Source organism: Arvicanthis niloticus, chromosome Y (assembly GCF_011762505.2).
Source record: "Arvicanthis niloticus isolate mArvNil1 chromosome Y, mArvNil1.pat.X, whole genome shotgun sequence".
Lineage (NCBI taxonomy): Eukaryota > Metazoa > Chordata > Mammalia > Rodentia > Muridae > Arvicanthis > Arvicanthis niloticus.
The window spans coordinates 3,127,025-3,269,681 of record NC_133431.1 but is presented as its reverse complement, the minus strand read 5'-3'; the positions used below and the strand labels follow the sequence as shown (position 1 = coordinate 3,269,681).

Below are 142,657 nucleotides of genomic sequence, written 5' to 3'. Positions count from 1 at the left end.
CAAGAGACGGCGCGCCCTCTGCGGGCGGGAGCCTTAAGGGCCGAGCCACCGGCGGTTCGCTGCTTCTGGCTGGCGCGGAGGCCGCCTTTGACTGGCTGGGTGGGCGGGGCGGCCGCGGGGCGAAAGGGAACGACCTCCAAGATGGCGGCGGGCGGGCGGGGACTACGAGTCCCAGCATGCCGCGCGGCGCCCATAGGACTCTATGGAGGGGAGAGGAACCTGGTGGACCGGGTGGCTGGCTGGGGGGGGGGGGGGGGGGGGGGGGGGGGGCGGGGGACCTGGGGGCGTGGCCTGGGGTGCAGACACGCCCCCTGGGAGGGATCAGCCCGCCCCCAGAGGGCCGGGACCCTCCCACCGGCCCCCGAGGACCAATGAGCGTCCGGGGTCACGGTGAGGTCACGGGGGTCTGGGAGGGGCTGGGGGGCCCTGGGACCGCCCCCTGGGACTCTAGGACACTCCCACATCTGCCTGGACACACCCCCAGGCGGCCGGAGGCGGGACTCTGGCTCCGGAGGGCCAATGGGACACCGGGGCCTGTTAGCAGTAGGTAGGCCTGGGGGGCCTGGATCCGCCCCCAGAGGGCTGGGACCGCCCCCTGGGAGACCTGGCCACTCCCACATCTGCCTAGATCCGCCCCCAGGCGGCTGGAGGCGGTACTTTGGCTCCGGAGGACCAATGGGACACCGGGCCTGTTAGCAGTAGGTAGGTCTGGGGGGCCTGGATCCGCCCCCTGAGGGCTGGACCGCCCCCTGGGACTCTAGGACACTCCCACATCTTGCATAGACCCTCCCCCAGGCGGCTGGAGGCGGGACTCTGAGACCCAATGACCATGAGACACTTGGAGCACCAAAGGGAACCAAGGACAGACTGGGTCCTGGACCCGGTGGGCAGGGCCTGGGGGGGCCCTGGACCCGCCCCTGGAGGGCTGGGACCGCCCCCTGGGAGTCTAGGCCACTCCCACATCTGCATAGAACCGCCCCCAGGCGGCAGGAGGCGGACTTCGGTCCCAAGCGACCAATGAGACACTTGGAGCACAAAGGGGAACCAAGGACAGACTGGGTCCTGGACCCGGTGGGCAGGGCCTGGGGGGCCCTGGACCCGCCCCTGGAGGGCTGGGACCGCCCCCTGGGAGTGCAGGCCACTCCCACATCTGCATAGAACCGCCCCCCAGGCGGCAGGAGGCGGGACTTTGGGTCTCCAGCGACCAATGAGACACTTGGAGCACCAAAGGGAACCAAGGACAGACTGGGTCCTGGACCGGTGGGCAGGGCCTGGGGGCCCTGGACCCGCCCCTGGAGGGCTGGGACCGCCCCCTGGGAGTCTAGGACACTCCCACATCTGCATAGAACCGCCCAGGCGGCAGGAGGCGGGACTTTAGAATCCCAGCGACCAATGAGACACTTGGAGCACCAAAGGGAACCAAGGACAGACTGGGTCTGGACCCGTGGGCAGGGCCTGGGGGGCCCTGGACCCGCCCAGGGGAGGGCTGGGACCGCCCCCTGGGAGTCTAGGACACTCCCACATCTGCATAGAACCGCCCCCAGGCGGCAGGAGGCGGACTTTAGATCGCAGCGACCAATGAGACACTTGGAGCACCAAAGGGAACCAAGGACAGACTGGGTCCTGGAACCCGGTGGGCAGGGCCTGGGGGGCCCTGGACCCGCCCCTGGAGGGCTGGGACCGCCCCCTGGGAGTCTAGGACACTCCCACATCTGCATAGACCCTCCCCCAGGCGGCAGGAGGCGGGACTTGAGACCCAGCGACCAATGAGACACTTGGAGCACCAAAGGGACAGACTGGGTCCTGGACCCGGTGGGCAGGGCCTGGGGGGCCCTGGACCCGCCCCTGGAGGGCTGGGACCGCCCCTGGGAGTCTAGGACACTCCCACATCTGCATAGAACCGCCCCCAGGCGGCAGGAGGCGGGACTTTGGGTCCCAGCGACCAATGAGACACTTGGAGCACCAAAGGGAACCAAGGACAGACTGGGTCCTGGACCCGGTGGGCAGGGCCTGGGGGGCCCTGGACCCGCCCCTGGAGGGCTGGGACCGCCCCCTGGGAGTCTAGGACACTCCCACATCTGCATAGAACCGCCCCCAGGCGGCAGGAGGCGGGACTTTAGATCCCAGCGACCAATGAGACACTTGGAGCACCAAAGGGAACCAAGGACAGACTGGGTCCTGGACCCGGGTTGGGCAGGGCCTGGGGGGCCCTGGACCCGCCCAGGGAGGGCTGGGACCGCCCCCTGGGAAGTCTAGGACACTCCCACATCTGCATAGAACCGCCCCAGGCGGCAGGAGGCGGGACTTTAGATCGCAGCGACCAATGAGACACTTGGAGCACCAAAGGGAACCAAGGACAGACTGGGTCCTGGACCCGGTGGGCAGGGCCTGGGGGGCCCTGGGCCCGCCCCTGGAGGGCTGGGACCCGCCCCTGGGAGTCTAGGACACTCCCACATCTGCATAGACCCTCCCCCAGGCGGCAGGAGGCGGGACTTTAGATCCCAGCGACCAATGAGACACTTGGAGCACCAAGGACAGACTGGGTCCTGGACCCGGTGGGCAGGGCTCTGGGGGGCCCTGGACCCGCCCCTGGAGGGCTGGGACCGCCCCTGGGAGTCTAGGACACTCCCACATCTGCATAGAACCGCCCCCAGGCGGCAGGAGGCGGGACTTTGGGTCCCAGCGACCAATGAGACACTTGGGAGCACAAAGGGAACCAAGGACAGACTGGGTCCTGGACCCGGTGGGCAGGGCCTGGGGGGCCCTGGACCCGCCCCTGGAGGGCTGGGACCGCCCCCTGGGAGTCTAGGGACACTCCCACATCTGCATAGAACCGCCCCCAGGCGGCAGGAGGCGGGACTTTAGATCCCAGCGACCAATGAGACACTTGGAGCACCAAAGGGAACCAAGGACAGACTGGGTCCTGGACCCGGTGGGCAGGGCCTGGGGGGCCCTGGACCCGCCCCTGGAGGGCTGGGACCGCCCCCTGGGAGTCTAGGACACTCCCACATCTGCATAGACCCTCCCCCAGGCGGCAGGAGGCGGGACTATGAGACCCAGCGACCAATGAGACACTTGGAGCACCAAGGACAGACTGGGTCCTGGACCCGGTGGGCAGGGCCTGGGGGGCCCTGGACCCGCCCCTGGAGGGCTGGGACCGCCCCCTGGGACTCTAGGACACTCCCACATCTGCATAGAACCGCCCCCAGGCGGCAGGAGGGCGGGGACTTCGGGTCCCAGCGACCAATGAGAGGCTGGGACTCGGGGACTGGCAGCTCCATAGGAGCCCACGGGACCCGGGTCTGGGGGGCCGTGGGAGGGGCTGGGGGGGCGGGAGGCGGTGCCAGACGGTCGGACCCGCCCCCGGACGGCCCTAAACACGCCCCCCAGACCCCGTCCACGCCCCCGGGGCCGGGTCTCAGGCCCTGGCAGCTCCATTGTAGCCAATGGGGAGAGGGCTCTGGGGGGCCGTGGGAGGGGCTGGGGGGGCGGGAGGCGGTGCCAGACGGTCCGACCCGCCCCCGGACGGCCCAGACACGCCCCCCAGACCCCGGCCACGCCCCCGGGGCCGGGGTCTCAGGCCCTGGCAGCTCCATTGGAGCCAATGGGGAGAGGGCTCTGGGGGGCCGTGGGAGGGGCTGGGGGGGCGGGAGGCGGTGCCAGACGGTCCGGACCCGCCCCCGGACGGCCCTAGACACGCCCCCCAGACCCCGGCCACGCCCCCGGGGCCGGGCAGAGGACCCAGAGGGACCCGGAGGGAAGGAGAGTGCTTGAGACTTGGGGGGGCTCGGGGAGGGGCTGGGGGGGCGGGGGGCGGGTCCAGGCGGTCGGACCCGCCCCCGGGGACTGCGGACTCCGCCCCCTCGACCCCGGACACGCCCCCGAGGCGGGACTTCCGCCCCGGGCCGTCCAACGGGCACCGGACCCCGGGGGGGCTCCGGGGGTCCGGGGGCGGGTCCGGGACGCCGGGAGGCGGCGCCGGACGGCCGACCACGCCCCCCCGGAGCCCGGGCACGCCCCCCGGAGCCCGCTCCCGGCCCCGGGAGCCCCGGAAGCCCGACCCGCGGGGGGAGCCGGGCCCCCGCCGGCCCGGGGCGGCGCGGCCCCGCCCCCGGGGGCGTGGGCGGGCCACGGGGGACCGCCCCCGCGCGATCCCGCGCCCCGCCCCGCGCCCCACGCGGGCGGGCGGGCCCCGGACGCCGCCGCCGGGAGCCGGCCGCGCGGCCCGGCGGCCCGGGAACTACGGGCAAGATGGCGCCGGCCGGGCCGGAACTACGTCTCCCATGATGCCCGGCGGCCGAACTCGCGCTCCCATTGGCCGAGCCGCCCGGCCGGCGCCATCTTGCCTGGGAAAACCAACCCAAAAAAAATACCAAAACAAAGAAAAAAAAAAAAAAAACCCGCGAACCCGAGCCGGCCGGCGGGAAGCGGCGCGGAGGAGCCGAGCCGAGCCGAGCCGAGCCGGTGGCTGGATTCCGGCCGGGTTTTTTTATATCGATTGATGGATGGATGGATGGATGGATGTATTGATGATGATTGATGATGATTGATTGATTGATTGATTGACGATGACGATTCTTCTTCTCCTTTCAGTTTTCACGGGACTCGCGCGCGCGCGCGGGGGAGGAGGGGGAGTCGCGATCGACCGACCGACCGACCGACCGACCGACGGGACCGAGGGACGGACGGACGGACGGACGGACGGACACACACACACACAGCGCACGCACACGGAGGGAACCGGACCCGACCGACCCGCGGCCGCCTCAGCAGCAGCAGCAGCAGCAGCAACAACCACAACCACAAGAAGAAGAAGAGAGAAACAGACGACCCGGATCCTCTCTCTCTCTCTCTCTCTCTCTCTCTGTCATCCCCCTGCCTCACCGTCACCACAAGCACCCGACACTCACCACACACACACCCCCCCCACAATAAAAAAATTTTTAAAGTGAGGAGGAACCCCGCAAAAACTTTTTTTTTTTTTTTTTTTTTTTTTTTTTTTTTTTTTTTTTTTTTTTCCCACGAGATGACGCGGGAGAGAGATCGGGATAGACAGACTGACTGACTGACAGGCAGACAGACAGACAGCGGGACTCGAACCGGCGCACCAAGAGACGGCGCGCCCTCTGCGGGCGGGAGCCTTAAGGGCCGAGCCACCGGCGGTTCGCTGCTTCTGGCTGGCGCGGAGGCCGCCTTTGACTGGCTGGGTGGGCGGGGCGGCCGCGGGGCGAAAGGGAACGACCTCCAAGATGGCGGCGGGCGGGCGGGGACTACGAGTCCCAGCATGCCGCGCGGCGCCCATAGGACTCTATGGAGGGGAGAGGAACCTGGTGGACCGGGTGGCTGGCTGGGGGTGGGAGGGGTGGGGGGTGGGGGCTGGGGGCTGGGGGCGTGGCCTGGGGTGCAGACACGCCCCCTGGGAGGGATCAGCCCGCCCCCAGAGGGCCAGGACCCTCCCACCGGCCCCCGAGGACCAATGAGCGTCCGGGGTCACGGTGAGGTCACGGGGGTCTGGGAGGGGCTGGGGGGCCCTGGGACCGCCCCCTGGGACTCTAGGACACTCCCACATCTGCCTGGACACACCCCCAGGCGGCCGGAGGCGGGACTCTGGCTCCGGAGGGACCAATGGGACACCGGGGCCTGTTAGCAGTAGGTAGGCCTGGGGGGCCTGGATCCGCCCCCAGAGGGCTGGGACCGCCCCCTGGGAGACCTGGCCACTCCCACATCTGCCTAGATCCGCCCCCAGGCGGCTGGAGGCGGTACTTTGGCTCCGGAGGACCAATGGGACACCGGGGCCTGTTAGCAGTAGGTAGGTCTGGGGGGCCTGGATCCGCCCCCTGAGGGCTGGGACCGCCCCCTGGGACTCTAGGACACTCCCACATCTGCATAGACCCTCCCCCAGGCGGCTGGAGGCGGGACTCTGAGACCCAATGACCAATGAGACACTTGGAGCACCAAAGGGAACCAAGGACAGACTGGGTCCTGGACCCGGTGGGCAGGGCCTGGGGGGCCCTGGACCCGCCCCTGGAGGGCTGGGACCGCCCCCTGGGAGTCTAGGCCACTCCCACATCTGCATAGAACCGCCCCCAGGCGGCAGGAGGCGGGACTTTCGGGTCCCAGCGACCAATGAGACACTTGGAGCACAAAGGGGAACCAAGGACAGACTGGGTCCTGGACCCGGTGGGCAGGGCCTGGGGGGCCCTGGACCCGCCCCTGGAGGGCTGGGACCGCCCCCTGGGAGTGCAGGCCACTCCCACATCTGCATAGAACCGCCCCCAGGCGGCAGGAGGCGGGACTTTGGGTCCCAGCGACCAATGAGACACTTGGAGCACCAAAGGGAACCAAGGACAGACTGGGTCCTGGACCCGGTGGGCAGGGCCTGGGGGGCCCTGGACCCGCCCCTGGAGGGCTGGGACCGCCCCCTGGGAGTCTAGGACACTCCCACATCTGCATAGAACCCGCCCCCAGGCGGCAGGAGGCGGGACTTTAGATCCCAGCGACCAATGAGACACTTGGAGCACCAAAGGGAACCAAGGACAGACTGGGTCCTGGACCCGGTGGGCAGGGCCTGGGGGGCCCTGGACCCGCCCAGGGAGGGCTGGGACCGCCCCCTGGGAGTCTAGGACACTCCCACATCTGCATAGAACCGCCCCCAGGCGGCAGGAGGCGGGACTTTAGATCGCAGCGACCAATGAGACACTTGGAGCACCAAAGGGAACCAAGGACAGACTGGGTCCTGGACCCGGTGGGCAGGGCCTGGGGGGCCCTGGACCCGCCCCTGGAGGGCTGGGACCGCCCCCTGGGAGTCTAGGACACTCCCACATCTGCATAGACCCTCCCCCAGGCGGCAGGAGGCGGGACTTTAGATCCCAGCGACCAATGAGACACTTGGAGCACCAAGGACAGACTGGGTCCTGGACCCGGTGGGCAGGGCCTGGGGGGCCCTGGACCCGCCCCTGGAGGGCTGGGACCGCCCCTGGGAGTCTAGGACACTCCCACATCTGCATAGAACCGCCCCCAGGCGGCAGGAGGCGGGACTTTGGGTCCCAGCGACCAATGAGACACTTGGAGCACCAAAGGGAACCAAGGACAGACTGGGTCCTGGACCCGGTGGGCAGGGCCTGGGGGGCCCTGGACCCGCCCCTGGAGGGCTGGGACCGCCCCCTGGGAGTCTAGGACACTCCCACATCTGCATAGAACCGCCCCCAGGCGGCAGGAGGCGGGACTTTAGATCCCAGCGACCAATGAGACACTTGGAGCACCAAAGGGAACCAAGGACAGACTGGGTCCTGGACCCGGTGGGCAGGGCCTGGGGGGCCCTGGACCCGCCCAGGGAGGGCTGGGACCGCCCCCTGGGAGTCTAGGACACTCCCACATCTGCATAGAACCGCCCCCAGGCGGCAGGAGGCGGGACTTTAGATCGCAGCGACCAATGAGACACTTGGAGCACCAAAGGGAACCAAGGACAGACTGGGTCCTGGACCCGGTGGGCATGGCCTGGGGGGCCCTGGACCCGCCCCTGGAGGGCTGGGACCGCCCCCTGGGAGTCTAGGACACTCCCACATCTGCATAGACCCTCCCCCAGGCGGCAGGAGGCGGGACTTTAGATCCCAGCGACCAATGAGACACTTGGAGCACCAAGGACAGACTGGGTCCTGGACCCGGTGGGCAGGGCCTGGGGGGCCCTGGACCCGCCCTTGGAGGGCTGGGACCGCCCCCTGGGAGTCTAGGCCACTCCCACATCTGCATAGACCCTCCCCCAGGCGGCAGGAGGCGGGACTTCGGGTCCCGGCGACCAATGAGAGGCTGGGACTCGGGGACTGGCAGCTCCATAGGAGCCCACGGGGACCCGGGTCTGGGGGGCCGTGGGAGGGGCTGGGGGGGCGGGAGGCGGTGCCAGACGGTCGGACCCGCCCCCGGACGGCCCTAGACACGCCCCCCAGACCCCGGCCACGCCCCCGGGGCCGGGTCTCAGGCCCTGGCAGCTCCATTGGAGCCAAGGGGGAGAGGGCTCTGGGGGGCCGTGGGAGGGTCTGGGGGGGCGGGAGGCGGTGCCAGACGGTCGGACCCGCCCCCGGACGGCCCTAGACACGCCCCCCAGACCCCGGCCACGCCCCCGGGGCCGGGTCTCAGGCCCTGGCAGCTCCATTGGAGCCAATGGGGAGAGGGCTCTGGGGGGCCGTGGGAGGGTCTGGGAGGGCGGGAGGCGGTGCCAGACGGTCGGACCCGCCCCCGGACGGCCCTAGACACGCCCCCCAGACCCCGGCCACGCCCCCGGGGCCGGGCAGAGGACCCAGAGGGACCCGGAGGGACCGACAGTGCTTGAGACTTGGGGGGGCTCGGGGAGGGGCTGGGGGGGCGGGGGGCGGGTCCAGGCGGTCGGACCCGCCCCGGGGGACTGCGGACTCCGCCCCCTCGGCCCCGGACACGCCCCCGAGGCGGAACTTCCGCCCCGGGCCGTCCAACGGGCACCGGACCCCGGGGGGGCTCCGGGGGTCCGGGGGCGGGTCCGGGACGCCGGGAGGCGGCGCCGGACGGCCGACCACGCCCCCCCGGAGCCCGGGCACGCCCCCCGGAGCCCGTCCCCGGCCCCGGGAGCCCCGGAAGCCCGACCCGCGGGGGGAGCCGGGCCCCCGCCGGCCCGGGGCGGCGCGGCCCCGCCCCCGGGGGCGTGGGCGGGCCACGGGGGACCGCCCCCGCGCGATCCCACGCCCCGCCCCGCGCCCCACGCGGGCGGGCGGGCCCCGGACCGCCGCCGGGAGCCGGCCGCGCGGCCCGGCGGTCCCGGAACTACGGGCAAGATGGCGCCGGCCGGGCGGAACTACGTCTCCCATGATGCCCGGCGGCCGAACTCGCGCTCCCATTGGCCGAGCCGCCCGGCCGGCGCCATCTTGCCTGGGAAAAACCAACCCAAAAAAAAATACCAAAACAAAGAAAAAAAAAAAAAAACCCGCGAACCCGAGCCGGCCGGCGGGAAGCGGCGCGGAGGAGCCGAGCCGAGCCGAGCCGAGCCGGTGGCTGGATTCCGGCCGGGTTTTTTTATATCGATTGATGGATGGATGGATGGATGGATGGATGATGATGATTGATTGATGATTGATTGATTGATTGACGATGACGATTCTTCTTCTCCTTTCAGTTTTCACGGGACTCGCGCGCGCGCGCGGGGGAGGAGGGGGAGTCGCGATCGACCGACCGACCGACCGACCGACCGACGGGACCGAGGGACGGACGGACGGACGGACGGACGGACACACACACACACGCACACGCACACGGAGGGAACCGGACCCGACCGACCCGCGGCCGCCTCAGCAGCAGCAGCAGCAGCAGCAACCACAACCACAAGAAGAAGAAGAGAGAAACAGACGACCCGGATCCTCTCTCTCTCTCTCTCTCTCTCTCTCTGTCATCCCCCTGCCTCACCGTCACCACAAGCACCCGACACTCACCACACACACACCCCCCCCACAATAAAAAAATTTTTAAAGTGAGGAGGAACCCCGCAAAAACTTTTTTTTTTTTTTTTTTTTTTTTTTTTTTTTCCCACGAGATGACGCGGGAGAGAGATCGGGATAGACAGACTGACTGACTGACAGGCAGACAGACAGGCAGCGGGACTCGAACCGGCGCACCAAGAGACGGCGCGCCCTCTGCGGGCGGGAGCCTTAAGGGCCGAGCCACCGGCGGTTCGCTGCTTCTGGCTGGCGCGGAGGCCGCCTTTGACTGGCTGGGTGGGCGGGGCGGCCGCGGGGCGAAAGGGAACGACCTCCAAGATGGCGGCGGCGGGCGGGCGGGGACTACGAGTCCCAGCATGCCGCGCGGCGCCCATAGGACTCTATGGAGGGGAGAGGAACCTGGTGGACCGGGTGGCTGGCTGGGGGTGGGGAGGGGTGGGGGGTGGGGGCTGGGACCTGGGGGCGTGGCCTGGGGTGCAGACACGCCCCCTGGGAGGGATCAGCCCGCCCCCAGAGGGCCGGGACCCTCCCACCGGCCCCCGAGGACCAATGAGCGTCCGGGGTCACGGTGAGGTCACGGGGGTCTGGGAGGGGCTGGGGGGCCCTGGGACCGCCCCCTGGGACTCTAGGACACTCCCACATCTGCCTGGACACACCCCCAGGCGGCCGGAGGCGGGACTCTGGCTCCGGAGGGCCAATGGGACACCGGGGCCTGTTAGCAGTAGGTAGGCCTGGGGGGCCTGGATCCGCCCCCAGAGGGCTGGGACCGCCCCCTGGGAGACCTGGCCACTCCCACATCTGCCTAGATCCGCCCCCAGGCGGCTGGAGGCGGTACTTTGGCTCCGGAGGACCAATGAGACACCGGGGCCTGTTAGGAGTAGGTAGGCCTGGGGGCCCTGGATCCGCCCCCTGAGGGCTGGGACCGCCCCCTGGGAGTCTAGGACACTCCCACATCTGCATAGACCCTCCCCCAGGCGGCAGGAGGCGGGACTCTGAGACCCAATGACCAATGAGACACTTGGAGCACCAAGGACAGACTGGGTCCTGGACCCGGTGGGCAGGGCCTGGGGGGCCCTGGACCCGCCCCTGGAGGTCTGGGACCGCCCCCTGGGACTCTAGGACACTCCCACATCTGCATAGAACCGCCCCCAGGCGGCAGGAGGCGGGACTCTGAGACCCAATGACCAATGAGACACTTGGAGCACCAAAGAATGACTGGGTCCTGGACCCGGTGGGCAGGGCCTGGGGGGCCCTGGACCCGCCCAGGGAGGGCTGGGACCGCCCCCTGGGAGTCTAGGCCACTCCCACATCTGCATAGAACCGCCCCCAGGCGGCAGGAGGCGGGACTCTGAGACCTGATGACCAATGAGACACTTGGAGCACAAAGGACAGACTGGGTCCTGGACCCGGTGGGCAGGGCCTGGGGGGCCCTGGACCCGCCCAGGGAGGGCTGGGACCGCCCCCTGGGAGTCTAGGACACTCCCACATCTGCATAGACCCTCCCCCAGGCGGCAGGAGGCGGGACTCTGAGACCCAATGACCAATGAGACACTTGGAGCACCAAAGGGAACCAAGGACAGACTGGGTCCTGGACCCGGTGGGCAGGGCCTGGGGGGCCCTGGACCCGCCCCTGGAGGGCTGGGACCGCCCCCTGGGAGTCTAGGCCACTCCCACATCTGCATAGAACCGCCCCCAGGCGGCAGGAGGCGGGACTTCGGGTCCCAGCGACCAATGAGACACTTGGAGCACCAAAGGGAACCAAGGACAGACTGGGTCCTGGACCCGGTGGGCAGGGCCTGGGGGGCCCTGGACCCGCCCCTGGAGGGCTGGGACCGCCCCCTGGGAGTCTAGGACACTCCCACATCTGCATAGAACCGCCCCCAGGCGGCAGGAGGCGGGACTTTAGATCCCAGCGACCAATGAGACACTTGGAACACCCAGGGGAACCAAGGACAGACTGGGTCCTGGACCCGGTGGGCAGGGCCTGGGGGGCCCTGGACCCGCCCCTGGAGGGCTGGGAACGCCCCCTGGGAGTCTAGGACACTCCCACATCTGCATAGAACCGCCCCCAGGCGGCAGGAGGCGGGACTTTAGATCCCAGCGACCAATGAGACACTTGGAGCACCAAAGGGAACCAAGGACAGACTGGGTCCTGGACCCGGTGGGCAGGGCCTGGGGGGCCCTGGACCCGCCCCTGGAGGTCTGGGACCGCCCCCTGGGACTCTAGGACACTCCCACATCTGCATAGAACCGCCCCCAGGCGGCAGGAGGCGGGACTTTAGATCCCAATGACCAATGAGACACTTGGAGCACCAAAGAATGACTGGGTCCTGGACCCGGTGGGCAGGGCCTGGGGGGCCCTGGACCCGCCCCTGGAGGGCTGGGACCGCCCCCTGGGAGTCTAGGACACTCCCACATCTGCATAGACCCTCCCCCAGGCGGCAGGAGGCGGGACTCTGAGAGCCAATGACCAATGAGACACTTGGAGCACCAAAGGGAACCAAGGACAGACTGGGTCCTGGACCCGGTGGGCAGGGCCTGGGGGGCCCTGGACCCGCCCCTGGAGGGCTGGGACCGCCCCCTGGGAGTCTAGGACACTCCCACATCTGCATAGAACCGCCCCCAGGCGGCAGGAGGCGGGACTTTAGATCCCAATGACCAATGAGACACTTGGAGCACCAAGGACAGACTGGGTCCTGGACCCGGTGGGCAGGGCCTGGGGGGCCCTGGACCCGCCCCTGGAGGGCTGGGACCGCCCCCTGGGAGTCTAGGCCACTCCCACATCTGCATAGAACCGCCCCCAGGCGGCAGGAGGCGGGACTCTGAGACCTGATGACCAATGAGACACTTGGAGCACCAAGGACAGACTGGGTCCTGGACCCGGTGGGCAGGGCCTGGGGGGCCCTGGACCCGCCCCTGGAGGGCTGGGACCGCCCCCTGGGAGTCTAGGACACTCCCACATCTGCATAGACCCTCCCCCAGGCGGCAGGAGGCGGGACTCTGGGACCCAATGACCAATGAGACACTTGGAGCACCAAAGGGAACCAAGGACAGACTGGGTCCTGGACCCGGTGGGCAGGGCCTGGGGGGCCCTGGACCCGCCCCTGGAGGGCTGGGACCGCCCCCTGGGAGTCTAGGCCACTCCCACATCTGCATAGACCCTCCCCCAGGCGGCAGGAGGCGGGACTCTTGAGACCAGATGACCAATGAGACACTTGGAGCACCAAGGACAGACTGGGTCCTGGACCCGGTGGGCAGGGCCTGGGGGGCCCTGGACCCGCCCCTGGGGGGCTGGGACCGCCCCCTGGGAGTCTAGGACACTCCCACATCTGCATAGAACCGCCCCCAGGCGGCAGGAGGCGGGACTCTTGAGACCAGATGACCAATGAGACACTTGGAGCACCAAAGGGAACCCAGGACAGACTGGGTCCTGGACCCGGTGGGCAGGGCCTGGGGGGCCCTGGACCCGCCCCTGGAGGGCTGGGACCGCCCCCTGGGAGTCTAGGACACTCCCACATCTGCATAGAACCGCCCCCAGGCGGCAGGAGGCGGGACTTCAGGTCCCAGCGACCAATGAGACACTTGGAGCACCAAAGGGAACCAAGGACAGACTGGGTCCTGGACCCGGTGGGCAGGGCCTGGGGGGCCCTGGACCCGCCCCTGGAGGGCTGGGACCGCCCCCTGGGAGTCTAGGACACTCCCACATCTGCATAGACCCTCCCCCAGGCGGCAGGAGGCGGGACTTCGGGTCCCGGCGACCAATGAGAGGCTGGGACTCGGGGACTGGCAGCTCCATAGGAGCCCACGGGGACCCGGGTCTGGGGGGCCGTGGGAGGGGCTGGGGGGACTGGGGGCGGTGCCAGACGGTCCGACACGCCCCCGGATGGCCCTAGACACGCCCCCCAGACCCCGGCCACGCCCCCGGGGCCGGGCAGAGGACCCAGAGGGACCCGGAGGGAAGGAGAGTGCTTGAGACTTGGGGGGGCTCTGGGAGGGGCTGGGGGGGCGGGGGGCGGGTCCAGGCGGTCGGACCCGCCCCCGGGGACTGCGGACTCCGCCCCCTCGACCCCGGACACGCCCCCGAGGCGGGACTTCCGCCCCGGGCCGTCCAACGGGCACCGGACCCCGGGGGGGCTCCGGGGGTCCGGGGGCGGGTCCGGGAGGCCGGGAGGCGGCGCCGGACGGCCGACCACGCCCCCCCGGAGCCCGGGCACGCCCCCCGGAGCCGCTCCCCGGCCCCGGGAGCCCCGGAAGCCCGACCCGCGGGGGGAGCCGGGCCCCCGCCGGCCCGGGGCGGCGCGGCCCCGCCCCCGGGGGCGTGGGCGGGCCACGGGGGACCGCCCCCGCGCGATCCCGCGCCCCGCCCCGCGCCCCACGCGGGCGGGCGGGCCCCGGACGCCGCCGCCGGGAGCCGGCCGCGCGGCCCGGCGGCCCGGGAACTACGGGCAAGATGGCGCCGGCCGGCCGGAACTACGTCTCCCATGAGGCTCTGCGGTTTTCAGAACTACAGACAACATGGCCGGTTTCCCCCAGGACTACATTTCCCATGATTCCTTGCGACACACGGACTACAACTAAGATGGCGCACGGCCCTCGGACTGCATTTCCCGTGAGGCCGTGCGCGTCTCGGGACTACAAACAAGATGGCGGCCGGGCACGGGACTACGTTTCCCGTGATGCCGCGCGGCCGTGAGGCCCCAGGCCGGGAACCCGGAGGTTTAAACTCGGATTCTCGGGTTTTGTCGCGCGTTTGTGTGGATTTGTTTCATTAATCGATTCCGTCGGCGTCGTTCGCTGATCGATACGTCCTAGTCCGTGTTTGATGATCGATTCCCCGACGTCTTTAATTGATGATCGATTCCCCGACGTCTTTAATTGATGATCGATTCCCTGACGTCTTTAATTGATGATCGATTATCCGATGTCTTTAATTAATAATCGGTTCCCCGACGTCTTCAATTGATGATCGGTTCCCCCACGTCTTTAATTGATGATCGGTTCCCCGATGTCTTAGTTTAATTGATAATCGGTTCCCCGACGTCTTCAATTGATGATCGATTCCCCGATGTCTTTAATTGATAATCGGTTCCCCGACGTCTTCAATTGATGATCGGTTCCCCCACGTCTTTAATTGATGATCGGTTCCCCGATGTCTTTAATTGATGATTGATTCCCCGACGTCTTCAATTGATGATCGGTTCCCCGATGTCTTAGTTTAATTGATGATCGGTTCCCCGACGTCTTTAATTGATGATCGATTCCCCGATGTCTTTAATTGATGATCGATTATCCGACGTCTTCAATTGATGATCGGTTCCCCGACGTCTTTAATTGATAATCGATTCCTCGCGACGGTGGCGATGCTGAGGAGAAGCTGCGGGTGGCGAGGGGGGCCGATAGCGGGTTATTGATTATCTCGCGATCAGTATCAGTGTCTCCTTGTCAATCATACTGTTGATCATCTCGTTATCAATATCAGTGTCTCCTTATCACTTACATTAATTATGTCATCATCAGTGTTAATCATTATAATCGATTACAGAACTAATTATCTCGTAATCTCATTAGGAATCATATCATTAATCTCCTTATCAATCAAATTATTAATTATATCATTATCAATATTTGTGTCTCATCATTTATCTTATTAATTATCTCCTCAATATTAAGAATTACAATCAATAGTTCCAATTATCTCATCGATGGTACGTCATCATCAATCATATTGTTGATTATCTCAATATCAATATCAGTGTCTCATTATCACTTATATTAATTATCTCATTATTAATATTAATAATTGCAATCAATTTATTACTAATCATCTCGTTATCAATATTATCTCATTATCAATCACATTATTAATCTCACTATCAATATCACTATCAATATATTATTTATCTCATCATCAATTACATCGTTATCTCATTATCAATCATTTTATCATTGATTATCTCAATAACAATTACATCAATACGTAATTATCAATTTCTCTATTATTAATCATCTCGTTATCAATATCAGTGTCTCCTTATCACTTACATTAATTATGTCATCATCAGTGTTAATCATTATAATCGATTACAGAACTAATTATCTCGTTATCTCATTAGGAATCATATCATTAACTCCTTATCGTCTAATTATTAATCATATCATCAATACTTGTGTCTCATCATCTATCATATTAATTATCTCATTATCAATATTAATAATTATGATCAATAGTACCAATTATCTCATCGATGAGACGTCATCATCAATCATATCTTTGATTATTTCAATATCAATATCAGTGTCTCATTTTCACTTATATTAATTATGTCATTATCAATATTAATAATTGCAATTGTATTACTAATCATCTCGTTATCAATAGTATTTCATTATCAATCACGTTATTAATCCCCTTATCAATATCAGCGTCTCAGTAACCAGTGTATTATTTATCTCATCATCAATTACATCGTTAATTATCTCATTATCAATCATATTATCATTGATTTTCTCAGTAACAATTACATCATTACCCACTTATCAATTGCACAATTATTAATCATCTCGTTATCAATATCAGTATCTCCTTATCACTTACATTAATTATGTCATCATCAATGTTATTAATTATAATCGATTACAGTGCTAATTATCTCGTTATCTCATTAGGAATCAGACTATTAATCTCCTTATCAGTCACATTATTAATATATGATTATCAATATTTGTGTCTCATCATCTGTCATATTAATTATCTCATTATCAATATTGATGATTATGATCAATTAAAGTACTAATCATGTCATTGATGATGCGTCATCATCAATCATGTTGTTGATCATCTCGTCATCAATATCAGTGTCTCAGTATCAATTATATTAATTATGTCATCATCAATATTAATAATTGCAATCAATTGTATTACTAATCATCTCGTTGTCAATATTATCTCGTTATCAATCACATTGTTATTCTCACTATCGATATCAGATTCTCAGTCACCAGTATATTATTTATCTCATCATCAATTACATCATTACTTATCTCATTATCAATCATATTATCATTGATTTTCTCAATAACAATTACATCATTACCCCCTTATCAATTTCACTATTATTGATCATCTCGTTATCAATATCAGTGTCTCCTTATCTATTATATTAATTATATCAATAAATATAATTATTTGCGATTGTTATTATTGAATTACTAATCATCTCGTTATCAATAATATCTCATTATCAATGTCACGAATATTAATTATGTCGTAATCGATATCAGTGTCCCATGATCACTTATATTAGTTATCTCATTATCAATATCACCAATTGCAATCAATTATGTTACTAATGAAATCGTTATCAATGTCATCTCATTATCAATTGCGCTGTGATTGATTATCCCGTTTCCGATCACATTATAATTATCTACATGTAAATTGTGTCGGTATTGATTATACGATTATGTATCATTATCTCAGTATCGATTATATTATCGGCCACCTAATTATCAACTATCGATTAAAATCGTGAAGATTTTCCTACGTTATTTTTATAAATACACTGATAATCAATAATGTGTTCCATTATCAATGAACGAAATGTGTTAATCAATACTGTGTCCATTATCTAGAGATTTATCGTCTCGTTATCAATAGTGATTTATCGATCATCGATTGATTGATGATCCCTTCACTTAATACGCACACTGTGGGAATTGATAAAGATGAGAATGTAGGGCATTGCTTTCTCGGTGGACGTATTGATCATTGATATTGATCATTATTGGTAGATTTGTTATGTCGATATTAGTAAGTTATTGATGATTAGTGTGATTGACATGAAATTTATGCATTGAATTAATAAATAAGGAAACATAATCTGTCATTGATCAGGGTCAGGACGTATTGATCAGGGTCAGGACTTATTGATCACAGTCAGGACTTATTGATCAGAGCCAGGACATATTGATCAGGGTCAGGACATATTGATCAGGGTCAGGACATATTGATCAGGGTCAGGACGTATTGATCAGGGTCAGGACGTATTGATCACACTCAGGACGTATTGATCAGGGTGAGGACGTATTGATCACGGTCAGGACGTATTGATCACAGTCAGGACGTATTGATCACAGTCAGGACGTATTGATCACAGTCAGGACGTATTGATCAGGGTCAGGACGTATTGATCACAGTCAGGACGTATTGATCAGGGTCAGGACGTATTGATCACAGTCAGGACGTATTGATCAGGGTCAGGACGTATTGATGAGGGCCAGGACGTATTGATCACTGTCAGGACGTATTGATCAGGGTCAGGACGTATTGATCACAGTCAGGACGTATTGATCAGGGTCAGGACGTATTGATCACACTCAGGACGTATTGATCACACTCAGGACGTATTGATCACACTCAGGACGTATTGATCAGGGTCAGGACGTATTGATCACAGTCAGGACGTATTGATCAGGGCCAGGACGTATTGATCACACTCAGGACGTATTGATCACACTCAGGACGTATTGATCAGGGCCAGGACGTATTGATCACACTCAGGACGTATTGATCAGGGCCAGGACGTATTGATCAGGGTCAGGACGTATTGATCACAGTCAGGACGTATTGATCAGGGCCAGGACGTATTGATCACAGTCAGGACGTATTGATCAGGGCCAGGACGTATTGATCACACTCAGGACGAATTGATCAGGGTCAGGACGCGCATCATGATGACGTCAGAGCACGCGCTGCTTCCGGTTCTGTTACAGGCCCGCGGCCTCCGGAACCGGCGCTGTGTCCGGTTGCGCCGCGGTTCTGGCGGTTGTTTATGACGTCATCGCCGCGCGACCCGCCCCCGGAGGCCCAGCATTCACCGCGGCGCCGCGGCTCGGGGTCGAGAGCGGCGTTCAGACTTCCGGGTTCGTCGGCGCGGCCCGACGACGTCATCGCCCGCGCGCCGGATCCGCCTCACTCCCGGCGGCGACGCGGCGGCCCCGGACCGGGCGCTGTTTCCGGGTCGGTCGCGCGGTTCATGACGTCACTGCCGCGCGCAGAGTCACGTTTGGCTCCCGGTTCGGCCCCGGACCTCGCGGCCTTTAACCCCCGTCGCTTCCGGTTCGGTCGGCGCCTGTTTCCGGGTTCGGTCGCGGGCGGCTGACGTCATCGCCGCGCGACCGAACCGGGCCGCGTCCGCCTCGGCGTAGCCCAGGCTGCCCCACGGACCCTCGCGCGTCTCCCGACGTAGCCGGTGATGTCCCGCGGTTAGGACCGCATAGCCAAGGCTGGACCGTTTCTAACGCCGCCCCGCACGTAGCCGGGTTTTTCCCGGATCCGTGTTCATGTAGCCCAGGCTGTGCAGGACTGGGGTAGCTCAGGTCGCGTCCTTGACCCCTCTCAGTAGCCCAGGCTAAGCCCCGTGTCTCACAACGTAGTCAAGGCTGCCCCAGATCTCCCTCCACGTAGACCAGGCTACCCCGCAGGCCGGGGTGTCCTCCTCCTCTCGCCACCCAGCGCGGGTGGCTTCGGCGTAGCCCAGGCTGCCCCGCATCTCTTTCCGTTTACCAGAGCCTGACCCGACGGCCTGGGCTAATTGGAGGAGACTCGGGGTATCCTGGGCTACAGGAGTGAAGTAGCCTGGGCTACGTGAAAAATGACATGGGACATCCTGGGCTACACGGAAAGAAATTCCAGACACCCTGGGGCGGTTGGGGTTGACGCGTGGGGCAGCCTGGGGCACTCGACACGGTTTTTCCTGTGCTGTAGCCCAGGCTGTCTCACTTTCTCAGTGCGGTCGGCAGCCGGGGCTATCTCCATCCCTCCCCACGTAGCCCAGGCTGCCCCAGGTCTCTCACTGTAGACCAGGCTACCCCGGGTGTCACTGCATGCGGGTCAGCCTGTCCCACTACTGTCGAACGTAGCCCAGGCTAACCCGTGTCACTGACCTTGTAGCCCGGACTGCCACATATCTCACCCCCCGACCCCCCATGTAGCCCAGGTTATTCAGTTTCTTCCTCTGTGTCGCCCGGGCTGGCCTCTCTCTCCCTATTCGTAGCTCAGGCTGCCCCACCCTTCCGTGTGCGTAGCCCAGGCTGTCTCAGGTTCCCAGTGTCTCACATCCGTCTGGTGTTTTTCTTTATCTTTAGCCCAGGTTATCCCATGATGACATCTGGTTCCGTGTAGCCCAGGTTGACCCCATATCTCGTTCCATGCACCTCATGTTTGGAGGAAGATGCGGGGCAGCCTGGGCTATGTGGAGACAGGGGTAGAACGTCCCAGGCCCAGGGGAGAAAGGAAGTGGCACAGCCTGGGCTACGCCTCCCACCTTCACGTCTCCGTAGCCCGGGCTACACAGCTGCTCCCTGCACGTAGCCCAGGCTGACCCACGTCTCCACGTGTAGCTGATGGGTAATGGGGGTAACCTCGCTCCTCTCTGAGACTCGTAGCCCAGGCTGTCCCAGTCCTGTCCCTGCACATACGAGGACCCACCCCATTGACATCGCTCCCCTCGTAGCCCAGGATACCCCCAGCTCTGTCTCGCAGCCACAACCACACCTCTGCATAGCCCAGGCTGCCCGGGGTCTCTTCATTCACCCCAGCGTTTCCCACAATCAGCACAGCCTGGGCTACATGGAGGGAGACGCGGGCCAACCTGGGCTACGGGATGACATCGGCCTGAGTCTTCTGCCTGTGACGCGGACGTGGGGGATAGCCTGGGAAAACGTAGGAGGACTCAGGGCAGGGGGCCCTGAGCTGAGTGAAGGGAGGTGCGGGGCAGCCTGGGCTACGTCGGCGTAGACGTGGGACGCTTCACAATCATGTGGTCCAGGCTTTCTTTTGTCCACGTAGCCCAGGCTGTCCCATTCATCCCACCATGCAGTGCAGGCTAGCCCTGGGTGATTCCTCCCGTAGCTCAGGCTGGCCCAGTTGTCCGTCTTCCCAAGATCCTTCCTCATAGCACAGGCTGTCCTGAGTCTGTCTGCGTAGCCCAGGCTGTGCCACATTAATAACCACGTAGCCCAGGCTATGATGGATCCATAAACAAGCCCAAGGCCGCCCCACTTCTGTGTCTGACTTGCCCAGGCTACACATCCTCTTCCTCTGCGTAGCCCAGGCTAGACCCCCCGCGGCCCCGCCCATCCGCGCTGGGTCTCCACGCCCTTTCCTGAGGGTGGACCAGAAATAAACACACACGTGTGCACGTAGCCCAGGCTGTCCCTGTGTCAGTCTCCGCATGGTCCTGGGGCAGCCTGTGCTAACTATGTGGGGAGTGACTGACGCGGGGATGGCCTGGGCTGCGTGTGGGAGGAGGCGGGGTAGCCTCAGCTAACCGCAGGGAAAGGCGGGAAGTGTAGCCCAGGCTAGGCCATGTGTCAGCCCGAGCAGCCCAGGCCGCCCCGTGTGGCCTCTTCACGTAGCCCAGGCTGCCCGACCCTCGCCGGCCTCGTGCTGCCCCGGCAACTGCGTAGCCCAGGCTGCCCCACACGTAGGCCAGGTTAACCCAGGACGAACTCCGAGTAGCCCAGGCTGCCTCACGTCATTATGCGCGGCTGAGGAGCCGTGGGGCGACCTCACCCCTCTCTGAGCTGCGTAGCCCAGGCTGCCCCAGGGTGGCGCAGGCCGTCCGGCTTGTACAGGTTTATTCCAGCTCTATCACTTTCTGTTACTCGCAGTCGTCCCCCCGCCTCACACGCTGCAGTCACTGGAAGCTCTATCAGGTCAGGTCTGGTTCCATCCTGTTAATTCCGGTTCAAACCGGTTTGTTCCGGTTCCGTCTCAGCCCCGTCTGGTTCTGTGACGTTTGTTCCGGTTCAAACCCGTCGGATCCGCTTCAGTCGGGCTCAGCCCGGCCGCGTAGCCCAGGCCGCCCCGCGGACTCTCCCGCGTCTCCCGACGTAGTCGAGGCTGCCCCAGATCTCCCTCCACGTAGACCAGGCTACCCCGCAGGCTGGAGAATCCTTCGCTTCTCACCACACCAGGCTGGGCAGTTGTGATGTAGCCCAGGCTGTCCCACCTGTCTCTCCGTGTGCTGCAGCCTGACCCGGCAGCCTGGGCTACATGGAGTGAGGGTCGAGCCAGCCTGGGGTACGCAAAGTCAGAGCTGGGCCGGCCTGTGCCACACGGAGGGAGACTCGGGGTATCCTGGGCTACATATAAAACGTTATGGGACATCCTGGGCTACACAGAAAGAAATCTGAGACATCCTGGGGTAACTGGGGTTGACATGTGGGGCAGCCTGGGCCAGTTGTCCCAAGTTTTCCCATGCAGTAGCCCAGGCTATCTCACTCTCTGAGTGAGGTCGGCAGCAGGGGCTATCTCAGTCCCTCCCAACGTAGCCAAGGCTGTCCCGTGTCACTGAGCTTGTGGCTCAGGCTGCCACGTTTCTCCCCCCCCTCCCCACATAGCCCAGGTTATCCAGTTTCTTCCTCTGTATCGCCCAGGCTGGCCTCATGCTCCCTCTTTGTAGCTCAGGCTGCCCCACCCTTCCATGTGCGTAGCCCAGGCTGTCTCAGGTTCCTATCCCAGTGTCTCACACCGACCCGCATCCGTCTGGTGTCTTTTCTTCCTTTACCCCAGGCTATCCCATGATGACGTCCGGCCTCGCCTACCCCAGGTGACCCCACTTCTCGCTCCATGCACCTCGTGTTTGGAGGGAGATGTGGGGCAGCCTGGGCTACACCATTAGCCCAGGCTGCCCAAAACCCCCACCTTTAGCCCAGGCTGGCCCGGGTGCGTCTCAAATCAACAACAACCAGGCTTCCGGTAAATTTCCTTTAAACTTTATAAACCGCCTCATTTAAATACAGGCCCCGCCCTCCCAGGCCCCGCCCCTGACACTGACCCCGCCCCCACCGCGGCACGGGGTCTGTGTGTTCGTCCGTCCGCGTCGACCGGTTCTTCCTGGTTCTGTTTTGTGCATAGTCGGCACCCGGGGCCGCGGTGGGGCCAGCGGGGTAGCCTGGGCTACGAGGGCGGGGTCAGGGGGCGGAGACCGCGGCCGCGGGGGGGCGGGGTTAAAGATTGTGATCTGTCCTGGAATTAAATAGAGTCGCCTGCGGCGGCGGACGGGGGCGGAGCCGGTTCTGACCGGTTCCATCCGGTTCCATCCGGTTCCTTCTGGTTCCATCCGATAAAAAAGTTCCGTCCAGTTCAGGCCGGTTTGATCCTGTTTGTTGTGGTTGAGCTCAATACACAGAGTTCAATCCGGTTTATTCCGGTTCAATCCGGTTCCAGCCGATAAGAAAATTTCCATCTGGTTCCGTCCAGTTCGATCTGGTTCAATCAGGTTCTGTCCGGCTCAGTCCTGTTTATCCTGGTTCAGCCCAACAGACAAGTTCGATCCAGTTCAATCCGGTCTGATCCGGTTTCTTCCGGTTCAATCCGGTTCAGTCTCCTTCGATCCTGTCGGCTCTGACTCTGGTCCAGCTGATCCGGCTGAGTCCGGATCTGCCTGGTCGGCTCTCGTTCTGTCCGGTTCAGTCCAGTTCTGTCCGGTTGAATCCGGTTACGGATCAATGGACTTTAATCCGGTTCCATCAGGTTCATTCCAGTTCAATCTGGCTCTGTCAGGTCTAGTCAGGTTCAATCAGGTTAAACCCTGTTTATTCTGGTTCAGTCTGATTCAACCCAGCACAAACCGGTTTATTCCAGTTCAGTCCGGTTCATTCCGGTTCATTCCAGCTCTGCCGCTTGTTTTCTGATTAAATCCTGTTTATTCCGGTTCAATCCGATAAAAAATAAAACCTTTATTCCAGTTCAGTTTGGTTTTATCTGGTTTATTCTGGCCGAATCCGGTTCAGTCCGGTTCAATCCAGTGAAATCGAGCTGTAACCAGTTCATTCTGGTTCAGTCGGGTTCTCAATCCAGTTCCCTCCGGTTTATTCCAGTTCTGTCCAGCGCAATTCGGTTCAATCCAATCAAATCGAGTTCTAATCGGCTCAGTCTGGTCCAGACCAGTTTAATCAGGTTCTATCCAGTTCAGACCAGTTAAATCCGGCTCAATCTGGTTCTATGCAGTTTATTCCGGCTCGATCCGGTTCAATCTGGTGCAGCCCAGTTACATCAAGTTATAACCGGTTTGATCCGGTGCAGTGCAGCCTGGTCCAGTTAAATCAGGTTCGATCCAGTTTTTTTTTCGGGTTCGGTCCAGTTCTGTCCAGTCGAATCCTGTTCTGATCGGTTTGTTCCAGTTCAGTCCAGTTAAATCAGGTCCAAACTGGTTCTATGCAGTTTATTCCAGTTCAATCCGGTTCAGTCTGGTCCAGTTAAATCAGGTTCTGTCCAGTTCCGGTTCCGGCTCATTCCAGTTCCGTCCACTTCAACCCAGTTCATTCCGGAATCGATCCCTTAAATCCAGTTATAACCAGTTTGATCCGGTGCAGTGCAGCCTGGTCCAGTTCAATCAGGTTCTGTCCAGTTTTTTCTGGTTCAATCCGGTTCAGTCCGGTTTATGTCAGTTCAATCCAGTGAAATCTGGTCCAACCCCGTCTGGTCCGGTTAAATCCAGTTTTATCCGGATCATTTATGGTTCAATCCAGTCCCATCCGGTTCAGTCCTGTCGACTCCACTTGAGTCCGGCTCGTTCCGGTTCTGTCCAGTTTAACCCTCCGGGCACCGCCCACCCGGGTCTCCCCGACCCCGCCCCCGTCCCCCACATCTACAGAGTGGGCGGGGCCGGGACGAGAACCCGCGACCCCACCCGTGCATCCCGGGTCGGCGTGGGCGGGGCCGGGGGCGTGGCCTAGGCCACCCAGGTGCATCCTGGGAGTCTGTGTCCTCCGCCCACGAGCGTCCGACGCCCGCTATACCCGGGTGGTGGAGTGTCCGTGGGGCAGCCCCGACCCCGGGGGGGCGGAGCCGGCGGCGGAGGAGGCGGAGCCCGGCCCGAAGCTGTTGAAGGTGGCGGCGAGCGACCCCGGGATCATCGTGATGGCGGCGCCGGGGGGCGGGGCCGCGGCGGCGGCGGTGGCGGCGGCGAGCGGGACGTCGTCGGGCGAGCGCCTCAGGGTGAGCGCATAGTCGGGCGGGCAGGTCAGGCGCAGGCCTTCGACCCCGCCCGGCCCCGCCCCCTCCGCCATCTTGACGCAGTCCCCGCCGCGCCAGTTCCCCATCCCGTCCGACGACGCCTCGTTCCCGGGCCAGCGGCCGGCGCCGGGGGCGTGGCCTAGACCGGAAGTGAGCCCCCCAGACCCGGAAGTGGGTCCCCGGGATCCCCCGGGGCCCGAACTGGTTCCCCTGGGACCGGAAGTGGCTCCGGCAAAACCGGAAGTGCCCCTCCCGAAACCGGAAGCGGCTCCCCGGACGCTCCCGGGACCGGAAACGGGCCTCCCGACCCCCCCGGAGCCGCCGGCGGCCGACCCCGGGGTCCGGCGGTGGCTCTCGTGCCTCCGCTTGTCCTTCTTGTAGTAGAGGGCGGCGAAGGCCAGGACGTTGAGGAAGAGCAGCGAGGCCCCGACCGCGATGGTGACGCTCAGCTCCGTGGAGTAGTCGCCGCCGCGCCGCGTCTCGATCAGCACCGACGCCCCCCCGGGGTCCCCGCCCCGGCCGCGCCCGGGCGGCGGCGCCGCCCCCAGCGACGTCACCGACGATGACGTCATCGACGAGGTCACCGCGGGCCGCCGCGTGGCCTGCCGGGCCCGGGCGGGGGGCGGGGCCCGGCGCGTGGCGGCGGCGGCCATGTTGTCGGGGTCGGAGGGCGCGGCCCGCGTGGTGGTGCTGAGGTACTGCAGGGCGTCGCCCAGGCCGTGCAGGTGGGGGACCAGCTCGAGCCAGAACGCGACCTTGGTGGCGCGGTAGTGGTCGCGCACGCGGGGGCGGAGCCCGATGTGCAGGTAGAGCTGCTCGCGGGGGTCGTACTTGGACCACGCGACCTCCTCGAACCGGTTCGGACGCGTGTGGATGAACTTCGTGTCCTGCGGCACCGGCTGGTTGGGGTCCCTGCGGGGGGGGGGGAGGGGTAGGGGGGCGGAGTTTGGGGCCGGGTGGGCGGAGTCGGGGAGGGAGGGGGAGGAAAGACACAGTCAGCGTGATTTGGGAGGCGAACCCGTGACCTCTGACCTCACAGGTGACCCGGTGACCCCCGACCCCGGGGTCAGACCCTGACATCTGACCCCAGATTCAAACGCCGACCCCCATCACGCCTCCCTGATTTGACCTCTGACCCCACCCGGGACCCGAACCCACGACCTCTGACCTCGGGGTCCGACCCTGATTCCTGCTCTGGCGTCCGAACCTGCGACCCCAGGCTACCCCGGGGTCTGACCCGCGACCTGGTGACCCTGGACCCGAAATCTGACCCCAATGACCTCCGACCCTGAGACTCGGACCCCTGAGGTTGTGACCTCTGACCCCAATGCCAACCCCAGGGACCAACCCTGATGACCCCAGGACCCCGGACAGTTGACCCCAACTGTGACCCTTGACCCTGGAGTCCGACCCCGACACAAACCTCTGACCCCAGGGCTCAAACTGCCGACCCTGATCGCAGATCCGCGACCCCGACCTCAGGATTTGACCCCACGACCTTCGACCCTGAGACTCAAACCCCCGACCCCAATGCCGACCTCAGGGCTCCGTCCCCGCGACCTCAGGATGTGAGTTCACGACCCCAATTGTGACCCTTGACCCCAGGCTCTGACACCGACGCCCAAGCCTGGACCTGACCCCGATCGACCCCCCGACCCCCGACCCCGAACCCAAATCCATGTCCCCAAAATCTGAACCAGTGACCCCGACGACAACCCCCGACCCCCGACCCCCGACCCCGCGCTCACCCCGTCTTGGCGAAGTTGGTCCAGTAGGTCATGACGACGGCGCTGAGCATGACGTCGTTGCGCGAGAAGTTGCAGCCGAAGACGTCGGTCGGGCCGACCATGGGGACGCCGAACACGTAGGGCACCTCGTCGCCGTGGGCCGCGTCCCCGCCCGCCTCGGCCACGCCTCCTCCGGCCCCGCCCCCAACCCCGCCCCCGCCCCCGCCCCCGCCCCCGCCGCCGTGGCAGCGGTGGTAGAAGGCGTAGAAGTAGGTGGGGGAGCCGTAGCGGGCGTGGAGGTCGGCGGTGGCCACGGCGGGCGCCACCCACTGGTGGTCGGTGAACAGCGCCACCAGCGTCTTGCGCCGGGCCTCGGGGTTCTCGCGGTCGGCCCAGTCCGTGTACATGAACTTGACCGTCTCCCGCAGCGCCGCGCCGCCGTCCCCGCCCCCGGCCCCGCCCCCGCCGTACAGGTCGTCCACGAACCCGGCGACCGCGAGGTCGAAGGCCACGGCCGACACCCCGCCCCCGCCGCCGTCCACGCCATCCTCGCCGTCCCCGTCGCCGTCGCCGCCGCCGTCGAGGTCGAGGCCGTCGACGAACCGCGCGCCCTCGCCCTGGTTGACCCCGAGCATGATGTCGTAGTTGAGGAACTCGCCCTGCTCCATGAGGATCTGGGGGTCGTCGGGGATGACGTCGCCGTCCACCGTGGGCCCGAAGGCCACGTGGTAGGTGGCCGGGGCCACGCCCGCCCGCGCCAGCTCGCCCGCGTCCTTCCCGCGCAGGCAGGACACCAGCGCCGTCGAGTCCGCGCCCGACCCGCAGCCCACGCGCTCGCCCAGCGCCCGCGCGTACCGGGCCGGCTGGTAGTTCACGGCCCAGCTGGACAGCGCCGTCCCGCTCTGGATGATGGCCTTCTGGAACAGGCCTGGGGGCGGGGTCACGGGAGGGCGGGGCCGTGGGCGGGGCATGATGATGTGGGCGGAGTCAGAGGATGTGGGTGTGGTCATAAATGAAGGGCGGAGTCACACAGTGGGCGGGAACACGGGTCGCGTGAGCATCATGGGAGGAAGTGAAGAAAGGATAATGGGCGGGGTCAAAGTCGGGGGTGGGGTCGGAGGACACGGGTGGGGTTGGAAATAATGGGCGGTGTCAGAAAAAGCGGGGACGGTCAAAAGAAGGGGGCGGGGTCAGGAAATATGGGTGTGGTTATAAATAAGGGGCGGAGTCACACAGTGGGCGGGGCCACAGGTTGAGTGAGCATCATGTGGGAAGTGAAGGAAGAAAGAATGGGCGGGGTCATGGAAAGGGGCGGGGCCAAGACAGGGAGAGCAGTCAGGTGATGTCATCTGCGGATGGGCGGGGCCTCGGGGACGGGTGTCCACCACAGACCCCGCCCACCAGCACCAGAAGCCCCACCCACCCAGGCCACGCCCAGCTGAAGCCCCACCCTGCTGTGGCCCAGCACAGACCCTGCAAACTCCAGGCCCCGCCCACCTCGGCTCCGCCCACAAATCTCTTCCCGCCCATTATTTTCTCACCCAGGACCCGCCCACTTCCCCGCCCCCGGCCCCGCCCACGCTCACCCTCCGAGTAGTGTGACAGCGTCAGGAGGCTCACGCAGGAGGCGCCGGCGCCCGACCCGAACACGGTCACGCGCTTGGGGTCCCCCCCGAAGGCGCCCGCGTTCTCCTCCACCCAGCGCAGCGCCTGGATCTGGTCCAGCAGCCCGTAGTTACCCTTGGCCGCCTGGTCGCCCGTGCTCAGGAACCCTGCGGGGGGCGAGGGGCGGGGTCAGTGGGGTCACACGGGGTCACACAGCATCACATGGGGGTAACAGGGTCACGCACGCGTCACATGGGGTCAAATGTGGGTCACATGGGGTCAAATGTGGGTCACATGGGGTCACACAGGGGTCACATGGGGGGCACATGTGTCACATGGAGGTAACAGGGTTATACGGGGTCACATGGGAGTGATATGGGGTAACCTGGGGTCACACAAAGTTACACAGGGTCACGTGGGTCCATCAGGGTCATACAGGGGTCACACATGGGTCAAATGGGGGTCACACGGGGTCACACGTGACATCCCGGGGTCCCAATTGTACTGTCTGTAACCAGAGGTGGGGTCACAGGGGTCAGCAGAGGTCACGGGGTCACAGCTGTACCACATATGGTCATACCTGGGGTCACAGGGTCACTGAGGGTCAAAGTGGTCACCTGGGGGTGTCGGGGCCACCGGGGGTCACACCTGTGCTATCCGGGGTCGTGGGGTCACACGGGGGGGCGTGTCCGGGGCGGGGCTCACCCAGGACGCCCAGGCGGTAGTTGACGGTGACGACGATGACGCCGCCGTAGCTGGCGAGGACGCTGCCGTCCATGATGTTCCCGGTGCCCTCCATGTAGGAGCCGCCGTGGATGTAGACCATGACCGGCTTCCTGCCGCCGGGGTCGTGGGGGTCTGCGGGGCGGGGGCGGGGTCAGGGGCGCCCGGCACGCCCACTTCCTGTCTCTGACACGCCCACTTCCTGCCTGACACACCCACTTCCTGTACAATGTAGCTACTTCCTTTCTGTAAAATGGCCACTTCCTGTCTGACTGGTACTTCCTGTCTCAAATGAGGCCACTTCCTGTCAAAACACACGCACTTCCTGTACAAAATGCCTATTTCCTGTCATAGATGCCCACTTCCTGTCTGACACGCTCACTTCCTGTCTCTGACACGCCCACTTCCTGTCTAATATGGCTAATTTATAATACGGCTACTTGCGCCCATTTCCTGTCTGACACACCCACTTCCTGTCTAATATGGCGACTTCCTGTCTATGAAACGCACACTTCCTGCCTTAAATACGCCCATTTCCTGTCTCAGACACGGTCACTTCCTGTCTGAGATGTCAACTTCCTGTCTGGCAGCATCACTTCCTGTCCTACCCACTTCCACTCTGAAGCGAGGCTGATATTGCAAGATATGCAAATGAGGGCAGGTATGGAAATGAGCACATGAATATTCACGTCTCCTCACAGTGTGGGGCGGGGCGTATGCAAATGAGGTGCATAATAGTGATTTTATTAACAAACAGTAACAGGATGAACACAGGAAAATATGCTAATTAGCATCATTAACATGCAAATGAGATGTGCTCTTGAATAACCGCATCCATCCCATCAGGACAGGCGGAGCCTCTGCTGTGCGTATGCAAATGTCTATGCAAATCGGCCTCACATTGTGGGGCGTGGCCATGCAAATGCGCCCAGTCTGATTTCCATGCAGTCTTTATTGAGAGTGGGCGTGGCCGGTGCCATCATTATGCAAATAACAATAGGGATGTGGATGGTGAATATGCAAATGAGCATATGCTAATGAGGGAGTTATGCTAATGCCTCCTTGTGGATGTCTCCATCACCAGAGGGGACCATGCAAATGTCTTTCTCATTATGCAAACGACCTCATCAATATTCATAGACCAGCTTCCACTTTCCTCTACAATCTGTGAAAACCTCCCCTATTTAAATTCCTCATGGAGATTTGCATAGCTGATTTGCATGCTAATTTACATAATCTTCCACAAATGGAACCCAAACTCCTATTTCCCAGGCCCGACTGCGGTGTCACCGGTGGAGAAGTCACAGTCATGCCCCTGCCTCAGACCCGAGCAGGGGGACGGCACTTCCGGTGGGGGCGGGTCTGGGGGCGGAGTCATCAACGCCATGACGGCAAAATAATAATGTGACAGGAAGGAAACGCGTTTGGGGTCACGCGGGGTCGGCGCCCACGGGGGGGGGGGAAACGCGGGGAGAAAAATCAAAAATTAAATTTGAAAATAAAAAATCAGAGCGAATTAAGTGAAATTTATTAGAAAAAAAAAGAAAAAAATTTTCTAATTTAGGTTTTTTTTTATTTTATTTCATTTAATTTTTTTTTTTTAAAAAAAACGTAAAAATTGAAAATTAAAGAGAAAAAAGTTCATGAAAAAAAAAAAGTTGATTTTGGGGAAAAAAAGTTGATTTTTAATTTTATCTTTTTTTTCTTTTTTTTTTTTAAAGTGTTTTCAATGAAAAGAAAAACAATAATCAAGACATGAAAATTTTGTTTAAAAAAATAACATTTTTAATTTTGAAAAAATTTGGAAAAATAATAAATTGAGTTTTTTCTCTTTTTTTTTTTTCCAGTTTCTGAGACGGGAAGAAAAACAGATTTTTACGATTTCTGGGTCAAAAAAATAGAAAGACGTCGAACGAGAATTCGGGCGTTTGAAAAGCAAAGATCATTGTCGTTATTCATTCTGTTGCGCGAGCACCGGGCGACGGCGGAGGCGGCGACGGAAACTTCGCAAGAAAAAAAAAAAAAAAACAAAAATTTTAAGTAAAAACGAAAGAAAGAATTTTACGGAAGAAAAAAAGTTAAGAAAATTTGGAAAAAAAAAATGAATAGAAAAAACAAATTCACACAGAAGAAAAAGAAAAAAAAAAAAAAAAAAGGAAAAATTCTACCTTCGTCGTCACCGCGGTCGCGACCGGCGACGTCGTCCGCCGATTTCCGACTGTCGGCTCCTGGGGTCGGGGGAGGAAATAAAAAAAAAAAAAACAAACCCAGAAATGAAGACGGAACCGGGATCCGCGGCGCCAAGATGGCGGGTGAGGGGTCGGGGGCCAAAAACAATCCGGGACGTGCGACCGCGAGGCGGCGGATCCGTGAAAAAAAAATATAAAAAACGTTTAAATCGGGAAAATTAAACGTCCGAGGCGATGACATCACCGGGGTCCAGAGGGCGGGACGGGAACAGCAGGATGATTTGGGCGGGATGACGTCATTCAGGGGCGGGGCCGGAGCATGGAGGAGAGTGGGCGGTCGTGGCTATGCAAATGCATGCAAATGAGAGCGTGAGTCACACAGGCGTATGCAAATGTCTCAGGTTCGGGCCTGAGAGGATTGTGGGCAGGCACATGCAAATTTATGCAAATTATCCACGCACATAAATGACCGGGATGGAGATGCAGATCCTGCTGTGGACACAGACACAGATATGCAAAGTTATGCAAATGGACGTGGGCGAGCAAGTTAATGGCAATGACGACCAAGTTGGACGTTCATAATTATGCAAATTTATTGAAATCGACGGGCAAACGCGGACAAAATGGCGGACGTTCAGGTTCACGTGCATTTATGCAAATTCACTACATGCTAATGAGCCCCGTGAGCGGGGGCGGGGCTTACGCTGAAGAGACTCCCAATGAGGCGGACACAAGAGGAACACTCACACGCATGCAAATGTATGCAAATGAGCAGCGACCGCAGTCCAGCTTTTGATGAATAAATTAACATGATTTAAATATGCAAATGACATGCGGACATCGGGGATGACGTCATGGTTCCCCTCACGGGATCTGAGGCTCACGGGGTCACACAGTCGCTCCGTGGCCCCGCCCCCGATGGCGTCTTTTCACCTGATGACATCACTTCCTCCCCAATGACATCATCGTCACCTACGTTTCCCATGACATCATCCCCAACACGATGACATCATCCCCATGGACCCGGGCCCGATGACATCACATCCCCATCGTGGTGACGCCATTTGATCCCGATGATGTCACCTCAGACCCAATGACGTCATCCCCCCGAGGCCCCGCCCCCCCACCCCACGACTGCGCCCCCAGTCAGATGACATCGTCTCCACCCCGGCCACACGGTTTCACCCCGTGACCTCGCCCCTCACCCCACGACGACGTCACCGCCCCGCCCCCTCGAGGCCCCGCCCGCCCAGCCGAGGCCCCGCCCCCTCCGAGGCCCCGCCCCTCACCGTCCACGGGCGCGTAGACGTTGAGGAACAGGCAGTCCTCGCTCTGCTCGGCCAGGTAGGCGGCCAGGGCGTCCATGTTGCCGGTGAACCAGGCGGGCAGCATGTCGCGCAGCAGCGCGCGCTCGTCCAGCGGCTGCGGGCACACGGGCGCGAAACGCGTGGCGTTGCGCGTCCCCGCCCACGAGGACGGCGGCTCGGGCGGCTGGAACCGGCGCTCGCCCGTGGGCGGGGCCGCGTACGGGACGCCCAGGAACTGGTCCACGGGGCCCAGCAGCTCCGTGGGCGGCGACGTCCGCACCCCGCGCAGCTTCCCGTAGTTCGTCACCACCACCGGGTGCGGCGTGGGCGGGGCCTCGCCGGACGCTGCCAGACACAGGCACGACGCCCACAGCCACGCCCATGCCACGGAGGGCGGCCGGGGGGCCCGGGGGCGGGGCATGGTGACGTCCGGGACGCTGGGGGTCGGAGATGTGGGGCTTCCTGTGAGGTCCCCGGACACTTCCTGTTTGGAGAGAGTCACTTCCGGTCACAAAAAGGAGACTTCCTGTTAGAAAACGGTCACTTCCTGTTACCCAGGTGCCACTTCCTGTGATGAACAGCTCAGTTCCGGTTTTAAAATGTCATTTCCGGTCGCAGGGATGACACTTCCTGTTAATATGTGGTCACTTCCTGTGACGGGGAAGGCACTTCCTGTTGCAAACAGGTCGCTTCCGGCTCCGTAGAGCGAGTTATGGCCACAAAACCGACACTTCCTGTGATGACGCAGTCACTTCCTGTCACGAACGGGTCACTTCCGGTTTGAGGAGCCCAGGACGGGACCGGGATTCTCAATATATTTTAGAACGCGGTCACTTCCTGTGGTGGAGAAGCCACTTCCTGTTATACACAGGTCACTTCCTGATCCAGAGAATCACTTCCTGCTAGTATTCACTCACTTCCTGTGATGGGTCAACAACTTCCTGTTAGGAAACTGACTTCCTGTCCAGGAGACCAACACTTCCTGTTAGATCGCAGACACTTCCTGTGAGGTTGTGGCGACTTCCTGTTATGCTGGGATCACTTCCTGTCTGAGTGAGGTCGCTGCCGTCGTCTGAGGCCGACTCCCAAGTTCAAAATGGTCACTTCCTGTTGTCACAGAGCCACTTCCTGTTATGTCACAGTCACTTCCTATTACAATTTTTTGCTTCCTATGATGTCACAGCGACCCCTGACGATGGGCTGTCACTTCCTGTTGAACAAGGTCACTTCCTGTGACCGGCTGTGCACTTCCGGCGGCTGCACAGTCACTTCCTGTCACACGACGGCCACTTCCGGTTTCTAGCAAATCGTTTCCTGTGGCGTAAACGTCACTTCCTGTCGGTTCCCGGGCCACTTCCTGTTGCCTGAGGTCCCCTTTCAGCCGCTTCCTGTGAATTCCCGACTTCCTGTCAGTGTCTGTCCACTTCCTGTCAGTCTCCGGTCACTTCCTGTCACTTCTCTCCCACTTCCTGTCAGGTTTGGTGACGTCACGAGAGCTGGGGCGGGACTTCAAGGGGCGGGGCTGCGATGGGCGGGGCTTCTGTGACAGACGCCTCACTGTGTGAGCAGAGGATTGTGGGTAACGGAGCCTGGGCTTCTCACCCCATCTGTCAGTTGATGCCGCGGGCGTGGCCTCGGTGGGCGTGGCCTCGGTGGGCGTGGCCTCGGTGACTGACAGCTCAGCTCCCTGGGGTTCTGGTCCCACTAACTCCGCCTCCCAGCAGGGCCTGGCGTCCGACCGTCATGGCGTCCGGGGGCGGGGCAGAGCGTGAGTGACGTCATCCGGGTACCGCAGGGCGGGGCCGCGATGGCCGCAGGCGGTGACGCTGACTTCCTGTCTGCGCTCACGGGGCCTGCGGGGGCGGAGTCAGAAAGGGAGGTGAGAAGGGTGAGGACGGCTCATTTGAATATGATTATAATCTCATTAACATAATGATCATATGCAAATAGAAAAGATTAATTAAAATAATAATATCTGAAAAAACAGCATCGACATCTCATTAAGATGAATTCATATGCTAATTACAGCCTCATTAACATAATTACAATATGCAAATAAGATGTTAATTACATCCCACGAGAAGGAAATGACGACGTTATGTCAGTGAAGCGATAAATAGAATCTCGTTCAACCGGCGACGTCGCGACAACGCGTCAGAGCTGATGCTGATCAATAACTGATCACAATCGGCTGATGGTTCAGCTACGGTTTGATCACGACGACGTCGCGTCAATAAAGCGATTACGTGCGAAACAATGACGTCGTTTAAATGATGATCGTTACGATGACGTCCCAATAACACAGCCGGGTGATAATCAATAATCAATGTAATAATCAATCACTGTAATAGTCAATATAATAGTCAATGTAATAATCAATGTAATAATGTAATAATCAATAATCAATGTAATAATCAATAATCCACATGATAATAATCAATGTAATAATATAATAACCAATCACTGTAATAATCAATATAATAATAAATGTAAAAATCAATGTAAAAATCACTGTAATAATGTAATAATCAATGTAATAATCAATAATCAATCACTGTAATAATCAATATAATAATCACTGTAATAATCAATGTAATAATCACTAATAATCAATGTAATGATCAATAATGAATGTAATAATCAATGTAATAACATAATAATCAATCACTAATAATCACTGTCACAATCAGTGTAATAAGGTAATAATCAATGTAATGATCAATAATCAATGTAATAATATAATAATCACTGTAATAATCAATATAATAATAAATGTAAAAATCAATGTAAAAATCACTGTAATAATCAATGTAATAATATAATAATCAATCAGTGTAATAATCAATAATCAATGTAATAATCAATATAGTAATGTAATAATCACTGTGAAAATCACTGTAATAATGTAATAATCAATGTAATAATCAATAATCAATGTAATAATATAATAATCAATCAATATAATAATCAATATACTAATCACTGTAAAAATCACTGTAATAATCATTGTAATAATGTAATATTCAATATAATAATCAATGGAAACATCACTGTAATAATCAATGGAAAAATCACTGATATAATCAATGATACTGAATAATAATAAACAATCAATTTTAACAATTGTTAAAAAATTACACAAATGGCAACAAAACCGACATCAATATTTATTTATTATCATCAGTTTGTTGTTGTAACTGTTTGACGTCGTCGTTGACGTCGATTTCTCATCATTTTATTGGTTCTGATGAAGATATTTCGTCAATAAGACGATGACGGCGACGTCGCAGGAGAAGCCGCGACCGCGAATTAAATCCCAATAAAAATCGTTTCCGAGAACCGCGGCCGCGAGAAAAACGTCGGGTAAAACCGTCGCGTCTCAATATCGATAAATTGGAAATAAATTGACGTTAATACAAATATAAATGTAAATATCATCAATATGATAATGAATAAATTTAAATATTGAGGTAAATAAATATAACAAATGAATGTAAATATTGATGTTAATATAAATATAATCAATTGATGTCAATATTAATAATAATGTTGATGTTAATTTAAATATAAATATAATCAATTGAGGTCAATATTAATAATAATGTTGATGTTAATTTAAATATGAATATAATCAATTGATGTCAATATTATTAATAATGTTGATGTTAATTTAAATATGAATATAATCAATTGATGTCAATATTATTAATAATGTTGATGTTAATTTAAATATAAGTATAATCAATTGATGTCAATATTAATAATAATGTTGATGTTAATTTAAATATAAATATAATCAATTGATGTCAATTCAATTGATGTCAATATTAATAATAATGTTGATGTTAATTTAAATATAAGTATAATCAATTGATGTCAATATTAATAATAATGTTGATGTTAATTTAAATATAAATATAATCAATTGATGTCAATTCAATTGATGTCAATATTAATAATAATGTTGATGTTAATTTAAATATAAATATAATCAATTGATGTCAATATTATTAATAATGTTGATGTTAATTTAAATATAAATATAATCAATTGATGTCAATATTAATAATAATGTTGATGTTAATTTAAATATAAATATAATCAATTGATGTCAATATTAATAATAATGTTGATGTTAATTTAAATATAAATATAATCAATTGATGTCAATATTAATAATAATGTTGATGTTAATTTAAATATGAATATAATCAATTGTTGTCAATATTATTAATAATGTTGATGTTAATTTAAATATAAGTATAATCAATTGATGTCAATATTAATAATAATGTTGATGTTAATTTAAATATAAATATAATCAATTGATGTCAATTCAATTGATGTCAATATTAATAATAATGTTGATGTTAATTTAAATATAAGTATAATCAATTGATGTCAATATTAATAATAATGTTGATGTTAATTTAAATATAAATATAATCAATTGATGTCAATTCAATTGATGTCAATATTAATAATAATGTTGATGTTAATTTAAATATAAATATAATCAATTGATGTCAATATTATTAATAATGTTGATGTTAATTTAAATATAAATATAATCAATTGATGTCAATATTAATAATAATGTTGATGTTAATTTAAATATAAATATAATCAATTGATGTCAATATTAATAATAATGTTGATGTTAATTTAAATATAAATATAATCAATTGATGTCAATATTAATAATAATGTTGATGTTAATTTAAATATGAATATAATCAATTGTTGTCAATATTATTAATAATGTTGATGTTAATTTAAATATAAGTATAATCAATTGATGTCAATATTAATAATAATGTTGATGTTAATTTAAATATAAATATAATCAATTGATGTCAATTCAATTGATGTCAATATTAATAATAATGTTGATGTTAATTTAAATATAAGTATAATCAATTGATGTCAATATTAATAATAATGTTGATGTTAATTTAAATATAAATATAATCAATTGATGTCAATTCAATTGATGTCAATATTAATAATAATGTTGATGTTAATTTAAATATAAATATAATCAATTGATGTCAATATTATTAATAATGTTGATGTTAATTTAAATATAAATATAATCAATTGATGTCAATATTAATAATAATGTTGATGTTAATTTAAATATAAATATAATCAATTGATGTCAATATTAATAATAATGTTGATGTTAATTTAAATATAAATATTATCAATTGATGTCAATTCAATTGATGTCAATATTAATAATAATGTTGATGTTAATTTAAATATAAATATAATCAATTGATGTCAATATTAATAATAATGTTGATGTTAATTTAAATATAAATATAATCAATTGTTGTCAATATTATTAATAATGTTGATGTTAATTTAAATATAAATATAATCAATTGATGTCAATATTATTAATAATGTTGATGTTAATTTAAATATGAATATAATCAATTGATGTCAACATTAATAATAATGTTGATGTTAATTTAAATATAAATATAATCAATTGATGTCAATATTATTAATAATGTTCCGTTTAAATAAATTAGAGCTGCGATCGCGCCGCGGTGAAATCGATAACTCACCTAAACAGCAGCCGATCGTGAAAATATCGATATCAATTTCTCGTGGAAAAAATCACAATATTCAACCTGTCGCCGTAAAAAGGAAAATAAAAAATAAAAAAACGACAAACGTGAAGTAAAAAACGACGTAAACATAAATCAGTAACGACGTCGGTAACCGATTGCGATCAATGAATCAACGACAGAAATCGCATCGGAAAATGGTGACGTCGCATGAAAATCGATGAATAAATCAGCAGAGCGGCAAATTAACGAAACATGAAAATCAATAAATTAGTAAAACGGTAAATTAATAAAATGAATTCACGTCAATAAAAAAATCACGGCGTTTGCGCGAAACTAATAATAGAAAAAAATCACAGCGGATCGTCGTCAATCGTCACGCGTGACGCGAGGCAGACGACGGCGGACGCGCAAAATACGCGAATAACGATGAACACGTGAGTAATATCAGTGATTAATAATAAATAATAACCACAACGCACGTTACTGTGATTGATCATGTGAATGAGCGATCGTGATGATCAATAACAAATCAAACGCCGCGGAACAATCGCAGGGATGAACAATAATCAATAGCGATAAAACGATATAAAACAATCGCGAGAGAGAAATAAATCAATATAAATGATTGGAAACAGTCGCGACCGATAACAGGTAATAAACACGAGGAAATCGGCAAATAAATTCACGTCAGTAAAAAAAAATGACGATATTTGTACGGATCGTGACGGCGATCAATGATTCCCAATTAAATGATAACGATAAATAAAAAATAGTTGATCAATGATTCCAAATTAAATGATAACGAGAAATAAAAAAAAGTTGATCAATGATTCCAAATTAAATGATAACGAGAAATAAAAAAAAGTTGATCAATGATTCCAAATTAAATAATAACGATAAATAAAAAATAGTTGATCAATGATTCCCAATTAAATAATAACGATAAATAAAAAATAGTTGATCAATGATTCCAAATTAAATAATAACGATAAATAAAAAATAGTTGATCAATGATTCCCAATTAAATAATAACGATAAATAAAAAATAGTTGATCAATGATTCCCAATTAAATAATAACGATAAATAAAAAATAGTTGATCAATGATTCCCAATTAAATAATAACGATAAATAAAAAATAGTTGATCAATGATTCCCAATTAAATAATAACGATAAATAAAAAATAGTTTATCAATGATTCCCAATTAAATGATAACGATAAATAAAAAATAGTTGATCAATGATTCCCAATTAAATAATAACGATAAATAAAAAAACAGCGAGATAAATAACGATTGATTACGGCTATAAAATGAACGGCGGTGACGATGGATCAGAAAATGCAAATTTTTACCATAAATATTATTAATATCAATAGGAAGTAAAATAATTGATAATTATCGATAATGATGACGGCGCGAACAATAAACAAACGCAGAACAACGACGTATAAATAGTTAAGCGACGACGGTAAAAAAACAACCCGAAATACGTCCGTGGGGCAGCGAGAGGTGATAACTGATAAATAATCGATAATAGTGACGGAAACGGTGGAAAGTGACGGTGACATGGACGTCGGTGATTGACGGCGGTGAATCGTCGTCATAATAAATGATAAACGATGAACCAATTGATGATAAATAATAAAAAGTAATCGGCGAGTGAGACAAAACCTTTACAACAATCAATAAGTGATAATTAATAAAAACAGTCGGAGATGATGAGCAAATGTAAATAATACGAAAGTATAATAACAATAATAAATAAAAATAAATGAATAAAAATAAATAAAATAATATATAAAATAATAAAAATAAAATAATAGATAAAAAATAAATAAAATAATATATAAAATAATAAAAATAAAATAATAAAAATAAAAATAGATAATAAATAATTGAAATAAAATAAATAAAATAAAATAAAATAAAATGAAACAGAAATAAAATGATATAAAATAAAATAATACGAAATTATAATATTAATAAAAATAGAAATAGATAATAAATAATAAAAATAATATAAAATAAATAAAATAAAATGAAACAGAAATAAAATGATGTGAAATAAACTAATAATACGAAATTATAATATTAATAAAAATAGAAATAGATAATAAATAATAAAAATAATATAAAATAAACAAAATAAAATAAAATGAAACAGAAATAAAATGATGTGAAATAAATTAATCGCTGTGAAAAATAAACTAATCACCGTGAAATGATAAAACAATACTGATAATGAATAAAATAATAATAACGAATCTTAACAAATAATTATCGATTATAATAAATCAATTATTATTATCAATTATTATTATCAATTATTATTATCAATTATTATTATAATAAATCAATGAAACGGCGGGAAATAAGAGCGGATGAGACGTAAATAAAGCGACATAAACCCGATAATCAGGGACCACGAATAGTGACGAATAAAACGACAGAAGACAATAAATAAATAATAATCAATAAGTGAAACGGTGAAACAGCGTCACCGACAAGAATCCGTCAGTGACACGACGTGACCTGATCACGAGTCATCGCGATGACCGATAGATAAAACGAAGACGGTAATAAAATATTAACGTCACCGATAAAATGATAAAGTAGAATAATTACAAAATAAATAATTAATGAATAATTATGCTAATATGACAAACTCTTTATTACTTATTATTATTTATCATTATTTGATAATTTATATTTTAAATGAAATTTTAAAGAAATCGTGATATTAATGCTTATTAAGTAACAGAATCATCACGATGCCATAATAAAATAATAGGGTGATTACGACAATAAAACAGTAATATTTTTAATTAATTGTAACAATTAATTAAATATTTATGTGCATAAATAATTGTATCAGTTATTTATAAAACACCGATGGAATAATAAATAACAGCACAAGCGAGTTGATAAAATTAAATGCGAATAAAAGCGAAAGGTAAACGCGGCGAATAAATGGAAGTCAGTGAGGCGACGAAATATCAATAAAATGATAAAAATAACAAAAAACTCCATAAAATAGCGACGGCAAAGGAAAGGGGTCAAAAGGACGACGATTGATTTTACGTTAAACATCGATAATGAATCATTAATAATATTATATTAATAATATTAGTGACACTAACAACAATGAATAATAAATAACAAAAACCGTAACAAAAAACTCGCGATTCTAACATAAAAAACAATGACAAATATGAACAGTGAACGATACGAAAATAAACGATAAGTAATAACTAATCACAAGATAAACAATAATCAATAATTGTAATAATATAATAACAGAAATTGTCGTTTTTATCTATAATATTAATTATAATAATATTAATAGCAATAGTAGATATAAAAAATTGATAAATACTAATGATATCGGCAATGATAATGATAATGATGAATAAATTATGACGATGTGAATAATAATGATCAATAGAGAAACGTCAGACAATAATGAATAATTACAAATTATTTTTCAATAATAATAAAATTTTTATCAATAAATAATCATAATAATGAATAATAATAAAAGGAAATAAGAACGTTAAATAATGTGAATGTTACGCAGACCTATGCAAATCTATGCAAATGAGCCCGGCAGGGCGAGTCCATGAAATAATAACAGTAACGTGAATGAGTCACAATGACGACGATAAGTTGTAGTCGATGAGATTAAATGATGCAAAATGACGACAAGTCAGTAAAATCGAACAACGATAAAGATGAAAAATATCGATGACGACAGAAATGAGAACGAGGAAGTTAAATGCACAGCGAGAATCATAAATCAATCAATAAACAATGACACAATCAGTCACTAATTAATAAAATTAATAATAAATGAATCAATAAATGATGACACAATTAGTCACTAATTAATAAAATCAATAATAAATGAATCAATAAATGATGACACAATTAGTCACTAATTAATAAAATCAATAATAAATGAATCAATAGATGATGACACAATCAGTCACTAATTAATAATAAATGAATCAATAAATAATGACAGAATTAGTCACTAATTAATAAAATCAATAATAAATGAATCAATAAATGATGACACAATCAGTCACTAATTAATAAAATTAACAATAAATGAATCAATAAACAATGACACAGTCACTAATTAATAAAATTAATAATAAATTAATCAATAAATGATGACACAATTAGTCACTAATTAATAAAATTAATAATAAATGAATCAATAAATGATGACACAATTAGTCACTAATTAATAAAATTAATAATAAATGAATCAATAAATGATGACACAATTAGTCACTAATTAATAAAATTAATAATAAATGAATCAATAAATGATGGCACAATTAGTCACTAATTAATAAAATTAATAATAAATGAATCAATAGATGATGACACAATCAGTCACTAATTAATAATAAATGAATCAATAAATAATGGCAGAATTAGTCACTAATTAATAAAATCAATAATAAATAAAATTCATAAAAAAATAAAATAAAAAATAAAAATGACTGGAGACCGCGAATGCAATAATAAATAAAATTATAAAAAAAATAAACGAATGATAAAAAAAATAAGAGAATAAATTACATTTTTGAAAAAAAAAAAAAAGTTCAGCGTCGATGAAACAAAATAACGAGGAAAATCAAGAGAAAATGAAATAAAAATGAGAATAAAGCAGATCCGATAAAACCACGGAATAATAATGAGAAGTAAAACACAATTAATAATATTAGGTCGGTAAATGATAATTAAAGACCTGAAGACAATAATAATAATAATAATAATAATAATAATAAATCGTGACGTCTCATGAACAGAACACGGATGACGTCGCGTTAAAATAAAATTGTGACGTCTCCATAAAATAGTTATATACAAGTTAAATTAATATTCACATTACACTTAAATAACAGCAGCATCTCATTAAATTAAATTATTAACGCAATAATCATATTCCATGAAAATTACCGTCTTATCAAAACCACAACGTCTCATTAGATCATCAATGTTAATCGATCTCTCGCAGAAAAAAAAAAATATTCAATTTGTCTCAACAAAAACAACACCTGAAAACAGCGACGTCTCATTAACACAACATTATTATTATTATTATTATTATTATTAAAATGAGATTATAATGTCTCAGTCAAAAAAACCAATCACGAGGTTTGGACGAAAATAATCGAAATATAAATAAATATAAAACAATCACTGCAGAAAGAGTCATTAATGACGAATAATCAGGAAAAAAATCAATAAAAAAAGGACGAGAAATACACAAAGGGGAAAAAATAAAATAGATAAATAATAATCGAAATATAAACAGTGATATTAATAAAACATAAATAACAGTAATAAAAATATAAATGAATGTAAATAACATTACTGATTGATAAGTGATTATGAGCAATAATCAATAAGTCAAACGATATGAAACAGTAACAAAAATACATAATAAGAAACAATGGTTATAAAAAAATGGTCTAAAACAGTAACGGCTAAAGATAAATCAATATAAATGATGGAAATTGATGATAAAGATCAATGAAACAGTGAACGAGAAAATTAGTAAATAATTGTGATAATAAATACTAATCAATAAATCAAAAGATGACATATACTAATAAATACTATTCAACAAACGATATAAAAACATTAAAATAATGAATAAATAATAATAATAAAATATATAATAATATACTAATATAATAATATAATATAAAATAGATAATTGATCATATATGATAATATAATAATAATAAAATTAAAATAATGAATAAATAAAAATAATCACTGAAACGGAGATGATGAGTAAATCGACTTTAATAATATAAAATGAAAACAAAAATAAATAAACATAAATAAGAAAAATGAGTAACGTGATATAAAATAAATTAATCCCTGTGAAAGAATGACTTAAAAATCATCCTAATAACTAATGATCAATAATAATAAATCAAACGGCGGGAAATAATAATAGACGATAGCGAAATAAAACAATAATAATAATAGTAATTAAAATAAATAGAAATAAAATATTAAATAAATAAAAATAAAATAATAATAACAATAATAATAAAAAATTAATAATAAATAATCATAGACGATACTGATTTAAAAATGGTGATCAGGAACCATAAATAATAATAAATATAACGACATAAGACAGTGAAATAATAATAATAATTTAACGTTAATAAATGTTAAATGAAACGGTTAAAAAAAAATAATCGGTAAGAATCGATCGATAAATCACAATAACTGATCAATAAAACAATGAACCCAGAATCATCAGTGAGAACGAGGTGCAGCCGGCGAGATGAGACGATAATAAACAACATTAGTGTCGATAATAAAATAATCAGACATTAATGTCAACAACGCCGTAAAATAATCGCGATACAACAAACTGATAACAGTATTGATCTTCATTACATAATAAAATGAAAAAAAAAAGTCACGATAAAGACACGATAAGTCGGCTGTGAAAATAAAACAACATCGATTTTAAATAATAAATTTGATTACGATCAAATAATAATCAATAGTGACATAATAAATTGATTACGATCAAATAATAATGTGAAATAATAAATTGATTACGATCGGGTGACGGCGATGAAATCGCAACAATAAATACGAGCCGATGAAATCGAGCGACGGCGGAAGCGAAACGTAATCAATCGCAGCGGATCGATCGAAGTCACCGCGTCGGCGGCGAAGGAACCGGAATAAATGATAATAAAATAACGTTAATTAATAAACAGAGTCCAAAAAAAAAACCCCCAGTAAAGCGAATTAATAATGATCGATTAATCACCTAATCAATAAAATATAAGGAAATAAAAATTAATAACAGTCGACGGAATTAAATGAAAAATTAAATAATAATAAAACGTCATTAAGACCCGACTGGCGATAAAAATGAATTAAATGAGCGATGACAGTGATGAGGGACGAAATAAATCAATAAATTATTAATAATAATATAAGGAAATAAAGATTGATAATAAAACGAATTATTACGAGATGAGTTACCTAATTAATCAAATTCATCATATGAAAAAATGAAAAATCAATAAAAACAGTGAGTGAAATAACGAGATGAAAATAAATAGACGATCGATAATGAATCATAGCCGAAAGTAAATAAAATGACGTCTCGATAGGAAAAAAACTAATAAAAAGGTTTAGAGTCGAGAAAACGAAATAATAATAATAAAAAATCCAGAGGAAATAAATAAAAAAAAATAAATAAAAAATAAAATAAATAAATAAAAATGACGACAAACCAGGTCCGATGGAACCGCGGAATCATAACGACAATAATGAGAATCAATATCCGATTGATCGAAACGACAAATCAAAGTCGGAAAAACAGGAACAAGAAAAATGGGAAAATAGGAAACAAATGACGAATCGGAGCCGATAGGAACCGGAAATCAATAATAATTGATGGTTATGGCGAACGAAGAGATCAATAGGCAGAGGATCGATGTTTACAATAAGGGGATGAAACGATCACGGGAAATTAAATAAAAAAAGTGTCGATGACATTGATTAAAAATAAAACGATTAACGATAAATAATGAAATAACAGCAAAATGATGAGAAAATAATATCGAAACAGCAAAATAATAATGACGTCAAGTGAAGTCGGACGAGAGTTTGTCAAACGGAAAATCGATAATCAATAATCGAAAACGATCAGAGAAATAATAAAAACACGTAAGGTCAAGGTGAGAGACGATAATGATAATAATCGATGATTCGAAAATTATTAAAGAAAATAAAAATGAAAAGCGCTGATTGTTGGTGAAGAGAAAACATTAAATACGCGCGAAAAATCATAATCAATAATAACGATGATGATGATGGATCATAAAAATAAATAATTTCCTTATTATATTAATTATAATGAAAATAATAAAATAATAAAATAATAATCAATATCAAATTAATAGCGAAATAAATAATAATGGGAGCGAGTGACGGTAAAATAATAATCAATAATCAATAATAATAATAATCAATATCACACAGTAAAAAGATCAACAAGAACGTTCAAGTCTGAGATAGAAAACGATGATCAATACTGACCGCGAACGAGATAAACGATAACCAATCGTGAGATCGACGATGATCGATAACCAGGTGAAACACGGGAAACACGTGACGTGACGTGAAAGTAACAGTGAAAACAAATAATAATCACAAAGAAAAAGAAAAATAAACCCACGTGACGGCGATAAACAATAATCAATAATAATCGATAACGAGCAATAATGATTAATTGATCACAGCGAATGAAAACGGCGACGATAAAAATAAAAATAAAAATAAAATAAAATAAATCAAATACGCGATCGATGGCTGTCGATGACGTCATCAGCGAGCGCGACGACGACGGCGAAAAAAAAAACAATAAATAACGACGCAAAGTGAATCCGGAGGCGGAAAAACCGTGATAAGTGATCAATAAAGCTAACGATTAATTAATTATTATTAACGATGATCAGCTACTGCTGTTAACAACGACAACAACTAACGCTGATTAAACTAATTAATCATCACCGTGAAAACAATAATTAACCGCGATCGACGATGATAAATCAATCAAACGGCGGGGAAAAAAAAACAGTAATAATGAAAATGACGACAATAAATAGAAATAAAATAATAATAAAAACGATATCATGATAATCTGCAATGATAATCAATAATCAATAATCAATAATCAATAATCAATGACAGTGACAATCGTTAATGGAAAAAATCTCACAGCGAACAATAAAAGTAAATAAATCACAGCGAATGAAAAACGGCGACGATAAAAATAAAAATAATAAAATCAAATACCCGATCGATGGCTATCGATGACGTCATCAGCGAGCGCGGCGACGACGACGATGATGACGAAAGATAATGAGAAAATGACGCAAAGTGAATCAGGAAAAACTGTGATAAATGATGATAAAGTCACGGTTAATGAATTAACGGTGATCAATTAGATGATCAAACAACGATAACAACTAATGATGATCAATATCATTTATCTGTTTATTTGTGTTTTTTTATTTTTGTTTATTATCGTTATTTTTATTATTATTATTATCGTTTTATTTTTCCCGCCGTTTGATTTGTCTATGATCATTGATCGCGGTTATTAACTGTTATTATCAATGATAATCAATAAATCCAACGGCGGGAAAAAAAAATAATAAGAAGAATAAAAATAATGACAATAAATAAAAATAAAAAACAAAAATCAATAAATAATATTGACAACTAATTAATAATCTGCAATAATCAATAATCAATAAATAAATCAAACGGTGGGAAAAATAATAAAACAATAGTAAATAAAAATAAATAAAATAAATAAATAACATCAATAATTAACTAATAACCTGCAATAATCAATAATCAATAAATAAATCAAACGGTGGGAAAAATAATAAAACAATAATAAATAAAAATAAATAAAATAAGTAAATGACATCAATAATTAACTAATAACCTTCAATAATCAATAATCAATAAATAAATCAAACAGTGGGAAAAATAATAAAACAATAATAAATAAAAATAAATAAAATAAATAAATGACATCAATAATTAATTAATAATCTGCAATAATCAATAATCAATAAATAAATCAAACGGTGGGAAAAATAAAAAAACAATAAAAAATAAAAATAAATAAAATAAATAAATGACATCAATAATTAATTAATAATCTGCAATAATCAATAATCAATAAATAAATCAAACGGTGGGAAAAATAATAAAACAATAGTAAATAAAAATAAATAAAATAAATAAATGACATCAATAATTAATTAATAATCTGCAATAATCAATAATCAATAAATAAATCAAACGGTGGGAAAAATAATAAAACAATAATAAATAAAAATAAATAAAATAAATAAATGACATCAATAATTAATTAATAACCTTCAATAATCAATAATCAATAAATAAATCAAACAGTGGGAAAAATAATAAAACAATAATAAATAAAAATAAATAAAATAAATAAATGACATCAATAATTAATTAATAATCTGCAATAATCAATAATCAATAAATAAATCAAACGGTGGGAAAAATAAAAAAACAATAAAAAATAAAAATAAATAAAATAAATAAATGACATCAATAATTAATTAATAATCTGCAATAATCAATAATCAATAAATAAATCAAACGGTGGGAAAAATAATAAAACAATAGTAAATAAAAATAAATAAAATAAATAAATGACATCAATAATTAATTAATAATCTGCAATAATCAATAATCAATAAATAAATCAAACGGTGGGAAAAATAATAAAACAATAATAAATAAAAATAAATAAAATAAATAAATGACATCAATAATTAATTAATAATCTGCAATAATCAATAATCAATAAATAAATCAAACGGTGGGAAAAATAATAAAACAATAATAAATAAAAATAAATAAAATAAATAAATGACATCAATAATTAATTAATAACCTGCAATAATCAATAATCAATAAATAAATCAAACAGTGGGAAAAATAATAAAACAATAATAAATAAAAATAAATAAAATAAATAAATGACATCAATAATTAATTAATAATCTGCAATAATCAATAATCAATAAATAAATCAAACGGTGGGAAAAATAATAAAACAATAATAAATAAAAATAAATAAAATAAATAAATGACATCAATAATTAATTAATAATCTGCAATAATCAATAATCAATAAATAAATCAAACAGTGGGAAAAATAATAAAACAATAGTAAATAAAAATAAATAAAATAAATAAATGACATCAATAATTAATTAATGACCTTCAATAATCAATAATCAATAAATAAATCAAACAGTGGGAAAAATAATAAAACAATAAATAAAAATAAATAAAATAAATAAATGACATCAATAATTAACTAATAACCTGCAATAATCAATAATCAATAATCAATAACAATCAATAATCAATAATCAATCGCAGCCGAGTCACAGGAAACCTCACAATAAACATCAATAATTAATCAATAAATAATAAACGTGAAGAACGACAACCAGGTGACCGTTATGCAGATCACATGCAAATCATATGCAAATGAGCCGGACTCACACAGAGAACAGGGACTCGGTGCAGCCTTTAGGTCCTGAGACCACATGTAAATCATATGCAGATTATGCAGATGGGAGGGGCCTGAGCTCCAGGTCATCCCCCTGCCTCACACTCACTGTCATCCACCTGCCTCAGACTCACACTCACAGTCATCCCCCTGCCTCACACTCACTGTCATCCCCCTGCCTCACACTCACTGTCGTCCCCCTGCCTCAGACTCACTGTCATCCCCCTGCCTCACACTCACACTCACAGTCATCCCCCTGCCTCACACTCACACTCACAGTCATCCCCCTGCCTCACACTATTATCCCCCTGCCTCACACTCACAGTCATCCCCCTGCCTCACACTCACTGTCATCCCCCTGCCTCACACTCACTGTCGTCCCCCTGCCTCAGACTCACACTCACAGTCATCCCCCTGCCTCACACTCACACTCACAGTCATCCCCCTGCCTCACACTGTTATCCCCCTGCCTCACACTATTATCCCCCTGCCTCACACTCACAGTCATCCCCCTGCCTCACACTCACACTCACAGCCATCCCCCTGCCTCACACTGTCATCCCCCTGCCTCACACTCACAATCATCCCCCGGCCTCACACTCACAATCATCCCCCTGCCTCACACTCACAATCATCCCCCTGCCTCACACACTCACAGTTATTCCCTTCTTCACACTCACACTCACAGTCATCCTCCGGCCTCACACCCGCGGCTCATTTGCATACGGATTTGCATATCTCCGTCCCCCCCACCCCCACCCGGTATTTAAAGCCCCCGCGACCCCAGGCTGGACCCCGCGTGCGACCCCGGGCCCCGGACGCCGCCGCCTCCGGCTCCACCCGCCCAGGCCGGACCCGCGCTCACCCGCGGCCGCGCCGTAGCCCAGGCTGCCCCGCGGGGTCGGGGCCGCAGCCGAGGTTGGACCGCGTCCGCCGCCGCCGCCGCCGCGGTTTTACCCAGAATCCTCCGCGGCCGCGGCAAGATGGCGGCGGCGCCCGGGGGGCGGGGCCTGCGTCGCTGCGTCACTCGGGTCGCGGGGTAACGAGGTCGCGGTCGTCCCCCTGCCTCCGAGACGCCGCGGTGCGCGCTCGGCGTCATCCCCCTGCCTCAGTCACTCGCAGCCACTCGCCGTCATCCCCCGGCCGTAGCTCCGTCCGTTTTTTTCCCGTTTTTTTTTTTTTTTTAAGGTTTTAAGTCGTCACTCGCGGTCATCCCCCTGCCTCCGACCCTGGCGACAGACGCGGGGCTACGCGGACCGGGGGTCCCGGGGCCGGAGCGTGACGTCACAGCCGGGGCCGGGGTGGGCGGGGCCCCGGGGTTCACAGGGGCGGGGCCCCGGGGTCACGATCGCGGACGCGGATATGCTAATGAGGGGGCGGAGCCGGCAGCGACGTCACCCGCCCGGTAACAGAGAAGGAGAAGCGGCGGATATGCTAATGAGGGGGCGGGGTCTAAGCCGCATGCTAATGAGCGGTAACCGCGCGGGACCCGGATATGCTAATGAGGGGGCGGAGCCCGCGCGCGACCCGCCGCCGTCAGCGGAGAAACGCGGCGAAGCGGCCGTTATGCAAATGAGGGGCGGGGCCGGCGGGTGACGTCACCGGATGCTAATGAGCAGCGCCGAGGCCGCGTCCGCCCGCCCGTCAATCACGGCCGCCATGTTGGGCTTCCCGCCCGTCTCCGCCCCATGACGTCACCGCGGCCTCGGCCCCGCCCCCCGTCGGCCCCGGACGCCCGGGCCCCGCCCCCTGACGTCATCGGCATCCCTGGCTCGCGGCCCCGCCCCCCGGGCGTCAATCACAGCCCCGGGCGCCGCGTTTCCGGCCGCTGACGTCACCGCGGCCCCGCGAGGTAAACACGGCGGCCCCGCCCCCTGACCCCGTGACCCGCGGGTACAACAGCGCGGGCGGGGCGGGGCCGCCCGGAGTGCGACCTCTGACCCCGACGCCGCCGGTGAGTGCGAGGCAGGGGGATGGCGGCGAGTGACCGTGTGAGGCAGGGGGATGGCGGCGAGTGTGACTGAGGCAGGGGGATGGCGGCGAGTGTGACTGAGGCAGGGGGATGGCGGCGAGTGTGACTGAGGCAGGGGGATGGCGGGGAGTGTGACTGAGGCAGGGGGATGGCGGCGAGTGGTAGGGAGTTACTGCGCGTGAGGCAGGGGGACGGTAGTGTGTGAAGACTGTGCTGTTCCTGAGGCAGGGGGATGACCGGGAGTGACAGGGACTGACGTTCGGAGGCAGGGGGACGACAGTGAGTCTGAGGCAGGGGGATGACAGTGAGTGTGAGGCAGGGGGATGACAGTGAGTGTAAATCTGAGGCAGGGGGATGACGGTGAGTGTGAGGCAGGGGGATGACAGTGAGTGTGAGGCAGGGGGATGACAGTGAGTGTCTGAGGCAGGGGGACGACAGTGAGTGTGAGGCAGGGGCATGACAGTGAGTGTGAGGCAGGGGGATGACAGTGAGTGTGAGGCAGGGGGATGACAGTGAGTGTGAGGCAGGGGCATGACAGTGAGTCTGAGGCAGGGGGATGACAGTGAGTCTGAGGCAGGGGGATGACAGTGAGTGTGAGGCAGGGGGATGACAGTGAGTGTGAGGCAGGGGGATGACAGTGAGTGTGAGGCAGGGGGATGACAGTGAGTCTGAGGCAGGGGGATGACAGTGAGTGTGAGGCAAGGGGATGACAGTGAGTGTGAGGCAGGGGGATGACAGTGAGTGTAAATCTGAGGCAGGGGGATGACGGTGAGTGTGAGGCAGGGGGATGACAGTGAGTGTAAATCTGAGGCAGGGGGATGACAGTGAGTGTGAGGCAGGGGGATGACAGTGAGTGTGAGGCAGGGGGATGACGGTGAGTCTGAGGCAGGGGGATGACAGTGAGTGTCTGAGGCAGGGGCATGACCGCTATGGGCTGTGTTGACCCGGGATCTCCTGTGTTTGGGAGATGAGTGATGACTGACAGGAGGTGGGCGGGGCCTGAGTGATAGACAGGAAGTGGGCGGGGCCTGAGTGACTGACAGGAGGTGGGCGGGGCCTGAGTGATAGACAGGAAGTGGGCGGGGCCCGAGTGACTGACAGGAGGTGGGCGGGGCCTTGAGCTCCTCTATAATTAGCATAAGCCGCCTCTCATTAGCATACGACTCACTCATTTGCATAAACCCCGCCCTTCCCCTTCACAATTAGCATAAATCGGAGCTCATTAGCATAGACGGGTTAATTAGCATAAACGTCACAACTGGCCTCTGCATCAGGTGAGTGACAGGAAGTGGGCGGGGCCAGGGTGAGTGACAGGAAGTGGGCGGGACACAGATGACTGACAGGAAGTGGGCGGGGCCAGGGTGACTGACAGGAAGTGGGCGGGGCCCAGATGACTGACAGGAAGTGGGCGGGGCCCGGGTGACTGACAGGAAGTGCTCCCGCCCCAGGTGCCCCGCTGACCCGCCCAGGCCCCGCCCCCAACGCCATGGTCCCGCCCCTCCTCCTCCTCCTGCTGCTCCTCCCACTCGCCCTCCTCGGCCCCGCCCACCCCAGACCCAACTTCCTGCTCATCATGGCCGACGACCTCGGCATCGGGGACCCCGGCTGCTACGGCAACCGCACGCTCAGGTGACGCGGGGGGGCGGGGCCGGGCGGGTGTGAGGCAGGGGGATGACCGCGAGTGACGGCGGCCGGGAGCCTGAGGCGGGGGGATGACGGCGGCCGGGGGGAACCGAGCGTGTGAGGCAGGGGGATGACCGGGAGTGACCCCGCTGACCCCGCTGACCCCGCGACCCCGCGGCCCCGCCCCCAGGACCCCGAACATCGACCGCCTGGCCCGCGAGGGGGCGACGCTGACGCAGCACCTGGCGGCCGCCCCGCTCTGCACCCCCAGCCGCGCCGCCTTCCTGACCGGGCGCTACCCCGTGCGCTCAGGTGGGCGGGGCCCCGGCCGCGACCACACCCACCGACCCCGCCCACCGACCCCGCCCTGACCCTGTGTGTGTGAGGCAGGGGGATGACTGTGAGTGAGGATGAGTGAGAGTCTGAGGCAGGGGGACGACCCTGGGTGTGACCCCGACCCCGACCCCGGCCTCAGCCTGACCCCCGACCCCGCCCGTGACACCCTGACTCCACCTCCAACCCCACCCACTGACCCCAACCTGGACCCTGTGTGTGTGTATGATGCAGGGGGATGACTCTGAGTGTGACCGTGACCCCGCCCACTGACCCTGAGCCCAACCCCGGCCTCGTCCCAACCCCACCCATGACCCCCTGGCCTATGTGACCCCGCCCACTGACCCCACCCTCACCCTGTGTGTGTCTGAGGCAGGAGGATGACTGTGAGTGAGGATGAGTGAGTCTGAGGCAGGGGGACGACCCTGGGCGTGACCCCTGACCCCGCCTGTGACCCCGCCCGTGACCCCGCCCCCGGCCCTGCCCCCAGGGATGGCGTCGCGGAACCGCGTGGGCGTCTTCCTGTTCTCCGCGTCGTCCGGGGGCCTCCCGCCCGGCGAGGTCACGTTCGCGCGGCTGCTGAAGGGGCGGGGCTACGCCACCGCGTTCGTAGGTGAGGGGCGGGGCCTGGGGTGGGCGGGGGGACGACCCTGAGTGACATCATCTGAGTGTCTGAGGCAGGGGGATGCTCATCCGTGAGGAGCGTGAGGCAGGGGGACGACCACGAGTTCTGCGTACTTTGTTGAGGAGGCAGGGGGGTGGCCCTGAGTGACAGCAGCTGAGCATCTGAGGCAGGGGGATGACCGTGAGCGACCCCCGTGATCCCTGTGACCCCGAGCGACCCCCTGTGAGGCAGTCGGGCTCTCAGGAGTGAAAAACATGAGGCAGGGGGATGAACTTCAGCGACGGGAAGTGAACATCTGAGGCAGGGGGACGATCACGAGTAGTGGTTACTTCATTTATGGGGCAGGGGGACGACCCCGAGTGACTCTGATGACCTCACATGACCCCGAGTGACCCCGTCCGAGGCAGGAAGATGCTCAGGAGCGAAAAACATGAGGCAGGGGGCTGATCCCGAGTGACAGAAAGTGAACATGTGAGGCAGGGGGATGACCACGAGTAGCAGGAAGTGAGTTTATGAGGCAGTGGGACGACCGTGAGTGGCAACAAGTGAGCTTCTGAGGCAGGGGGATGATCACAAGTAGTGGTTACTTCATTTATGGGGCAGGGGGACGACCCTGAGTGACCCCCATGAAGTCATTTGACCCCGAGTGACCCCGTCCAAGTCAGGAAGATGCGCAAGAGTGACAAACATGAGGCAGGGGGCTGATCCCGAGTGACAGAAAGTGAACATCTGAGACAGGGGGACGACCATGAGTAGCACAAAGTCAGTTTATGAGGCAGGGGGACGACCGTGAGTGGCAACGAGTGAGCGTCTGAGGCAGGGGGATGACCCCAAGTGACGACCCCGACCCCGACTGACCCCCCCCCCGACCCCGCAGGCAAGTGGCACCTGGGCCTGAGCTGCCGCTCGCGCTCCGACTTCTGCCACCACCCGCTGCGCCACGGCTTCGACCGCTTCCTGGGGACGCCGACCACCAACCTGCGCGACTGCCGGCCGGGGGGCGGGACCGTGTTCGGCCCCGCCCTGCGCGCCCTCGTGTGGGCCCCGCTCGGGGCGCTGGGGGCGGGGCTGGCCGCGCTGTGGGCGGCGCGGGGGGCGGGGCTGCGGGTGCCGGGGTGGGCGCTGTGGGCGCTGGCGGCCATGATGGGCGCGGTGGGCGGCGGCTTCCTGTGCTTCCGCCATTACTTCCACCCGGCCAACTGCTTCCTCATGGCCGACCTGGACGTGGCCCAGCAGCCCACGGACTACGCGCGGCTCACGGCCCGGCTGGCGGGCGCCGCCGAGGACTTCCTGCGCGGGTGAGGGGCCGGGTGCGGGGCCGGGGCCGCTTCCCGGGGGTGGGCGGGGCCTCCCGGGCCACTTCCTGTCGGTGGGCGGGGCTTGGCGTGTCACTTCCTGTCCCCGGGAGTCAGTTTGGTGTCACTTCCTGTAATGGTTGGGGCTTCCTGCATCACTTCCTGTCACTGGGTGGAGGTTTCCGGGGTCGGGGATGCAAATTGAGGGCACTTCCTGTCAGTGGGCGGGACTTCCTGTCTCGTTTCCCATGATGGGCAGGACCTCCGGGGTCATGGATTCCGATTTTGAAGACTTCCTGTGCCACTTCCTGTCCCTGGGGGGAACTTCCTGACAGTGGGTGGGGCTTACTATGTCACTTCCTGTCCCCGGGAGTCAGTTTTGTGTCACTTTGAATGGTGGGCGGGGCTTCCTGCATCACTTCCTGTCGCTGGGTGGACATTTCTGAAGTCAGGGATGCAAATCGAGGGCACTTCCTGTCTGTGGGCGGGACTTCCTGCGCCAATTTCAGTCCCTGGGTGAGAACTTCCTGTCACTTCCCGTCAGTGGGTGTGGTTTCCGGGGTCAGGGTTGTTGGATTGACGTCACTTCCTGTGGGTGGGCGGGACTTCCTGTCTCATTTCCATAATGGGCGGGGCCTCCGGGGTCCGGGATTCTGGATTTGGGGACTTCCTGTGCCACTTCCTGTTGGTGGGCGGGACTTCCTGTCACTTCCTGTCTGTGGGTGTGGTTTCCGGGGTCAGGGCTTTCAAATCGAGGTCACTTCCTGTCTGTGGGTGGGACTTCCTGTCCGTCCCCCCGGTGGGTGTGGCCCAGCCGAGGCCCCGCCCCCGACGTCTCGGCCCCGCCCCCAGGCACGCGGCCACGCCCTTCCTGCTGGTCCTGTCCTTCCTGCACGTCCACACCGCCCACTTCGCAGGCCCCGCCTTCCGGGGGCGGAGCCAGCACGGGGCCTACGGCGACAGCGTGGAGGAGATGGACTGGGCCGTGGGTGAGCGCGGAGGCGGGGGGATGACGGCGAGTGGAAGGACGGCGTGTGTGAGGCAGGGGGATGACCGTGAGTGACACAATGTGAGCATCTGAGGCAGGGGGATGACTGTGAGTGCACAGTCTGAGGCAGGGGGATGCCTGTGATGGCAGTGAGTCCACAGTGTGAGGCAGGGGGATGACCGCGAGTGAAATAGTGTGTGTATCTGAGGCAGGGGGATGACGGCAAGTGACAGGAAGTGATTGTCTGAGGCAGGGGGACGACTGTGACTGAGTTTGTGAGGCAGGGGGATGAACAGGACTGGGTTTCTGAGGCTGAGGAATGACCGTCACTGAGCATCTGAGGCTGGGGGATGACGGTGAGCGACAGGAAGTGAGTGGCTGACACAGGGGGACGACCGGGAGTGACAGAGCGCAAGCGTGTGATGCAGGGGGATGACGGTGAGTGACAGAACGTGAGTGCCTGAGGCAGGGGCATGACGGCGAGTGAGCGTGTGAGGCTGGGGGACGCCCTCGAGTGCGGTGGGCGTGTCCAGCCCTGACTGACGGCCCGTGGCCCCGCCCCCAGGCCGCGTCCTCACCGTCCTGGACGAGCTCGGCCTCGCGAACGACACCTTCGTCTACTTCTCGTCCGACCACGGGGCCCACGTGGAGGAGGTCGGGGCCGGCGGGGAGCGGCACGGGGGCAGCAACGGGGCCTTCCGCGGTGAGCGGCAGGGGCGGGCGGGCGTCCCCCTGCCTGAGACGGCCACTCACGGGCGTCCCCCTGCCTCACACATTCACTTTGAGTCAATCGGAGTCATCCCCCTGCCTCAGACGCTCAGTCATTGTCACTCAGCGTCGTCCCCCTGCCTCACACATTCGCTTTGTGTCACTCGCAGTCGTCCCCCTGCCTCAGACACTTGCCCTCCGTCACTCACCAGTCACGTCCCGACTCACACTGTAGGGTCGTAATCATCCCCCTGCCTCAGACACTCAGTCTCTGTTGCTCGCGGTCGTCCCCCTGCCTCAGACACTTGCCCTCCGTCACTCACCAGTCACCTCCTGCCTCACACTGTAGGGTCGTAATCATCCCCCTGCCTCAGACACTCAGTCTCTGTTGCTCGCGGTCGTCCCCCTGCTTCCGTCTCTATCAGTTTTGTTCACTCACGGCCATGCTCCTGCCTCAGACACTCAGTCCCCGTCCATTGGAGTCATCCCTCTGCCCCACTCCTGTCACTCAGAGTCGTCCCCCCGTCTCAGACACTTGGTTGTCTTCACTCACAGGCATCCCCCTGCCTCATACACTCACACCCCGTCAATCGCAGCCATCCCCCTGCCTCACACAGTCAGTCATTCTTACTGACTGTCATCCCCCTGCCTCACACACTCACTCCCCGTCAATCGCAGTCATCCCCCTGCCTCACACGGTTACTCGTGTCCACTCACTGTCATCCCCCTGCCTCACACCCTCACCCCCGCCCCCCCGCAGGCGGCAAAGGCAACAACTGGGAGGGCGGCGTCCGCGTCCCCGGCCTCGTGCGCTGGCCCCGCGCCGTCCCCCGCGGCCTGGAGGTCGCCGACCCCACGAGCAACATGGACGTCTTCCCCACCGTGGCCCGGCTGGCGGGGGCGGAGCTGCCGGGGGACAGGTGAGGGGCGGGGCCGGACCCGACACGCCCACGGAGGCCACGCCCACTTCCTGTTCAGGCCCCGCCTACCCGACAGCCCCGATCCCGGGAGACTGAGTCTGGTTCTGGGGAAAAGCTGAGCCCCGCCCACTGTCTCGGCCCCGCCCACCATGATCCCGCGGGAGCCGCGGCCTCATTAACATGCTAATTTATGCAGAAAACCACACAGAGCTGCTTAGTTCTGCTTCCTCTGCTCCGACTATAATTTATGCTAATTTATGCAGATTTGGCTGATTTATGATAATCACCTCATTTACATGCTAATTTATGCAGAAAACCCCACACAGAGCCGCTGAGTTCCGGTTCCCCTGCCTTGGCTATAATTCATGCTAATTTATGCTAATTTATGCAGAAAACAGACACAGAGCAGCTTAGTTCTGGTTCCCTTGACTTGAATATAATTCATGCTAATTCATGCAGATTTTTGCTAATTTATGCTAATCACACGATTGGCATGCTAATTTATGCGATGCCATTCCACATCCACACAGAGGCCCTGATGTGTTTTTTGCATAAATTAGCATGTGAACGCGACTGTTGACTTCCCCTGCGCTAATTTATGCGGCTTTATGATAATGAGCTGGTCAGCAGCCCCGCCCATGTCAGTTTATGCAGATCCGCCCTCATTAACATGCTAATTTATGCAAAAGCCTACGACTTGCTGGGCTGCACTGCCCATCCCACAGCTGACCCCGCCCCCTCTGACCCCGCCCCTCTGGCTCCGCCCCCAGGGTGATTGACGGCCGGGACCTGACGCCGCTGCTCACGGGGCTCACGCGACGCTCGGACCACGACTTCCTGTTCCACTACTGCAACGCCTTCCTGCAGGCCGTGCGCTGGAGAGACGGTGGGCGGGGCCTCGGGGGCGGGGCCGCGGGGCGGGGGCGGGGCCTGACGCCGATGACGTCACTCGTGACCCCAGACACCCACAGGACCCCGATGTGACACTCACAGTCATCCCCCTGCCTCAGACACCCACATTGTGTCAGTCGCAGTCGTCCCCCTGCCTCAGGCAATCACTACTTGTCACTCACTGTCATCCCCCTGCCTCAGACACACACACATTATGTTACTCAGAGTCGTCCCCCTGCCTCAGACATGAAACTCCTGTGACTCACATTCATCCCCCTGCATCAGCCACACACATTCTGTTACTTGTCGTTGTCCTCCTGCCTCAGACACTTGCTCTCCATCCGTCACAGTCATTCCCCTGCCTCAGCTACGCATATACTGTTAGTCATATTCATCCCCCTGCCTCAGACAATCACTTCCTGTCACTCGCAGTCATCCTCCTGACTCAGACACACACACATTGTGTCACTCAGAGTCGTCCCCCTGCCTCACACAATCACTTCCTGTCACTCGCAGTCGTCCCCCTGCCTCAGACACACACACCACGTCACTCACAGTCACCCCCCTGCCTCACACCGTCACCCCCAACGTCCCCCGCGACGTCCCCGCCGCTGACCCCGCCCCCGGCCCCGCCCCCAGGCCCGCACGTGTGGAAGGCCTTCTTCTTCACGCCCGTCTTCGAGCCCCCGGGCGCCAACGGCTGCCACGCGGCCCACGTGTGTCCCTGCCACGGCCCCGGCGTCGCCCGCCACGACCCCCCCCTGCTGTTCGACGTCGCCCGCGACCCCGGCGAGGCCCGACCCCTGACCCCCGACGCCGAGCCGCGCCACGCCCGGGTCCTGGCCGTCATGGCCGCCGCCGCCCGCGCCCACGCCGCCGGGGTCGACCCCGCCCCCGACCAGCTGTCGGCCGCCAACCTGGTGTGGAAGCCGTGGCTGCAGCTGTGCTGCGTGAGCCGGCCACACCCCCTGGCCTGCCACTGCGCGGGCGACGCCCACTGACGCCGGCCACGCCCACTTCCTGTCTGCCGGGCCGGACACGCCCACTTCCTGTCTGCATGGCCGGACACGCCCACTTCCTGTCTGGGTTGTGGAAGGTGTCCACTTCCTGTTCATTTCGCACCCACTTCCTGTTGTGGACACGCCCACTTCCTGTCTGTTTCACATTCACTTCCTGTCTGTTTCACATTCACTTCCTGTCTGTTTTGAACCCACTTCCTGTTTCTAGTCAACTTCCTGTCTCGAGCCTGATTCACACCCACTTCCTGTCTGTGCCACACCCACTTCCTGTTTTAAAACCCACTTCCTGTTTCGACCCCACTTCCTGTCACCACTCAGTGTTACGACTCAATAAAGTCTGACTCCGCCCACTTCCTGTGTCTGCTTCATCCACTTCCTGTCCCAGGCCCCGCCCTCCTGGCCGTGGCCGTGCTGGATCTGCTGTGAGGCAGGGGGATGGCGGTGGGCGTGGCCTCGACCGTGTCATCGTCATGACCCCGCCCACAGCCCCGTGTGCCGGCCCCTGATGCTAATTTATGCAAATCAGGTCCTTCCAGCCCATTGTTTCCCACGAGCAGCTTCGGGATTTATGCTAATTTATGCAAATCAGCCTCAGCAGGCCCCGCCTCCTCCCCAGCTGCACTGAAATCCATGCAGATTTATGCAAATCAGCCCGGCTCCTGCATCTTAATGAGGTCTTGATGACGTCATTACAGTTACTTATGGAAATCTATGCAAATGGGCCGAGGCTCCCTGTGCTGTGGACGCTGCTGAGGCTGTGGGCGGGGCCCGGGGTGTCTCATTATCATAGCCCCGCCCACAGCCGTCCCTTCTGCGCCTCCTGTCAGGCCGGATGCTAATTCATGCTAATGAGCTGCACTGTGTCACCATCTATGCGGATGCCGATGCTGGTTTATGCAAATGTATGCAAATCAGCCCGGCTCCACCCCCAACTGCCATAATCTAAAGTTTATGCAAATCGGCTCCCAGAGAAACTGTCTCAGCCTTCATTGTAATTGATGCTAATTTGATGCTAATTTATGCAAATGAGCGCAGCCTGACCCAACCTCCACGTAGCCCAGGTTGCCCTGCGTCTGCGCTGATATGCTAATTTATGCTAATGAGGTCAGGCATGACGAGAAGAGAAGTCGGCCCGGGGTCGGGTGGAAGACACGCGGGGCAGCCTGGGCTAACCCGTCAGTCAGGGGAACAGGAAGCCCCGCCCCCGGGGTCACACTCAGTGTCGCCGTGCAGGGCGGGTTAGCCTCGGACACCAGGCCCGGGGTGTGAGGCCGGGGATTCAGCCTGGGCCACGGCGCGAGGTCGCTGAGTGGTTAGCACAGGCTACCCCACACCCGGAGCCGGGCTGCTGCGTTATGTAGCCCAGGCTGCCCGTCAGGCCCCACTGACTGTGACTTAGCCCAGGCTGCCCCGGCAGCGCACGGCGTCAAGCAGTTAGCCGAGGATGTCCCACGGGCCCAGCGGTCAGCGCAGGCCTCCCCGTCGATTCAGACCCCACGGCGGGTAGCACAGGCTGCCCCAACCTGGCTCCACCGTCGGCCTCTGACCCCGGGGCGACGTCCTCAGAGCTGTTAGCCCAGGATGTCCCAGCACCCGAGTGCAGCCTCTGGGCAGCCCAGGCTACCCTGCCAGGCCCGGTCGCTTCGGGGTTAGTCCAGGCTGTCCCAGGATGACGACAAACCCCCGGGTGGTCGGGACTGAGCTCAGGTTACCCCACCAGGCCGGGCTGCTCAGGGGCCGTGAGCCCAGGATGCCGGGTGAGAAGTTGGGGTGAGAAGCTACAGCAGGAGACTGACCCTGAGTGTCGGTGACTGAGGCAGGGGGACGACTGTGAGCGACAAGGACTGAGCGTCTGAGGCAGGGGATTGACCACGAGTGACCACACGGGCTTAGGCATCGAACTCCTTTATTTCCCACAACCCTGGGGGCCCCAGAGCTGAGGCAGGGGGATGCCCGCGGTGGGCGCGGCGATGTCGTTGTGGGCGGAGTCGGCCTGGGCGGTGCTGGCGTCCTAGACGGGGGCGGAGTCTGCGGGCGACAGGGGGCGGGGCGTCAGACAGGAAGTGGTTGTCACTGACAGTCATCCCCCTGCCTCACACTCACTGTCGTCCCCCTGCCTCAGACACTCACTGTCATCCCCCTGCCTCACACTCACTGTCGTCCCCCTGCCTCACACTCACTGTCATCCCCCTGCCTCACACTCACTGTCATCCCCCTGCCTCACACTCACAGTCATCCCCCTGCCTCACACTCACCGTCATCCCCCTGCCTCAGACTCACCGTCATCCCCCTGCCTCACACTCACCGTCATCCCCCTGCCTCACACTCACTGTCATCCCCCTGCCTCACACTCACTGTCATCCCCCTGCCTCACACTCACAGTCGTCCCCCTGCCTCACACTCACTGTCATCCCCCTGCCTCACACTCACTGTCATCCCCCTGCCTCACACTCACTGTCATCCCCCTGCCTCACACTCACTGTCGTCCCCCTGCCTCACACTCACTGTCGTCCCCCTGCCTCACACTCACCGTCGTCCCCCTGCCTCACACTCACTGTCGTCCCCCTGCCTCACACTCACCGTCATCCCCCTGCCTCACACTCACTGTCATCCCCCTGCCTCAGACTCACCGTCATCCCCCTGCCTCACACTCACCGTCATCCCCCTGCCTCACACTCACTGTCATCCCCCTGCCTCACACTCACTGTCATCCCCCTGCCTCACACTCACTGTCATCCCCCTGCCTCACACTCACTGTCATCCCCCTGCCTCACACTCACTGTCGTCCCCCTGCCTCACACTCACTGTCATCCCCCTGCCTCACACTCACTGTCGTCCCCCTGCCTCACACTCACTGTCATCCCCCTGCCTCACACTCACTGTCGTCCCCCTGCCTCACACTCACTGTCATCCCCCTGCCTCACACTCACTGTCGTCCCCCTGCCTCACACTCACTGTCGTCCCCCTGCCTCACACTCACTGTCATCCCCCTGCCTCACACTCACTGTCGTCCCCCTGCCTCACACTCACTGTCATCCCCCTGCCTCACACTCACTGTCGTCCCCCTGCCTCACACTCACTGTCATCCCCCTGCCTCACACTCACTGTCGTCCCCCTGCCTCACACTCACTGTCATCCCCCTGCCTCAGACTCACTGTCGTCCCCCTGCCTCACACTCACTGTCATCCCCCTGCCTCAGACTCACTGTCATCCCCCTGCCTCACACTCACTGTCGTCCCCCTGCCTCACACTCACTGTCGTCCCCCTGCCTCACACTCACCGTCATCCCCCTGCCTCACACTCACCGTCATCCCCCTGCCTCACACTCACTGTCATCCCCCTGCCTCACACTCACCGTCATCCCCCTGCCTCACACTCACTGTCATCCCCCTGCCTCAGACTCACTGTCGTCCCCCTGCCTCACACTCACTGTCATCCCCCTGCCTCAGACTCACTGTCATCCCCCTGCCTCACACTCACTGTCGTCCCCCTGCCTCACACTCACTGTCGTCCCCCTGCCTCACACTCACCGTCATCCCCCTGCCTCACACTCACCGTCATCCCCCTGCCTCACACTCACTGTCATCCCCCTGCCTCGCACCCGCCCCAGCCGCGACCCCGCGACCCCCAGGCCCCGCCCCCTCACCCGGCTCCCGGAAGCACAGACGCTTCTTCTGGTAGGCGACGAAGCTCGAGACGGCGCCGGCGACTGCGGCCACCACGGCGGCGACCACGCCCGGGACCAGGCCCTGGGGCGAGCCTGGGGGCGGGGCCTCGGTCAGGGCGGGGACTAAGGGAGGGCGGGGCGACTGCGGGGCGGGGATTATGACTTCCTGTCATGGCTGTGACTTCCTGTCGGGGGCGGGACTTCCTGTCGGGGCTGTGGCTTCCTGTCGGGGGCGGGACTTACCTTCAGGCTCCGGCTCCTCGCTCCGCCCTCCGCCTCCTGCGGTGACAAGAAATCACCCACAATGCACCTGCCCCGCCCACACGGCCCCGGCTCCTCCCACCCAGAAGTGGGCGTGGCCATGGGGAAGGGGGGGCCGAATCAAAGGAGCGTGGGCGACGAGGGGCGGGGTTACGGGACGGGCTGTGGGTGAGGGGGCGGGACCGAGACAGGAAGTGGGCGTGGCCTGTGAGGGATGGGGCCGAGACAGGAAGTGGGCGTGGCCTGTGAGGGGCGGGGCCGACCTCTCCCTCCGCTCCCGGCGACGTCCTCCAGGTCGCGGTCTGAGATTCCCCCTGTGGGCGGAGTCGGGGCGGTGACGTCAGCGCTGACCTCTGACCCGGGGGCGGTGACATCATCGACCCCGGGGTGGAATCAGTGCATGTGACAGGAAGGAAGGCCGGGCGGAGGGCGGGGCTCATTTACATAAATTAGCATGAATTATAATGGACTTGAGGGCAAGCAGGGTCTGGGTTGGAGGTGATTTGCATAAATTTGCATGGGTTATAATGCAGATGGTGGGAAATGGGCTTGGGTTGGACTGATTTGCATAAATTAGCATAGGCTCTGCATGAGCGATGAGCCCAGAGCAGCTGATTTGCATAAATTAGCATGAAGCTATGGTGATCAGCAGCAGCGACTGCACCTGGACTCATTTGCATAAACTTCCGGGTCAGAGCTGATTTACATAAATTGCCATGCGCAGTGAGCAGAGGCTCATTAGCATAAACCCCCAGCACAGGATGGAAGGCTGTGGGCGGGGCTATGATAACGAGGTGATCGAGGCCACACCCACAGCCCTGAGCTGACTACGCGGTGACAGCGGCCTAATTAGCATAAATCAGCATAGACGTTGACGTCATCAGAAGCCCTCAATGTGCATGAAGCTCGTTAGCATGCGGACGTGGGGGAGGAGCCTTGGCTCATTTGCATAAACCCGCCCCCTCGCTCTGCGCTCACCTGGGGGCGGGAGGTTAGGAGGAAGGAGGCGGAGCCTGGGTGGGCGAAGCAACGCTGATTAGCATAAATTAGCATAGATTAGCATGCGGCTGGGCGTCGCCGGGCTGTGGGAGGGAAGGTGCGGGTGGTTAATTAGCATAAATCTGCATGCGTCAGCGCAGGCCCCGCCCTCAGCCTAAACCCAGCCGTTATAATTAGCATAGATCTGGGCTCATTTGCATAAAATCACTCAGCCTTTCCTTTCTAATTAACATAAATCGGTGCTCATTTGCATACACGGGTTCCTCTCTGCGTTTCCTTCATAACTGGCTCATTAGCATAGGCTCAGCTCATTTGCATAAACCCATTTCCATTCTTTTTGTTTATAATTAGCGTAAATCATTTGCGTAAATCAGTGCTCATTTGCATAGCCACTCCCCTCATGGTTGGCATAATCATCCCTCGTCACCCCACACTGAGCTCATTTGCATAAACCCGCCCCTCTCAGCGTTTTCTACGCAGTCACCGCAATCGTGCTCATTTGCATGCCCCGCCCTCCCCCACAATCAGCACAAATCAGGAATAAGCAGGGACGTTAATTAGCATAACTCGGCTCCCAGGTCACAGCTCATTAGCATAAACCTCCCTCATTAGCATACCCCACCCTTCACCGTTAGCCTGGGATAACCAGCATGTACTTTACCTCATTAGCATAAATTAGCATATCCGCGGCCCCCACTCCGGTGACTCCGCCCCCAACCCTGCCGCCCTCACTTCCGGCTCCGACCGGCTCAGGCCGGTTCCCGGTTCTCACCCCCGGGCAGCGCGTCGTCCAGGTTCAGGTCGTCTGCGGGAGACAGGAAGTGGCACAGGAAGTGGGTGAGGGACAGGAAGTGGGAGGGACAGGAAGTGGGTGACAGACAGGAAGTGGGACAGGAAGTGGGTGTGAGACAGGAAGTGGGTGAGGGACAGGAAGTGGGAGGGACAGGAAGTGGGTGTGAGACAGGAAGTGGGTGTGACACAGGAAGTGGGTGAGGGACAGGAAGTGGGAGGGACAGGAAGTGGGTGACAGACAGGAAGTGGGACAGGAAGTGGGTGTGAGACAGGAAGTGGGTGAGGGACAGGAAGTGGGAGGGACAGGAAGTGGGTGTGAGACAGGAAGTGGGTGTGACACAGGAAGTGGGTGAGGGACAGGAAGTGGGGCCTCACCTGACGCCGGCTTCTTTGGCGCCGTCGGGCCCTTGGGCGGCGGCTTCTTGGTTGGATCTGGGGACGAAAAACATGGCGTCTAATGATTATTAATTAGTGTCATCATTGAGATGTGAGGCAGGGGGATGGCTGTGAGTGACTGTGACTGAGCCTGTGAGGCAGGGGGATGACTGTGACTAATGACGACTGAGTGTGTGAGGCAGGGGGATGACTGTGACTAATGACGACTGAGTGTGTGAGGCAGGGGGATGACTGTGAGTGAAGACGAGTGAGCGTATGATCCAGGGAAATGACCCTGAGTGACAAGGACTGAGTGTCTGAGGCAGTGGGATGACTGTGAGTAATGGGGAGTCACTGTCTGAGGCAGTGGGGTGGCTGTGACTCAGCCTGTGAGGCAGGAGGATGAGCATGAGTGACAAGGAGTGACGGTGTGAGGCAGGGGGACGGCTGTGAGTGACGGTCTGACGCAGGGGGACGACTGTGAGTGAGCGTGTGAGGCAGGGGGACGGCTGTGAGTGAGTGTGTGAGGCAGGGGGACGGCTGTGAGTGACGGTGTGAGGCAGGGGGACGGCTGTGAGTGATGGTGTGAGGCAGGGGGATGGCTGTGAGTGACGGTGTGAGGCAGGGGGACGGCTGTGAGTGACGGTGTGAGGCAGGGGGATGGCTGTGAGTGACGGGGTCCGGGCTGTGAGAGAAAAGGAAACCAAATCATTAAAAAGCTTTAAAATTTCGCATTTAAATTTCATGTAAATTTATTTAAACTTTATGCAAATTTATGCAAATCTACGCGCCCGTGTCTCCCCTGGATCCCATCAGATCCGACTCAACTTCACCTCAATTCCGTTTAAATTCGTTCAAATCTCGGCGTTCGCTTTATTCAAATTTATTTAAATAAACTTTACCTAATTTACATTTTATTTAAATCCAACCTGAACCCAAATTTATTTATTTCACACTTTGGTGGCGGATTTTTTCCCCGGATTTTATTCAAGCGCCATTTAAGCCTCGGTTTAATTCAATTTCCAGGTCACGTGAGTCCGGATTTATTCACTTATGCAAATTTATGCAAATTTATTCAATTATGTTTCACCTGAATTCCTCCAGATCTGCCTGAAATTCACGGTAATTTCATTAAAATTTCATTAAAATTCATTTAATTTCATTTAATTTCATTAAAATCTGTTGAAATCTGGGCCCCGTGACGCGTTTGCTTTATTCAAATTTATGTAAATATTTTACCAGGATTTATTTAAATGTCACGGGATCCGACTCAGGTTCATTTAACTCATGTTTTATTTAATTTCAAACTTCGTCGGATCCGATTCTCATCTGAATTCACTTAAAGTCAATGTTTGAATCAAATTCATTCTGAGAATAAAAACATTGAATTAAACATTAAATTAAACATTAAGTTAAACATTAAATTAAATATTAAATTAAACATTAAATTAAATATTAAAGACTTAATTAAACAATTGAATTATTTAATTATTTAATAAATAAATATCAATTAAATTAATTTAAAATTATTAAGTGAAAATTAAAATAAAACTTACGTGAAACTCAGATACAAATTGACTAAATTTCAAGTAAAATTCAAATAAAAATCGATCAAAAGTTAATTGGAAATTAAACAAAATTTAAAAATCAAACATCCTGTGAATTTTATCCGGGTTTTATTTAATTTAATTATTATTATTTAATTTAATTTAATTATCCGAGTTTTATCCGGATTTTATTTAATTTAATTCAGTTTTAATCTCGTGTAATTTATCCGCTCACGTTTTATTTAAATTCACTTCAGTGAAATCGCACGGAAAACACGAGAAACTGAAATAAATAAAACGATGAACTGAGCTCGAACTGAAGTAAATTTAAATAATAATTATTTAAATTTTCCATTTTTTTTGCTCATTTGCATTTTATTTGGCTTAAAATTTCTTTCGACTTTACGTAAATTCATTCCGATTCCGTCCGAATTTATTGACTTTGTTTTCGAATTTTTATTTTTCAATTTATTGACTGAATTTAATTTAATTTAATTTAATTAATTTAATTCAAATCATGTTTTATTTCGATCCATCGATATTTTTCCCGAAAATTTATTTTAAATTTTATTTAACTTTTTCTTTAACTTTTCTTTGTGTTTTATTTCAGTTCAATAAATTTTGCTCAAATTTATTATTATTATTATTATTATTATTTATTTTAAATTTTGCTTAAATTTTTTTTTTTTTTAATTTGTGTCCGGATCTCGATCGACTGAGACTTTGAATTATTTGAATTTTAATTTAGTTTCCATTAAATTTCTAAATCGTTTTCGTTTGAATTTTACGTGAACTTTATTTAATTTAACTTCCATTTGACTTTTACTTAAATCTCATTTAATTCTCATTTAATTTCTCATTAACTTTGCTCTGAGTTTTCATTTGAGCTTCGTTCAACTTTCATCGGTTTTTAAATCTCGTCTAATTTCCAGTGAATTTTCGATCGATTTCTCTTCGCATTTTGCTCGAAACTCAGTTAATTTTAATTTGACTTTTATTTAACTTTTATTGAATTTTCCTTTAAAAATCGTCAATTATTGTTTAATTATATTTTTTGTGGATTTTACCCTTTGTTTAACTTTTAATTAACTGAATCTCATTGACTTTAAATTAACTTTTAATTAACTGTAATTTAATATTTATTTAAATTTATTTATTGAATTTTCCTTTAAAAATCGTCAATTAAGTTTTAATTATGATTTTTTGCGGTTTTAGCCTTTGTTTAACTTTTAATTGATTGAATTTTATTGACTTTAAGTTGATTTTTAATTCATCGTATTTTGATTTTTATTTAAATTTATTTAAAATTTATTTAAATCGTTATTATATTATATAAGAAATCACTATTACAAATCATTAAAGTTTATTATTATTCATTTATTTAAATTATCGTCACATCACATATAAGTCATCATCATCATAAATTATTATTAAAATTAAAATTTATTTAAATTAATTCAAAGTCAATAAAACTCAATTAATAAAAATCTAATTAATTAATTTTAATTTGACTTTTAATTAAGTTTCATTGAATTTTCCTTTAAAAATCGTCAATTATTGTTTAATTATATATTTTTTGGGATTTTACCCTTTATTTGACTTTTAATTAACTGAATCTCATTGACTTTAAATTAACTTTTAATTAACTGTAATTTAATATTTATTTAAATTTATTTATTGAATTTTCCTTTAAAAATCGTCAATTAAGTTTTAATTATGATTTTTTGGGGTTTTACCCTTTGTTTAACTTTTAATTGATTGAATTTTATTGACTTTAAGTTGATTTTTAATTCATCGTGATTTCATTTTTATTTAAATTTATTTAAAATTTATTTAAATCGTTATCATATTATATAAGAAATCACTATTACAAATCATTAAAGTTTATTATTATTCATTTATTTAAATTATCGTCAAATCACATATAAGTCATCATCATCATCATAAATTATTATTAAAATTAAAATTTATTTAAATTAATTCAAAGTCAATAAAACTCAATTAATAAAAATCTAATTAATTTTAATTTGACTTTTAATTAAGTTTCATTGAATTTTCCTTTAAAAATCGTCAATTATTGTTTAATTATAATTTTTTGGGTGATTTTACCCTTTATTTGACTTTTAATTAACTGAATCTCATTGACTTTAAATTAACTTTTAATTAACTGCAGTTTGATATTTATTTAAATTTATTTATTGAATTTTCTTTTAAAAATCGTCAATTAAGTTTTAATGATAATTTTTTTGATTTTACCTTTTATTTGACTTTTAATTGATTGAATTTTATTGACTTTAAGTTGATTTTTAATTCATCGTGATCTCATTTTTATTTAAATTTAATTAAAATTTATTTAAATCGTTACCATATTACGTATAAAAATCATCATCACAAATTATTTAAATTTATTTAAATTATCGTCACATCACATATAAGTCATCATCATCACAAATTATTATTAAAATTTATGTAAATTAATTCAAAGTCAATAAAACTCAATTAATAAAAATCTATTTATTTAAAATCTATTTAAATCGTTATTATATTACGTATAAAAATCATTATTACAAATTTAAATTTATGTAAATTAGCATCACATCACATATAAATCATCATAAATTATTATTAAAATTTATGTAAATTAATTCAAAGTCAATAAAAGTCAATTCATAAAAATCTAATTAAGTTTCTAATTAATTAATCCATGAAACCCGCCATCGTTTCCCGCCCCGGCTCCGCCCACTATGACGTCACCGTGACGTCACGGCCCCGCCCCTCACCGCCGAGCGCGTCCCCCAGGTCGAAGTCTCCTCCGGCGTCCGCGGCCTTCAGCGCCGAAACCGGCGGGAACCGGATCCCGGGACCTGCGGGGGGGGGGGGGTGACGTCAGCGCGCGGGAACGAAAGCCACGCCCACTTCCGGCCGCAGCCGCAGCCGCGAGGCGGTGACTCAGCCCGGGCGGCGGCCGCGCCCACGTGACTGACGGGCGCGGCCGGGTCACTCGCGGTCACTCCCCGGCCTCACAAGGTCACTCGCGGTCAATCCCCGGCCTCACACGGTCACTCGCGGTCACTCCCCGGCCTCACGCGGTCACTCCCGGTCACTCCCCGGCCTCACACGCTCACTCGCGGTCACTCCCCGGCCTCACGCGGTCACTCGCGGTCACTCCCCGGCCTCACAAGGTCACTCGCGGTCACTCCCCGGCCTCACAAGGTCACTCGCGGTCACTCCCCGGCCTCACAAGGTCACTCGCGGTCACTCCCCGGCCTCACACGCTCACTCGCGGTCACTCCCCGGCCTCACGCGGTCACTCGCGGTCATTCCCCGGCCTCACACGCTCACTCGCGGTCAATCCCCGGCCTCATAACCTCACTCCCCGTCAGTCGCCGCCATCCCCCTGCCTCAGAAACCCATTCTCAGTCACTCGCAGTCACTCCCCTGCCTCCATCCCCGTCTCCAGTCACTCGCCAGTCGCACCCAATCCCCGGCCGCAGCCTCTCCCTCCCACCTCGGGCCAAAAGCCGCGCCCGGGCCCAGAGTAAACAGCGGGCGGAGGCCGGGGATTGACCGCGAGTGCGCGACTCCGGCCCTGCCCACCACGGTCATCCCCCCGCCTCAACCCCGCCCGGCCATCGCGGTCACTCCCCGGCCTCAGATCCGCACCGCGGTCACTCCCCGGCCGCAGCTCCCCATCGCGGTCACTCCCCGGCCGCAGCTCTCCATCGCGGTCACTCCCCGGCCGCAGCTCCCCCCGCGCCGAGGCCGCGAGCAGCACCAGGGTCACGGCCGCCAGCGCCGCGCGCGCCATGGCCGAGTGATTGACGGGCGGGGCCGCGGGGCGGGGCCGGGAGTGACGGAAGCCCCGCCCACCGAGGCCCCGCCCCCGGGGAATCCCCGGGAAACCCGGAAACAACGGCGCGAAAACAAGATGGCGGCCACGCCACGCCCCCGGGGCTCCGGGTCATCCCCCTGCCTCCGAATCCGTGTCTCACACTCCCGCTCATCCCCCTGCCTCCGCGTCCGCGTCTCACACTCCCGGTCATCCCCCTGCCTCCGAATCCGTGTCTCACACTCCCGGTCATCCCCCTGCCTCCGCGTCCGCGTCTCACACTCCCGGTCATCCCCCTGCCTCCGCCTCCGCGTGTCACACTCCCGGTCATCCCCCTGCCTCCGCGTCCGCGTCTCACACTCCCGGTCATCCCCCTGCCTCCGCGTCCGTGTCTCACACTCCCGGTCATCCCCCTGCCTCCGAATCCGCGTCTCACACTCCCGGTCATCCCCCTGCCTCCGCGTCCGTGTCTCACACTCCCGGTCATCCCCCTGCCTCCGAATCCGCGTCTCACACTCCCGGTCATCCCCCTGCCGCCGCCGCTCATTTTCTTTATTGAATTTTTCCGCCGCGGCCGCCGCGGACGCCCCGCCCACCGCGCAGGCCCCGCCCCCGGCGTCCCGAGGCCCCGCCCCTCGTAGGCCGCGGACCGTCACTGATGTCCCGCCCCTCACGTTCGCCGCAGCCGCCGCCGAACGTCCTCAGGCCCCGCCCCCATCGTCCAGGCCCCGCCCCGGCGCGGAGACTCACCGGGATCCCGGCTTCCGGGTCCGGCGATGGGCGGGGCTGCGGTTTGGGGGCGTGTCCGCGGGTCGAGGGCGGGTCCTGAGTCCCGAGGCCCCGCCCACCGCCGCCGCCGCATTGAATCGCGGGTCTCGCGCGTCCGTCAGCCCCGCCCCGCTGTCGCGTCCTCAGGCCCCGCCCTCCGCGTCCGTCAGCCCCGCCCTCCACGTCCACAGGCTCCGCCCTCCACGTCCCAGGCCCCGCCCACCGCCGCAAACGCATTGAAACGGTGATTTCCTGCGTCCTGAGGCTCCGCCCACCGCGTCCGTCAGTCTCGTCTCTCGGCCCCGCCCACCGCCGCAAACGCATTGAATCCGAGTCCCCAGGCTCCGCCCTCCGCGTCCCGGCCCCGCCCACAGCCGCCGCCGCATTGAATCCGAGTCCCCAGGCTCCGCCCTCCGCGTCCCGGCCCCGCCCACCGCCGCAAACGCATTGAATCCGAGTCCCCAGGCCCCGCCCTCCGCGTCCCGGCCCCGCCCACGGCCGCCGCCCCATTGAATAGCTGATGTCTCGCGTCCCGGCCCCGCCCCCGTCGTCCCGGCCCCGCCCCCGTCGTCCCGGCCCCGCCCCCGTCGTCCCGGCCCCGCCCCCGTCGTCCCGGCCCCGCCCCCGTCGTCCCGGCCCCGCCCCCGGCGTCCCGGCCCCGCCCCCCGCCGCCGCCGCGCAGACTCATTCCGCCCCGGGTCGTTACGCGCGGTTTCCGGCGGCGGCGGCGGCCCGGCGGCGGCGGGGGGCGTGTCCGGCGGCGGCGGGGGGCGTGTCGGGGGCGTGTCCGGCGGCGGCGGGGGGCGTGTCCGGCGCGATGCAGGCGCTCGTGTCGCCCGTGACGAAGGCGCTGCTGGTCGCGCTGTTCATCCTCGCGATCCTGCTGATCCTCTACGTCATCCTGTGGTACATCTGCCGCGACGCCGACTGCGACCGCGGGCTGTGACGTCAGCGGCGCGACACCGCGACCCCCGGGCGACCCCCGACCCCGGGCGACCCCGAAAACCGCGCGAAAACCGCGCGATCGCCGCGGAAACGCGACCCAGGTGAGCGGGGCGGGGCCGGCGTGACGTCAGCGGCGCGACCGCGACCCCCGCGACCCCGCGACCCCCGAAACCGGCGGGAAACGGGACCGCGGCGCCCGGGGGCGGGGCTGCAGCACCGAAGCCACGCCCATCGTCCCTGGGGGCGGGGCGGGGACGCGACCTTGACCGGAGCCCCGCCCCCTCGGCCGTGAGTGACGCGCGGGCGCCGCGCTGGGGGCGGGGCCGCGAGGTCGCGTCCTGCGTCTCTCGGCGCCGCCCCCGGTGACGTCATGGCACATAAGCCCCGCCCCCCGCCGCAGGTCTGACCTGAGATGGAGGCGCCGCCCCCGGGACGCGACTGACGGACCCGCGCCGGAGCCCCGCCCACCGCGATGACGTCACACGCGTGAGTCGGCCCCGCCCCCCGCCCCCAACCGTCACTCACGCCCGGCCCCGCCCCCAACCCGTCCCGCTTCGTGTCCCCCGCAGCGTCGCCGCAGGAGGATGACGCCGGCCCCGCCCAGCCCGCGATGACGTCGCCCGCCCCGCCCACCGCCCATGACGTCACCCGCGACGCCGACGCCGCCCGCAGCATGACGTCATCAGCGACATCGCCCGCAACGCCGCCGTCTCCGCCCCCCCTGACCCCGGGATGACGTCACCGCGCCCCGACCCCCGGGTGACGTCATCGCGCCCCGCCCACAGCTCGGACCGGAAATAAAGTATTTTTTCTTTTTTTCTTTTTTTTTTTTTTTGTTGGAAACTGGGCGTCAGGGGTCAGGGGTCAGGCGTCATCCCCCTGCCTCACACCACCGTGCGCCTCCCGTCACTCGTGGCCATCCCCCTGCCGTAGCTCTTCCGTTTTTTGTAATTTTTTTTTTTAAATCATTTATTTTATTCATTTATATTTTTGTACGTTTTCACTCGTGGTCATCCCCCTGCCGTAGCTCTTCCGTTTTTTGTAATTTTTTTTAAAAATCATTTATTTTATTCATTTATATTTTTGTGTGTTTTCACTCGTGGTCATCCCCCTGCCGTAGCTCTTCCGTTTTTTGTAATTTTTTTTAAATGATTTATTTTATTTATATTTTTGTGTGTTTGTTTTCACTCGTGGCCATCCCCCTGCCGTAGCTCTTCCGTTTTTTGTAATTTTTTTAAAAAATCATTTATTTTATTCATTTATATTTTTGTACGTTTTCACTCGTGGTCATCCCCCTGCCGTAGCTCTTCCGTTTTTTTTAAATTTTTTTTTAAAATCATTTATTTTATTCATTTATATTTTTGTGTGTTTTCACTCGCGGTCATCCCCCTGCCGTCGTTGTCTCCATTTTTTTCTTTTAATCATTGTTGTTTCAGTGTGAAACAGTCACAGTCATCCCCCTGCTGCAGCTCTGGACAATTGTTTATTTATTGTATTTAATTCGGTTTGCACTCGCGGTCATCCCCCTGCCTCAGCGCTTTCCATGTTTTTTTTATAAAGACGTTATTTTTTTAAATACGTTTTCACTCGTGTTCATTCCCCTGCCGCAGCTCCTCACGTCTTGATTGACTCGTTTAATTTAATTTTCACTCGTTGTCATCCCCCTGTCCCAGGTCTTGTCATATTTATTCATTATATTTTATTTGCTGTTCAATCAGTGTCATCCCCCTGCCTCAGCTGTTTCCATTATGTTTATAAAGATCGTTATTTTATAAAATATATTTTTACTTGCGGTTAGTCTCCTGCCTCAGCTCTGTCCATTTTGATTTACGTCATTTAATTTAGACTCGCAGTCATCCCCCTTCCTCAGTTCTTTCAAGTATCATTTTTTTCACTCGTCGTCATCCCCCTGCCGTAGGTCTTGTCATATTTATTGATTATATTTGATTCAGTTTTCACTCGCAGTCATCCCCCTGCCTCAGTGCTTTCCATTCCCATTTTTTTTTTAAATAAAGACGTTGTTTTTTTTAATACGTTTTCACTCGTTGTCATCCCCCTGCCGCAGCTCTTGTCATATTTATTTATTATATTTTATTTGCTGTTCAATCACTGTCATCCCCCTGCCTCAGCTGTTTCCATTATGTTTATAAAGATCGTTATTTTATAAAATATATTTTTACTTGTGTTCAGTCTCCTGCCTCAGCTCTGTCCATTTTGATTTACGTCATTTCATTTCCACTCGCAGTCATCCCCCGGCCTCAGTTCTTTAAATATCATTTTTTCACTCCTTGTCAATCCCCCGGCCTCAGCTCTTTCCCTGTTTATGTATCTATACTCGCGGTCACGCCCCTGCCTCAGTTCTGACCCTTTTTATTACTAATTTCCACTCGCCGTCATCCCCCGGCCTCAGCTCTTTCCATTATTTTTTTGTATGAAAACCGTCATTTTCACAACCCGTTCCCACTCGCGGTCATCCCCCTGCCGCCGCTCCCCGCCCCGCCCCGCCCCCGGCCCCGCCCCGCGCTGACGTCAGGGGTCAGGGGTCGCGATGGCGCCGCCGTGGCTGCGCGCGCTGCGGGCCGCGCTCCGCGTCTACGTCGTGGGCGTCGCCGTGATGATGACGCAGCTGCTGCGCCGCCTGCGGGGCGACTTCCGGCCGCCGGGTGAGCGACGCGGGGTCGCGCGGGGTCGCGGGGGGGTCGCGGGGTCACCGGAAACAGCGGGGAACCGGGCGGCGGCGGCGGCGGCGGCGGGTCCCGCCTCCCACCGGAAGCCGCCGCTACGGAACTTCCGGCGGCCGCGCGGGGTCAGAGGTCGCCTGGGAACCCGGAAGCGGCGGCGCCGCGGCTGTTTCCGGTCCGCGCGGTGATTGACGGCGGCGGAGGCGGGACCTGAGGCGGCGCGATGAGACTTCCGGTCCGCGGCTCGGAGCTTCCGGGAGCCGCCGGAAGCCGGAAGCGCGGGCGCTCGGCGCGGTTCCGGTTCTGTTCCGCGGCTCCGGAAACAGCGCCGCGAGGCCCCGCCCCCGACCGGAAGCCGGAAGTGCCGCACCGGAGCGGCCCCGCGACCCCGCCCCGGGTTCCCGGCGTCCTCCGCGGCTCCGGGCGCCGCCGGGGGCGGGACTTCCGGTCGGAGCCGCGTCCGTCGCGGTGCAAACCGGTTCCGGCCGGTTTTTCTTTGTTCGTTTCCCGGTTCCCGCGGCGCCGCGCACTTCCGGTCCGCACCGGCGTCATCCCCCGGCCGTAGCTGTTCCGCGGCTTTTCCTCAGTTTCCACTCGCGGTCATCCCCCGGCCGTCGTTCGCGCCGGTTGTTTATTATTCGCATCGTCGTCATGATCATCGGTGTAATTGTTTAAGGTGTCAGTGGCGGTCACTCCCCTGCTGCAGCTCCCGACGCCGTTGTTTTTTTTTTTTTTTTTTTTTTTTTAAGTTTTTACTCGCGGTCATCCCCCTGTTGTAGCTGTTTGCATTTTTTGTCGTTACTGTTTTTATTAAATTTTCACTCGCGGTCATCCCCCTGCTGCAGCTCCCGCCGCTGATCTTTTTTTTTTTTTTTTTTTTTAAATCATTTTTTAAACAACCGTTTCACTCGCGGTCATCCCCCGGACGTAGTTGTCTCGGATTTTTATTATTATCACCGTCATCCCCCGGCTGTAGCTGATGACGTTTTTTATTCTCATGTTAAAGACACTCACTCGCGGTCATCCCCCTGCAGCAGCTTTGTAACACTTTCAGTATTGTTATTTCTAAAGTCTGTGCTCCCGGTCATCCCCCTGCCGTCGCTCTCGCCACTTTCTTTTTAATTTCATTTAATTATTATTGTGACTATTTTAAGGTCTCAGTGGCGGTCATCCCCCTGCCGTAGCCTTTTTTATTATTTTATTATTTTTTTATTTTTCGTGTTATTATGTTTTTTAAACGTTGACTCACAGTCATCCCCCTGCTGCAGCTTCTTCCATTTGTTCCATTTTTTTTTTTGGTCATCATTATTTTATTTTTTTAAAGTCTCAGTGGCGGTCAGTCCCCTGCTGTAGCTCCTTGTAATTTTTTTTTTTTTTTAATCTTTTTTTTTTTTTTTAAATCTTCACTGCAGGTCATCCCCCTGACGTAGTTTTCTTCGACTTTTTAAAAAAAATTATTATTATTATTAATTTATTTTGTCTTTTTTACTCCCGGTCATCCCCCTGCCGTCGCTGTCGCCAGTTTCTTTTTAATTCAATATAGTTTAATTATTATTGTGTCTATTTTAAGGTCTCAGTGGCGGCCATCCCCCTGCCGTAGCCTTGTTCTATTCTGTCTTTTTTTTCTTCTTCTTCTTTTAGGTTTTTACTGGCTGTCATCCCCCTGCTGCAGCATTTTCTGTTTTTTTGTTGCCATTATTATTATTTTTTTTTTAATATTCACTTATGGTCATCCCCCAGCCGTAGCTATTTTTCTTATTATCACTGACTTTCACTCGCAGTCATCCCCCTGCTGCAGGCACTTTTATCATCATTATTATTATTATTATTTTCATCATTTTTTAAAGTCTCAGTTGGGGTCACTCCCCTGCTCGAGGTCATCCCCCTGCAGTAGCTGTTTCCAGTGTCTTATTGTAATATTATTAATATTATGTTATTATTTATTATTATTATTTTACCGTCTCAGTGGCCGTCATCCCCCTGCCGTAGCCTTTTTTAATTTTTTTTCTTTTTATTTTTTTATTTTTCTTGTTATTATGTTTTTTACAGGGTCACTCACAGTCATCCCCCTGCTGCAGCTTTTTCCATTTTTTCCATTTTTTTTTTTTTTTTTTATTCATGATTATTTTATTTTTTTAATGTCTCAGTGCCGGTCACTCCCCTGCTGTAGCTCCTTGTAATTTTTTTTTTAATCGTTATTATTATTATTTTTTTAAATCTTCACTGCAGGTCATCCCCCTGACGTAGTTTTTTTCGACTTTTTAAAAAAAATTAATATTATTATTTATTTTTTTTTCTTTATTACTCCCGGTCATCCCCCTGCCGTAGCCGTTTCCACTCTCTCATCCACCACCGTTTCCCTTACATGACCTTTTCACTCCCGGTCATCCCCCAGCCGCAGACCCCCATCCACATTTGCACATCAGACCTCATGAATATTAATGAGCCCTGCCCCGTGAGCACTCGCGGTTTCCGGTGGGTGGGAGGGTGGGAGCCGGACGTGGGCGGGGCCCGGCTGCAGACTGACGGTCGGGAGGCCCCGCCCTGACCCCGCCCCCGCCCCGCCCCCGCAGAGCTGCCGCCCCAGCCGGGCCGCGTGGCCGTCGTCACCGGAGGCGCCGAGGGCATCGGGCTCAGCACCGCGCGGCGTCTGGCGCGGCTCGGGATGCGCGTGGTCGTGGGTGCGCGGGGTCCAGCCTGGGCTAACGGGGGGCGGGGTGGGCGGGGCCGGGCGGCGGAGGGGGCGGGTCCAGCCCGGGGTCGGCCAGCGGCCATCTTGTTCCCCCCCCAACAGCCGGAAACGACGAGCGAAAGGGACGCGAGGCCGTGAGCAGCATCCGGGCGGAGTCGGGGAGCGACAGCGGTGAGGGGCGGGGCCTGGGCTGGGGGCGGGGCCTGGGCTGGGGGCTGGGCCTGGGCTGGGGGCGGGGCCTGGGCTGGGGGCGGGGCCTGGGCTGGGGGCGGGGCCTGGGCTGGGGGTGGAACCCGGGAGGTTGAGGGCGGGGCCTGCAGGGTCGGGGAGGTTGAGGGCGGGGCCTGGGCCCGACAGGAAGTGACGTCACCCCGGCCCCGCCCCCGCAGCCGACTTCCTGTTCCTGGACCTGGCGTCGCTGGCGTCCGTCCGCCGCTTCGTGCGCGAGTTCCGGGCCTCGGGGCGGCCGCTGCACCTGCTCGTCAACAACGGTGAGGGCGGGGCCGGGGGCGGGGCTTGCGGGGCAACACCCACGGGGACATGGACAGCGGTGGGTCTGCGGGTATGCAAATCAGCTCGTTAATATTCATGAGCGGCCTGGTGACTGCGTGTGTGGGGTTTGGCATCTGCCTGATTTGCATATGCAGATCACCTCATGTGTATTCAGGAGATGGGGAGTCACACATGCAAATGAGCTCCTGCCCGTCTGCATATGCAAATCACACAGGCAGGAGGAGGAGCTGCAGCTCTGAGGCTGCGCCTGGAGATTTGCATATGCAAAATGTGTCATGAATATGAGATGCTGGGAACAGGCACCTCCCACAGTGAACTCTCTGGCTCATCTGCATATGCAAATCAGCCTGTGAATATTCATGAGAAGCCACAAATATAATCTGCATATGCAAATGAGGGCGTCCAGCTGCCCGTTGGCCGCATTGTGTCTCATGAATACACATGAACTGTACTGAATATGCAAATGAGTAAGAACCAGAATCCAGGGAGAGGCTACTGCATGAATATTTACAGGGTCATTAGCATATGCAAATCTGCAGGAAAAACAGGCTGTACGCAGGCCCCTCCCATAAGTATGTGACATTTGCATATGCAAATGAGCCGCTATCAGGTCCCCTGTGGTCCTTATGAATATGCAGATCTGTGGCTGATTCTCATGAATATGCAAATGAGGGACTGAAAGTCAGGCAGGGCCTTGAGGGCTGATGTTAGGCGGGTGGGCGGGGCCTCCGGTGGCTTCCCGTGTGGTGGGTGGGGCTTCCCCTGACCCCGCCCCTCACCCCTGACCCCGCCCCTCACCGCTGACCCCGCCCCTCACCCCTGACCCCGCCCCCAGCCGGCATCATGATGGAGCCGCGGGGTGAGACCGACGACGGCTTCGAGCGCCACGTGGGCGTGAACTTCCTGGGCCACTTCCTGCTGACGCTGCTGCTGCTGCCGTCGCTGCGCGTGGGCGGGGCCGGGGGGCGGAGCTCGCGCGTCGTCACCGTGGGCTCCGCCACCCACCGCGTGGGCGAGATCGACATGGCCGACCTGCACGGGCGGTGAGCGGGGGCGGGGCCGGGGGAGGGCGGTGGGCGGGGCCGGTGACATCACTTCCTGGGGACGCCCGGGGAGCGATGACGTCACCAGCGACTGTCATCGGGTGGGCGGGGCTGCGACGCCGGGCGATGATGTCATTGGGGAATGACTGACAGGTGGGCGGAGTCAATGATGTCATCTCATGATGTCACCGCCCGGGCAGTGATTGGCAGGTGGGCGGGGCCGGTGATGCCACTGTGGCTGTTGAGGTCAATGACATCATCAGGGTGACGGACAGGTGGGCGGGGCCAATGACGCCATCACTGACAGGTGGGCGGGGCTTCAGGGAGTGATTGACAGGTGGGCGGAGTTGGCTGACGCGGCCCCGCGACGCCCCCTTCCGGGCCCACGGCTGACGCGGCCCCGCCCCCTCCGGCCCCCAGCTCCGCCTACTCCGCGCACGCGGCCTACGCGGGCAGCAAACTCGCGCTCGCGCTGTTCTCGCTGCGGCTGCAGCGGCTCCTGGACGCCCGGGGCGACCGCGTCACCGCCAACATGGCCGACCCCGGGGTCGTCGACACCGCCCTCTACCGCCACCTGTGGGTCGGCGCCCGGGCCGTGCAGCGCGGCCTCGGGTGGCTGCTGTTCAAGGTGGGCGGCCCCGACCCCGCGACCCCCGGGTGACCCCGTGGTGACCCCGGATCCGGTGTGTGACCCTCGTGACCTTTTGACCCCACCATGACCTCGTGGACCGGGGTCACCCTGAGTGGCCCCCTCTCAACCCCCTGACCCTGGGTGACCCCATGTGACGTCTGATGACCCCAGTGACCCCTCATGACCCCAAATGAACCCTATGATTTTGTGTGACCCCTGTGACCCCGATGACATCATATGACCCCCACGACCCCAAGTGACACCTGTGACCTCACTTCACCCGTCTCTGACCCCAAATCTCGGTTTCTCCTCTTTGACCCCCCATGTGACCTTCATGTGACCCCATGTGACCTTCATGTGACCCCCGACCCCGCAGACCCCGGACGAGGGCTCCTGGACCCCGGTCTACGCGGCGGCGGCGCCGGAGCTGGAAGGGGTCGGAGGTCGCTACCTGTACAACGAGGCGGAGGCGGAGCCTGCGGCGGCCGCGCGGGACCCGGAGCTGCAGCGGCGCCTGTGGGCCGAGGCCTGCAGGCTGACGGGCGTCGCCGACGAGACCGCGGGGCTGTGACCCGGGGCGGGGTCAGCACGGCCATCCCCCTGCCTCGGCGCCGGGGCCTCGGCGTCTGCGTGACGTCACCCGGTGGGCGGGGCCGCGAGGAATAAACGCGTCCATCCCCCTGCCTCAGCGTGTGGGTCTGAGTGGTGTCGCTGGGGGCGGGGCCCGGGGTGTGGGAAATGTGATGTCACTTCCTGTTGCCTTTTAAGTGGTCATGATGTCACTTCCTGTTTGCAAGGAGCTGCTTTTGTGTGATGACGTCACTTCCTGTTCTGAGCTGTCCCCACCCCAGGCTCTGAGGTCACTTCCTGGCCACCGTGACATCACTTCCTGTCCCTTTGTGTGGGGTCACTGAGTGCGACGCATCACTTCCTGTTTCCTCCGTTTTCCTCCCTGAGCCTCAGGTGTCACTTCCTGTAGCAATGACGTCACTTCCTGTTCCCTCCCCCGCTGTTTCCGGGTCCCTGACCTCACTTCCTGTGCCTGTGGGCGGGCTCTTCCGGTTTCCCTGAGTGTCAGAGGCTCCGCCCTCCCAATCTCCCGGTTGTGACCCCGCACTTCCTGTCTGAGCCGCGGTGGGCGGGGCCTCGTGATTGACGGACACTCGGTCGATTCCAGACGTTTATTGATTCCGCGCTGGGGGCGGGGCCGGCGATGACGTCACTTCCTGTGCGTTGTGAGGTTGCTTCCTGGCCCATCCACGCTGAGGCTGGGTGTGCGACGTCACTTCCTGTGTGGGGCGGGACCATGATGTCACTTCCTGTACCCAAGCTCTGTGTCCACGATGTCATTTCCTGCCTGTGCGTGTCACTCTCAGGCTATGACATCACTTCCTGTGTCCTGGGGCTGTTTCCTGTCCCTGTGACGTCACTTCCTGTCCCTGTGACGTCACTTCCTGTCCACAAACACCACCTCCAGCCCCGGTGACGTCACCGCCCCCTCACTTCCCGCCCCCGGGGTCACTTCCTGTCTGGCTGACATCACTTCCTGTCCCCGCCCCCCGCCTCACCTGCGGACCATCATGGCGTCGTAGGGCCCCCCCGGGCGCCGCAGGCGGAACCGGTCGAGTCCGGCCCGGGCGGCCATGTCGCGGTACTCGGCCCCCGTGCGCTCGCGGCCGCGCGTCTGCAGCAGCATCGTCAGCGACAGCAGCAGCGTCCGCAGAGGCCCCGCCCCCCCCGGGGTCAGCACCGCCTCCACCAGCAGCACCGCCCCGCCTGCGGGGGGGGGGACCTGTGACCCCCGCGCGACCCCAGAGACCCCCGCGTGACCCCTGACCCCTGCCTGACCTTTGACCCCGGAGCTGAGCCCACCCGACCCCTGGCGACCCCATCGTGACCTCGCGACCCATGAAGTGCCCGCGACCCTGTGTGACCCCACCCGACCCCCGTGACCCCTGTGTGACCTCAGTGACCCCATCTGACCCCCGAGGCCCCGCCCACACCTGGCCGCAGCGCCCGTCGCAGACGCCGCAGGAGCCGCACGCAGTCGGCGTCGCCCCAGTCGTGCAGGACGCGGGCGAGGACGAAGAGGTCGGCGCGGGGGAGGCGGGACCGGAAGAAGTCGCCTGCGCATGAATCAGCATAAATTAGCACAAATCACCATAAATTAGCATAAATCACCATAAATTAGCATTAATTAGCATAAATTAGGAGGCATCAGCTTAGGTCAGATAGATCAGCATAGATCACGGGGTGTGAGGTGATGCAGATTTATGCAAATCATCACTGCAGACTCAGTGATGTTGGAGGTTTTCCATAAATTAGCATAGCTAATGAGCAGGTCTAGGCTGCATTTGGCTCATTAGCATAAATGAGCATAGATTTCATTACGACTAGCACGGGTTACAGTGCAGCCCAGGAAATTCTAACTCCTCTTTGGCATAAATTAGCATATTTAAGGGGCACGTATGTAGATGAAGCAGCTCATTACCATAAATTATGAATTTTATTCTCAGATTAGCATAAAGTATGAAGCTGCTGGGAAATCCTGAGCTGCTCACTTTTCTTTCCATGTTTTAGCATATTCATGAGGTAAAATCTTCATAAACGATGGGCGGGGCCCGCCAGGAGCCGGGCTCATTAGCTCATTATCATAAAGCTGCATAAATTACCATAAACTAAGCCATGGACCTTGGATTTGCAGCGACTTCCTCAAGGATTTCAGGAGGCTTTACGGTTTCTTTGCATAAATTAGCATATTAATGAGGGCGCGGCCTGCACATCGCCATGGACATCCTTCATTAGCATAAATTAGCATAAATCATAACTGAGGCGAAGAAACCAGATCAAAGTGGCTCTGTCGGGTTTTTTGCATAAATTAGCATGTTGATGACCATGTCATGATTGTGGGTGTGGCCGGCTGAGCCCTCATTAACATACAGCAGCACAGATTAGCATAGAGTCTGACAACTGTCATGACTGGTTTCTGTTTTGCATAAATGAGCTCGAGAACATTTGCATAAACCCGCGTGGGCGGGGCTTGCCAGACAACCATCGGCCGCTCATTAGCATAAATTAGCATAAATTATCACCCAGACCCGGAAACAGCAGCAACAATGGTCTGCGGGCTTTTTAAATAAATTAGCATATTAATGAGGGAGGACGAATGGTCGACAAGGCCACTTGTGATTAACATAAATTAACATAAATTAGCATATGCGGTGACATCACAGGCTGTGAAGCCCCGCCCGCGATGACATCACGGCCCCGCCCACGATGACGTCACCGGCCCCGCCCCCGCTCACCTCCCAGGAAGCTGACGCCCGGCCCCGCCCCCTCCTCCTGCGCGGCCGCGACGACGTCCGGGAGGTCGAAGACGGAGACGGCGCTGCCGGGGTAGAGACGGGCGGCCTCCTGCGCCAGCGCCCCGGCCCCGCCTGCGGGTCACGGCCTGTGAGGTCACTTCCTGTGCCCGGGTCACTTCCTGTGCCCTCTGTGAGGTCACTTCCTGCACCCCGGGGCCACTTCCTGTCCCTGTGACTTCACTTCCCGCCCCCGTGACGTCACTTCCTGTCCCGCTCACCGCCCACGTCGCAGATGACCCCGAAGGCCGCGAGGTCGAAGGTCGTGAGGACACGCCCCCCGCACAGGCTCCACGTCTCCTGCAGGCCCCGCGTGAACAGCGAGCGCTCGGCCTCGGTCCTGGGGGCGGGGCCGATGACGTCACGGGGCGGGGCCGATGACATCACGGGGCGGGGCCTCCCGGTCCCACCCACCCCTCACCTGTAGATGGCGGCGAACGGGTCGTCCTCGGCGGCCACGCCCACGGCCCTCGCGTACTGGCTCCGCCCCTCCCTGTGTGGGCGGGGCCCGGTCACGTGACCCTGACCCCGTGACCCCGATTCCAACCCCCAACCCCGAGCTCAAACCTGTGTGTGTGAGGCAGGGGGACGACTGTGAGTGTGGATGAGTGAGTCTGAGGCAGGGGGATGACTGTGAGTGTGGATGAGTCTGAGGCAGAAGGATGACTGTGATTGTGGATGAGTCTGAGTGTGAATGAGTCTGAGGCAGGGGGACGACTGTGATTGTGGATGAGTCTGAGGCAGGGGGATGACTGTGAGTGCAGATGAGTGAGTCTGAGGCAGGGGGATGACAGTGAGTGTGGATGAGTCTGAGGCAGGGGGACGACTGTGAGTGCGGATGGCCGAGTCTGACGCAGGGGGACGACTGTGATTGTGGATGAGTCTGAGGCAGGGGGATGAATGTGAGTGCGGATGGCCGAGTCTGAGGCAGGGGGACGACCCCGGGTGTGACCCCGCCCCCGGCCCCGCCCCGGCCCCGCCCACCTGACGCCGTCGGCCAGGTGCCCCCAGCAGCGGTAGGTGGTGCCCGCGAGGTAGAGCAGCGTGCAGCGCTGAGACAGGGGGCTGCCGCTCACCAGGAAGGCGGACGACAGCGCGGTGTTGGTGAAGGAGCCTGCGGGGCGGGGCCGGGGTGACGGGCGGGCGGGAGGGCGGGGCCTGGGCGGCCACTCGCGGTCGTCCCCCTGCCTCACACGCTCACAGTCATCACTCACAGTCAACCCCCTGCCTCAGACGCTGCTCAGTCGTCCCTCAGCCTCAGTTACTCGTGGTCAATCCCCTGCCTCACACACTCAGTTGTCACTCGTGGTCGTCCCCCTGCCTCAGACCCTCAGTTGTTGTCACTCATGGTCGTCCCCCTGCCTCAGACACTCACAGTCATCCCCCTGCCTCATGCTGTCAGTCACCAATGCCTGCGGTCATCCTCCTGCCTCAGCCACAGACACAAGTCGTCCCCCTGCCTCAGACCCTCAGTTGTCACTTGCAATCATCCCCCTGTGTCAGACACTGAGTCGCGGTCGTCCCCCTGCCTCAGACCCTCAGTTGTTGTCACTTATGGTTGTCCTCCTGCCTCAGACGCTCACAGTCATCACTCACAGTCAACCCCCTGCCTCAGACGCTGCTCAGTCATTCCTCAGCCTCAGTTACTCGTGGTCGTCCCCCTGCCTCACACACTCAGTTGTTGTCACTCATGGTTGTCCTCCTGCCTCAGACGCTGCTCAGTCGTTTGTATTCACAGTCATCCCCCTGCCTCATGCTGTCAGTCACCGATGCCTGCGGTCGTCCTCCTGCCTCAGCCACAGACACAAGTCGTCCCCCTGCCTCACACACTCACAGTTGTCACTCGCGGTCATCCCCCTGCCTCAGACACTGAGTCGCGGTCGTCCCCCTGCCTCAGACGCTGCTGACTCATTGATACTCAGTCATCCCCCTGCCTCACATGCTCAGTTGTTGTCACTCACAGTCGTCCCCCTGCCTCAGACACTCAGTCATTTATATTCACAGTTGTCCCCCTGCCTCATGCTGTTCAGTCACTTATACTCAGTCGTCCCCCTGCCTCAGACCCTCCGTCGTTGTCACTCAAGCTCATCCCCCTGCCTCACACGCTCACTCTGTTACTTGGACTCACTCGTGGTCGTCCCCCAGCCTCAGCCAGTCATCCTCACTCACCGTCGTCCCCCTGCCGTAGCTCTCTCTGTTTTTTCCACCATCATGACTGTTGTTTTCAGGCCTCGGTGGTGGTCATCCCCCTGCGGTAGCTTTCCCCGTGTGTCTTCTTAGCTTGTTTTCACTCGCGGTCATCCCCCTGCCTCTCAGTTCCTCAGTCAAGGACACTCACGGTCGTCCTCCTGCCTCAGACGCTCAGTCCCCATCAGTAGCAGTCATCCCCCTGCCTCACAAACTCACTCACAGTCGTCCCTCTGCCTCACAAACTCACTCACAGTCGTCCCCCTGCCTCACAAAGACACTCACAGCCATTCCCCTGCCTCACACTCACAGTCGTCCCCCTGCCTCACACGCCCCGGCCCCGCCCCCGGCCCCGCCCTCACCGTCCGGCCCCGCCCTCAGCAGCCCGAGCCGCGCGCACGCGTCCATCAGCAGCCGCGTCCCCCGGGGGCTCAGACCCGACTCGCGGGCGACGGCGTCGGCGTCGGTCGGACCCCGGGCAGCGGCGTCGAAGACGCCCAACTCCAGGGCCGCGAACAGAACCTGGGGGCGGGGCCGGGGTCAGGGGCGGGGCCAAGGGACTGTGTGAGGCAGGGGGATGACGGTGAGTCTGAGGCAGGGGGATGACAGTGAATATGAGGCAGGGGGATGACAGTGAGTGTGAATCTGAGGCAGGGGGACAACAGTGAGTGTGAATCTGAGGCAGGGGGATGACAGTGAGTGTGAATCTGAGGCAGGGGGACGACAGTGAGTGTGAATCTGAGGCAGGGGGATGACAGTGAGTGTGAATCTGAGGCAGGGGGACGACCGCGAGCGTCACCTGCGAGGCCATGAACCCCTGCGCCAGCTCCATGACGACCCCGAAGCCCCGGTCGGCCATCTTGTCCGCTGCAGCCGGGCAAATCCGGGCTGAGCCGGTGACGTCGCCCTGGGCTGATCCGGATCAGGGCGGCCGCGGCCCCGCCCTCGGGGGTGACGTCACTTCCTGTGTCTGCCCTCGGGTGACGTCACTTCCTGTGTCTGCCCTCGGGTGACGTCACTTCCTGTCCCCGCCCTCGGGGCGACCTCACTTCCTGTGTGTGAACTCAGCGACCTCACTGTCCCCTCCAAGTGACGACATCACTTCCTGTCCTGACTCGGGTGACGTCACTTCCTGTCATTAACTGATGACGTCACCTGTTGTTTCTGAGCTCAGGGCGACCTCACTTCCTGTCCACCAAGGGGCTGACGTCACTTCCTCTTTCCACCCGAGGGCGACCTCACTTCCTGTGTCTGATATTGTGATGATGTCACTTCCTCCCAGGGACCCACTTCCTGTTCTATGTGGAGATGGTGACATCACTTCCTGTGTCAGGGACCCGGCAGCCCCGGCCCCCAGTGATGTCACTGAGCTGAGCCGCCCGGGTCACAGGAAGCCCCGCCCACTGAGGTCATTTCCTGTCCCGCCCCCACAACATGGCCGACTCGGTTTCCAAATCACAGGTTTTATTCCACGTGGCTCCGCCCCCAGCGCACGTGTCATCGCAGGCCCCGCCCCCAACCCCCCCAACCCCGACCCCACTACCCAAGATGGCCGCCCTCAAGTCCCCGAGTCCCAGCAACCAGGAGGCGGGACTTCCTGCGCGTCACTTCCTGTCTCTCAGTGTCCGGGGTGGGCGTGTCCCAGGCCGCGGCCCCGCCCCCGGCGGCCATTTTACCGGTCCCAGGCCGGGCGGTGCCGGGGCGAGCGTGACCGATCCCGGCCCTCGCGGTGACGCCGCCCGCGCTTCCGGTCCTCGCGGTCGGGGCGGCGCCGTTCGCGCTCGCGGGGTGGGCGGGGCTCCTCGCGCTCAGGCTCCGCCCCCGAGCCCGGCTCCCGGTTGCACTTGTCGCGCTCGGAGCGCGGCCGCGCGTCGCCGCCCCCGCCGTGCGAGGTGGGCGTGGCCTTGGGCGGGGCGTTGTCGGTGATGCAGGCGAGGACCTGGGCGGGGCCCGCGCGCTCCTTCCCCGCCCCCGGGCCGCTTCCTGTCCCCACGACGTCACTTCCTGTCGCGCCGGGCGGCTTCCCGGGGGGTCCCGGGTCACTTCCTGTCCCGCCCGCGTCGCTTCCTGTCGCGCCGACGTCACTTCCTGCCGCGCCCGAGCCGCCCCCGGCGGGCGTGACATCACTTCCTGCCTCCGCGGAGTCGCCGCCCCCGCCCGGGCGCCCCCGGGCCACGCCCCTGAGCGCGTCGAGCACGGGCCGCAGCGGGTCGTCGTCGGGGGCGGGGCCGGGCCGGCGGGCGAGCAGCAGCGACACCAGGCGCTGGCGGAGCTCGCGCTCCCGACGCTGCAGCCCCAGCGCCCGGCGCTTCTCCTCCTCCACGCGGCGAAGCTCCGCCTCCTGCAGCCGCCGGCGCTCGGCCTCCCACGCGCGGCGCCGTCGCTCCTCGCTCTGCGCGCGCTCGCGGCGGCGGGCGGCCTGGGGGCGGGGGCGGGGTCACGGTCGGCCCACTTCCTGTCTCAGGCCCACTTCCTGTCTGTCTCAACCCCACTTCCTGTCTGAAGCCCACTTCCTGTCTGTCTTAACCCCACTTCCTGTCTATCTCAGGCCCACTTCCTGTCTGCTTCAGGCTCACTTCCTGTCTCAGGCCCACTTCCTGTTTATCTCAACCTCACTTCCTGTCTGTTCCAAGGCTACTTCCTGTCTATCTCAGGCCAACTTCCTGTCTGGGACAATGCATAGACTGACTTCCTGTTTTGTACCCACTTCCTGTCTGGTTCAGGCTCACTTCCTGTGGGCGTTGGGCCAGTTTCCTGTTTCTAATGGGTTAGACCCGCCCACTTCCTGTGTGGGGCGGGATAATGAGACCATTTCCTGTCTGCTTTGTGGCCATTTCCTGTGTATCTGACACTCACTTCCTGTCTGGGGTGCGAGAGAAATGACCACTTCCTGTCTCCAACCTGAGACCCACTTCCTGTATTTCAAGGTCACTTCCTGTGTGCTTTGGACCTACTTCCTGTTCTCAGTGGGTTAGACACGCCCACTTCCTGTCTGGAGCACAGGAAATGACCACCTGTGATGAAGGACACGCCCACTTCCTGTGCTTTACATCTACTTCCTGTCTGTGGGTTAGACACAGCCACTTCCTGTCTGGAGCACAGGAAATGACAACTTCCTGTTCGGGTCAAGAGACACGCCCACTTCCTGCGCTTCACGTTCACTTCCTGTCTGTTTTAGAGCCACTTCCTGTGTGTAACTGCTGAGACACACCCACTTCCTGTCTACTTCAAGCCCACTTCCTGTCGGGTTGCAGGCCACACCCACTTCCTGTTCGCTTCACACTAACTTCCTGTCCTCGGTCCCTGACTCACACCCACTTCCTGTGACCCTCAGCCCCGCCCACCCTGGCCCCGCCCCTGGCCCCGCCCCCGGCCCCGCCCACCTCCGCGCGGCCCAGCAGGGCCCCCACGAGCCGCAGCGACTGCAGGTGGCGCTGGGCGAGTGCGAGTCTGCGCTGCTCCCCCCGCGCCCGCTCCGCCCGGCGCCGCCGCTGCTCCGCCCTCTGCTCCGCCCTCTGCTCCGCCCTCTGCTTCTCCTCGCGGCGTCGGCTCCGCCTCTGCTCGCGGCGGCGCAGCCGCTCCTCCCGGCGACGGGCGCGTTCCTGCTCCTCCGCCTCGCGCTGCTTCCTGTGGGGGCGGGGCCGCGGTGAGGTCGGGGTCGGGGGTCGCACTCGGGGTTCACTTCCTGTCTGGGGCCCTGGAAACGCCCACTTCCTGTCCGCTTCACACCCACTTCCTGTCCAGTTCACACCCACTTCCTGTCTGGGGCCCTGGAAACGCCCACTTCCTGTCCAGTTCACACCCACTCCCCGTGTATTTCATTCACTTCCTGTTTCCAGCTCACACAGTGACGTCACCCAGTGATGTCATCAGGACGACGTCACCGGGTGATGTAATCGTGTGTGACGTAAGACGGTGACGTCATCCAGAGTGACGTCATCAGGACGACATCGTAGAGAGCGACCTCATCGGGACGACGTCACGGAGGATGACGTCATTCACAGCGACATCATCACCCACAGCGACATCATTCACTATGACGTCGTCCCGAACGACGTCATCCGAACGACGTCATCCAAACGTCCCCAGCGACGTCGTTCGCTATGACGTCATCCCGAGCGACGTCGTCCCGGGTGACATCACCGTCGTCCAGGTGACGTCGTCACCGACAGCTTCCCGAGCGACATCATCCGGGTGACGTCGTCCGCACGACCTCATCCGAGCGACATCGCGCCGACGACGTCGTCACGACATTTAAAGCGACGGCGTCAGAAAACCGTCTTCTCACGCGACATCGTGTAAGGTGACGTCATCGCCGGTGACGTCATCGCCGGTGATGTCATCTCCCAGACAACGTCATCCCGAGTGAGTTCTCGCACCTCCCGCCCCCCACCGTGCCGACTCCGCCCCCGCTGTGACCCCACATGACCTTTGTGATGACTCCGCCCCCACTGTGACCCCGCCCCCAGCTGTGACCCCGCCCCCAGCCATGACCCCGCCCCCACTGTGACCCCGCCCCCACTGTGACCCCACATGACCTTTGTGGTGACTCCGCCCCCAGCCATGACCCCGCCCCCACTGTGACCCCGCCCCCACTGTGACCACACATGACCTTTGTGGTGACTCCGCCCCCAGCCATGACCCCGCCCCCACTGTGACCCCGCCCCCAGCCGTGACCCCGCCCCTGGCCCGGCCCTGCCCTCACTGGTCCTACGACCGCGCCCAGCCGTGACTCCGCCCCGTGCCCCGCCCCCGCCCTCACCACTCCTCCGACCCCGCCCCCGCCCCTGCCCCGCCCTCACCGCTCCTCCGCCCGCGCCCGCTCCTCCGCCTCCTTCTCGCGCCGCTTCTGCTCCTCGCGCTGCAGCTCGAGCTCCTGCAGCTTCTGCCGCTCCAGCTGCCGGCGCCGGATCGAGGCCTCGCTCAGGTGCTTCGTGGCGTCGAACGAGACCTGGGGGCGGCGCAGGGGGACGACCGTGAGTGACGACGACTGAGCGTGTGAGGCAGGGGGACGACCGTGAGTGACGACGACTGAGCGTGTGAGGCAGGGGGACGACCGTGAGTGACGATGACTATATGTGTGACGCAGGGGGACGACCGTGAGTGATAACATCTGAGTGTGTGAGGCAGGGGGACGACCGTGAGTGGTAAAAACTGACTGTGGCCCCGCCCACCGTGACGTCACAGACCCCGCCCTCCACGACCCGATGACATCGCCCACAGTGACTTCATTCACTATGATGTCGTCCTGGATGACGTCATCTGAACGACATCATGCAAACCTCTCAACCGACGTCACTCGCAGTGACGTCATCCAAACCGCACCCACCCTGACGTCACAGACCCCGCCCCCGAGGCGTCTGCCACCCCACCCGACATCACAGACTCCGCCCCCCAGGCCCCGCCCACTGTGACATCAGAGACCCCGCCCTCCACGACCCAAAAGATCACCATCTGAGGCTCCACCTCAACTTCACCCACCCCAAGGTCCCAGACCCCGCCCCCGAGGCGTCTCCCACCCCCCCGACATCACAGACTCCGCCCCCCAGGCCCCGCCCAGTCACCCTGATGTCACAGACCCGCCCCCGAGTTCCCACCCACCCACCGTGACGTCCCAGGCTCCGCCCCATGAGGCCCCGCCCACCCACTTTGACCTCACAGACCCGCCCCCGAGGCCCCGCCCACCCACCGTGACGTCCCAGACCCCGCCCTCCATGACCAGAAAAGTCACCATCCGAGTGTCCACCTCAACCCCAACCACCCCGAGGCCCCACCCCCTCACCGTGATGTCACAGACCCGCCCCCATGAGGCCCCGCCCACCCACTTTGACCTCACAGACCCGCCCCCGAGGCACCGCCCCCTCACCGTGACGTCCCAGACCCCGCCCCCGAGGCCCCGCCCACCCCGCCCCCGCCCACCTTGATGTTGCAGGCCACGGCCTTGCCGTCCTCGCCCTTGAACATGAGCTTCATGCCGCGCAGGGCGGCCACGGCGCGGGCGGACGCCGCGAGCTCGCGGTACTGCACGAAGGCCTCGAAGTGGAGGTGCCCGCCGAAGCTGAAGGTGTGGAAGCCGCGCCCGCCCGCGTCGCCGCGGTAGGGGTCGAGCATGGGGATGTCCACGTGCCGGATGTCGCCGAACGCCCGGAAGGCCTGGCGCAGCAGGGCCTCGCTCGGACGCTCCGCCGCCGCCGCCGCCGCGCAGGAAGTCCCGCCCCCGGGACCGGAAGTGGGGCCCGGGGCCCCGCCCCCGGGGGCGGAGCCGGCGTCGCGGGGCGCGAACCAGCGGCAGGGCAGCCCCTCCAGGTGGATGGTGTCGCCCGCGTCCTCCCCGGCGGCCCCGTGGGCGTCGCCCCCGCCGTCCCGCTCGCGTCGGTGGGCGTGGCCGTCGCGGGCCTCGGCGGCGCGGACCCGCAGGGCGTCGGCGAAGCCGCTGAGCTTGATGGTCTTGCCGTCCAGCCGGGCCAGCGCCGCCCGCACCAGCGCCCGGTTCTCGACCTCGCCCTCGAAGCGGATGAAGTCCAGGGTGCTCTTGGCGATGCGCAGGGCCGAGAAGGCCGCCGCCGGGGCCCCGCCCCCCTCCGCCCCGCCCCCCGCCCCCGCCCCCGACGCCCCGCCCCCCGGCGGCGACGCCCCGCCCCCGGCCCCGCCCACCATGCCCTTCAGCCGCTCCATCACCTCCCAGTTGGAGATCGACTTCCCCGGCGTCCGCAGCGGCGGCAGCGACACCGAGATCGTCATCCGCGTGATCGGCTTCAGGTACAGGCCGAGCGCCGGGCACAGGGCCACCGCCTCCGACGTGTCGTGCACGATGGTGGCCGCCGACATGGCGCCTGCGGGGGCGGGGAAGGGGGGCGGTGAGGTCAGAGGTCGGGGTGTGACGTCGGGGGGCGGGGCATGAAGTCAGAGGTTGAGGTGTGATGTCAGAGGTCGGGGTGTAAGGTCACGGGGCGGGGCATGAGGTCAGGGGGCGGGGTTATATGTCAGGGGTTGGGGTCTGAGGTCAGGGGTTGGGGCCTGAGGTCAGGGGGTGGGGTCTGAGGTCACGGGTTGGGGTATGACGTCAGGGGGCGGGGTTTGACATCAGAAAGCAGGGTATGACATCAAGGGTTGGGGTCTGAGGTCAGGGGGCGGGGTCTGACGTCAGAAAGCAGGGTATGACGTCAGGGGGCGGGGTTACACGTCAGGACGCGGAGTATGATGTCACGGGTTGGGGTGTGAGGTCGGGGGCGGGGACACAGGTCGGGGGCGGGGTTGAGGTGGGGGTCGGAGTGCAGTGTTGTCACTCTCAGGCCACGCCCACATCATCCGACCATCCAGGCCACGCCCACGATGACATCACCGCAACCACACCCAGTAACTTAAAACCACGCCCACACACCTCCACATCACTCAGGCCACGCCCACAATGACATCACTGCACATAGAGTGACGTAGGTTGGCCTGGGCTCATTTGCATAAATCAGCATGAGCAGGAGGAGCCTCAGCACCTGCACAACCTGCGCGGGTCATTAGCATGGATTTGCATATGACACGGACGAGAGAGGCTAAGGATGTGTTTGTGGGCGTGGCCATCATTAGCATATTAATATTACAGACAAGGCCACGCCCACACTGCAGGCCTGAGGCTGAGCCTGGTCTCATTAGCATAAATTTACATAGATTAGAATACAGCTGGGGGAAACGGGAGGGCTGGGGACGTTCATTTACATAATTCATCATAATCCAGTGCGGCTCATTAGCATAAAACCACAGCAGGACACAGGAAGGGAAAGGTGGTGGGCGGGGCTGCGATGATTAACACACCAAGGCCACGCCCACAGCCTGAGCACCGCCCAGAAGCATCCAGGCTGTCGTCTGATTTGCATAAATTAGCACAAGTCTCAGAGCAGCTCAGAGATGAGGGTGAGGCTAAAATGTCCTGATTTGAATAAATTAGCATGAATTAGAATACAGCTCAGGACAAAGAAGGGGCTGGAAAAAGTGCTTCTCATAAATTAGCATAAATTACAATACAGCTCTGGCCAAAGGAGGGGGCAGAAAGCACCTGGATTGCATGAATTAGCATAAATTATAATACAGCAGAGGGAACTGGGGCTAAAGGGGTGAAAGGACGTGATTTGCATGATTAGCATATATTATAATATATACTATCATACAGCACAGGGAGAGGGGCTGAAAGGACGTGATTTGCATGATTAGCATATATTATAATATATACTATCATACAGCACAGGGAGAGGGGCTGAAAGGACGTGATTTGCATGATTAGCATATATTATAATATATACTATAACACAGCACAGGGAGAGGGGGTGAAAGGACCTGATTTGCATGATTAGCATATATTATAATATATACTATCATACAGCACAGGGAGAGGGGCAGAAAGGACCTGATTTGCATGATTAGCATATATTATAATATATACTATAACACAGCACAGGGAGAGGGGGCTGAAAGGACCTGATTTGCATGATTAGCATATATTATAATATATACTATAACACAGCACAGGGAGAGGGGCTGAAAGGACCTGATTTGCATGATTAGCATATATTATAATATATACTATAATACAGCACAGGGAGAGGGGCTGAAAGGACCTGATTTGCATGATTAGCATATATTATAATATATACTATAATACAGCACAGGGAGAGGGGGTGAAAGGACCTGATTTGCATGATTAGCATATATTATAATATATACTATAACACAGCACAGGGAGAGGGGCTGAAAGGACCTGATTTGCATGATTAGCATATATTATAATATATACTATAATACAGCACAGGGAGAGGGGCTGAAAGGACCTGATTTGCATGATTAGCATATATTATAATATGTACTATAATACAGCACAAAGGTTACTGTAAATACAGACTGGGATCCCTGACCCCGCCCACAGCGGCTTGGCCCCGCCCACTCCCTCGGCCCGGCCCCTCCCACCCTCACGTCACAGCCCCGCCCCACACATAAACCCCACCCACTCAGGAACTGTAAATAGAGGGGGATTTGCTCTGACCCCGCCCACAGCGGCCTGGCCCCGCCCACTCCCTCGACCCGGCCCCTCCCACCCTCACGTCACAGCCCCGCCCCACACATAAACCCCACCCACTCAGTAACTGTAAATAGAGGGGGATTTGCCCTGACTCCGCCCACACGGCCCGGCCCCGCCCACGTCACTCAGTCGGCCTGGCTCCTCCCACACTGACGTCACAGGACGTTGGCTAAGCCCCGCCCACAGGCCGATGGCATCTCAGTAACGGTAAAAACCGACCGGGATTCCCGCCGGCCCCGCCCCCGCGCTGGCCCCGCCCCCCGCCAACGCCCCGCCCCGCCCCCGCCCCCCGCTGGCCCCGCCCCCGCCGCCATGTCTCCGCGGGCGCCTCGTTCCCGCCGCGGCCTCAGGTCGGAGCCGCGGGAGCCGCGAACCCGGACGGAACCGGATGGAACCGGATCCGCGCGGCCCGGGTGGGCGTGGCCTCGGCTCACCGTCGCTAAGCCCCGCCCCCCGCGTCCGTCCGCGCCGCCGCCGCCGCCGCCCGACCCCGCGCTGTGTCCCCGCCGCCGCCGCCGCCGCCGCGGGCTTCTGTGACGCACTTCCGCTTCCGGGAGGGCGGGGCCGCGCCTGCGGAACAGCGGCGGCGGCGTTTCCGCCCAAACACGCGGCGCCGCTTCCGGCTTCCTGAGGGCACTTCCGGTCGCGCTCACCTCTGACCCTGCGGGGCGGAAGCGGACGCGGCTCCCGCCGGAAGCGGCTTCCAGGGACCGGGGGCGTCGGCGCGCGACCCCGGCGCGCTCCGGTGACGTCAGAACCGGCGACGGCGGCCCGCGCGGTTCCCGTGACGCCCCGCGGCTCCCGCCCACCCCGTCGCGCTCCCGTGACGTCAGAACCGGCGACGGCGGCCCGCGCGGTTCCCGTGACGCCCCGCGGCCCCCGCCGACCCCGTCGCGCTCCCGTGACGTCAGAACCGGCGACGGCGGCCCGCGCGGTTCCCGTGACGCCCCGCGGCGCCCGCCGACCCCGTCGCGCTCCGCGTGACGTCACAGCCGGCGACGGCGACCTGCGCAGGACCAGAGCGGCGGCCGCGCGGTTCCCGTGATGCCCCGCGCCGCCCGGCGACCCCGTCGCGGGCTTCTGACGTCACAGCCGGCGACGGCGGCTCGCGCAGGAGCAGAGCGGCGGCGGCGCGGTTCCCGTGATGCCCCGCGCCGCCCGGCGACCCCGTCGCGGGCTTCTGACGTCACAGGAGCGCGACCCAGCCCCGCATCCCGTCAGCGGCCGCACCGGCATCGCCGCCGCCGCGGATCCCGGTCCCGTCGCGCTGTTACTGACGTCAGAAGCCCGCGACGGCGACCCGCGCAGGACCAGAGCGGCGGCGATCGGTCCCGTGATGCCCCGCGGTTCCCGCCGACCCCGTGGATACCAATCGATACTGATCGATTATCAGTCGTCGAGGGGATCAGTAAGTCGTGGCGCAGGCCTTGGTTCCCAGCACTCGGGAGGCTGCGGCAGGGGCATGACGGTGATGGGATGCGGATGACGATCAATGCTCACGATAACCGGTAATCAATGTTAATCAATGACGAATAGTCGATGCTGGTCAGGAACTAAAAATGATCAATAACGATGGTGATCAACGATCGATAATCAGCAGGTATCGCTGATCGGTGATCAATACCGATCGATAATCGATAATCAATGCTGATGGTAATCAGCGACTGATAATCAGCAGACAGTGCTGATCAGTGATCAATACCGATCGATAATCGATAACCAATGCTGATGACAATCAGGGATCGACAATCAGCAGGCATTGCTGATCAGTGATCGATACCAATCGATAATCGATAATCAATAACCAATAATTGATAATCAGTTTTCGATAATTGATAATTAATAATCGATAATCAATAATTGATAATCAATGATCGGTGATTAATAACCGGTGCTGATCCGCAGTCAGTGCGAATCAATCGTGAGCTGGGGCGGATCCTAATCAATATGTAAATGTCAGTGGGACGGAAACACAAGTGCGACGACAGAAAATGCGAAACGTAAAACACGAAGCGAAGCGGACGGAATTGAGATGAAACGAGATGTGAAACGTTAAATATAAAGCGAAATAATGTAAAATATGAAAGTTTTAAATGAGGTAAAAACAGAGGGTAAAATGAGTGAGAAAATAGTGAAATAAGTAAAAATAGAAAAGGGTGAATATAAATCAAATGATTGAAATAAATAAAAATATAAAATATAAATAAATATAAAATAAATATAAAATATAAATAAATATAAAATAAATATAAAATATAAATATAAATATAAAATAAATATAAAATATAAATAAATATAACATAAATATAAAATATAAATAAATATAAAATAAATATAAAATATAAATATAAATATAAATATAAAATAAATATAAAATATAAATAAATATAAAATAAATATAAAATATAAAATAAAATATAAAATAAATATAAAATATAAATAAATATAAAATAAATATAAAATATAAATATAAATATAAAATAAATATAAAATATAAATAAATATAACATAAATATAAAATATAAATAAATATAAAATAAATATAAAATATAAATATAAATATAAATATAAAATAAATATAAAATATAAATAAATATAAAATAAATATAAAATATAAAATAAAATATAACATAAATATAAAATATAAATAAATATAAAATAAATATAAAATATAAATATAAATATAAAATAAATATAAAATATAAATAAATATAACATAAATATAAAATATAAATAAATATAAAATAAATATAAAATATAAATATAAATATAAATATAAAATAAATATAAAATATAAATAAATATAAAATAAATATAAAATATAAAATAAAATATAACATAAAGTAAATAAAATATAAAATATAAAACACGAGACAAAGCATGATTATCATTATCATTATTATCATTATCATTATTATCATTATTATCAATGTCATGACGTATGGGGACAGGAAGTGACGCGTGACGTGTGATATTTAACAATTTTATTTTCCTTACACAGCCAGGTGTAGAATTAAAAGTCCGGTCACATTTTTATTTTACATCTTTAGAATTTATTCTTTAAACTATTTTCAAATTTTAAAATATTCTTATTTATATTTATATCATATTTACAATTTATTTCATTTTACATTTAATATTTGACTTCACATTTTACATTATTTTAAATCTCGATTTACTTTTCTTTTTCTGTTTTATACTTTCTATTTAATGTGTTTTATGTTGTATTTTAATTTTACGTTATATTCATAGTACGTTTTATTCTTTTGTTTTATATTTTACATTTTACTTTATATTTTGAAGTTTAAATTTATTTCATTTTAGTTTATATTTTTTATTTCATTTCATATTTATTCTTATTTTATGTTTTATACTTTAATTATATTTTTCTTATTTTATGTTTTATACTTTAATTATATTTTATGTATATAATTTTTTTCTGATTTTATATTTAATTTTATATCTTAGTTTATTTTTATTTTTCACATTATATATATTCTATTTGATGTATTTTATATTTTAGTTTTATTTTATATTTTATATGTATGTTTCATATTTTATATTTTGTTGTATATTTTAAATTTTAGGTATTTTATATTTTGTTTAATTTTTATTTTTTATTTTATTCATAATATATCATATGTATATTTCATTATATTTTGTACTTTATATTTAATGTTATATTTTATATTATTTCATATTTTATTTTACTGTTAGTTTTTTATTTTCTATTTTCTATATTTCATTTTATGTTTTCTATTTTATTTTATGTTTTATTTATTCACATATATATATTGTATTTTATGTTTATGTTTTTTCTTTTACATTTTATATATTTAAATTTTATTTTATTTTATATTTTATATATTATGTTTTATATTTTATTTTGATGTTAAATTTCATATTTTATATTATATATATTTATATATTTTATACTTTATTTGTTTCGTTTTTAATTTTATATTTTGTATTTGATGTGTTTTATATTTTATTTACTTTTTATTTTATATTTATATTTATATTTATATTTATATTTTATATTTATATTTATATTTTATTTTATATTTAATATTTTATATTATTTATTTTTTTTATATTTTATTTTATATTTATATTTATATTTTATTTTTATATTTATTTATATTTATTTTATATTTATATTTATATATTTATTTTATATTTTATATTTATGTTTTATAAGTTACATTTTGTATTTATTATATATTTTATTTTTAAATTATATATTTTATATCTGCATTTAATTTGACATTTTCTATTATTTATTATTTTAGTTTTTTATTTTATATTTCATATTTGATTTATTTTATATTTTAGTTTTATTTCATATTTTATATTTATGTTTTATATTTTATATTTTATATATATTTGAAATTTTAAATTTTGTTTCATTTTATATTTCATATTATTTACTTCATATTTATACATTTATATTATATGTCTTATTTTATATTTTATACTATTTTCTATTTTAATTCCCTTTTTTAAATTTTATATTTTAAATTTTATATTACTGTATTTTATATGTTATTTCGTTTTATTTTATATTTTATATTACATTTTATTATAATTTATATTCATGTTTTATATTTTATATTTTTTATTCTATTTTAATTTAATTTTAATTTTATATTTTAGCAGTTATATCCGACGTGTTTTATATTTTATTTCTACATTTTATATTCTATGTTTTATAGTTGCTGCATCCGATTGATGAATTAGAAGACGCAGCTTCATCATCTCGACTGTTTTCCGAGTATTTGTTTCCCAGCCGACACAACATGGACACAAATCCACAAGGAACGAGGGTGAGGCCCTGACATATATGTTATAGACATATTTATATATATTACACACATATTTATATATATTATAGACATATTTATATATATTACAGACATATTTATATATTACAGATATATTTATATATATTACAGACATATTTATATATATTACAGACATATTTATATATATATATTACAGACATATTTATATATATTACAGACATATTTATATATATTACAGACATATTTATATATATTACAGACATATTTATATATATTACAGACATATTTATATATATTACAGACATATTTATATATATTACAGACATATTTATATATGTTACAGACATATTTATATATATTACAGACATATTTATATATATTACAGACATATTTATATACATGTTATAGACATATTTATATATGTTACAGACATATTTATATATGTTACAGACATATTTATATATATTACAGACATATTTATATATATTACAGACATATTTATATATATTACAGACATATTTATATATATTACAGACATATTTATATACATGTTATAGACATATTTATATATGTTACAGACATATTTATATATATTACAGACATATTTATATATATTACAGACATATTTATATATATTACACACATATTTATATATATTACACACATATTTATAGATGTTACAGACATATTTATATATGTTACAGACATATTTATATATATTACAGACATATTTATATATATTACAGACATATTTTTTATATATTACAGACATATTTATACATGTTATAGACATATTTATATATGTTACAGACATATTTATATATATTACAGACATATTTATATATATTACAGACATATTTTTTATATATTACAGACATATTTATACATGTTATAGACATATTTATATATATTACAGACATATTTATAAATTTTACAGACATATTTATATATATTACAGACATACTTATATATATTACAGACATATTTTTATATATTACAGACATATTTATACATGTTACAGACATATTTATATATATTACAGACATATTTATATATATTACAGACATATTTATACATTTTACAGACATATATATACATGTTACAGACATATTTATATATATTACAGACATATTTATATATATTACAGACATATTTATATATTTTATAGACATATTTATAGATGTTACAGACATATTTAAATACAATATAGAAATATAATGTATAAAATAAAGATATTCAAATACGTGTATAAGATATAAATATTCATATACGTGTCCTGTAATATATAAATATGTCTCTGTGATATGAATATTCAGATATATGCATGATATATAAACATATAAATATATATAATGTGTATAATATATATAAATATATAAATATGTATAAATGCTTTTGTGACCATAGGTCGGCATTACTCGAAATAAAAGATACGTGAAGAAATAATTCTATCTTTTAATGATGAAGAACTATTTGATTTAATTTAAATTTTTATTTTTAAAATTAATCAAATTAATGATGATGGAAAGAAACTATTTAATTTTTTAATTTAAAATTAATTAATTAAATTTAATTTAATGATGAAGGAGAGAAACTAATTTAATTTTTTAACTTAAAATTAATTTAATTTACTGATGAAGGAAAGAAAGTATTTAAGTTAATTTAATTTTTAAATTTAAAATTAATTAAATTAATTAAAATTAATTTAATGATTAAGGAAAGAAACTAATTTAATTCAATTTATTTTTAATTTAAAATTAATTTAATTTAATGATGAAGAAGGAAAGAAACTATGTAATTTATTTTAATTTCTACAAGCTCACTATTTACTTGTCAATTATTGATCATTATCAGTTATTGATTAGTATTGATGTATTGATCACCGGTTATCGATCGGTATTGATTATCGATCAGCACCGACGGCTGATTAGCAACGCAGTGTAAAAGAAATAACTCTGCTGTCTTGGCGTAAACAGGAAGCGACCGGGAGGAACAGAGTCAGTGACCGGAGAATGAAAACAACGTGGAAGAACACGGCAATTAAGGAAAAAATGTTAATATCAATTGTCAATATTGTAAACATTAATATCGTCATCGGGAGGTTGATCGCGGATATTCTGAGAACGCGGGAGTCAGACGGAGAAAGTTAATTAAAACTAAAAAACCGAAAATGTGCATTTAATTAGAGATTAATACAATTAATAAAACAGCGACGGTCGGTGTCAGGAAAAGTTACCGAGGGTTGCTGGGTATATTTTATTTCAATTTTATTTTATGTTCCATATGTTTATATTTTGTAATTTTGCATTTATATGTTATTTTACATTTTTCATTTAATATTTTATTTTGTATTTTTATTTTATTTTATATTATATTTTACATTTTACATTTTATTTTATGATGTTTGTATTCATTCAATTTTATATTTTATGTTATGTTTTATATTTTACATTTTATATTTTATTTTGTATTTTTATTTTATTTCATATTTTATATTTTACATTTTATTTTATGATGTTTTTATTCATTTAATTTTATAGTTTATGTTATATTTTATATTTAACATTTTATATTTTATTTTGTATTTTTATTTTATTTTATATTTTACATTTTACACTTTATTTTATGATATTTGTATTCATTCAATTTTATATTTTATGTTATGTTTTATATTTTACATTTTATATTTTATTTTGTATTTTTATTTTATTTCATATTTTATATTTTACATTTTATTTTATGATGTTTTTATTCATTTAATTTTATAGTTTATGTTATATTTTATATTTAACATTTTATATTTTATTTTGTATTTTTATTTTATTTTATATTTTACATTTTACACTTTATTTTATGATGTTTTTATTCATTTAATTTTATATTTTATGTTATATTTTATATTTCATGTTTTAAATTAAATTTTACATTTAAATTTTACATTTTATTTTATCACATTTTTATTTATTTTATATTTTATATATATATATTTTATATTTTATATATATATATTTTATATATATTTTATTTCATATTATTTTATATTTCACATTTTATATTTTATATTTTACTTTATCATATTTTTATTTATTTTATATTATATATATATATTTTATATTTTATATATATTTTATTTCGTATTATTTTATATTTTATATTTTACTTTATCATATTTTATTTATTTTATTTATAGGTTTATTTTATATTTCATATTTAATCACTGTGACAGGGATAAATCTCATTGCCACCGCATGAACTCAGAAGCGCCGACGTAATAAATACGTCCTTGTTATCACCGCGTTTAATAAGACAGGAAATCATGGAAGTTACACATAAAATGTAAATCAATATTTTAATTAATTTAATTGATTCAATTAACCTAATTTAATTAATTAATTTACTAGCTGTAGCAAATTACGGTAGTTAGACTTAAAATGAGATTTGATATTTTAATTAATTTGATTAATTTCATTAAGTTAATTAATTTAATATTTTTCGTATTAAATTGATACTAAGGCCACGCCCTTTCCCGTCGGACGTAGAGGGCAGAAGGGTCTCGGGTCAGCTGATCAATAATCGTCTATGATTCATTGGTTATCAATACACATGATCGATATTCGATTATTTATTCGTTAATTTGTTTATTAATTAATTTTAATTTTTTATTTAAATAAAATAATTTTAATTAAATAAAATAATTTTAATTAAATGAAATAATTAATTTTATTTAATTAATAACATATCGATTACATCACGTGCCGTAATCTACTCAGGGTCCAGACCACGTGAGGCTCCGGGCGACTCCTCGCTGCCGAGTTCCCGACGCCACTGCGCTGAAAAGGGAAAAAAAAAATTAAAATTAATTAAAAAAATTAATTAAAGAAAATCAATTAAAAAATTAAAATTAGTTAATTACATTATAACTCTTCCGCAGTTTTTTTTTAGTTTTCTCCTAAATAAGTCAGAATATATTGTATATTTTTTACCTTTTACATTCGAGCTGTTTTATATTTTATTTATATTTATTTTTATATATTTACTTATCGTTATTTTATTTTTTCATTTCACATTTATATCATATTTTATATTTATGTTTTATATTTTACTTTTTATATTTTATTTTACATTTTTAAATTTTAACCGACATATATATATATATATATATTTTATATTTAAAGGGCAGAGGTGACGTCGTCCGCGATCGCAGCCCCGCCCCGTCCACGCTCACGGCTCCTCGGTGCGTGACGGCGGCCGAGCTTTCCGGGTTCGTGTCTCTGTGTGACAGCGATGGGCGCTCACTAGAAACTGTAGCTGTATCCTTAATTATTATCTTATTATTATATATTGTATAATATATATCATATTATTATATATGACATATTTTATATTACATTGATGTTATATTATATGTCAGATATTATATATTATACATTATATATCATTTATTATATGTATTATATATTGAAATATATCATATATTAGATATTAGATATCATATATTATTATGTATATTAGATATTATTTATTATATATGATATACCATTATGTATTATATAGTATTGTATAAGTTCTATATATTATATCATATATTATATTATTGTCACATAAAATACATATTATGTATTATTAAACATATATAATATAAAATTATATATCAATATGTAACATAACATATATAATATATAAAATATAAAGAATATATCTATATATTATTAATTAATTATTTAATATTATTTAATTAATTATAATAGTGATAATAATATATTCAAGTATTACATTACTATAGATTATAATATTATATATTATCATATGTTATATATTAAATATTAAATAGTATATATTAAGTATTATGTACTACATATTATATACTATATATCGTGTTATACGATATATCATCATATATTAATATAAATAATATAATATAGATTAATGGTATATTGATACTAATATTAATTAATTAAAATTAATAATATTGGCAATGATATATCATTATACATTATATGTTATTATTATTTTTTGTATCATTATATATTAATATAAATAATATAATATAGATTAATGATATATTGATACTAATATTAATTAATTAAAATTAATAATATTGGCAATGATATATCATTATACATTATATGTTATTATTATTTTTTGTATCATTATATATTAATATAAATAATATAATATAGATTAATGATATATTGATACTAATATTAATTAATTAAAATTAATAATATTGGCAATGATATATCATTATACATTATATGTTATTATTATTTTTTGTATCATTATATATTAATATAAATAATATAATATAGATTAATGATATATTGATACTAATATTAATTAATTAAAATTAATAATATTGGCAATGATATATCATTATACATTATATGTTATTATTATTTTCTGTATCATTATATATTAATATAAATAATATAATATAGATTAATGATATATTGATACTAATATTAATTAATTAAAATTAATAATATTGGCAATGATATATCATTATACATTATATGTTATTATTATTTTTTGTATCATTATATATTAATATTAATAATATAATATAGATTAATGATATATTGATACTAATATTAATTAATTAAAATTAATAATATTGGCAATGATATATCATTATACATTATATGTTATTATTATTTTTTGTATCATTATATATTAATATAAATAATATAATATAGATTAATGATATATCGATACTAATATTACTTAGTTAATATTAATTAATAATATTGGCAATGATATATCATTATACATTATATGTTATCACTATTTATTATGTCATTATATTATAACACATACTTGCAGTATTTCTTCCTTCCAGGACGCGAGCGGGAACGTGAGGAGCAGCACGGAAACCACGTGATGCGGAGGAGGCGGAGGAAGTGAACCGCGTGTGTGAGGCACAGCCCCGCCCCCGTCACATTCAGATTATCTTATGTTTATGCAGAAGTGCACACGTTCACTGAGCGCCGATATTAAATCTCCCACATCCGGTATCCGGTGAACGGGACAGGAAGATATTGTCAAATAAAATCTGGATTCTGTATATAGATCAACGTCGGACTTGCTTAATTTAATTTGAAATTTAATTTAATTTAATTTAAAGTTTAATTTAATTTAATTTAAAATTTCATTTCATTTAATTTAAAATTTAATTTAATTTAAAGTTTAATTTAATTTAAAATTTGATTTAATTTAATTTAAAATTTAATTTAATTTAAAGTTTAATTTAATTTAAAATTTGATTTTAATTTAAAATTTAATTTAATTTAAAGTTTAATTTAATTTAAAATTTGATTTAATTTATTTTAAAATTTAATTTAAAGTTTAATTTCATTTAAAATTTAATTTTATTTAATTGTATTTAAATTTTAATTTTAATTTAATTTAAATATTTAATATAATTTGATGCATAATAATTTGTGCTAATTTATGCTAATTTATGCCAATTTATGCAAAGCAGCTCCTCTCAGCCCCACCCTTTGGCTTCTGTAAGAATTCTGAGCGATCAGAGAAACACACAGCGAATATCAAGAAAACCCTGAAAGCGTAGAAGCCGCAGTCAGTACAATAAAGTGAGGGATTCACATTTCGTATTATTTCACATTTTGTCTTCTTTAATTTTTTCATGTTTTTTTTTTTATATTTTAAATTTTACATTCAATGTCTTTTATATTTTATTTTATACTCTGTATTTTATGCTTTAAATTTTATATTCAATGCATTTTATTTTCGTATTTTTATATTTTATATTTTTAATTTTACATTCGATGTATCTCATATTCTATATATGTTATATTTTTTATATTTGATGCGTCTCATTCATAATTAATCTTAATCTTTACGGATGTTTGTCATCAGACACAGGCAATTTTTTTTTTTTCTGACAAACTCACACCCTGCGATTCCGATCTTTTATGTTAAGTAAAATAAAATAAATAAAATAAAATAAATAAAATAAAATGAATAAAATGAATAAAATAAACAAAATAAAATAAATAAAATAAAATAAATAAAATAAAATACAATAAAATAAATAAAATAAAATAAATAAAATAAATAAAAAACAATAAACAAATAACAAAACAAAAAACAATAAACAATAAACAAACTGACAAAAACAATAATAAACAATAAACAAACTGACAAACTCTGTCACACCCTGCGATTCCGATCTTTTATGTTAAGTAAAATAAAATAAATAAAATAAAATAAATAAAATAAAATGAATAAAATAAACAAAATAAAGTAAATAAAATAAAATACAATAAAATAAATAAAATAAATAAAATAAAATAAATAAAATAAATAAAAAACAATAAAATAAATAAAATTAATAAAATAAATAAATTAAATAAAATTCATCTCGATGAATAACGATTCGTCCTCTCTTCCATCCGTGCCCACCGAGACGCCGTGAAATTAATTTTAATCGATTATCAGTTCACACTGCGTGCGATCGGCCCGAAACCCCGACTCCGCTGATATCGATTCTTCGTTACTTAACTTGAATTTGTCAAATTCGCTCATGAGATTTATCGATTGAAAACAGTCACTGTGCTTATTATTTAATAACACGTAAAACGCGTGGTTTTTGTTTTTCATGAGAGCGCACGACGTGAAGAAGCGTTTATTTCAAATAAAATCTAGGATTTAAATGTTAAATGTAAAACATAAAATAAAACATAAATGTAAAATATAAAAGAAAGTGTAAATATAAAATATAAATTAAATAAGATATAAACATAAAATATAAAAAAATATAAATATAAAATAAAATGTAAATATAAAATATAAATTAAATAAGATATAAACATAAAGTATAAAATAAAATATAAATATAAAATATAAAATAAACTGTAAATATAAAATATAAATTAAATAAGATATAAACATAAAATATAAAATAAAATATAAATACAAAATATAAAATAAATTGTAAATATAAAACATAAATTAAATAAGATATAAACATAAAATATAAAATAATATATAAATATAAAATATAAAATAAAATGTAAATATAAAATATTAATTAAATAAGATATAAACATAAAATCTAAAATAAAATATAAATATAAAATATAAAATAAAGTGTAAACATAAAATATAAAATAAAATATAAATACAAAATATAAAATAAAGTATAAATATAAAATATAAATTAAATAAGATGTAAACATAAAATTGAGTCATCATTGAGTAGAGGGTGGTTGAGTTTCCGTGTGTATGTGGGCTCTCTGTTGTTTTGCTGTTCTTGAAGACCAGCATTAGGCCATGGTGAACTGATAGGATGAATGGGATTATTTCAATCTTCTTATATCTGTTGAGGCCTGTTTTGTGACCAGTTATGTGATTGACTGTGAGGGAGGTACCATGATGTTCTGAGAAGAAGGTATATTCTTTTGTTTTAGCGTGAAATGTTCTGTACATATCTGTTAAATCCATTTGGATCATAACCTCTATTAGTTTCACTGTGTCTCTGTTTAGTTTCTGTTTCAATGACTTGTCCATTGGTGAGAGTGGGATGTTGAAGTCTCCCACTATTATTGTGTGGGTTTCAATATGTCTTTTGAGCTTTAGTAAAGTTTCTTTAATGAATGTGGGTGCCCTTGCATTTGGTACATAGATGTTCAGAATTAAGACATTCTCTTGGTAAATTTCCCCTTTGATGAATATGAAGTGTCCTTCCTCATGATACTTGATAACTTTTAGTTGAAAGTATTTTATAGAATAATAGGGTGGTAACTCCAGCTTGTTTCTTGGGACCATTTGCTTGGAAGACCCTTTTCCACCCTTCTACTCTGAGGTAGCGCCTGTCTTTGTTATAGAGGTGTGCTTCTTGTATGCAGCAAAATGCTGGATCTTGTTTGAGAATCCAGTCTGGTAGCATGAGTTGAGTCCATTTAAATTGAGATATATTAAAGACAGATGACTCTTGGTTACTGTTATATTTGTTTTTGTGGGTGGCTTTATGTGCTTGTATTTCTCTCCTTTTGGCTTTGTTGTGAGATACTTAGTATCTAGTGTTTTGTTTGGTGTAGGTACCTTCCTTGTGTTGGAATTTTTCTTCTAGGATTCCCTGTAGGGCTGCATTGGTAGGTAGATACTGTTTGAATTTGGTTTTGTCCTAGAATATTTTGGTTTCTCCATCTATGTCGATTGAGAGTTTTGCTGGGTATGGTAGCCTTGGCTGGGGTTTGTGTTCTCTTAGAGTCTACATGACCTCGGACCAGGCTCTTCTGGCTTTCATAGTCTCTGTTGAAACGTCTGGTATAATTCTGATAGGTCTACCTTTGTATGTTAATTGGCCCTTTTCTCCAGTGGTGAATCCTGGTGCTCCTGTCTAAACCAGGAGTCACTTGTAGCTATATCTTGTCCTCCAACCGTCACCATCCTAAAGCTCTGTACACCATTTTAATAGGGTTATTTTGTTCTCTGGAGTTTATCTTGAGTTCTTTGCATATATTGAGTATGGGCCCTTTATCAGATGTAGGTTTGGTAAAGATCTTTTCCCAATCTGTTAGTTGCGGTTTTGTCCTATTGACAGTGTCCTTTGCCTTACAGAAGTTTTGCAATTTTATGAGGTCCCATTTGTCTATTGTTGGTCTTAGAGCATAAGTCATTAGTGTTCTGTTCAGGAAATTTTGCCCTGTGCCCATGTGTTCGAAACTCTCCCCCCTTTCACTTCTCTTAGTTTCAACATACCTGGTTTTAAGTAGAAGTCTTTCACCCACTTGTTCTTGATCTTTGCACAAAGAGATATGAATGGATCTATGTGCATTCTTCTACATGATGACTGCCAGTTGAACCAGCACTATTTGTTGAAAATGCTGTCTTTTTTTCCACTGGGTAGTTTTGGCTTCTTTGTCAAAGATCAAGTGACCATAGATGTGTGGCTCTATTTTTGGGTCTTCAGTTCCATTCCATTGATCCATTATATAAACAAAGTTAAAAAAACACATAATCATCTCATTAGATGCTGAGAAAGCATTTGACAAAATTCAACTTCCATTCTTGGTAAAAGTCTTGAAAAGATCAGGAATTCAAGGTCCATACCTAAACATCACAAGGACTTCAAGTCTCTGAAGAAAGAAATCAAAGATCTCAGAAGATGGAAAAATCTCCCATGATCATGGATTGGCACACTTTATTTAGTAAAAATGACCATCTTGCCAAAAGCAATCTCCAGATTCAATGCAGTCCCCATCAGATTTCCCACTCAATTCGTCATAGAGTTAGAAAGAGCAATATGCAAATTTACTTAAAATAAAAAAAAAAAAACCACAGGATAGCAGAAAACTATGCTCCACAATAAAAGAACTTCTGGGAGAATCAATATCCCTGACCTCAAGCTGTAGTACAGAGCAATAGTGATAAAAACTTCCTGGAACTGGTTTAGAGACAGGCAGGTAGATCAATACAGTGAGGTTTGTAAGAACCAGCCAGATCAAGTTGTTTGTTATTTGACACTTGGTCTTAGGATTTAATCGTAACAGTTCTAATATGCAAGTTCCAAAATTAAAATGCTAAGTAAAATATGAATTTGCTTCTGGACAGAAACTGGGAATGTTGTCATTTGCATTTATATTGAAAATATAGGATGTTTAGATGGCATAAAGCATTGAAGTCTATATTTATCTTAACTAGCTGTCCTCGTAGAACCCTGAAGATTGGCATGTTAAGAGTAATACATACAAAGGAAATCAATGTCATTGGATTTCAGAGGAAAACAGACTTCATCAAAAATTAAGCTACAGGTTTTTTGTGTGATATTTTGCCCTCAAATCCTTCTCATTCTGCCCACGACCTGGGGTCTTGAGTAGGGTAGTGTTGATAAGGGGCTGATTTCCTAGATGGAATAATAAATCATTGGGATGGTTATTACTAGCGTGTCACAGCTAAACAAATCAGTTCTTTTAATTGGCTTATTGAGGAAGAGTGGCTGACTCTATCTGGTTAATGTAGGAACTGAACAGATTGAGGTCCTGAGTCTAGTAACAGACGTCTCCCATGGAATGCAGCCATGCTGCCTGAAACCGCCCCGTCTATCAAACTAAGATCAATATTGCCTTTTCTTTATCATGTCTGTTAGACGTTAGCAATGCAGACCGTGATTCTCTCTGGCCAATATCCATAGTCTTTTCTGCAGCTCCAGAAATTCAGAGCCGTGGAAGCAGTTAGTGTTAGCTGAGGTATATAGTTCAGTATGTTTTGTATTCTTCATGCTTTTTTGCCAAGATAGCCTCGGTCACTTCAGGGTCTGATTCTTCCACAAGTGAATCAGTTATCCTCAGGCTGTTTTGAGCTACCTAATGGCATATCCAGTGCAAAGAACTCATCCCTGAAATCATGGACACAGTCAACAGAAATTCACACAGTAGGTTTTATTCATATATTTGTGCATAGTTTTCAAAATTAACAAGGAAGAAATATGAAAGAATCTGGGAATGGATAACGGAAATTTAAAAAGGGTGAAAGTAATGCAAATATAATTTACTTAACATGTACAAAAAATATATTTTATATATAATGTGGCTATAAATACGACCTAGCAGTTAGGGATAAACTGGACGTTTCTATAGTAGACGAGGAGTCCCATTCCCAAAACTACTTGGTTGCTAACTGTAATTGTGAAGTATCTGCTGCCCCCTTGTGGTCACAGCATGTACTGTGCACAGACACATGCAGGCAAAATAGTAATACATATAAAATAACATTTCAGAAGAATAGCTCAGAAAACTGGAATTCTCCACAGTGAGGTCACTGTCCTGAGAAACAGAGCAGTCAGGGCTAACTGAAATGTAATCCTTTCTTTCCTGCATTGAAGTATCTATTGCCTTCTTCTGACCCAGCTTGCTCAGGAGGAAAAGCTGCTTTATTTTGAGGTTAGAGTAGCTCAGCAGAGCTGCTCATGTAAGAGCAGTGTGTATATATTCTCCATGTGCTCTGTGTCTGTTGCACATGTGAGAATTGTGCATCGATAAGTCTTTTAACTCTATATTTGAGATCAGATTTCATGATTAAAATGTAAATTTGTGCTATAAATCTCTTTATTTACAGTTCAAATGTTTCAGCCTTTTCAGGTCTCCTCTTTGGAATTCCCCCTCTCCCTATCTGTATAAGGGTGCTCCCCCACACCCCCACCCACTCCTGTCTTCCCTCCCTGTCCTTCCTCTACACTGGGGCATCAAAGACCCTCTGGCCCAAGGGCCTCTCCTCCCACTGATGTCCGACAAGGCCATCCTCTGTCACATATGCAGCTGCAGCCACGGGTCCCTCCATGTGTTTGCTTTGGTTGCAGGTTCAGTCCCAGGGAGATCCGGGGAGTCTGGGCCAGTTGACACTGTTGCTCCCTCAAGGGGTTACAAAACTCCTCATCTCCTTCAGTCTCTTCTCCAACTGTTCCATCCAGGACCCCATGCTCAGTCCAATGGTTGTCTGCGAGCATCTGCCTCTGTATTGTTCTGGCTCTGGCGAAGCCTCTCAGGAGACAGACATATCAGGCTTCCAAGACCAAGCACTTCTGAGCATCCACAATAGCATCCAGGTTTGGTGGCTGTATATGGATTGATCCCCAGGTGGGGCAGTCTCTGGATGGCCTCTCCTCAGTCTCTGCTCCACACTTGATTCCATATGTCCTCCTGTGAGTATTTTGTTCACCCTTCTACAAAGCACTGAGCATCCACATTTTGATCTTCCTTCCTGGGCTTCATATTTGGTTGGTTTTCTTTGAGCTGAATCCATACTCTTTTGAAAGATATATTTTAAAATAATGACTTAGTTTTGTGCAGTGATTTCCTTATCAAACACATATTAATGCTAGAGCGGCTATACATCCAGCCTAGAAAGATGTTATTGATAAAAGCTCTCCCATTTACACTCAGCTGTCCTTGATTCCACTGGTTACTCCTGAGGGTTATAACATATTGTCTTCTTGATTAACCTAGCTAAATTCTTAATGTAGCTGCCTGTACCACCACTCAGTTTTAAAATTACTTGTTGTAGCCATGTAGTCAACTTTCCATTGCAGTAAGAGGGAAAGGATTTGCACATGGAGCATGGCTTCTACCTTCAGACCAGAGTAGGGGACCAGATTCTTGTGTAATTCATGGAAGGAAATGGGACAAGCAAACAACGGTTCCCATCACCATTATGATGAAGTGCCAGGTGGTGCCATGGTGAGTGATTCTGTTATTTCCCAGCATGCATTAATTCATGTCATGTGAATGAAAGCAGCTTAAACTGGTAGTCATACAGATTGGGATGATTAGCTTGGATCCAATGAATATTAAATTTCCAACTAGTTGGCAATATTGCACACATTTCCAATGCACTTGCAAATTTACTTCAGCCCAGAGGGTTAAAAAGAGGACATTGATGTTAGAGGCATGTGATACGTTATATATCTCAGCAGCTAACATTGCTCATAGGGGTGAGGTAAAACCATATCTTCTTAACAGCATACTCTGTGCCTGATGTTTTTGAAAATTGGTGCAGATATGTGGGGACGATTCAATAATGATTATCATTTGAAATAGTCAATAACTGATTTCTGTTTTTAAATTTGATATCCTTTAAATGCATCTGTGTTATTGTCTCATAATTATTTTCATTCTCCAATACTTCCCAGTCATTCAAATTTTCTTTTCATTTTTCAAAAGTGCTGCTGATTATTTCTTTTTAGAGCAATAGCTCTTGTACCACAGGCTAGATCATACTCAGTAATTTAGAATTAACTTAAATGTCCAATCCTGTCTGTGCTGGTACATGCGGGGAAGTCTTCAACTTGGCAGGCTTGACTTTGACACTTCATTGAATGGAAAAATAGACCAGTGAGTGTGTGTCCTGTAACTTCTGTAACTTCTGCTTTTTGTCTGGACTCTCAAATGAAGCTGTACTTGTAAAAGAGTTGAATTCTGTGACCAACTTGGAACTGTGTGTAGTCACAGTGAAGAAAAGGACAGAGCCAAAGAAGTTGATAAATTCCCTGCTTCGACAGTACTTAATATTAGCAATGAACAGTGAGGTACTCAATGTTAGATGATTGATACGTGGCTTGAGAAGCCCATCTTTGGGTCCAACAACAGAAAATCAGTAATCTGGATTAAAAAGTGAACTTTTAATTCACCTTTAATGGAGATATGACTCAGCAGTAAAGAGCTCTGTCTGCTCTTCCAGAGGCCCTGAGTTCAAATCTCAGCAACCACACGGTGGCTCACAACCATCTGTAATGGGATCTGATGCCCTCTTCTGGTGTGTCTGAAGACAGCTACAGTGTATCCACATAAAATAAAGAAATCTTTTAAAAAATGAACTCACCAAATTACTGTAGTTTTACTAGACCTGCTGCTTAACAGGACATTTTTTTATTTTGTTTCGTTTTGTTCTGTTCTTTGAGATTTTAAGATGATTCTCATGAGAGTATAGGCTTAAATAATACTTGTTGTGCCATAATACAGACCCTTCCTAAAAGGAGCAGAGAATCATCAAGCCCATTTCTACTTTTAAAACAATATTTTCCATTATATTTATCACATTTCCACCCTCTGTCTTCTGCCTCCAAATCCCTCCAGAGACATCTCGATGTTTTTCATTGAAGAGCTGTTTTTACTTGAACACTGGTTACTGTTTGAATGTGAGCTATGTTTAGCTGCAGGTTGTCCCAGCTGTGATGAGCCACACTGGTGGCTGAAATGGACTGAAAGTGTAGAATAGAATGTACACGATGTACCCTGTTCCTTGATTGATGAAGCAGACGGGCTCTGGGAGACTGAAAAAATTTCCTCATAAACTACAAAATTCCCAGACTAGGACCCTGTCTGCCCCTATTGTGGAAGTGCAGAGCTGGGTAGGCCTGTGCTGTCTGAGTCACTTGATCTCTTCTCATGCAGTAGGGAAGCTGCTGCTGTCCTGAGGCCCAGCTGGGTGACCCTAGATAGTGATGGAGTCTGGGAAGAGCTAACTATCAATAGCAAGAGTATGAGGTCCCTTGTGGGATTGTTCCAGGATTCTCCATTGAGGCAGCAGGAGGGAGCTGTGAGGTAGACAACAAGCAATAGTATGTGGAGTGTCCATCCATTTCCAGCTTTTCTCCCGGGGTTGTCTGAAGAATCATATGAAAAGATCAAGATAAATTTCATATGTCTCCATTTGGAGTTCCAAGCCTGTTGGGCCATAAGGCACTATTTTAAGGAGTAAACCATGAGCCCCAGGAACCAAGTCATAAGACACCAGCTCTAGCAACAGACCATAAAATCCTGAAAAAGATCATTAATACCCCCCACCCCCCAGTGAATAGCTTAGGGACAACTAGAAAAATGGGGAAATATCTCAGAATCAGCCATCCAGGTTGGGCAGCCCTATTTCATCATATAGTTAAACATTCATGACTTAGGAATTCAGACCCCTGACAACCTGCGATCCCCTGGCACCCACCAATGAAGTTTTAGATTACCTAATTGTTCTAGAGAGTTCCACCTGTTCCCGATGAGGTCTGCGTGCTCCTCTCTGAGATCGCCATTTCAAAGAATGGTTGAGACCCATGTGCTAGCTGTTTCTGCAGAATAAGGGCTTTTCGTTTTTGCACACTGTCTGAATCTAGGATCCTCCTTCAGTGATTTTCAGATCATTACAATACCTAGTAGGTGAATATTAATTCTGGTTTTCCTGACATCAGTGTAAAAATCAGAAAAACAGATATCCTCTCCTGTGTCCTAAAATTTCTCTTTAATTGTTGATAATATCCTGGGAGACCTTATGCTTGTGAGACGTATAGTTTACTCTGCTCCAAGGTGAATAATGGACTGTGCAAGGAATCTGCCTTGATTGAAGCAAGAAAAGGAGGAGGAGGAGGAGGAGGAGGAGCAGGAGGAGGAGGAGGAGGAGGAGGAGAAAGAGGAGGAGGAGAAAGAGGAGGAGGAGAAAGAGGAGGAGGAGAAAGAGGAGGAGGAGCAGCAGGAGGAGGAGGATGAAGAGGAGGAGGAAAAAAAAGAGGAGAAGGAGGGGGGAGTAAGAGGAGGAAGAAGAGGAAAATGAGCAACAGCAGGAGGACCAGGAGAAGGAGTAGTGAGAAATTTCTGCAGAGAGCTGAAAGGCAGAAAGGTTATTGGAGGACAGGCACAAGTGATACTGAAACAACAATCTTGCAGATGTGAAAAGGGTCAGGTTCTGCATTAGAACCTGGACCACAAAGTCCTTTACTTGTGCCTTCAGGACACTCTAATCCTGAGGGAGCTGGGTGCACATGTCACTCAAGATTCCCAGGCCAATCAGGGCCTCCAAGAACAATTTCCAATCAGAAAAAGAGGAGGGTTCTTCTAGGTGCTTTGGTCGTGCTTCAGGTTCAGCACACTCTAACCCTAAGGAAATAATCATGTCAGTCAAGATTCACTGGCCAATCAGGACCTCCAAGGAGGTGATCTGCTCGGAAGAGGAGGGTACTTCTTTCTTTTTCCTGTGCTTCAGGTTGAGCTGCATTGCTGAGCTGCAGCCTTCAGTGGTATCTGTGATGTGGTTTCACCTCTGCTGCTGGATGCCTTAGTGGAGTTCCGACTGGCTGAGCTACTAAATTGCAATATGGTGAGCATGTGAAAACTGCCCCTAACCTGAAGGAGAGGTGGTCTGAGAAGCTGGAGTCCGGGTGGTTCGCCCTCCCCTGGGGGAGTTGGGAACTAGCAGGCACCTGTGAGGTTCCATGTGGTCTTAGCCTCTAGATGTACCCAGCGGGGGCATCTGAATAACTTCATTACATCATGAGCTGCATCTGCACAAACCGCTTGGAGCAAGGGCTCGTGTGTACATACATCATTCATTTTATCCCTGAAGGTCGGATTTCACGCTTATTATTTACACTTAGATTACATTTGATGTTTACATTTTATTTTATGTTTTACATTTACATCTTATTTAACTTACATTTTATATTTACACTTTATTTATTTTATATTTTATATTTATATTTTATTACATATTTTAAAGGCCTCCCTTCTGGTATCTTCTAGATAGACATTGTGCCCTGGACATTTAAGATCTATTTAGACTTAGTTTTGTGGCGGTTGTAAATGTCATATCACGCACTGGGTAGCACTCCAAATGCAAGCTGTGATGAAAAGGGTAGAATCTATGATGTAAAGGATTTTCCAAGGTTTGGGAGATAGTGAGTCACAGTGAGTAGATTTCAGCTGAGGGAGGGACTGCCTCTAAAACACCCACAGGTAGTAGCATGGTAAGGGAGCTTCCAGGAGATCAAGATGCTAGGATACACTTGTTTGTTCAGTGGGATTGTCAGGAAACGTAGGTCCAAAACATAACTGTAGAGACAACCTTGCCGGGTCACAAGCAACACTAAGGCCTGCTGTGTCATACAGGCTCGTTTTTCTTCTTCAGAAAAGCAAAGTTCTGCCACATGGGCAACACAGCCAGTGAATCCATTTGAAAAGGAGAAACACTGTTGTGGTGAGGACTGCCCTGCCAAAGCAAGGCTTTCCCTGAGGCCTTCAAGGACAGAGAATGACATAGTTCCATCTCAAACTCAGCCACATGCTTGGCCGAGCCTGTTACGGCCTGAGGTCTAGGACCTGGGCCCTTTCCCCAAGGCCTTGAGGTATTTATCAAAAATAAAAAAACCGATCTCTTTGAAAGCAGGCATGTGCTTGGGAGAGCTGGTAATGGTCTGGGCCTATGTTCTTTGGAGAGAGGATGTCTCTCATCCTGAGATTCCAACAGTTCCTACCACAGGGGGATGATGATATCAGTCAGAAACCACTGTAGGCAGGGTCAACACTGTTGACGAGATCACCCTGTTCTCAGTAGACAATATTGTTCGATTAGATCCCTCTTTAGTTTGTCCCATGTTAGGGAATCTGGAAGTCCCGCCTCTTCCGGTCATCCATTGGCTGCTCGCAGCTGTATTGATCAATCAAGAAACAATTAGAGACAGGGACCTTCGGAGTTTACAGGCCGTTTCCCAATACAGCATCAGAGCCATGCCCTGCACTTTGCTGCTGAGGTCTATCTCCTGCCCTGTGTTGTTTACAATCTCATCAACGTTAACAGTGGCAATACTTCTTATGTCCAATTGTAACTGTTTAAACAGATATTCCCTTTGGTCACGTCTTATTAATGTTATAGTTTGAACCAGTCAGTGTATCTCAAGTTTTTGGAAGATGAATATACAACTGGATTGTTTGTATCACTCTCTTAAGAATTTAAGTAAAGTGCTGGAGAGATAGTTCAGCAGTTAATAGCAGTGACTGCTCTTCCAAAGGTACTGAGTTCAATTCCCAGCAACTACATGGTGGCTCACAACCGTCTGTAATGGGATCTGATGCCCTCTTCTGGTATGTGTGAAGACAGCTACAGTATACTCATCATATATATATATATATATATATATATATATATATATATATATATATATTAATTTATATATATATTATATAATTATATATTATATATATTATATATATATATTATATATATATAATATATATATTACTTTATATATATATATAAATTAATAAATAACATCTTTACAAAAAGTTGGAACTTAAGGAAAACCCTATGTGTTCTTTCTATGTTTCCAGTTTGGTTAGTTAATTCTGGCAGGAGATACAGGGTATTACTATACACCTTTGGCTGTCCTAGAACCCATTGTATACATCACACTGGTGTCCGACTCAGTGTGATACTTCCTGCCTCTGTATTCTGACTGTACTGTTAAAGGCCTAAGCCAATAGACCCAGCTTGGTTACTGATTTTTATAGTCAGTAATTGTTAATGTTGATAAAATTCCTTTGAAATGTGGTAAGTAAGCACTATTGATCTTGTAGACCTTGTCTGTTCTTTGTATCTGGAATTGACGTTTCTCGAGAAAGGCTGGATCCTATTCAAAGGGCTGAGAAATGACAGAGGTGAACCTCATTATTAAGTTTCCTTGTAATATGACTTGGTAGCTACAGTAGAACTTCAGTGTCAGGAAATAAGAGGGGCAGGCCCCAGAATTATAGGAATACATTGTCTATGAAGAAGACATGCCCAGTGTTGTCTCTGTTGTGCTTTCTTCTGTACATGTGTATGGGATATTCTAGAGTGCAGTGACTTATGAGGACGTGCATGTGAACTTCACTCAGGAAGAGTGGGCTTTGCTGGATCCTTCCCAGAAGAAGCTCTACAAAGATGTGATGCTGGAGACCTACAGCAACCTCAGTGCTATAGGTAAGACTGTGAATTCCCTTTCCTGATTAAAATTGGAGAAAACAGTTTCTTTCCTTTGATGCACTTCTGTAATGCAGTTGACATGGCTGCAGGATTTGGTTTAGAAGTCACGCATGACTCACTGGTTCACCGAAGATAGTAACTTACAGGTTACACAATGTGCATACATACATGTTCTGTCACTCTGTTTTAGGATTTAATTGGGAGGACCAAAATTTTGATGAACATTGTCAAAGATCTAGAAGACTCAGAAGGTAATTTTTACTTGGAAGCTCCTACAAATATGCCTTTGAATAAATTTTAAAATCTGCTGAAATTTTAAGGGAAAGCAACAGTATAAATGAGCACAGCTTTAAGTGTATTGATGATGGTTACATTGTAACAAATCCATGTCCTCAGTGCCCTGTATCTGATTTGTTTTTGCAAGGCATTCCTTTAAGAAAGAGGGCATGGAAACAAAGCCTTAGTGTATATCTCCATGTGAAACATAGCCCTATCAGAGCAACACTGTACAACTGGCAGTCTGTTTCTGCTCATTGTGTAAAAGCTAGACACATTGAATAGTAGATAAATATATGTCCACAAGCTTCTAAGAAGGAACTAGTCTATAGTAAAGCTAATGTTACTCACTTATTAATAGAGACAGAATAAGTTTCTAGAGGTGGCAGCTTCTTGGATGTATCAAGGATGTTGTGCAGTAACCGCGATCCCTATACCACATGTCTGTGAGGAACAAAAAAATCAAACCTTGTGAATGCAGTGTCCAAACTTTTTTTTGTTTGTCTTCCTTTCTTAAGTATATAATGTATCAGATACAAACTGTATATAAAAGGGATATTTAAGGAAATAAAGTCTATGTATATATATTTATATGTATCTCTCTGATAAAAAGTAAACACTCTATCTATAGTGTATGGTATTTAGTATAGGCTTTTTGAACATGATACAAGTTTAAAATTAATTGCTTTTCCAATTTCATTGGCAATACGGCAACCTCATTCTGTAGAAAATTCTCTTGAATATTAGGAAAATAGAAATGCTACTATTTCTCCTGATTCATTTTGCAAATATAATATGATGCACAGTATAGAAACAGTTCAAATATAGTTAGTGTGTTAAAGCTCTGAATTCTTCCACTTTTTATCAAGTGTGAGAAAAACCTTTGATTCAAAAAGAATGTATAAGGCTGAGCCATATAATGAATGCTCATAGAATCTCAGGTATCTTTCAAAATGAAAACCAACCCATAATGAAGGGAACGGCATGAATGTAAACAAAGTGATAAAATCTTAAGGTCTGATTCCTCTTTATATTTAGACAAATAGTACCATGAATTCTTACAGACAAAAGTATTTATCACTGTGGTAAAGCTTTCATGTGTGCCAATTTTCTTCTCAGGCATGAAAGAAGTCAGAGTACAGAGAAACCCTCTGAATGTATACAATGTGGTAAAGCCTTCTCTTTACATGCTCCCAGTCATGCTCAAAGACATGAAAGTTTTCATATAGAAAAGACACCTTATGAAGTTATTCAGTGTGTCAAAGCCTTTGCACCTTACACGAGTAGCCAGATAAGTAAAAGCACAGAAATTGGACGGAAACCCTATGAATGTAATCAACGTGGTAAAGGATTTGCAAAACACAGTCATCTTAAACGTCATAAAAGTATTCATAGTGGAGAGAAACCCTTCAAATATAATGAATGTGATGAAGCCTTCTTACATCCCTTGGATCTTCACATGCATGAAAGGATTCATACTGGAGAGAAATCCTACAAATGTAATGACTGTGATAAAGCCTTTTCCCAACATATTAGTCTCCAAATTCATAAAAGAATTCATACAGGAGAGAAACCTACAAATGTAATCAATGTGAGAAAGCCTTTTCCAAACAGGATAGTCTCAGGACACATAAAAATACTCACATGGGGGAGAAACCCTACGAATGTAATCAGTGTGAGAAAGCCTTTTACCAAAACAGTAGTCTTTAAATACATAAAAGAATTCATACTGGAGAGAGACCCTACAAATGTCGTGAATGTGCTGAAGCCTTTTTTCTAAACTCTAACCTCCAGAAGCTTAAAAGAAGACATACAGGAGAGAAACCCGACAAATGTCGTCAATGTGAGTGAGCCTCTTCACAGAAGTAGACACATCCTCTCACTGAGGCCAGACATGGCAGCCCAGTTAGGGGAACGGGGTCTACAGGTGGCAAATTCAGGGAAAGCCAGTACTCCAGTGGTTGGGGAACCCATATAAGACCAAGCTGCACATCTGTTACATATATGAGAGGCGCCTAGGTCTTGTTCATGCTCACTTTGGATGGTTGGTTGTTTAGTATCTGGGCGGCATCAAGATTCCAGGGTAGTAGATTCTGTTGGTCTTCCTGCGGATTCCCTGTCTTCTTTGGGAACCTCAGTCCTTCCCTGATCTCTTCCACACAACTCGCCAGGTCTTGTCTAATGCTGGGCTGTTTGTCTGCGCATCTATTTCTGTTAACTCTTCGTCATAGCCCCTCAGAAGCGAGGTGTGCTGCAATCCTATTTGCAAACGTAACATGATATTATTAATAGTATGAGGGACTGGTTTTTGCCCCATATGGAATGGGTCTCAGTTTGGGCCAGTTGTTTGGCCACTCTCTTCTCTGAACTACCCCTGTTTCTATTTGTCCTATAGACAGGACAGATATTAAATGGAATATAATTTTGGTGATGTGATGTCCTTATTTCTGCACTGGGAGTCCTGCTTGGCTACAGGAAGTGGCCAATTCATGATCGACATCTTCCACTTCTAGGAGTTTTAGCTAGACCCTTGCAGTATTCATTCTTTGGGTTTCTCCTGTCCCAGGTTTCCTGCAGGTCCTTGAGATTTCTTCTGAATCCCTACACCCCAGATTTCTATTATCCCCTCTGCTTTCTGTCCATCTCTCCCTTTATCCCTCCACCCACATTTTTCTTCCCCATTTCTTCTCCCACCCAGTTTTCTTCCACTACCCACCACTGAAATCTTATGAGAAAAGTCCAACCATCCTTCCTTGGCCCTCTTACATATTTGCAGTCTTTGAGTCTGTGGACTTCACTATGGTTATTCTATACATTATTTGTAATATCCACTTATAAGTCAGTACATAACATTCACGGACTTTTGTGTTTGGTTTATCCCACTCAAGATGAGATTTTCTTATTCTATCCATTTGACTGCATGATGTCTTTGTTGTTAATGATTCGGTGTTCCTTGTGTAATGAGTGACATGTTTTAACCACTCTTTGGTTGAGGGACTCGAAAGGTTTTTTTTTTTTTTTTCTATTTCTCTCTATAATGAATAAAGCTACTATTAACATAGTTGACCAAGTGTCCTGGTTGTATAGTTGAACATTTTTGGGGTATATCCCCAGGACTGATATAGATGGGTCTTGAGATAGAACTATTCTCACTTTTCTTAGAAAATAACAAAATGTTTTCCAAAGTGGTTCTTTACGTTTTCACACCCACCAACAATAGAAGAATGTTGGGAGCCGACTTGTAGCAGAAAGCGGCTATCAGCTTTGCAGCCATCCTGAACCATATACCCTGACATGAGACTTGTTTTTCAACAGCCTACAACAGCTGAAGCACACTCTGATAAACATCTTGTTCATCCCACATATCTTGTTTTGCTGTTTACTGCCCACAGCTGAACGACGAATGTGCTGTCCATACCTGCAAGGTGCACAGTGCACTGCTATCCACACTATACACACCTACACACGTGTAACGTATATGTCATATTTACACCTGCAAGGCACGTGGTATGCACGTGCCTACAAGGCACGTGACAAAGTGTATAAATACCCTGGGCTTCCCTTCGAAGAGAGAGACATGAAGAGAGAAAAAAGGAGAGACAAGAGAGAAAAGAGACAATGAAGGAGAGACAAGAGACAATAGAGAGACAATAAAGGAGTCGAGACTTGATCAGAACCTCTGTCTTGTCTCCATTCTTGAACTCTTTTGGTAGACCCTGACCTGAAGATCGGAGCAGCAGCTTGGGCCTCAGCATTTTGGCCCCCAAGCGTGGGGCAGCGTGGGTCTCAACAGAAGAGTGTTTCCCTGGCTCCACATTCTATCCAGCATGTGCTATTTTTTGAGTTTTTGATGTTAGCAGTTCCCACGGTTGTAAGATTAATCCTCATAGTTGTTTTGGTTTGAATTTCCCCAGTGAGTAAAGATTCTGAAAATTTATTTAAGTATTCCTTGATCATTCACAGCTCCTCTGTTGAGAATTCTCTGATTAGCACTGTACCCTAGACTTTAATTGGGGTATTTGGGTTGTTGCTGTCTAACCTCCTGGGCTCTTTAGAAATGCTGAATATTAACCCCCTGTCAGATGAAGGGTTAGTGAAGATTCTCTCCCAATCTGTATGCTGCTGTTTTGTCCCAATGACAGTGTCTTTTGCCTTCCAGAAGTTTCTCAGTTTCATGAGGTCCCATTTATCAATTGCTTATCTTAATGCCTGACCCATTGCTGTTCTCCTCAGGAAATTGTCTCCTTGACCACTTTTCTCTTCTCTGAGAGATAATATATCTGCTGTTATGTTGAGGTCCTTGATCCTACATGAGTAGGGTTTTAGTGCAGGGTCAGATATGTGGATCTATTTGCATTCTTCTACATGTAGACATCCAGTTATATTAGCAATATTTGTTGAAGATGATTTTATCTTTTTTTCACTGTATGGTTTTGATTTCTTTTTCAAAGAGCAAGAGTGTATAGTTGTGCATTGGCCACCTTGTCTGTTTCTGTCCCAACACCATGCAGTTTTCTCACTCTTGCTCTCTAGGACAGCCTGAGGTTGGGAACAGTGGGTTTTCTTTCAGAGTTGTTCAGATTATCCTGGATTTCCTGGTTTTCTATATGAAGGTGAGTATTTCTCTTTCAATGTTTGTGAATATGTTTGTTAGAATTTTCATGGGAATTGCATTGAAGTTTAGAATGCTTTTGGTAAAATGTCCATTTCCACTGTCTTAATCCTACCTATCCATGAGCATGGGAGATCTTTCTCTCTTCTGATTTCCTCTTCAGCTTCTTCCTTCAGTGATAGGAAGTTCTTGCCATACATTTACTTACATGGCCCATGCTACACCAAGATATATTTTATTATTTGTCAAAATTATGAAGGGCATTATCTCCCTGACTTTCTTCTTGGGATATTTATAGTTTGTATGAATTATTACTACTGAGTTCATTGACATTTTTTTCCAGTCACTTTGGTGAAGATGTTTATCAGCTGTAGGAATTCTCAGGAAGAATTTTAGGAATGATATATTTATATATCATTAGGATATATATATATATATATATATATATATATATATATATATGAATGATATATTTATATTTAGGAATGATATATTTATATTATATTATTATATATATATTATATTATATATTAAAGATGTCTATCAGCTGTAGGAATTCTCAGGAAGAATTTTAGGAATGATATATTTATACCATCATATCATCTGGGAGGAGTGGCACTTGACTTCTTTCTTTCCAGTTTGTTTCTTTTTGTTCTCCTTTGTTGTCTTCTTGTTCTAGTTAGTACCTCAAGGACTATATTTCATAGACCAAGATCTCTGTCTTATCCCTGATTTTAGTGAAAGTTCTTTAAGTTTCTCTGAGCTTAATTTGATGTTGTCTATTGGCTTGCTGCATATTGACTTTATTATTTTTAGGTATGTATGCGATATCCCGGATCTCCTCAAGAGTTTTGATATAAAGTGGCTTTGATCTTTTCAAAACTTTTTCAGCCTCTACTGATATGATCATGTGATTTTTTTTCCTCCCAGTTTATTTGGTGGATTACATTGATGGGTTTTTATATATTAGACCATTCCTGCATCTCTGGAAGGAAGCCTGCATGACCATGGTGAATGATGTCTTCTTGTGTTCTTTGGTTTGTTTTTATTGGGTTTGGTGTGAGTTCATTTTCATTGACTTTTAGAAAGTCTTTAATTTCTTTCTTCCTGGACCCAGTGATCAGAGCACAAAGAATATTTAGTTTGAGTATGTTTGTAGGCTATCTGTTCTGTTCATGTAGACAATTTTACCTAGTACAGCTTTCCATTTTTCACCTTCCCTCTGAGGAAGATGTGCTACCTAACAATAGTGCTCCATAGTGATTTTCTTCTGTTTCCTTCTTTTCTCCTAGAGTTTGCTGGAGTATCTAGGTAACAGGTATATATTCGTCGATATTACCCTGATACCAATTCGATCTCATGGAAACAGAAATCATATTTTATATCCTAAATCTCACTTTAATAGGTCATCTCCTTGGAACAGTTCTGTCTGTGAAGTAGATAGTTCACCCTTCTGCAAGTTGAATAATGGACGTGTAAGCTATCCACCTTGATTCCAAGAGGAAGTAGAGGAAATGGTGCTGAGTGCTTAAGACAGGGAGATAATTCATGGGAGGACAGGCCCAAGTGATTCTGAAACAGAATTCTTTGTGATCAAAGAAGGATCAGCTCCTGGTAGAATCCTGGGCCCTGAAACTGTATGGTGTGTGCCTTCAGCATACTCTACCCCCAAGGGAGGTTCTCATGTCCCTCAAGAATCTAATGTATATACCCAAATTCATGCGTTTTTAGAAATGTAATCACGTAGAACAATCAGCCATCAACTATATATCTCACAATATAGCTTGAAGTGATACCATGTAAAGATGTATGTGTGATTTGACAATTCATGCTCCTTCATATCCCCATTAGTTATCCATTGGCACTTCCTCTTGAAGTACTGCCTGCTAATAGAATTATCTAGACATGCTAATTATGTAAGAACAATGCGACACATTTTATTTATTTGTTTTGTTTTGTGTTGTGTGTGATGTGATAATGGGCTTTTAGGCCCCCAAACATAAGTGGAGATGGGAAGACAACTCTGTGTGATCTACATTTGGCAATCTTTTTAGGATGATCAGTGTTATTTTGCCAACCTTGCACACCAAAGGTGTTTCACACTGAGTCTTTTCATAGATGGTCAGATAAGATTTGGTGAAAGAAACATTTCACCAGAAAACATTGTTTTCTTTTTAGATTGTAAACATATTGTCATATAAGAATGGAGAGAAATAGTAACATTGGTAATAAATTTTATGTGCAAAAAAATGATGTATTGCTAAGTCTTTTTTAGATTAAGTTATTTCATTCTTAGGTAGAAACACTTCTTCAGAACACTTTTCCCAGAATCAGAAATGAGTGCCAGACAACTGTCTCAATGGGTCCAGCTGGTTGCCTCTAACCCTGTTGACCTGAGATCAATCACTGATAGACCCATATTATCTAGAAATGTTTTTCTGATTTCTATACTTAGGTTCTGGCTTATGCCTGTCACACACCAGCGGTATATAAACATGTTAAACAAAATAAGGAACAATGATATCACTTGTAGTCAAAACATTCTTGGGTTTTATCTCTAGAATTCACACAAAGGAAATAGAAAAAGACACCTGTTAGGTGTTTTCTCACTGCTTCCTACACCCAGGACACAGGGGTATATCCACAAACACAATTGAAATATTTTTAACAGGAGGAAATTAACTAAACAAAGAACCCCAATTTTGAGAACATATGAAATGATTTGCCAGTTTAAATTATTATTATAATATTTCAGTAGGTGTTACTGAACATCAAAACTATGAGGTTTACTCTTTAATTCTTACCTTGTCATTCATTCTTTGATTCAAAGGTAAGTCATTGACAAAACAGCTCAGCTGTTGTTAGAGGTGCGTTCCTGTAATCCCAGGACATTAGGGATGGTGGTAGGACAGCCTCTGAGTTTTAGGCCATGGTGGTGTACATAGTGAATTCTTGGATAGTCATAATTTATAGTGTCAGTCTCAAGGAAAAATAACAAAAAGAAGCAGCATACCTCATTTTATTGAAATTTTCCAAATACAATCTGTTTTCTGGACTCATTTGGCAGCAGTAGGAGCCAACAACAATGCATGTCAGGTGTACCTCTGAAGTGAATTTTGCTTCCTGTAAGGAGAGAAAAGGAACTTGTATGCATGAAGATTGGTTTGCTGAATGGGCTTCTGTTCTGGTTCATAGATGCTGGCAAAACTTTGTTAGTAACTCTGAGTGGTGGTGACTCTAGGTGACATCAAGTCTGTCTTCACGGGAGCCTGGACCTCAAACAGAAGTCACCCTAAAACTGTGAAAGTCTGGCATTTAGGCAGAACCATGCAGTATGGATGAACTATAGGGGGTGGGATGGGGCTTTGGATGTAGAAGAAAGAGGAAGAAAAGGCCCCTGTAATGCGTCCTCGGGGTTTACCTGAACACCAGCTGGCCTCTATTGCACTCTGTATCCACTCAGCTGTGATGCTTCAGTCCTGTCCAGTTCTTCCCCTCATTTTTATCTAGGCAACTACACAGATTTGTCAGTGATAGCAGCCTGCATATCCCATGTGGCAGTCTCCAATTTGAACACAAAGCCTCTCAGTTCCTACAGCATTAACCCTGTATAATGCCTGAATGGTTGGAATTGGATATTCTAAAGGAGAAATTCCCATCTCTCCCTTTGGTTTTGGTAGTATAATAGTGGACCCCATGGATTTTGAATTTCTCATGGAATCTCATTTTCATAAATGATTCATTCCTCTAGGTAAGGACTTCTGTGCATAATAAATATTTATTTGTTAATGAAATACTTTTCAGGAGAGCAAGGAGCTAAAATTCTGTTAAGGACTTAGAAAAGGGAGAAAATTCTGTTTCAAGTCAGTCATGCTGAACAAATCTCTTAATCTGTTTTCAATTTTCATGAGTAATTTTCTCCTTTCATTTTACTCATTTTTGTTGTTTCATTTTCAAGAGTATTCTCACTATGAGTCTCTGGCTGGCCTGGAACACTTATCTGTTCTAGAATATCAGAGAATTCTGTCCACCTTGCCTCCATATTACCAGAATTATAGGTGGGCGTGTCGCAGCTAGATAAATCAGTTCTTTTCATTGGCTTATTGAGGATGAGGGGTTGAGTCTCTCTGGTTAGGGTAGCTAGGACACAGACTGTGGTCCTAACTCTAGTAAGAGAAGTCTACCATGAAATGCAGCCCTGCTGACTTCAACTCCACTGTCTTTCAGTTTAGGAGCAGTATTGTTTCGCTTTATCATAGTGTCTGTTATAAGTCGAGAAAGGACTAGGGCAGAGCTCTGTCCTTATTCTCTAGATGGTGAAACCCAGACTCAGGGTGCTAAGTCACTACTGAATATATATGTGGAACTGCTTGTCTTACTCATGCTGTGTCTCTAATGACTCAGTAAATGAAGTGGAAGCCACCTCAGCTAGACATGGTGGCACAGGCCTGTAGTCATGGTGCTTGGAAAGTGGAGACAGCAGTTTCAGGATTTCACAGTCATTCAAGGTCTAGCCTCAACACAGGATTGGAGTTTTCAGCTGGGAGCAGGGATATCTGGAAGGCACATAATGAATAAACACAGAATATGTTTTGGGTACAAACTGGCATGTAATTTTTCAAGACTTAAAGTTACTCTCCCTTCTCTCTCTTTACTTTCTCTCGATTGCTCACAACTTGAAGCTGCACACAATCTCCATTCTCCTGCACACTCCGCTTTTCTCCTGTGAGCTTTTCTCAAACTCTCACACTCCTACACATGGCTGTGCATTCCCCTTTAACTCACACACACGCATCACATACCTCACACACACCACATGCACTCTACTTTCACTCACATACACACTCTCTATACACACCTCACATTCCTGTTCACTTACTCTTCAGAGCTCTCTGGCCTTTTTTTTGCCCCAGTGTTTTATTGGTAATCCAAAGGCAGGTAGTAAGAAGACACTGTATAGTCATTGCTAAAACAAATTTAAAAGGATAACCACATCCCAGAAAGAATCAAGAATTGCAATTGTTCCCCAGAGTTCCAAGCTTCCCCTATTCCTAGGCCTGTAGCTAAGATGATAATAATTGCAAACTTGTCATTATTTAAACTTTAACTTTGGACCCCCAGCATGCTAGACTTTAACAGAATAAAACACTCTACGTTTACATACCATTTGAGTCCAGGGCATCATTCTTTGGTGAATCATGGACCCTTACCTAATTCATGTCATGTGAAAGGAAGTAGACCAGATCGGTTGGCATATACTTTGAGTGGGTTACCTTGATCCAAGGAATGTTGAGTTTCCAGCTAGAGGGCACTCTTGCATATGTGTCCGATCCACTTGCAAATTTACTTCAGCTCAGAGGGCTGAGAAACATGCCATTGGTTTTAGCTGTATGTGTTCGGCTACACATCTCAATGGCTAGCATTGCCCACAGGGCAAGGTCACACAATGTCTTCATAATGCCATTCTCTCCAATCAGGGAATGGCCTGCTGTTTTCAAAATCCGTATGGCTACGTGGGTATTTTTTAAATGCTGTATCTCTTTTTAAATGTGAGTTCCTTTAAATGCGTCTCTGCTATTGTCTCTTAATTGTTTTCATTCTCCAATACGTCCCAGTCATTAACAATTTTGTTTCATTTTTCACAAGTGCTGTTGATTATTTATTTCTGATTAGAACCATATCTCCACTAGCACAGGCTAGATCATACTATGAAATTTAGAATTAATTTGAATGCCCAATGCTGTCTCTGCTGCCACATGCAGGAAGTCAGTTCTACAACTCTCCCAGGCTGGACCTTGACTGTTCACTGAAATGAAAAATAGATCATAAATGATTGTCCTCCAACTTCTGTTTCCTATTGGGACTCTCAAATTAAGCTGCACCTGTGCAAGACTTGACTTCTGTGACCAACTTTGAAATGTGTGTAGTCACAGCCCACAAAGGGATGGGACAAAGAGAAGCTGATATCTTCCCTGCTTTGACAGTACATAATATTAGCAATGAGTACTGAGGTAATCAGTTTTAGATGATTGATAAATGTCCTGTCTGGACATTTTTCGAGTTCACAGACTAGGCAATGAAGAATCTGGATAAAAAGCTGAACTTACTGTGAAACCAAATTACTGTCCTTACTTTATTTCTACCAAATAGAAGATCTAAGTGGTGTGATACGGCCCTGACTAACAAGACTGTGTTTTTATTCTTTTTCAAGATTTAAGATTGATTTCCTCTGAAACTATAGTCTAGAATATAGACTTGATTCTTTATATCACATAATGTTGCTTGCTTACTGTCTGAAATAGTAACTCAAACAACTTTCTCGTTTTCCCTCCTACTACAGAACTATGTTTTTATATCACTATTATTTTAATCTATATGTCAGGACACTCAGGAAAGCTCTGATTTATAGAAAAACCCAAGAAAATGCCAGGTCCCAGCTTATACTCAACTATTTAGAGTTTCAGTTCTCGTGGAACTGTATTTAGCCATGTAATTGCTAGGAATGAACCCTGGTTCTAAACCTATGCTCTTGACAACTGAGTGATCTCTCCAGCCCCACTAACCCAGTTTCAGTAAAGTAAAATGTATTATACTCAAGACATTTGTCACGAGAGAAGCAACTCTGAGCAGATAGCCTCAGTTCAATCCCTTTGATGGTCGGAGTGATCCCAGGACAGACAAGTCTAGGCTGCTGTGGAGAAGCGATCCTGTGAACCACATCTTCCTTTACTTCTAACCTGCCCTGTATCACATGACTTCTAGGCTCCCTCTTCTAGAGAAGATTATCATGCTGGGAATAGTGGTCCGAATGCACAGGATACATCTATTCTGCTATCTATTATAGATTCCATATGTATTATACATTATTATGTTCTTAGTTAATCAAGGTCAGCTGGGGTTCTTAAGGAGACCCAGTCTCATACAAAGGAAACAAATCAAAATTGTATTGGTGATGAGCTAACAGACTCCACTTTTTCTTCCTTTTGCTGATGAATCATAGTGTTACAATTTGATTCCAAGTTAAAAGTCATTTTTTTACTTGTTCTTCCTCTGTAATCTTGTGACTTCCACATCATAAATCATTTCATTGTTCCTGCTATGTCCTGAGAACTGTGAGATAGTTAACTAAATTAATAACTAAAATAGAATCTGCTTTTGTAATCACTTGCTTTGTAACTAGGCCTTGAGTTTTTCTATAAAAAGACTCTCCTGCTTTTATTCAGGGGTGCCTTATAAAGTGGGAATGAAAGCTGGGTATTCTGGAAGAAAATTGGTGCCCTGACCTTCTGGAGGATTTTCTTAACCAGGTTTTCTATTTTTTTTAAAGATTTATTTATTTTATTTATGTGAATACACAGTAGCTGTCTTCAGACACACCAGACGAGGGCATCTGATCCCATTGCAGATTGGTTGTGAGCCACCACTTGGTTGCTGGGAATTGAACTCAGGACCTCTGGAAGAGCAAGCAGCCAGTGCTCTTAACCTCTGAGCCATCTCTCCAGCCCCCCAGGTTTTCTATTCTTGATGATGTTTCTTGTTCAAGGTGTTCTGGGACACATGGGGGTCAGGATTGTGTTGAGGGGTCCCTGAAGGTAGGGAAAGAAACCATGGTAAGAGATAAGAATGAAAACCTCATACAGATTGTCTTTTTAACCTGGATCAGACTTCAGGAAGTGTAATGCCAGGTAAATTATTGCTAGCATACTTAAAACACAGTACAAGTTGGGAAAAGTTTTCCAGATAACTGTCAGTCCAGTCAGTCCAATTCCAGGGCACAGTAAAGCCTGAGAAGTACCTATAAAGAAACTCTTTTGCAAAATACACATGCCAATGAGGATGGATTCTATGGCTAAAAGACCTACATTGAAATTTGGTCTCTGATGAATAGCAAAGAGGTCTGCAAGCCATAAAATGCATGTCACATTTTCTATAAGGTTAGATAACAGTTGTAAGAGAAAAAAGTGTGGGATAATCATTCTGGAAAACTTTGTGACATTTACCTGTATATCAAAGGTAAGGGAGGTCTGCCAATACAAATAACAAAAAACTCACCAGGTAAATAAAAGAAAAGTCCACTTGCAGCCTTTGGATATCTGCAGGTACTTTATGTCCTTCACAGAGGAGAGACCCCTTCCCTTATTTTCCTCGTGATCTGTGGATGATTTCTGCTCCCAAAGACGTCTCACTTATTAAGAGTGGAACAGTCCCTCAGTAGCAGAATTAGCCTCAGGCCATGAGTTCCCTGTTTGGCTAATCAGTGCAACGTGGTCCATCCTTCAACCACATACACACAACCAATAGAAATGCAGTCAGCAAGATTTGTTTCTGTATTTGAGCCTTCATATTCACACATACATAAGAAAGAAGAAATTGGTGAGGAAGAATTTAGGATGAAGAGGGGGAAGGAAGAGGGCGAATTTTTGAAGGATATTTGATTATGATTCATAGAAAATCTAATTGGTGGGAAAGTATCCAAGCTTAGGAAGATACTGTGTTTTAAGATGCAACTAGGCATGTCCTGAAATGTAGTTGGGTGTGCCTCTGTAAGCCAAAAGCTCCATAGATGAGATTGCAAAAGAATGGAAAGTTGTTGCCTATTGTAATGAAACTTGCTTGGAGCCCTTCTACCCTGATAATGACCTGTTTCAGCCTGCCAAGCTTTACTGAGAGACCTAGTGCCTTCTTTTGTAGCAATTAGACATTTGAGAGCCCTCTTGGTGGACAATCTCTTCAGACTCTATCTCTAGCATAGAGGAGCATTGTGGAAGCATAGGGATAAGAAATTGCAGGACACCGATGAAACAGGGTTTGAGGAAAGATAGCAGAGGAGCCAATAAGGGTTTCGATGAGCTCAAGAGAAAGGTAGACTATCTATATAGAAAAAGATTTCTAGCTGGGCAGTGGTGGCTCACGCCTTTAATGCCAGCACTTAGGAGGGAGAGGCAGAATTAATTTCTGAGTTTGAAGCCAGCCTGGTCTAGAGAGTGAGTTCCAGAACAGCCAAAGCTATGCAGAGAAACCCTGTTTCGAAAAACCAAAAAAAAAAAAAAAAAAAAAAAAAAAAAAGAACAAATTTCTAAGGAGCTAGCAGTTTAGTTGTACAGTCAAGGTGTATATAAGTGTGTGTGTGTGTGTGTGTGTGTGTGTGTGTGTGTGTGTGTGTGTGTGTATTTAGAATTGAAGAGCCAGACAGAACCCTTAGCTATTTATATTTTTTCTGAAAACCCTCCACTCAGTTTCATACCCCGTTTTTGAATGTGCCCTTTTTGTTTGTTTTGATTATTTTTCAAAACACCGTGATAGATATTTTGCATCTAGTTAAGAAAATGATGGCAGCTTACTGAGCTAAGATGTTTTTACCAAGCCTCCCACCTCATTTGTCATTATTAAGAATACATATTAGAGAAATGTAAAAAAGTAAGGATACAGGAAGTGATCTATTATATTCTAATTCAAATGCATAAAATTAGTTTTAAATGAAAAATATAATAAGTACAGAAATGACTTAGTTATGAGCATTAGTTGTTGTTACAGATGACACAGGTTGCATTCCCAGAAACCACATGGTAATAATTCACCTGCTGTAATTGCAATCCCAAGGGATATAATGCCCTCTTCTGACCACTGCAGGTACTGACCACAGACAAGTAACCAACAAAACACTCACATACATAAAGTAAAATAAAGTATAAACTATGGAATCTTCTACATGGATGTCACAACCTTGAGACACACAGCATTCAGGAGGAGGTGCTATGCACTTCTTTCTGGTCCTACAGAAAAGCACCTGTGGCTTTCCTCTGGACCACTGTACTCAGTAAGAAAAGCAGCCTTATTCTGAGGTTAGATGAGCTCAGCAGAGACGTTCATGTAAGAACAGTAACCACAGTGCTGTTAGGTGATGTTTTCTTGATATTTTCTGTATTTCTGTTCTCTGTCTTTTGTATATGTGAGAGCTGTGGCATTGATGCATCTCTGAAATCTATCTTGTAGATCAGACATTATGGACCAGGAGACAGTTTTGCTCTGCAAATCTCCATCTCCCTCAGTGACTAAACTTGCAAGGTCCTGTCCCCATTTAAGTTGTTCAAACTCTAATCTGGGGCTCAAACCTAAAGGAGACTTATGGATGACAGCATATGTGGAACTCACACTGTGTCCTAGGCTGGTTCTTCTGTGGGCATCAGCCTGAGCTGAACCAGGATTCCCACAATCCTGGTTCACAGTGCTGCTGTGGTGTTGATGCACACTACAGAAATATCTAAGAATGCAATCAGTGTTTTAGTACTCTGAGTTGTCCCATATTTCTTTTCACATGTGAAATACGTCATATAGAAATCTCATATAGAAAAAAAGATGTTATAAATGTGAGCCATGTAATAAGTGCTCTTACCATCACAGGTATATTCAAAGAGGTAAAGCAACCCACAGTGAGCAAGTACAACCATGAACATCAAAGTGATAAAACCTTAAGATCTGAGTGTTCTTTGTTATTAGACCAATTGTAAAATTTATTCATATTGATAAAATGATTGATCAGGCTAAAGAATGTGGTAAAGCTTTCACATGTGCCCATTATTGTTGCAGACATGAAAGAAGTTATACTGGAGAGAAACCTTATGAATGTAACAAAAGTAGTAAAGCCTTTTCAAGTCACAGTAATCTCCAATATCATAAAAGAACACATACTGGAGAGAAACCTCATGAATGTAATCAATGTGTTAAAGCCTTTTCATGTCACAGTCATCTCCAAATACATAAAAGAACACATACTGGAGAGAAACCTTATGAATGTTGTCAGTGTGGTAAAGGCTTTACACAACAAAGTCATCTCCAACATCATAAAAGAACCCATACCAGAGAGAAACCTTAGTTATGTAATCAATGGGGAAAAACCCATTTATAAGTAAAATGGTTCCAAAGACCTAAATGATCACATACTGGAGAGAAACTTTATGAATGTAATTAATATAGTAAAAGCCTTTTCACAATGTTTTTGTCTCCAAAACCATAAAAGAACCCATACTGGAAAGAAACGTATGAATGTAATCATTTTGGTAAAAGCCTTTTCATAAGGATTTTTCCCAAAACCATAAAAAAACCATATTGGACAGAACTATGAATGTAATCATTGTGCTAAAGCCTTTGCATGTCCCACTAATCTTGAAAACATAAAAGATCCCATATTGGAAGAAAGTTCATGAATGTGATCAACATGGTAAAGACTTTTCACAACTTTATCATCTCCATTATTATAAAAGAACAGGTATAGGAGAGAAACCTTATGAATATAATCAGTGTTGTAAAGCATTTGCAAGTCACAGTCATCTGCAGTGACAGGAGAGATCACGTACCAGAGAGAAACCTGCTTGAATATTAACAATGTGGTAAAGCCTTTGCATGTCAGAGTTCTTTACACATACACAAAGAAATCACACTGGAGAGAAGCCTCATTCATGTAATCACTGTGGAAAAACTGACAATTCACTTTTATCTGCGATGCATAATGGAACACATTCAAGAGAGTGACTCAGTGTCATCAAGGTGCTAAGCCCTTGCATGTCACAGGCATCACCAGATACATAAAAGAACACATAGTGTAGAGAAACTGCATGAATGCCATGAATGAGGTAAAGTCTTTGCATGACAATGTACTCTCCAAATACTTCAAGTAACACACTTTTTAGAGAAACCTCACAAATGTAACACACATAGAGAAGCCTGTGTCTATCACTGTAGTCTCCTAAGACATAAAAGACCACAAATTGGACAGAAATCTTGTGAATGTCCTCAAGTCAGAAAATCCTTTACATGCCACAGTATTCTCTGAATACAAAAGTCAACACATACTAGGGAGAAACCTTCTGAAAGTAATCAGTGTGGTAAATCACCTGCATGTCCTAATTATATTTAAATGCATGAAAGATTTTATAGTAGGAATAAACTGTGGTGATTTGAATATGCTTGTCCCTAAGAAATGTCAATATTAGTCTGTTTGGCCTTGTGGGAGTAGATATTACTGTTTTGAAGAAAGTGAACTACTATGGTGGTGGTCTTTGGAGCTCCGGCCAGTACAAAACAGACCCTCCTACTATTTTGCTGGATGACAGTCTCTTCCTGGATGCCTTCTCATGAAGATGCAGAACTCTCAGCTTATTCTCCAGAATCATCGCTGCCTGCATGCTGACATTCTTCCTACTATGTTGGTCATGAACTAAACACTTGAAAGTATAAGACAGACCCAATTAACTATTTGCCTTTAAAACAGTTGCCTTGGTTACAGTGTCTCTTCTTAGCAATGGAAATTCTATCTGAGACAGAAGTTGGTACCCCAGGCTGAGGTATTCTTTTTGGTAGGCCTGACCATGTTTTTGCCCCAGACTTAAGTATTTTTATTGGTACACCTGACTATGCTTTTGTTGGAAGCAATGTGGATTTTTAGACTTTGGATTTGTACCTGCATTAATTGTAACTTCATGGGCCATGCTAGTAGAACACATATGTACTAAGGGTGGTTTGAACTTTGTATATAGTTTATATAATGCTTTATTGAAGAATGTTGTTTTTGCTCCCATCTGAAGGTAAAGAGATTTATTTTGTTAATTGCATTCACAATGGAAGTCTCAGGAAAGCCAAGTACAGCCTTTAGCCTCTGTTTACTCTCATGGTGATTGTTTTGATCACACTTAGTAATCTTAGGAAAGAAAAATATAAAATCTTAGGTTCAAAGAGAAAACCTCACAAGGAAGTTGAATGAAGCTAAATGTGATCACAGATCCACAACGTTATTAAAGAAATGGTGATATTATGGCAAGATTCCATCCACCTAAACATATGGATGTGAAGTTGTATGGATGAGAACTGTATAATGTTAGGCATTATTATTAACTGGTTATAGTTTTTATGTGGACATAAGAAGATACAATTATGTGTCAAATTGACAATGGACAGATTGTGATTACTATACTGGGTTTTCAATTTAAAATCTAAAAGGAAATACTTAGGTCCAAGAATAGTGGTACATGCCTTAAATCCCAGGAGATCAGAGTCAAGCAGATCTCTGATTCAAGTCATCCTGGTAAAGAACAACTTTTAGGTGATGAAAAGCTTAGGTATGGGGAAAGTGTTAAACATGTATTACCCAACATTCAGGAGACAAAGCCATGCAGATCTGAGTTCAAGTTTCATCTACAGAGCAAGTTCAAGGACAGCTGAGCTTAGGCAGTAACATTGTTGAAAAATAGAAAGGTGGTGATGATGTACTAGAAGAGGCCATGTTCTGGCAAAAACAAGCAGAGGAACTCAGCAGCTTTGTTTTTGTAGCTCTGACTTTAGAGGCAAGAAGAGAAGGGACGACTGAGACAATTGATGCTGGTTGGCTATAGTTAAAAAATTAGTGGTGACAAAGAAGAAACCAGCATCACTGAGGTGACATCTTATGGTAAGTGTTTTCTGAGAGGAGAAAGAAGTTGTATTCCAGAGGTAGCCAAGGTTGTCCCTTGTGGTGCAGCTTGACTCCATCCTGGGTAAGACTCACCCAGGTGGCACTGGTTTTAAGGCATGAATGTTTCATGCAGTGCAACTGAGGCTTGGCACCATGAAGGGAGCATGAGAGGAATGCTGTGAAGACTGTTTGTCAGAGAACAACCCAGCATATTGAAGATGTCAGTCCCGTGGGATGAGCAGAAATAACAGCAGCAGCAGTTGAGTGGAGTCAAGCAGAACCTAGTGTACTATAGAGGGAAGAGCTGGAGAAAGACCCAGCTTCTTTAATGGAGTGCAGAAGATCATCTGTGGATCCCACATACTGGAACAAGAAGCTGTAATTTTGAAGTTACTTTGGAGACCCCAAGAGTTTTAGATTCCAGAGCTGTGGGATATCTTCTCAAGAAAACTCCTTTCAGGAAAGAAAATCAGCCAAAGAGAAAGATTGTGCTGCAGTGAGCAAAGCAGGAAGGATTTGGAGATCTGAAGAACGCTTTGACATCAGACATGGAGATGCAGAGTTTGGAGATTTCCTTGCTGGCTTTTGGTCTTCTTTTGGCCCAGTATTTCCTCACAATGGTGATTAGGAATGGTGACTTATATCCTGTGAATTTGAATGGATATGATGTGCTATTTTTTTAAAGTATATGGGATTACAGTTGCATGATTGGAATGATCTCAGAAGAGACTTTGAACTTTGGACTTTTAACATTTATGAGACTTCTATAGATGATGAGGACTTTTTAATTTGAACCTCACATATTTTGTATTATGCTATTTTAAAATATGGTCTCCATACACTCATGTGTTTGCACAATCATATGGGGGCCAGGCAGTGGAATGTGGTAGTATAAATATACTTGGCTCATGAGAGGAAGTTATTATGAGATGTGGCCTTGTTGGAGGAAGTGCATCACTGTGGGTGTGGTCTTTGAAGTTCCACGCAGTGCAGAATGGACCCTTCTAGTAGCTCACAGGCAGACAGTCTCTTCCTGGCTGGCTTTGGATCAAGATGCAGAACTCTCAGCTTCTTCACCAGCATCATGTTTTCTTCCATACCTGCCATGCTTCCTGCTGTGATGAAAAAGGACTAAATCTCTGAAACTGTAAGCCAGTCCCAATTAAACTGTTGCTTTTATAGGAGTTGCCTTGTTCATGAATTCTTTTCATAGCAAAGGAAACACTAAGACAGAAACCCTGTGAGTGTATTTAATATGGTCAAGCCTTTGCACAATTCTCTAGGCTTCATTATTATAAAAGATTGTGTGCTAGAGAAAAACCTTATTTATATGTTTAATATAATGAAGGCTTTGCACACCTCTGTAGTCTTAATTATTAAGAACCTATTCATACTGGACAGTGGTTACATACTGTGCTAAACCCTTTACATCATGGGGTCCACTGAGATTCAACACAACTCATACACAGGACAAGGAAAATGACAAGAATTTATTGTAATCAAGTCACTACTGATAAATCAGGGCCACAAAATTATACTCAGAAGCTTAGCTCCAATACCCCAGCCTCAGCCCCACCTTGAACCAGAAAGTTATATAGATTCCAAAAGTCAAAACCACAAAGTCCTGTGCCAAGTTACAGTTACATTTGTCTCCCAATCACATTTTGTTGTTGTTGTTGTTTTACTCTATGTCAAATGATACAGACTGTAGGTCGTATGGTCTACACTATCACAGCCATTTGTTCTTTTGTGGTTAGGAACATGCATTATATTTTGAGGAATAAAACATGAATAACAGAAATCATGGTTAGGAACAGTTGTTATGTTTTAGGTAAGAAAACATGAGTGATGAAAGCTGGTCAGATATTGTTAAGTACACAGGTCCCAGATGACCTAAAACTTAGTTTGAATTTATGATTAAATGGAGATTGGTAACAAAAAGTCAGTCCTTAGGGCAAGTTTATTTTGCTTCTTCCCAACATTTGTATATTATAGACATATTTGAATACATAGCAGAACACATATTGAAGACATATCTTACATTTTTAATCAATGAGATAAAACCTTTTCACAACACAGTCATCTATGAACATAGAAGAACACATCCTGGATAGAAACGCTAAGAATAAGAAATGTGGTAAAGCTTTTGCATGTGGCAGTCATCTTAAAAACCGTAAGAAAAAGTCACAATGAAGAGAAACCCAATAAACTAAGTGAATGTGTTAAAGTCTTGTACTTTCTTATATGTTTATAAAAGACTAAACCCTTTAGTAAGTAATCAATCTACTAAAGACTTTGTATATTACAATAGTCTTTGAGCACCTTCAATAATATCAAAAGTAATCTGTGACAACAAATAATTTGTATGATCTTACCCTGCACATATTGAGTTACTCAAGGTTATTCATTATGTAGAACAAAAATTTGACAAGCGTCAACCATCAGTTCAAACTTTACAATGTCTCCCTATTTTGTTTACACTGGTAAACTCATTTGTACATACAAAGGCCACTGGTTTTTCTTTTTCTTTCTTAGTTAATCGTGTATCCAACAACTTTACTGAAAGTGTTTACCAGCTCTGGGAATTGCCTTTGGGAAGTTTTAGTTGACTTGTGCTTACTATCGTATCCTCTACAGATAAACATAATTTTACTTCCTCCTTAAATTTACAATTTATTAACTTATTTAACATTAAATTGTAAATTGCAATATAGGACTTAGAATATAGAACTAGTTAACATTAAACTGTAAATTGCCATACAGGGCTAGTTAGTATTAAATTGTAAATTGCAATATAGGACTAGTTAACATTAAATTGTAATTTCAATATTGGACTAGTTAACATTAAAATTTTAGATAGTATTTTGAATAGATGTGGAGAGAATGGATCACCTTCTCTTCTTTGTGAAATAGTGGGATTAATTAGAATTTCTCTCAATAATGTCACCTATAGGTTTGCATTAAAGTGATATTATTATGTTTAGGTATGTCCCTTGTGTCCTTAATCACTCCAAGAACTTTATCATACAGTGGGGTTAAATATTGTCAGAGAATTTTTCATCATCTAAGAGATTACAACTTTTTTCTTACACTTTAATCACATTATGTTGTGATTAATCCCTGCATAATCCCTGCACCTCTTGAACGAAGCCTACCACATTGATCATGGTGAATGGTCTTTTGATGTGGTTTCTATTTTATTTTATTTTAATTTTGTTTCATTAAATATTTTTACATATTTAGTTTTAAAGCAAAATTTGTCTATAATTCTCATTTGTTACTGAGTATTTATATTGTCTGGATATTTGAGTAACCATGGGTTCACAAAACAAATTGGCTAAGGTTTCTTCTTTTTCTATATTGTTGAATACTTTGAGGAGTATTCTCATGAACTCCTCTTTGAAAGTCTGGTAGGATTCTACCCTGAAACTCATGGCCCTGGGCTCTTTTTGGTGGCAGACTTGTGATGACTTCTCTTTTTCTAGATGTTTAGGCAGTTTGAGTTGTTTCCCTTAGTTTGATTTAACTTTGTTAAGAAAAACATATTGAGAAAATTTTCCATTATTTTTAGTAATTTCAGTTAGATGGAGTTGAGGCTTTTTAAAACTATGTCATTCCCATTCTTTAGATTTCTTCATTGTTATTTTGTCCCCATTTTCATTTTAGATTTCATTAATTTGGATATTCTCCATCTTTTCATAAGGGTTTGACTATCTTTTCTAATAAAAGGCTCAAAGGATCAATTCCATGGTTCATTAACTCTTTGCATTCTTCTCTTTCTATTTTGTTGATTTCAGCCCCCAACTTGATAATTAACTGATGTCTAATCTATCTTTTTATTGCTTACTTCTTTCTGCTATAGAATTTAATGCATGCTGCTAAATTTCCAGTATGAGAGCTCTGCAGGTTTTTTTATGTAGGCATTTTGTGCTATGATCTTTCTTCTTATCACCACACTCATTTTCTTTGTGTTCCATAAGATTCTGCATGTTGCAAATTCATTTGCATTGAATTCTAGAATGTCTGTAATTCTTTTTTTCTCTGTTTGTCTTAAGCTATTTTTCACTAAGTAGTGAGGTATTCAGCTTTTATGAGTTTGTAAGCTTTGTGTTCTTTCTGGTTTTGTTGATATCCAGCTGTAATCCATGCTGATCTAATAGGATTTATGGTGTTATTTCAGTTTTCTTGTATGTATTGAGGTTGGCAGTGTGTCTGGGTATGTGTTCTGTTTACAAGTAATTTAAGTGAGGTGCTGAGCAGAAGGCATATTCTCCTGTATTTTAGTAGAATGTTCTCTAAGTATCAGCTGGACTCATGTTCATGTTGTCAGTTAGCTGGAATATTTCTTTTTTTTTTTTTGGAGGGTGGAGGTATCTGGAGAATTTGTCCACTGGTGAGAATGGGGTATTTAAATCTTGGAATATAAGTGTATGTGTGTTATGTGATTTTAGGTTTAAAACACTTTCTTTAATGAAGGTTGGTGACCATGTGTTTAAGGCATAGATATTAAAACTTGAAATGTCATCTTTGGTGATTATTTTTTCCTTTAAGTAATTTGTAGTGTCTTTATCTGATTATTTTGATTAATTTTGTTTAATATCTATTTTGCTACATTTAAGATGACCACACCAGCTTGCATCTTTTGTCCATTTGCTTGGAATATATTTTTCTATTCCTTCACCTTGAATTAATGCCTATTCTCAATGTTGAGCTATATTTCTTGTCTGAAAATGAAGGATAGATTTTATTAGCATCTTTTCAGTTAGTCTTTGTCTTTTTATTGGTGAACTGTGATCATTGATTGTGAGAGAGTCAATGAACAGTGATGGTTAACTCGTTGTATTTTGTTGTTGTTACTGCTGCTGGTGGTGGTGGTGCTGGTGTTGGGGTATCTGTGTGCTTTCTTTTCTTTTGCAGATAATACAAGATTATTTACGACCTGTATTTTTATGTGTATTGTTAACTTCCTTTGGTTGGATTCTTTGTATATAACTTTGTGTAAGTTTGTATATGTAGATAGATATTGTGTAAATTTGACTTTAGCATGGAATATCTTAATTTTTCCATTAATAGTGATTAAATGTTTTTCTACATATAATAATCTGGGAATCTGTAGTTTCTGCAGCATATATGTCCAAGCCTTTCTGACATTTACAGGCTCCCGTGAGAGGTCACCTGCAATTTTAATATATCTTCATTTATAAGTTTCTTGGCTTTTGACCTTTGTAGCTTTTAGTATTATTTCCTTTTACTGGATGTTCTGATTATTATACAGGGGACTTCATTTTAGGGTCCATTCTGTTTGATGTTTTGATGATTTTTTTACTTTGATAGGCACCTCCCTCCTTACATTAGGAAATTTTTCTTCTAAGATTTTGTCATCAGTGAATTTGATCTAATATTCTACCTCTAGTCCTAGTATTTTTATGTTTTATCCTTTCACAATGTCCTAGATTTTCTAGATATTTTATGTCAGGAAGATTTAGATTGAATATTTTCTTTGTGTGATATTTCCATCACATCTATTGTATCTATTGTATCTATTGTATCAATGCTTGAGATTTGTCTTCTATATCTGTATTCTGTTTGTGAATTTTAGCTCCTTTTTGCAGTCCTAAAGTTTTGTTTCCATCATTCCCTCAGGTTGTGCTTTTGTTATTGTTTCTATTTCTAGTTTTAGTTATTAAACAGTTTTGTTTCCTTCTACTCTTGGTTTGTTTTTCTTGGCTTTATTTATAAGATTTGTTGGTTTTCTCCACTTTTTTGTTTGTGTTTTCCTGGCTGTCT

At 47.7% G+C, this 142,657-nt stretch overlaps 9 protein-coding genes across 29 annotated transcripts; 5 read left to right on the top strand and 4 right to left on the bottom strand.

Annotated features, from left to right (window-relative positions):
- Positions 1-24,114: 24,114 nt before the first annotated feature.
- Positions 24,115-50,003, bottom strand: LOC143437363 (neuroligin-4, X-linked-like). 9 transcript variants are annotated; one of them, XM_076922167.1, is made up of 10 exons: positions 49,630-49,929; positions 46,487-46,585; positions 37,614-37,679; positions 34,106-34,376; positions 32,017-33,887; positions 30,707-30,766; positions 28,521-28,673; positions 27,797-27,982; positions 26,232-27,138; positions 24,116-25,395 (listed from the first exon to the last, which is right to left on the bottom strand). In XM_076922167.1, exons 5-10 carry the CDS (start codon positions 32,453-32,455, stop codon positions 24,261-24,263), a joined length of 2,880 nt encoding a protein of 959 aa, XP_076778282.1. In that variant the 5' UTR covers positions 32,456-33,887; positions 34,106-34,376; positions 37,614-37,679; positions 46,487-46,585; positions 49,630-49,929; the 3' UTR covers positions 24,116-24,260. The 9 variants fall into 9 exon arrangements, with proteins under 9 accessions (XP_076778287.1, XP_076778286.1, XP_076778282.1 ...); XM_076922168.1 differs by lacking the exon at positions 46,487-46,585; XM_076922164.1 differs by lacking the exon at positions 34,106-34,376 and having other exon boundaries at positions 49,630-49,926.
- A 588-nt stretch (positions 50,004-50,591) lies between these two features.
- Sts (steroid sulfatase) lies at positions 50,592-59,488 on the top strand. Its single transcript, XM_076922173.1, has 10 exons — positions 50,592-50,718; positions 52,185-52,365; positions 52,550-52,671; positions 53,183-53,305; positions 54,195-54,615; positions 55,465-55,601; positions 56,166-56,303; positions 57,069-57,228; positions 57,999-58,114; positions 58,759-59,488. Exons 2-10 carry the CDS (start codon positions 52,223-52,225, stop codon positions 59,118-59,120), a joined length of 1,722 nt encoding a protein of 573 aa, XP_076778288.1. The 5' UTR covers positions 50,592-50,718; positions 52,185-52,222; the 3' UTR covers positions 59,121-59,488.
- A 1,539-nt stretch (positions 59,489-61,027) lies between these two features.
- LOC143437365 (CD99 antigen-like) lies at positions 61,028-71,071 on the bottom strand. Of its 4 annotated transcripts, none has more exons than XM_076922175.1 (9): positions 71,026-71,071; positions 69,560-69,643; positions 65,233-65,289; positions 64,838-64,870; positions 64,045-64,098; positions 63,330-63,380; positions 63,049-63,084; positions 62,785-62,898; positions 61,028-61,166 (listed from the first exon to the last, which is right to left on the bottom strand). In XM_076922175.1, the coding sequence occupies exons 1-9, from the start codon at positions 71,054-71,056 to the stop codon at positions 61,150-61,152; spliced, it is 477 nt and encodes a 158-aa protein (XP_076778290.1). In that variant the 5' UTR covers positions 71,057-71,071; the 3' UTR covers positions 61,028-61,149. The 4 variants fall into 4 exon arrangements, with proteins under 4 accessions (XP_076778290.1, XP_076778289.1, XP_076778291.1 ...); XM_076922174.1 differs by lacking the exon at positions 71,026-71,071 and adding an exon at positions 70,443-70,612; XM_076922176.1 differs by lacking the exons at positions 64,045-64,098; positions 71,026-71,071 and adding an exon at positions 70,443-70,607.
- Positions 71,072-71,896: 825 nt separating this feature from the next.
- Positions 71,897-74,513, top strand: LOC143437263 (uncharacterized). Its single transcript, XM_076922091.1, has 3 exons — positions 71,897-72,422; positions 72,722-72,807; positions 72,891-74,513. Exon 1 carries the CDS (start codon positions 71,897-71,899, stop codon positions 72,320-72,322), a length of 426 nt encoding a protein of 141 aa, XP_076778206.1. The 3' UTR covers positions 72,323-72,422; positions 72,722-72,807; positions 72,891-74,513.
- A 313-nt stretch (positions 74,514-74,826) lies between these two features.
- LOC143437358 (polyprenol dehydrogenase-like) lies at positions 74,827-80,565 on the top strand. The gene is made up of 7 exons (XM_076922151.1): positions 74,827-74,984; positions 77,576-77,683; positions 77,797-77,865; positions 78,084-78,185; positions 79,043-79,250; positions 79,671-79,878; positions 80,258-80,565. The coding sequence occupies exons 1-7, from the start codon at positions 74,870-74,872 to the stop codon at positions 80,450-80,452; spliced, it is 1,005 nt and encodes a 334-aa protein (XP_076778266.1). The 5' UTR covers positions 74,827-74,869; the 3' UTR covers positions 80,453-80,565.
- Positions 80,566-81,097: 532 nt separating this feature from the next.
- Asmt (acetylserotonin O-methyltransferase) lies at positions 81,098-86,736 on the bottom strand. The gene is made up of 8 exons (XM_076922152.1): positions 86,230-86,736; positions 85,793-85,952; positions 84,228-84,357; positions 83,665-83,736; positions 83,465-83,583; positions 83,187-83,318; positions 81,885-82,007; positions 81,098-81,657 (listed from the first exon to the last, which is right to left on the bottom strand). The coding sequence occupies exons 1-8, from the start codon at positions 86,287-86,289 to the stop codon at positions 81,446-81,448; spliced, it is 1,008 nt and encodes a 335-aa protein (XP_076778267.1). The 5' UTR covers positions 86,290-86,736; the 3' UTR covers positions 81,098-81,445.
- A 143-nt stretch (positions 86,737-86,879) lies between these two features.
- Positions 86,880-95,058, bottom strand: Akap17a (A-kinase anchoring protein 17A). The gene is made up of 6 exons (XM_076922162.1): positions 94,929-95,058; positions 92,085-92,263; positions 91,350-92,009; positions 90,233-90,381; positions 88,814-89,057; positions 86,880-87,849 (listed from the first exon to the last, which is right to left on the bottom strand). The coding sequence occupies exons 2-6, from the start codon at positions 92,256-92,258 to the stop codon at positions 87,103-87,105; spliced, it is 1,974 nt and encodes a 657-aa protein (XP_076778277.1). The 5' UTR covers positions 92,259-92,263; positions 94,929-95,058; the 3' UTR covers positions 86,880-87,102.
- A 416-nt stretch (positions 95,059-95,474) lies between these two features.
- Positions 95,475-107,918, top strand: LOC143437361 (uncharacterized). Of its 9 annotated transcripts, none has more exons than XR_013106861.1 (5): positions 95,477-95,902; positions 99,210-99,320; positions 101,276-101,352; positions 102,490-102,635; positions 103,475-103,560. XR_013106861.1 is itself a non-coding variant. In XM_076922155.1 (5 exons), exons 1-4 carry the CDS (start codon positions 95,639-95,641, stop codon positions 103,539-103,541), a joined length of 519 nt encoding a protein of 172 aa, XP_076778270.1. In that variant the 5' UTR covers positions 95,485-95,638; the 3' UTR covers positions 103,542-103,560; positions 105,139-105,193. The 9 variants fall into 9 exon arrangements, 7 of the variants coding, with proteins under 7 accessions (XP_076778273.1, XP_076778276.1, XP_076778271.1 ...); XR_013106862.1 differs by having other exon boundaries at positions 95,478-95,902; positions 102,526-102,635; XM_076922155.1 differs by lacking the exon at positions 102,490-102,635 and adding an exon at positions 105,139-105,193 and having other exon boundaries at positions 95,485-95,902.
- A 7,293-nt stretch (positions 107,919-115,211) lies between these two features.
- LOC143437360 (uncharacterized) lies at positions 115,212-122,751 on the top strand. 2 transcript variants are annotated; one of them, XR_013106860.1, is made up of 5 exons: positions 115,212-115,898; positions 118,409-118,535; positions 118,729-118,789; positions 119,934-120,657; positions 122,130-122,751. XR_013106860.1 is itself a non-coding variant. In XM_076922153.1 (4 exons), the coding sequence occupies exons 1-4, from the start codon at positions 115,896-115,898 to the stop codon at positions 120,592-120,594; spliced, it is 852 nt and encodes a 283-aa protein (XP_076778268.1). In that variant the 5' UTR covers positions 115,212-115,895; the 3' UTR covers positions 120,595-122,751. The 2 variants fall into 2 exon arrangements, 1 of the variants encoding a protein (XP_076778268.1); XM_076922153.1 differs by having other exon boundaries at positions 119,934-122,751.
- Positions 122,752-142,657: the final 19,906 nt, after the last annotated feature.

Bases quoted from the DNA above. Each gene is read 5' to 3' on its own strand.
- LOC143437363 (XM_076922167.1), bottom strand. From the start codon at position 32,455: ATGCCCCGCCCCCGGGCCCCCCGGCCGCCCTCCGTGGCATGGGCGTGG. The intron at 28,674-30,706 runs GTAGAATTTTTC...CCCGCCCCGCAG, and splicing joins CGACCGCGGTGACGACGAAG to ACCCCCACGACCCCGGCGGC. The intron at 27,139-27,796 runs GTGAGCGTGGGC...CCCCGCCCCCAG, and splicing joins GCTGTCACACTACTCGGAGG to GCCTGTTCCAGAAGGCCATC.
- Sts (XM_076922173.1), top strand. From the start codon at position 52,223: ATGGTCCCGCCCCTCCTCCTCCTCCTGCTGCTCCTCCCACTCGCCCTC. The intron at 55,602-56,165 runs GTGAGCGCGGAG...CCCCGCCCCCAG, and splicing joins GGAGATGGACTGGGCCGTGG to GCCGCGTCCTCACCGTCCTG. The intron at 58,115-58,758 runs GTGGGCGGGGCC...CCCCGCCCCCAG, and splicing joins GGCCGTGCGCTGGAGAGACG to GCCCGCACGTGTGGAAGGCC.
- LOC143437365 (XM_076922174.1), bottom strand. From the start codon at position 70,587: ATGGCGCGCGCGGCGCTGGCGGCCGTGACCCTGGTGCTGCTCGCGGCC. The intron at 64,099-64,837 runs GTGAGAACCGGG...TATGCTAATCAG, and splicing joins GGACGACGCGCTGCCCGGGG to CGTTGCTTCGCCCACCCAGG. The intron at 63,085-63,329 runs GTCGGCCCCGCC...TTGTCACCGCAG, and splicing joins CGCCGGGAGCGGAGGGAGAG to GAGGCGGAGGGCGGAGCGAG.
- LOC143437263 (XM_076922091.1), top strand. From the start codon at position 71,897: ATGTCTCGCGTCCCGGCCCCGCCCCCGTCGTCCCGGCCCCGCCCCCGT.
- LOC143437358 (XM_076922151.1), top strand. From the start codon at position 74,870: ATGGCGCCGCCGTGGCTGCGCGCGCTGCGGGCCGCGCTCCGCGTCTAC. The intron at 78,186-79,042 runs GTGAGGGCGGGG...CCCCGCCCCCAG, and splicing joins GCACCTGCTCGTCAACAACG to CCGGCATCATGATGGAGCCG. The intron at 79,251-79,670 runs GTGAGCGGGGGC...TCCGGCCCCCAG, and splicing joins ATGGCCGACCTGCACGGGCG to CTCCGCCTACTCCGCGCACG.
- Asmt (XM_076922152.1), bottom strand. From the start codon at position 86,289: ATGGCCGACCGGGGCTTCGGGGTCGTCATGGAGCTGGCGCAGGGGTTC. The intron at 85,953-86,229 runs GTGACGCTCGCG...CCCCGCCCCCAG, and splicing joins AGGGGTTCATGGCCTCGCAG to GTTCTGTTCGCGGCCCTGGA. The intron at 83,319-83,464 runs GTGAGCGGGACA...CGTGACCCGCAG, and splicing joins GGTCATCTGCGACGTGGGCG to GCGGGGCCGGGGCGCTGGCG.
- Akap17a (XM_076922162.1), bottom strand. From the start codon at position 92,258: ATGTCGGCGGCCACCATCGTGCACGACACGTCGGAGGCGGTGGCCCTG. The intron at 90,382-91,349 runs GTGGGCGGGGGC...CGCCGCCCCCAG, and splicing joins CCGTGGCCTGCAACATCAAG to GTCTCGTTCGACGCCACGAA. The intron at 89,058-90,232 runs GTGAGGGCGGGG...CCGCCCCCACAG, and splicing joins CGGGCGCGGGCGGAGGAGCG to GAAGCAGCGCGAGGCGGAGG.
- LOC143437361 (XM_076922156.1), top strand. From the start codon at position 95,639: ATGCCCCGCGCCGCCCGGCGACCCCGTCGCGGGCTTCTGACGTCACAG. The intron at 95,903-99,209 runs GTAAGTCGTGGC...TATGTTTTATAG, and splicing joins ATCAGTCGTCGAGGGGATCA to TTGCTGCATCCGATTGATGA. The intron at 103,561-105,122 runs GTTCGTGTCTCT...ACATACTTGCAG, and splicing joins ACGGCGGCCGAGCTTTCCGG to TATTTCTTCCTTCCAGGACG.
- LOC143437360 (XM_076922153.1), top strand. The intron at 118,536-118,728 runs GTAAGACTGTGA...ACTCTGTTTTAG, and splicing joins CAGCAACCTCAGTGCTATAG to GATTTAATTGGGAGGACCAA. The intron at 118,790-119,933 runs GTAATTTTTACT...TTTTCTTCTCAG, and splicing joins AGATCTAGAAGACTCAGAAG to GCATGAAAGAAGTCAGAGTA.